At 45.3% G+C, this 121,896-nt stretch overlaps 2 protein-coding genes across 2 annotated transcripts; one reads left to right on the forward strand and one right to left on the reverse strand.

The window, feature by feature from the left end:
* Positions 1-21,863: 21,863 nt before the first annotated feature.
* CKAP2 (cytoskeleton associated protein 2) lies at positions 21,864-56,862 on the reverse strand. The gene is made up of 9 exons (XM_069759905.1): positions 56,649-56,862; positions 53,118-53,211; positions 43,809-43,881; positions 34,273-34,910; positions 31,798-32,041; positions 31,435-31,605; positions 29,244-29,304; positions 26,767-27,013; positions 21,864-22,677 (listed from the first exon to the last, which is right to left on the reverse strand). Exons 1-9 carry the CDS (start codon positions 56,860-56,862, stop codon positions 22,422-22,424), a joined length of 1,998 nt encoding a protein of 665 aa, XP_069616006.1. The 3' UTR covers positions 21,864-22,421.
* Positions 56,863-57,069: 207 nt separating this feature from the next.
* VPS36 (vacuolar protein sorting 36 homolog) lies at positions 57,070-120,665 on the forward strand. Its single transcript, XM_069758900.1, has 14 exons — positions 57,070-57,224; positions 61,765-61,833; positions 62,965-63,035; positions 67,155-67,269; positions 84,700-84,783; positions 91,727-91,813; positions 111,602-111,634; positions 111,713-111,790; positions 113,735-113,869; positions 114,318-114,383; positions 115,077-115,141; positions 115,470-115,554; positions 116,514-116,590; positions 117,792-120,665. Exons 1-14 carry the CDS (start codon positions 57,129-57,131, stop codon positions 117,883-117,885), a joined length of 1,155 nt encoding a protein of 384 aa, XP_069615001.1. The 5' UTR covers positions 57,070-57,128; the 3' UTR covers positions 117,886-120,665.
* The last annotated feature ends 1,231 nt before the right edge of the window (positions 120,666-121,896 follow it).

Below are 121,896 nucleotides of genomic sequence, written 5' to 3' on the forward strand. Positions count from 1 at the left end.
ATATATTTTTTTTGTTCCACTAAATACATTTCTTTATCTTAATAAAAACAATAAAAGTACACAAAAGTACACATTTAGTATCACCTCTTCCGTAACGACCCGACCGATAAAACTGTCCCACTAGTTAACCCCTTCAGTGATCACCGTAGAAAAAAAAAAAAAAACCGAGGCAAAAAACGCTTTATTATCATACCGCCAAACTAAAAGTGGAATAACACGCGATTAAAAAGACGGATGTAAACATGGTACCGCTGAAAACATCATCTTGTCCCGCAAAAAAACAAGCAGCCATAGAGCATCATCAGCAAAAAAATAAAAAAGTTATAGTCCTCAGAATAAAGCGATGGAAAAATAATTATTTTTTATTTAAAATAGATTTTATCGTATAAAAGCGCCAAAACATAAAAAAATGATATAAATGAGGAATCGCTGTAATAGTACTGACCCGAAGAAAAAAACTGCTTAATCAATTTTATCAAACGTGGAATGGTATAAACACCCCCCTGCAAAAGAAATTCACGAATTACTGGTTTTTGTTCATTGTGCCTCACAAAAATCTTAATAAAAAGCGATCAAAAAAGGTCACGTGCCCGAAAATGGTACCAATTAAAACGTCAACTCGTCACGCAAAAAACAAGACCTCACATGACTCTGGACCAAAATATGGAAAAATTATAGCTCTCAAAACGTGGAGATCTTGTTCGTGCCTTTCATGCGGCTCATCCTGGTCGGCCTGGGGGCTCTGGTGAGGGTTCGGTGACCCCTCCTCAAGGGGGGGGTACTGTTGTGAATTCTGTGGCTGAATTCACTCCTGTGGTCACAAGTGGTACTGCAGCTTCTGAGCTTCCTCCCTCAGGTGTTCTGGTGAGCTCTTTAACTGCTTTATTACTTAACTCCGCCTGATGCTGCTATCCTTGCTCCTTGTCAATGTTTCAGTGTTGGATCTGAGCTTCTCCTGATTGTTCCTGTGACCTGCTGCTCTGTATAGCTAAGTGCTTTTTGCTTTTTTGTTGCTTTTTTTCTGTCCAGCTTGTCTTTTGTTTTGCTGGAAGCTCTGAGACGCAAAGGGTGTACCGCCGTGCCGTTAGTTCGGCACGGTGGGTATTTTTTGCCCCCTTTGCGTGGTTTTGCTTTAGGGTTTTTTGTAGACTGCAAAGTTCGCTTTACTGTCCTCGCTCTGTCCTAGAATATCGGGCCCCACTTTGCTGAATCTATTTCATCCCTACGTTTTGTCTTTTCATCTTACTCACAGTCATTATATGTGGGGGGCTGCCTTTTCCTTTGGGGAATTTCTCTGGGGCAAGTCAGGCCTATTTTTCTATCTTCAGGCTAGCTAGTTTCTTAGGCTGTGCCGAGTTGCCTAGGTAGTTGTTAGGCGCAATCCACAGCTGCTTTTAGTTGTGTTTAGGATAGGATCAGGTGTGCAGTCTACAGAGTTTCCACGTCTCAGAGCTCGTTCTTGTATTTTTGGGTATTTGTCAGATCACTGTGTGCGCTCTGATCGCTAAGCACACTGTGTTTCTGGATTGCCTTCATAACACCTGTCATTAGCAAACATAACAATATCCGCGTACTCAGGACAAACTGCACAACAACTTTTGGGGTCCAATTTCTTCTGTTACCCTTGGGAAAATAAAAAATTGGGGGCTTAAAGATCATTTTTGTGAAAAAATATTTTTTATTTTTACAGCTCTACATTATAAACTTCTGTGAAGCACTTGTGGGTCAAAGTGCTCACCACACATCTAGATAAGTTCTTTAGGGGGTCTACTTTCCAAAATGGTGTCACTTGTGGGGGGGTTTCAATGTTTAGGCACATCAGGGGCTCTCCAAACAAGACATGTGTCCAATCTCAATTCCAGTCAATTTTGCATTGAAAAGTCAAATGGCGCTCCTTCCCTTCTGAGCTCTGCCATGCGCCCGAACAGTGCTTCACCCCCACATATGGGGTATCAGCATACTCAGAACAAATTGTACAACAACTTTTCGGGTCCAATTTCTCCTGTTACCCTTGGTAAAATAAAACAAATTGGAGCTAAAGTAAATTTTTGTGAAAAAAAGTTAAATGTTAATTTTTTTTTAAAACATTTCAAAAATTCCTCTGAAATACCTGAAGGGTTCATAAACTTCTTGAATGTGGTTTTAAACACCTTGATGGGTGCAGTTTTTAGAATGGTGTCACACTTGGGTATTTTCTATCATATATACCCCTCAAAGTGACTTCAAATGTGATGTAGTCCTTATAAAAAGTGTAAAAATGAGAAATTGCTGGTCAACTTTTAACCCTTATAACTCCCTAACAAAAAAAAATTTGGGTTTCAAAATTGAGCTGATGTAAAGTAGACATGTGGGAAATGTTACTTATTAAGTATTCTGACAGCAGACCATCCTGGCACGTCACCACGTGGTGCTGATCCGCCCCCCCACGTCAGCGATCGCTGTGATTGGCTGGTGGACTCTCACCAGCCAATCACAGCAAAGCTGACAAAGTTGCAGGAAAAAAAAAAAAGCATGTGACAGGCTGTGATTGGTGCTGTATAACGTAGCACCAATCACAGCTGTCACAGTAGGTGGGGTGATCACCACGTCACCTCATCTGATTAACCCCTATGGAGCTGATTGGCTGAACAATAGCTTCTAGCCAATCAGCGCAAAAGGGGTTAATTTAAAATGGCGATCACCGCCCTGCACGCCATCTTTACCTTAGATTTGGCGTGCTGAGCGGTGTTCTAAGCCCCTCTGTGTCACCTGAGCGAAGGATTCCATTGGTGGCCTGTTATGATCTGGTGGTTTGGACAAAATAATGGACCAGATAGTTACAGATAATAAGGACGAACTCTGGGACGTGGGAACTCTGCTGACCGCAATCCCTAAACCTATCAAAACACACTAGAAATAGCCGTGGATTGCGCCTAACGCTCCCTATGCAACTCGGCACAGCCTAAGAAACTAGCTAGCCCTGAAGATAGAAAAACAAAGCCTACCTTGCCTCAGAGAAATTCCCCAAAGGAAAAGGCAGCCCCCCACATATAATGACTGAGTAAAGATGAAAATACAAACAGAGATTAAATAGATTTAGCAAAGTGAGGCCCGACTTACTGAACAGACCGAGGATAGAAAAGGTTACTTTGCGGTCAGCACAAAAACCTACAAAAGACCACGCAGAGAGTGCAGGGAAAAATACCTTCCGCACCGACTCACGGTGCGGGAGGCGCCCCTCTGCGTCCCAGAGCTTCCAGCAAGCAAGGCAATATTGACAAAAGCAAGCTGGACAGAAAAAATAGCAAACAAGCAAAATAGCACAGAGGAACTTAGCTTCTGCTGGAGCAACAGGAACTCAGAACGATCCAGGAGCGAACTAGAGCCATAGCACAACATTGACAGCTGGCATGGGGCAAAGATCTAAGTGGAGTTAAATAGAGCAGCCCACTAACGAATTAGCCTCGTCACCTGTGGAAGGAAACTCAGAAACACCCACAGGCACCAGAGAAAGTCCATGGACAGAACCAGCCGAAGTACCATTCATGACCACAGGAGGGAGCCTGACAACAGAATTCACAACAGTGGCCAGTGCGATCATCCCTGTGATCTCCTGCCTCTTGTGCTGATCTTCTACGATCTGTGCTGTGCTGCCATCTGCCTGCTGTGAGACTCCTGTGATCACCGCAATAATAGCACCTCCCCCACCCCTTTCCCATCCCCATCCCTGTTCCAGTACCCCCCTCCCTCTAATTGATTTTTTTGCGCACTTTTTTGTGCTTTTTTTCCTGTGCGCAGCGTCCTGCGCAGAGCATTCGTGCTCTTCCTGTGTCCGCAGCGCTTTGATCAGTATCGCTGCTGATCAGGGACTGCGCCACGGGAATTTTTCTTTTTAGCTAGTGTAGCGCACTTCACAGTCTAAGCGACGTCCAAGTTTTTTTTAGAAAAAATAATAGTAGTTAGTACAGCAAAGTTTTAGCCATAGCAAGGTAGCGTAGCCAGCGTCCCATCGTTAATGACGACCGATCTTCTTTTAGAGAAAAAGAATTGTACAGCGTAGTTTTAGTGGTAGCGTGTTAGTACAGCCGGCGTCACAGCGTTAGTGATGACCGATCTTGTTTTAGAAAAAAAAGTACAGAGTAGTTTTATAGGTAGGGAGGTAGCTTTTTTTTTCTTACATGAAAAGTGCATTAGGGGAGCGTACGTCACATTGTTGGTGACGTCCGTTTTTCTTTTGTAAAAAAGAATTTGTGTTGGATAAATTTATAGGGAGAGCATTAGTGTAGTGAACGTCTGTTTTTTTTTTTATACAAACTTTTTTTTTTAATCTGATTTTTCTTTTCATTTTTTCTTCTACATTTTACCTCTCTACTTTTTTCTCTCTGTTTTGTTATAATAAAGAGTACCCTATACACAAGCCTCACACATTACACGTGTAAAAGCACCACTTACATACACATCCCCGGGGTTTGGGAAAAAAAATAAAAATGGCCCATTCGTCAACAAGGCGCTATTCACCAGAGGAGGCTTACGCCATCCTTGCGTCCGTCACGGATTCAGCCAGTGAAGAAGATCCCACATTCCTCTATTCCTCCTCCTCATCTGGTGAGGAAGGACCCCCAACAAGGTGCCCTAGGACCCAGGCAACTCCTGCAGCAATCGATCCCGTATGGATTGCACCCCCCGAAAATTTTCAGCCCGTAATTCCGGATTTCAGCAGCAGATCAGGAATCCAGTTTGACACCACTGGCCTCACTGAAATTGACTTCTTCAAATTCTTTTTCAGTGAGGAAATAATAAATCTTATGGTGGCCCAGACGAACCTGTATGCCCAGCAATTTTTCACCCAAAATCCCACGTCATCATACATCAGATGGACCCCCGTAAATGCAGCAGAGATGATGACATTTTGGTGAATTGTGCTGCATATGGGCATAATAAAAAAACAGAGATTCGTCAGTACTGGAGTACTGATATTCTCTACAGTACACCGGTATTCCGCATGGCCATGAAAAGGACACGATTTGAAGGGATCCAAAGATTTTTGCATTATAGTGATAATGCGCAGTGTCCTCCACGAGACGATCCTAACTTTGACCGTCTATATAAGATTCGGCCAGTGGTTGAACACTTCAGCAGAAAATTTGCTGAGGCGTACACACCCCAGAGGGACATCACTATTGATGAATCTCTCGTTTACTTCAAAAGGAGGCTAAAATTCCGACAATACCTGCCCAGTAAGAGGTCCAGGTACGGAATAAAGCTGTACAAACTGTGCGAGAGTACCTCAGGGTACACCCACAGATTTAGGGTCTACGAGGGGAAGGACACCAAAATTAACCCCCCTGAATTCCCCCCGTCCTGGGGGTGAGTGGGAAAATTGTGTGGGAATTGCTGCACCCACTGCTGGATAAGGCTTATCACCTCTACATTGATAACTTTTACACCAGCATCTCACTCTTCAAGGCCCTCTCTGCCAGAGGTACAGCTGCATGTGGCACCGTGCGAAAAAAATCAGCGAGGCCTCCTTAAGCTGCTAATTGGGCAAATGCTGAGAAAAGGGGAAAGCAGAGCCCAATGCAGTGACAACAACATGCTGGTGGTCAAGTATAAGGACAAAAGGGATGTCCTTATCCTGAACACCATACACCGTGACAACAGCAACCTTGTCACTGTTCGTGGGACCACAACACATGTCCCAAAGCCAGATTGTATCTTGGATTAGAATCGGTACATGAAAGGTGTGGATCTTTCAGATCAGGTCTTCCAACCATACAGTGCCATGAGAAAAGCCAAAGTATGGTACAAAAAATTTGCTGTGCACATTGTACAGTTGGCACTGTACAATGCTTTTGTGCTGTTCAGATCTGCAGGCAATACGGGGACCTTACTTCAGTTTCAGGAGGAAGTCATCAAGGCCCTAATGTTTGGCACTCAGGGAGGTGAGGGCCCCAGTACTTCTGAATCTGATAGTGCTCGTATTGTCCCAGGTCAACATTTCCCAGGACAGGTTCCCAAAGCAAAGAGGACAGGTCGATCAGAAAAACGGTGCCGAGTATGCTCCAAGAGGGGAATCCGAAAGGACACAACTTAGCATTGTGAAACCTGCCCTGAGAAACCTGGCCTTTTGCATTAAGGATTGTTTCAAAGCGTACCACACGTCCACAAATTAATAAAATTAGTTTATACCCTTTTGACACAAGACCTCTATAATCTGATGTACCGAGCACATCTTACACATACCGCCACATTATAAATTCATACACTAAAACCAAAAGCATTATAGTTATTACTATAAAACTATGCCTCTAGATCAATTGCTTCAGGGGTGTAGTTTCCAAAATGAGGTCAATTGTGGAGGATTTCCACTGTTAAGGCACATCAGGGGCTCTGCAAACGCAACATGATATCCGCAGCCCATTCCATCAAAGTCTGCAATCCAAAACGTCACTCCTTCCATTCTGAGCTCTGCCGTGCGCACAAACAGTGGTTTTCCCCCACATATGGGGTATCGGCGTACTCAGGAGAAAATGTAGAACAACTTTAGTGGTCTATTTTCTCCTGTTACCTTTGTGAAAATAAAAAAATTAGGGCTAAAAGATCATTTTTGTGGAAAAAATGTGATTTTTTTTATTTTCATGACTAAACGTTATAATTTTCTGTGAGGCACTTGGACATTTACGCTGCTCACTATATATATATATATATATATATATATATATATATATATATATAATTGTCTAAGGGTTTTTCCGTCTGTCTGTCTTTCTGTCCTGGAAACCCCGCGTCTGATTGGTCGAGGCCGCCAGGCCTCGACCAATCAGCGACGGGCACAGTATCTACGTAGAAACCCGCGTGGCGGCCTCGACCAATCAGCGACGATGATGTCATAAAGGACGTAGACATCCCGCGCCTGATTGGTCGAGGCCTGGCAGCCTCGACCAATCAGCAACGGGCACAGTATCGACGTAGATGTCATAATGGTTGCCATGGCGACGATCATGTCATAAAGGTTGCCTCGACCAATCAGCGACGGGCACAGTCTGCCGCGAATTCTGGAATCATCATTGTCCATATACTACGGGGACATGCATATTCTAGAATACCCGATGCGTTAGATTGTGGCCAGATTCTAGTAGCTAAATAAATTCCTTGAGAGGTCTAGTTTCCAAAATGGGGTCACTTTTGGGAGATTTCCACTGTTTAGGCAGATCAGGGGCTCTGCAAATGCAACATGATGCCCGCAGACCATTCCATCAAAGTCTGCAATCCAAAACGGCACTCCTTCCATTTTGAGCCCTGCGTGGGGTGGGGAGGGGTGGGATGAGGGAGGTGACCCCAAACTTTTTTTTTTTGTTAAAAATAAAACACTTGATCTTTCATCCTTCTCTCCTGTAATCGCGGCTTTCAGCCGAGCAGGACAGAAGGGATGAATGCCAGCTTCAGCACCACACGCAGGGGACAGCGCTTAACTGTAGCGGTACGTGCACACTGAGGAGAGTGCATACTGTTCTCCGTGTGCACGATGCTTTGCAGACCGTGCTGCTGGAAAAAAACGGGCATGTCTCCGTGTTTTGCACACGGACACACAGTCCGTGAAAACACGCAGGCATGTGCATAGACCCATTCATTTGAATGGGTCTACGTGTCAGTCTCCCCGGTACGCGAGAAAAAACTGTCACTACACGTACCGGAGCCACTGACGTGTGAAAATGGCCTAACACTGTATGGGTGAGAAATGTAACCCAGAAACATTAACCCCTTCACGACTTTAGGATTTTCTGTGTTTGTTTTTCGCTCCCCTCCTTCCCAGAGCCATAACTTTTATTTTTCCGTCAATATGGCCATGTGAGGGCTTATTTTTTGCGGGACGAGATGGAATTTTTTTTCCCCGTTTTCTAGTACACAACATGCTAAAACCAATGATGTCATTCAAAAGTACAAGTGCGGTTAAATTGCAAAAAAAGTGCAGTCCCACACTTGTGAACCTAGCAAAAAAGCCAAACAAAACAAAATGCTAAAACGGACCTGCCATTATGATCCTCCAGGTCATTCCGAGTTCATAGACACCAAACATGACTAGGTTCTTTTTTATCTAAGTGGTGAAAAAAAAAAATCCAAACTTTGATAAAAAAAAAAAAAAAAAAAAAAATGTCGCCATTTTCCGATACCCGTAGCGTCTCCATTTTTCATGATCTGGGGTCGGTTGAGGGCTTATTTTTTGCGTGCCGAGCCGGCGTTTTTAATGATACCATTTCGGTGCAGATAACGTACTTTTGATAGCCCGTTATTGCATTTTAATGCATTGTCGCAGTGACAAAAAAACCCCGTAATTCTGGCGTTTCGAGTTTTTTTCTTGCTACGCCGTTTAGCGATCAGGTTAATCCTTTTTTTTTTTATTGATCGGGTGATTCTGAACGCAGCGATACCAAATGTGTAGGTTTGATTTTTTTTTATTGTTTTATTTTGAATGGGGCGATTTAAACTTTTAAATATTTTTTTTCACATTTTTTTTTTTTACTTTTGTCATGCTTCAATAGCCTCCATGTGAGGCTACAAGCTGGCAGAACGCGATCGGCTCTGCTAAATAGCAGCGATCAGATCGCTGCTATGCAGCAGAAATGCAGGTGTGCTATGAGCGCCGACCACAGGGTGGCGCTCACAGCTACCGGTGATCAGTAACCATAGAGGTCTCGAGGACCTCTATGGTTACTATTCAGAAGCATCGCTGACCCCCGAACATGTGACGGGGGTCAGTGATGCGCTCATTTCCGGTAGGCCGGAAGCGCCGGTTAAATGCCGCTGTCTGCGTTTGACAGCAGCATTTAACTAGTTAATAGCGGCGGGTGAAACGCGATTTCACCTGCCGCTATTGCGGGCACATGTCAGCTGTTCAAAACAGCTGACAAGTCCCGGCTTTGATGCAGGCTCACCGCCGGAGCCCGCATCAAAGCGCGGTATCTGACCTCGGACGTACTATCCCATCCGAGGACAGAAAGGGGTTAAATGTTTTCAGTGTTCTACATCACAAAAATGTATCCCAGAACACAGAATAGTGTATTGGTAAGAAATGTAAAGAAACCAGCAACATTAAGCTTTTTTTTTTTTTTGTAATGTTATACCACCAAAATGTGATAGAAAGCACGCAATACTTTTCCCATCCCCTCCCCGATTTTCAGTAGATATCATGACAAAATGAATGAAAGGAGCCAAAAAAAAAAAATAAATAGTATGGGGCCAATTCAAGCTTTTACACTAGAAAACTGGCTCTGCTGAAATTGGAATTACACCCACCTGTCAAATTCAACAGAAGTGCCTACGTTTTACGTAAACAAAAATGGTATATTTCTGGTGAATCACACATCACTAAGAAGTGGCGTGTGCATCAATGAATTGCCCTACCCTATGGCTTTTGTAGGAAACGAAGAGAGAGAAAAAAAAAAAAACCCACAACATACATGCAACCCAAATAATAGCTGCAAACTGTAGAGAGCTCCTGTCTGAGCATTTCCAGGCAATATATAAAACGTCCTTTTCAAGGCCGCTCTGTGCTTTGCAATAGATAGGGAAGGGGGTTCCAAGTAACCGAAAGCCCCATTATCAGATCGGCTAGTGGTTCCTAGGATCTTTCCACCGGGGTTTGCTCAAATAGATGATGCCTATAAACCAGTAAAAGGCTATGTGCACACGTTGCGGAATGGGGCGCAGAATTTTCTGCACAAAATCCACATCTCCTGGCAGGTGCAGATTTTATGCGGAATTGATGCGGATTTTCTGTGGTTTTTACCACTGTGGATTTCTATAATGGAGGGGTGCAGAAACACTGCAGATCTGCACAAAAGTAGTGACATGCACTTCTTTTAAATCCGCAGCGTTTCCGCGCAGCTTTTTTTTTTTTCACACCGATTTACATTGTACTGTAAATCAGTGCGGATCTGCAGCGTTTCTGCGCGGAATAATCCGCTGCGGATCTGCACTAAATCTGCATCGTGTGCACATAGCCAAAAGGTTCAGGTCTACAATAAAAGGTCTAAACACACAATATTACACAGAACAACATTTACATAGTAACATAGTTAGTAAGGCCGAAAAAAGACATTTGTCCATCCAGTTCAGCCTATATTCCATTATAATAAATACCCAGATCTACGTCCTTCTACAGAACCTAATAATTGTATGATACAATATTGTTCTGCTCCAGGAAGACATCCAGGCCTCTCTTGAACCCCTCGACTGAGTTCGCCATCACCACCTCCTCAGGCAAGCAATTCCAGATTCTCACTGCCCTAACAGTAAAGAATCCTCTTCTATGTTGGTGGAAAAACCTTCTCTCCGCCAGACGCAAAGAATGCCCCCTTGTGCCCGTCACCTTCCTTGGTATAAACAGATCCTCAGCGAGATATTTGTATTGTCCCCTTATATACTTATACATGGTTATTAGATCGCCCCTCAGTCGTCTTTTTTCTAGACTAAATAATCCTAATTTCGCTAATCTATCTGGGTATTGTAGTTCTCCCATCCCCTTTATTAATTTTGTTGCCCTCCTTTGTACTCTCTCTAGTTCCATTATATCCTTCCTGAGCACCGGTGCCCAAAACTGGACACAGTACTCCATGTGCGGTCTAACTAGGGATTTGTACAGAGGCAGTATAATGCTCTCATCATGTGTATCCAGACCTCTTTTAATGCACCCCATGATCCTGTTTGCCTTGGCAGCTGCTGCCTGGCACTGGCTGCTCCAGGTAAGTTTATCATTAACTAGGATCCCCAAGTCCTTCTCCCTGTCAGATTTACCCAGTGGTTTCCCGTTCAGTGTGTAATGGTGATATTGATTCCCTCTTCCCATGTGTATAACCTTACATTTATCATTGTTAAACCTCATCTGCCACCTTTCAGCCCAAGTTTCCAACTTATCCAGATCCATCTGTAGCAGAATACTATCTTCTCTTGTATTAACTGCTTTACATAGTTTTGTATCATCTGCAAATATCGATATTTTACTGTGTAAACCTTCTACCAGATCATTAATGAATATGTTGAAGAGAACAGGTCCCAATACTGACCCCTGCGGTACCCCACTGGTCACAGCGACCCAGTTAGAGACTATACCATTTATAACCACCCTCTGCTTTCTATCACTAAGCCAGTTACTAACCCATTTACACACATTTTCCCCCAGACCAAGCATTCTCATTTTGTGTACCAACCTCTTGTGCGGCACGGTATCAAACGCTTTGGAAAAATCGAGATATACCACGTCCAATGACTCACCGTGGTCCAGCCTATAGCTTACCTCTTCATAAAAACTGATTAGATTGGTTTGACAGGAGCGATTTCTCATAAACCCATGCTGATATGGAGTTAAACAGTTATTCTCATTGAGATAATCCAGAATAACATCCCTCAGAAACCCTTCAAATATTTTACCAACAATAGAGGTTAGACTTACTGGCCTATAATTTCCAGGTTCACTTTTAGAGCCCTTTTTGAATATTGGCACCACATTTGCTATGCGCCAGTCCTGCGGAACAGACCCTGTCGCTATAGAGTCACTAAAAATAAGAAATAATGGTTTATCTATTACATTACTTAGTTCTCTTAGTACTCGTGGGTGTATGCCATCCGGACCCGGAGATTTATCTATTTTAATCTTATTTAGCCGGTTTCGCACCTCTTCTTGGGTTAGATTGGTGACCCTTAATATAGGGTTTTCATTGTTTCTTGGGATTTCACCTAGCATTTCATTTTCCACTGTGAATACCGTGGAGAAGAAGGTGTTTAATATGTTAGCTTTTTCCTCGTCATCTACAACCATTCTTTCCTCACTATTTTTTAAGGGGCCTACATTTTCAGTTTTTATTCTTTTACTATTGATATAGTTGAAGAACAGTTTGGGATTAGTTTTACTCTCCTTAGCAATGTGCTTCTCTGTTTCCTTTTTGGCAGCTTTAATTAGTTTTTTAGATAAAGTATTTTTCTCCCTATAGTTTTTTAGAGCTTCAATGGTGCCATCCTGCTTTAGTAGTGCAAATGCTTTCTTTTTACTGTTAATTGCCTGTCTTACTTCTTTGTTTAGCCACATTAGGTTTTTCCTATTTCTAGTCCTTTTATTCCCACAAGGTATAAACCGCTTACACTGCCTATTTAGGATGTTCTTAAACATTTCCCATTTATTATCTGTATTCTCATTTCTGAGGATATTGTCCCAGTCTACCAGATTAAGGGCATCTCTAAGCTGTTCAAACTTTGCCTTCCTAAAGTTCAATGTTTTTGTGACTCCCTGACAAGTCCCCCTAGTGAAAGACAGGTGAAACTGCACAATACTGTGGTCGCTATTTCCTAAATGCCCAACCACCTGCAGATTTGTTATTCTGTCAGGTCTATTAGATAGTATTAGGTCTAAAAGTGCTGCTCCTCTGGTTGGATTCTGCACCAATTGTGAAAGATAATTTTTCTTGGTTATTAGCAGAAACCTGTTGCCTTTATGGGTTTCACAGGTTTCTGTTTCCCAGTTAATATCCGGGTAGTTAAAGTCCCCCATAACCAGGACCTCATTATGGGTTGTAGCTTCATCTATCTGCTTTAGAAGTAGACTTTCCATGGTTTCTGTTATATTTGGGGGTTTGTAACAGACCCCAATGAGAATTTTGTTACCATTTTTCCCTCCATGAATTTCAACCCATATGGACTCGACATCCTCATTCCCTTCGCTAATATCCTCCCTTAAAGTGGACTTTAGACAAGACTTTACATAGAGACAAACCCCTCCTCCTCTCCGATTTTTACGATCCTTTCTAAACAGACTGTAACCCTGTAAGTTAACTGCCCAGTCATAGCTTTCATCTAACCATGTCTCGGTTATTCCCACTATGTCAAAGTTACCTGTAGATATTTCTGCTTCTAGTTCTTCCATCTTGTTTGTCAGGCTTCTGGCGTTTGCGAGCATGCAGTTTAGAGGATTTTGTTTTGTTCCAATCTCCTCACTGTGGATTGTTTTAGAAATGTTCTTACCTCCCTTCTGAGTATGTTTTCCTGGGTCGTCTTTGTTCGAGTCTAATGTTTTTCTTCCCGTCCCCTCTTCTTCTAGTTTAACGCCCTCCTGATGAGTGTAGCGAGTCTTCATTTATACACATTAACATTTATACACAAAAACACATGAACTGTGATACAAAAGGTAAAATAGCAGAACTTTTCACAATGTAAGGCGCAACAGGGTTAGGGTACCGTCACACAGTGCAATTTTCATCGCTACGACGGTACGATCCGTGACGCTCCAGCATCGTAACAATATCGCTCCAGCGTCGTAGACTGCTGTCACACTTTGCAATCTACGACGCTGGAGCGATAATTTCATGACGTATGTGCGATGTAGAAGCCGTTGGTTACTATGCGCACATCGTATACGATATATGTTACACCATGCGATCATACCGCCACAGCGGGACACTAGACGACGAAAGAAAGTTTCAAACGATCTGCTACGACGTACGATTCTCAGCGGGGTCCCTGATCGCAGGAGCGTGTCAGACACTGCGATCTCGTAACTATATCGCTCGAACGTCACGAATCGTGCCGTCGTAGCGATCAAAATTGCACTGTGTGACGGTACCCTTACAATAAGCAATGCAAAGTCATCTATAGTATTTCCCACCAATCTGCAAGTCGGTGCAAAAAACGGGACTGTAACAACGTGGCCTGTGATCACACCGGTAACTGGTCAGAGTTTGTCATTTTGAGCCGAGATTGGAACGAACAGTGGCTGACCAAGGGCAAGCTTCTGATGTAGTATATGTGAACAAGACCCAGAGGCGACCATGATTTTTTAGTTTGTCCCCCCTCTCCCTGTAGATAGAGTTCTGAAATCTCAAGCTTTTTCTCCCCTCCTTTTTTACTGCTTCAAATCTGCAGTGTGTCAATTATTTCAGCATTTTTCACAAATTTAGATTGAGTGGAGGAAAAAAAAATAAATTTTTTTTTTTTAACCCCTTAAGCCCCGAGGGTGGTTTGCACGTTAATGACCGGGCCAATTTTTACAATTCTGACCACTGTCCCTTTATGAGGTTATAACTCTGGAACGCTTCAACGGATCTTGGCGATTCTGACATTGTTTTCTCGTGACATATTGTACTTCATTTTAGTAGTAACATTTATTCGATATAACTTGCGTTTATTTGTGAAAAAAACGGAAATTTGGCGAAAATTTTGAAAATTTCGCAATTTTCCAACTTTAAATTTTTATGCCCTTAAATCACAGAGATATGTCACGCAAAATACTTAATAAGTAACATTTCCCACATGTCTACTTTACATCAGCACAATTTTGGAACCAAAATTTTTTTTTGTTAGGGAGTTATAAGGGTTAAAAGTTGACCAGCAATTTCTCATTTTTACAACACCATTTTTTTTTAGGGACCACATCTCATTTGATGTCATTTTGAGGGGTCTATATGATAGAAAATACCCAAGTGTGACACCATTCTAAAAACTGCACCCCTCAAGGTGCTCAAAACCACATTCAAGAAGTTTATTAACCCTTCAGGGGTTTCACAGGAATTTTTGGAATGTTTAAATAAAAATGAATATTTAACTTTTTTTCACACAAAATTTATTTCAGCTCCAATTTGTTTTATTTTACCAAGGGTAACAGGATAAAATGGATGCCAAACATTGTTGTACAATCTGTACTGAGTACGCTGATACCCCATATGTGGGGGTAAACCACTGTTTGGGCGCATGGCAGAGCTCGGAAGGGAAGGAGCGCCATTTGACTTTTAAATGCAAAATTGACAGGAATTGAGATGGGACACCATGTTGCGTTTGGAGAGCCACTGATGTGCCTAAACATTGAAACCCCCCACAAGTGACACCATTTTGGAAAGTAGACACCCTAAGGAACTTATCTAGATGTGTGGTGACCACTTTGACCCACCAATTGCTTCACAGAAGTTTATAATGCAGAGCCGTAAAAATAAAAAATCATATTTTTTCACAAAAATGATCTTTTCGCCCCCAATTTTTTATTTTCCCAAGAGTAAGAGAAGAAATTGAACCTCAAAAATTGTTGGCCAATTTGTCCTGAGTACGCTGATACCCCGTATATGGGTGTAAACCATTGTTTGGGCGTATGGCAGAGCTCGGAAGGGAAGGAGCGCCATTTGACTTTTCAATGCAAAATTGACTGGAATTGAGATGGGACGCCATGTTGCGTTTGGAGAGCCCCTGATGTGCCTAAACATTGGAACCCCTCACAAGTGACACCATTTTGAAAAGTAGACCCCTTAAGGAACTTATCTAGATGTGTGGTGAGCACTTTGACCCAACAAGTGCTTCACAGAAGTTTATAATGCAGAGCCGTAAAAATAAAAAATCTTATTTTTTCACAAAAATGATCTTTTCGCCCCCAATTTTTTATTTTCCCAAGGGTAAGAGAAGAAATTAGACCACATAAGTTGTTGTGCAATTTGTCCTGAGTGCGACGATACCCCATATGTGGGGGTAAACCACTTTTTGGGTGCATAGCAGAGCTCGGAAGGGAAGGAGCGCCATTTGACTTTTCAATGCAAAATTGACTGGAATTAAGATGGGACGCCATGTTGGTTTGGAGAGCCCCTGATGTGCCTAAACATTAAAAACCCCCACAAGTGACACCATTTTGGAAACTAGACCCTCTAAGGAACTTATCTAGATGTGTTTTGAGAGCTTTGAACCCCCAAGTGTTTCACTACAGTTTATAACGCAGAGCCGTTAAAATAAATTTATTTTTTTTTTTCGCAAAAATTTTTTAGCCCCCAGTTTTGTATTTTCACAAGGGTAACATAATAAATTGGACCCCAAAATTTGTTGTCCAATTTGTCCTGAGTACGCTGATACCCCATATGTGGGGGGGAACCACTGTTTGGGCGCATGGCAGAGCTCGGAAGGGAAGGAGCGCCATTTGGAATGCAGACTTAGATGGATTGGTCTGCAGGAGTCACGTTGCATTTGCAGAGCCCCTGATGTACCCAAACAGTACAAACCCCCCACAAGTGACCCCATATTAGAAACTAGACCTCCCATGGAACTTATCTAGATGTGTTGTGAGAACTTTGAACCCCTAAGTGTTTCACTACAGTTTATAACGCAGACCCGTGAAAATAAAAATTCTTTTTTTTTTTCACAAAAATGATTTTTTAGCCCCCAGCTTTGTATTTTTACAAGGGTAACAGAATAAATTGGACCCCAAAAGTTGTTGTTCAATTTGTCCTGAGTACGCTGATACCCCATATGTGGGGGGGAACCACTGTTTGGGCTCATGGCAGAGCTCGGAAGGGAAGGAGCGCCATTTGGAATGCAGACTTAGATGGATTGGTCTGCAGGCGTCACGTTGCATTTGCAGAGCCCCTGATGTACCCAAACAGTAGAAACCACCCACAAGTGACCCCATATTGGAAACTAGACCTCCCATGGAACTTATCTAGATGTGTTGTGAAAACTTTGAACCCCCAAGTGTTTCACTACAGTTTACAACGCAGAGCCGTGAAAATAAAAATCCTTTTTTTTCCCACAAAAATGATTTTTAGCCCCCCAAATTTTTATTTTCCCAAGGATAACAAGAGAACTTGGACCCAAAAAGTTGTTGTCCAATTTGTCTCGAGTACGCTGATACCCCATATGTTGGGGTAAACCCCTGTTTGGGCGCACGGGAGAGCTCGGAAGTGAAGGAGCACTGTTTTACTTTTTCAATGCAGAATTGGCTGGAATTGAGATCGGACGCCATGTCGCGTTTGGAGAGCCCCTGATGTGTCTAAACAGTGGAAACCCCCCAATTATAAATGAAACCCTAATCCAAACGCACCACTAACCCTAATCCCAACTGTAACCCTAACCACACACCTAACCCAGACACACCCCTAATTCTAATCCCAACCCTAATCCCAACCGTAAATGTAATCCAAACCCTAACCCTAGCCCCAACCCTAGCCCTAACCCTAACCGGAAAATGGAAATAAATACATTTTTTTTAATTTTATTATTTTTCCCTAAGGCTAGGTTCACATTGCGTTAGGGAAATCCGTTTAGCGCTAGCGGATTGCGCTAACACAATGTCTTTTTAGGTGTCGTGTTTAGTGGTCGCGTTAACGTCCCCGCTCTGGAAGATCGGGGATCGGACCTCGGGCGCGCCGCGGACGCTGCAAGCAGCGTCTGAGGCGCGCCACAAAAGAATGGCACCTTGCTAGCGCGAGCCGAAAATGGCACGCTCTAGCGATGCGCTACACCTGAAAATCACATTGCTGTCAATGGTTGTGCTAACGGACCCGTTGCACGGCGTTAATTGTGACATTTTCGCCGTGCAACGCTGTCCGTTAGCGTTAACCCATTAACGCAATGTGAACCTAGCCTAACTAAGGGGGTGATGAAGGTTGGTTTGATTTACTTTTATAGCGAGTTTTTTAGCGGATTTTTATGATTGGCAGCCGTCACACACTAAAAGACGCTTTTTATAGCAAAAAAGTTTTTGCGTCTCCACATTTTGAGACCTGTAATTTTTCCATATTTTGGTCCACAGAGTCATGTGAGGTCTTGTTTTTTGCGGGACGAGTTGACGTTTTTATCGGTTACATTTTCGGACACGTGACAGTTTTTGATCGCTTTTTATTCCGATTTTTTTTGTGAGGCAGAATGACCAAAAACCAGCTATTCATGAATTTCTTTTGGGGGAGGCGTTTATACCGTTCCGCGTTTGGTAAAATTGATGAAGCAGTTTTATTCTTCGGGTCAGTACGATTACAGCGACACCTCATTTATATCATTTTTTTTATGTTTTGGCGCTTTTATACGATAAAAGCTATTTTATAGAAAAAATAATTATTTTGGCATCGCTTTATTCAGAGGACTATAACTTTTTTATTTTTTTGGTTATGATGCTATATGGCGGCTCGTTTTTTGCGGGACAAGATGACGTTTTCAGAGGTAACATGGTTATTTATATCCGTCTTTTTGATCGCGTGTTATTCCACTCTTTGTTCAGCGTTATGATAATAAAGCGTTGTTTTTTGGCTCGTTTTTTTTTTTTTCTTACGGTGTTCACTGAAGGGGTTAACTAGTGGGCCAGTTTTATAGGTCGGGTCGTTACGGACGCGGCGATACTAAATATGTGTACTTTTATTGTTTTTTTGTTTTTTTTTTATGTAAAGAAATGTATTTATGGGAATAATATTTTTTTTTTTCTGCTTTATTTAGGAATTTTTTTTTTATTTTTTTTTTTACAAGTGTGGAAATTTTCTTTTTTACTTTTTCACTTTGTCCCAGGGGGGGACATCACAGATCACCGATCTGACAGTGTGCACAGCACTCTATCAGATCGGTGATCTTACATACAGCCGGGCAGGATTAGAGCTGCAGCTGCAGCCTGATCCTGACCCGGAAGTGCTCCCTGCAGGACCCGGATGCAGCCCGGCGGCCATTTTGGATCCGGGGACTGCAGGGAGAAGACGCTCGGTACACGGTGAGCACATCACCGTGTACCGATCGTCTCAGGGAAGCCCGCAGGGAGCCCCCTCCCTGCGCGATGCTTCCCTGCACCGCCGGCACACCGCGATCATCTTTGATCGCGGTGTGCCGGGGGTTAATGTGCCGGGAGCGGTCCGTGACCGCTCCTGGCACATAGTGCCGGATGTCAGCTGCGATAGGCAGCTGACACCCGGCCGCGATCGGCCGCGCTCCCCCCGTGAGCGCGGCCGATCGCATATGACGTACTATCCCGTCCATGGGAATTAAGTCCCAGGTCACCTGGACGGGATAGTACGTCATATGGGATTAAGGGGTTAAATTATGCAGTGTTTTTGCTGCCAACAAGTATTTTCAGCTGATTTTTCGGCATGAAAAAGCCACGCACGTGCGGTTAGTTTCCGTGATGGAAATTTATCAAAAACATGTGTAATCCACATGTCTATCAATAAAGTTGTATCACCGCTAAATACCAGGAAGTGTCAAAATCAAAAGCCGCTTTATTTAAAGAGCAGCCGTTGCTTTAGTTTTTATTTCCTAAATCAATAATACCAATAAAGAGAAGCAGCTTTGTAATATATCTAGTCAGAAAGATCGGCTTCTTTCTCGGTCAGGACTGATAGATCATTCGTTAAATTCGATTCCCGGTTAAAATGTGTATTCAGCGAAGACAGATTGTGACATTGCCGAGACAGGAGATCAGTTTTCTTGATAAGATTCTGTGTAGAGGAGGGAGCAGCTTTGCCTTTTGCTTCTCCATCATCTTCTACACAAATTCTTCTAAAGATAACTAACCTCCTGGCTCAGTAATGGCACAATCTGTCTTCACTGAATACACATTTTGCCCAGCACTCGAGAATTTAAAAAAAATGATTGATCAGTCCTGAGAGAGCGAGCGAGCCAGGCAGAATTCTTCCAGAAGATCTATTACAAAGCGGGTTTTCATTTGTACTATTGATTTAGGAAATAAAAACTAAAATGACAGCTGCTCTTTAAGACATGTGTTAGGCCATGTTCACACGTTCCTGATTTCCCTGCACTAAAAACCGCAGCTCTTGGCAGAAAACGCAGGTGCGTTTTTTGATGCGGTTTTTAGTGCAGTTTGTGTGTTTTCTAGGAAGTTTTTTTTAGTGTTAAAATGGCTGAAAATACCCTAACCCTAGTTCTAACTGTAGTGGGGGGGAAAAAAAAATAAATTGTTTTTATTTTATTATTGTTGCTACCTATGGGGGTGATAAGGGGGGGGGGGGGGGGGGGAATTTACTATTTTTTTATTTTGATCACTGAGATATAACCTCTCAGTGATCAAAATGCACTTTGGAACGGATCTGCCGGCCGGCAGATTCGGCGGGCGCACTGCGCATGCGCCCGCCATTTTGGAAGATGGCGGTGCCCAGGGAGAAGACGGCCGGACGGACACCGGGAGGCCGGGTAAGTATAAGGGGGGGGGGGGGGGGGGGGAATGAGGGCACGGGGGGGTGTTTATGGGAGCATGAGGGGGGTGGGATTGGGGCACGGGGGGGGCGGGTCAGCCACACTGCAGCGGTTCTGCACCACAAACCGCAGAAAACCCGCAGATATTTTTTTCTTCATCTGCGGGTTTTACCTCACAATGGAGGTCTATGGGGTGCAGAACCGCTGCAGTTCCGCAAAAAGAAGTGACATGGTACTTCTTTTTTACCGCAGCTATTCAGCGCGGCCTTTTTTTGGGATTTTCCGCAATGTGGGCACAGCAGTTCCTGTTTTCCATAGGGTACATTGTAATGTACCCTGCATGGAAAACCGCTGCGGACCCGCAGCGGGAAAATCGCGGCGGTTCTGCATTAAAAAAAAAAAGGATGGTGTGAACATGGCCTTAAGGCCAAGTTCACACTGGCGTGGCAGGTCTGCGTATGGCTGTGTAGTTCCTCTGCCTACTTCTGCATGTGTCCTGCGTACCCATCTTTAACATTGGGTATGCAGGGACATGCGTTGTATGCAGATGCAGTGTTTTTTTTTACGTGACTACCAACCGCACGGGAACGCAACTTTTTGCCTTCCCGTGCGGTCGGCGGGCACATCAAAACGCCGCATCCAACACATGCCCCTGTGTACCGAATGTTAAAGATAGGTACGCAGGACGCATGCAGAAGTAGGCAGAGGAACTACACAGCCATACGCAGACCTGCCACACGCAAGTGTGAACCCGGCCTAAGAAAAAAAAAAAAAAAAAAAAAAAACACAAGTAACCCAATATACATAACAGGTGCAGAGATACAGCATCGAAAACCTCACCCAGTCATGTAAAATAACACTATTGACCTGCAGATAATAATGTTCAGACACCATGCAGCACCGAGAGGTAAGAAGTTAACTTTATTCCCCCCTGCAGCCTCAGTCACCGGGGAGGTGTCAGCACTTTTTCAGTCACCGCTATGTGCATAGAGAGTGGCAGCTGCCAGTCAGTGGCAGGGACGCAGTTACTGCCACCGCTCTCTATGCACATAGCGGTGACTGAAAAAGTGCTGACACCTCCCCGGTGACTGAGGCTGCAGGGGGGAATAAAGTTAAAGCCCTGCTGCGGGGAGGAAATTAAGTGTAGGCACCGCATGGTGTCAGAACGTAATTAACCCCCATAGCTGCAGGTGAAGAGTGTTATTTACTAGGAAGGTTCCCTTTAAATCCTGTTTTGGGAATATTATGTGATATCTGAGCTCCTAATGAAGGCTATGTGAGCACTTCATTATTTATTTATTTTTTTGAGATTTCCACCTTATTAACACCCCATAAAATAAACATAATGCACAGCAATGTCAAAAGCACATTGCTGTGCACATGTTCCCTCGGCGTTTTACAGCTTTAGGGTTCGGAAACCTTGAAGTGTTAAGAAGTGGTGACATGCTCATTCTAAGTATATGCATTCTAAGCATTCAGATGTGGGATGTGCATTCTTGACAGTAGAGAGCGGTGATGCCATCTTTTTTTTTGGGCAGCGTCTTTCACTATACCAGCATTTCCAAAACTCCAGTCCTCAGGGTCCCCCCCACAGGTCACGTTTTCAGGATTTCCATGGTATTGCACAGGTGAGGGAAGCTTCATAAAGGCATCGGGAATTCTCACCTGAGCAACACTATGGAAATCCGACCTGTGGGGTTCTGTGACGATGGGAATCTGGGAAACACTGGTATAAAGTGAAAGACGCTGCCACAAAAAATACCGTATAACCGCGATGGAAGCCACTTCAGCTAGAGGAAAATATCAGCAGTTTTTCTGATCTGGTTGAGAAAACGCTGGTTGCGCTGGCGTCTCCAAGACGCAGTGTGCACACAGCCTTAGACTTCAGGATACAAATGAGCTGCTGAGTAAAAGGTTTACAGGAATTCTTGTTCAGCGAATGAGAATTTTTTTTTTTTTTTTTTAATATAAGCTTAAACCAAATCTTGGTATTTAGCATTTTCTTAAAGGAACACTGAGTATTAACACACTGTGCTTTGGCTAAATCAGTTCCTAAGGGGCAGCGGAGGACTGAGGGATTTATTACCATAACCAGCATCATGCACCAGTGTCTCAGGTCCTAGGTTCGGGGCACAGGCCAGCAGACCACAGGTGAGACAAGTTACAAGCGCTTGCTTTAGCTGTACAAGAACCAAATCCAAACTGCAAGTGATCGACAGATAAAGCGGCAATTGGTCCAAAGTGTCCCACGAGTCCAGTGTGCACAGTCCTAGGAATATAAACTTATAGGAGGAACTGTGCATTTGCGAGTGTCTGGCTAGACATGCCCTGGTCGGTGGCCCGCGGAGGGCAGCCATTAATGGGCCGATATGCAGAGAGCGTTTCCTTCACGGCCATTAGGAAATCTGAATCTCCAGTAGTACAGACATCACAGGAAACAGACAAGGATTAGTGTGTTGTGCAGATGAGAGTTCAGCCATAGAGACGGGATCAAGAAGTGCATCTCAGTCTGAGGAAGAGGTTCATTTTTTGGTTGCACTTTTGGGAATAACTTTGTTAAGAGCACTGTTTTTTCGGAAGATGTAGGCATTGGCGCAGGCTTCTGTGCCCTCTAGGTCTCCCAATTGCTCGATTCCAGATATGCAGGGGTCATGGTCCTTCAACATGTCTGGCAATCTGTGAGATTTGTGCTCCAGGCGGCTTGAGCGCCTGACAGGGGTGAGAAATTTGTAATTCTTGTAGCCAGAATCTCCTTCATTCATCCGTAGTTTCTTCATTCTGGACAAAACAAGATAAGCGGTCAGGCATTAGAAGCGAGATAGAATATATAACCAAAATCTGTTGTGTGAATGGTGGTAATAATGAATGAGCGCCGCAGCTTTCAGTGAGGCTGCCGTACTTCAGACTATACAGTCATTTTAACATGGATTTTCAAAGCAAGTACACCAGCCTCATCAGGTCTTCGATATCCATATACTAATGTATGCAGTTGTACAGTCAAATTAACTTACAATACAGCATTTTCCCCATACACTGTAATTAACAGGCCATGTAGAACAAAGTCTGCACAGTGAATACATACAGGGACCAGAATCTGTCACACAAATTAATCTCCACGTTGTTAATTGCTCACAACTCATCAGGGGTGGACAAAAGTTACACACACACCAGATGCCCTTCGTTATGAGTTTTATGCAACTTTTACCATAAAAAAAAAAAAAAAAAAAAAAAAAAAAAATCTGAATAAATGAAGGGCTTCGTGCCATCTCGTCTGCAATCATTCCTAAATTTTAGTAAGACCTCCTTCTAAGTGTGGGAACACATGACTGATACCTGTGGATAGTAGCTAATGGATGTAAAAAAAGAAGATATGGCCAACTTTTTACAAGACAGAACATGGAGCCTTGGGATGACTGCCATCTTGCTTGCTGTGACAAGGACTCGTTTTAATGGTGCCAGTTCTAGCAGTAAATGCATGTTATACTATAAAATTAGAGATCTTTAACTAGTAACGTTATAGAAACACTTATTTTCATTAAAGTGGTTGTATCCTCATTGTCTGGCGCAGATTGCCAGGAGCCAGGCTCTAGACTAGAGAAGTGAATTTGTTCAGGTCCCTCCTTATCCGGCAAGCAATAGTGCTTGGCAAATAAGCTGCAGAGGGAACCCGGATTCCTGGATTACTCCGGCTGATCAGCTGCATGTGTCGCGGCTGTGTGACAGGCACAGCATGCATGGAACCCGAGTAAATTCGCTCATCTCTATTTGAGATGCCAGGAAGCAGAAGGCTTTGTTGGGAGCAGCGGTGGGCAGCTAAACCTTTCCCCAGCAGGCGGTGAAATGCATTGCTACAAGGTTGGCATTCCGCTGTAACACATGGACATTTAGAGAGAGGGTGGACATTTATTAGAGGCTCATTGCTTATACACTGCTCAAAAAAAATAAAGGGAACACTAAAATCACACATCCTAGATATCACCGAATGAAATATTCCAGTTGTAAATCTTTATTCATTACATAGTGGAGTGTGTCGAGAACAATAAAACAAAAATGATCAACCTAAATCACAACTAATATCCCACGGAGGTCTGAAGTTGGAATGATGCTCAAAATCAAATGAAGTTACAGGCTGATCCAACTTCAGTGGAAATTCCTCAAAACAAGGAAATAATGCTCAGTAGTGTGTGTGGCCTCCACGTGCCTGTATGACATCCCTACAACGCCTGGGCATGCTCCTGAGGTGGCGGATGGTCTCCTGAGGGATCTCCTCCCAGACCTGGACTAAAGCATCCACCAACTCCTGGACAGTCTGTAGTGCAACGCGATGTTGGTGGATGGTGCAAGACATGTCCCAGATGTGGTCAATCGGATTCAGGTCTGGGGAACGGGCGGGTGTTGTGAATTCTGTGGCTGAATTCACTCCTGTGGTCACAAGTGGTACTGCAGCTTCTGAGCTTCCTCCCTCAGGTGTTCTGGTGAGCTCGTTGGCTGCTTTGTTATTTAACTCCACCTGATTCTGTCTTCCTTGCTCCTTGTCAATGTTCCAGTGTTGGACCTGAGCTTCTGGATCTTTCCTGTGGCCTGCTGCTCTGCTTAGATAAGTGCTTCTTTGCTTTTGTTGCTACTTTTTCTGTCCAGCTTTTCTATTCGTTTTTGCTGGAAGCTCTGAGACGCAAAGGGTGCACCGCCGTGCCGTTAGTTCGGCACGGTGGGTCTTTTTGCCCCCTTTGCGTGGTTTTTTGCTTTAGGGTTTTTTGTAGACTGCAAAGTTCTCTTTGCTATCCTCGCTCTATCTAGAATATCGGGCCTCACTTTGCTGAATCTATTTCATCCCTACGTTTTGTCTTTTCATCTTGCTAACAGTCATTATATGTGGGGGGCTGCCTTTTCCTTTGGGGTATTTCTCTGAGGCAAGTCAGGCTTGTTTTTCTATCTTCAGGCTAGTCAGCTCCTCAGGCTGTGCCGAGTTGCATAGGTATTGACAGGCGCAATCCACAGCTGCCTTTAGTTGTGTTTAGGATAGGTTCAGGTATTGCGGTCTACAGAGATTCCACGTCTCAGAGCTCGTTCTATTGTTTTTGGGTTATTGTCAGATCACTGTATGTGCTCTGATTGCTGGCACACTGTCACTGGATTGCCTACATAACAGTACAAGGAGCCCCCCACATAATGACTGTTAGCAAGATGAAAAGACAAACGTAGGGATGAAATAGATTCAGCAAAGTGAGGCCCGATATTCTAGATAGAGCGAGGATAGCAAAGAGAACTTTGCAGTCTACAAAAAACCCTAAAGCAAAAAACCACGCAAAGGGGGCAAAAAGACCCACCGTGCCGAACTAACGGCACGGCGGTGCAGCCTTTGCGTCTCCGAGCTTCCAGCAAAAACGAATAGACAAGCTGGACAGAAAAAGTAGCAACAAAAGCAAAGAAGCACTTATCTAAGCAGAGCAGCAGGCCACAGGAAAGATCCAGAAGCTCAGGTCCAACACTGGAACATTGACAAGGAGCAAGGAAGACAGAATCAGGTGGAGTTAAATAAAGCAGCCAACGAGCTCACCAGAACACCTGAGGGAGGAAGCTCAGAAGCTGCAGTACCACTTGTGACCACAGGAGTGAATTCAGCCACAGAATTCACAACAGGCGGGCCAGTCCATAGCTTCAATGTCTTCATCTTGCAGGAACTGCTGACACACTCCAGCCACATGAGGTCTGGCATTGTCCTGTATTAGGAGGAACCCAGGGCCAACTGCACCAGCATATGGTCTCACAAGGGGTTTGAGGATCTCATCTCGGTACCCAATGGCAGTCAGTCTACCTCTGGCGAGCACATGGAGGGCTGTGCGGCCCTCCAAAGAAATGCCACCCCACACCATTACTGACCCACTGCCAAACCGGTCATGCTGAGGGATGTTGCAGGCAGCAGATCACTCTCCACATCATCTCCAGACTGTCACATGAGCTCAGTGTGAACCGGCTTGGATCTGTGAAAAGCACAGGGCGCCAGTGGCGAGTTTGCCAATCCTGGTGTTCTGTGGCAAATGCCAAGCGTCCTGCACAATGTTGGGCTGTGAGAACAACCCACATCTGTGGATGTCGGGCACTCAGACCATCCTCATGGAGTCAGTTTCTAGCCGTTTGTGCAGACACATGCACATTTGTGGCCTGCTGGAGATCATTTTGCAGGGCTCTGGCAGTGCTCCTCCTTGCACAAAGGCTGAGGTAGCGGTCCTGCTGCTGGGTTGTTGCCCTCCTACAGCCCCCCCTCCATGTCTCCTGATGTACTGGCCTGTCTCCTGGTAGCGCCTCCAGCCTCTACGCTGACAGACATAGCAAACCTTCTTGCCACAGCTCGCATTGATGTGCCATCCTGGATGAGCTGCACTACCTGAGCCACTTTTGTGGGTTGTAGAGTCCGTCTCATGCTACCACAAGTGTGAAAGCACAACCAACATTCTAAAGTGACCAAAACATCAGCCAGAAAGCATTGGTACTGAGATGTGGTCTGTGGTCCCCACCTGCAGAACCACTACTTTATTGAGTGTGTCTTGATAATTGCCAATAATTTCCATCTGTTGTCTATTCCATTTGCACAACAGCATGTGAAACTGAATGTCAATCAGTGTTGCTTCCTAAGTGGACAGTTTGATTTCACAGAAATTTGATTTACTTGGAGTTATATTCTGTTTAAGTGTTCCCTTTATTTTTTTGAGCAGTGTATATAAGATTGAGTCCCAAGTTGTAGGACCCCCACTCTATTGGCTATATACCCCCCCAGGGGGCACAAAGATGGGGCTGTCCCGATGGATAAATATTTTGCAGTTTAACACATACTGTATATAAATATTCTAGAAAACATGCAGCCCTTACTTTTCCAAGTGTGGCGTTGTACAGACATTGTATCTGATGACTGATGATGCAGCAGCTCCATTCTCCGATGTAGCCTCTGAAACAGGCGGCCTGTCGGGGGTGCACAGGCTTTGTGGCTCATTTTTTAAGGCTCTGGCTTTACCTCTCCTCTTCCCCTTTATGGCCGTTTCTACAGTCTCATCCTTCACTTCAGTCTTTAACTCCTCAGTTTTCAGATCTTCCTCATTTTCTTTTTTCACACTTTCCTCTATAACCAGTAGAAGATTTTCACGTGTTTAATTGTACAGCAGACATCTTCATTTTTCTTAATTAAAGCAGTAGTACAAGCAGATAATGGGTGAGACTAAATTACGTATACACTAAGTGTTAGTAGTAAAGCAATGAGTAATCGGGGACCATAGACATACATACATACATACATACATACATACATACATACATACATACATACATACATACATACATACATACATACATACATACATACATACATACATACATACATACATACATACATACATACATACATACATACATACATACATACATACATACATACATACATACATACATACACTGAAGGCTGGATGCCTAGAATTCATTGACTCCATTATATCAGGATTGAGTGTGTAAATATACACAACCTTAATCTAATCATAGCTTGAAATGTCAGATAATAAACCTGAAGCCTATATTATAACCTGCTCAAAGACAACATGCGAACAAGCCCTTAAAGGGATAGTCCAAAAAAAACAAAGCAGATTTGAATCCTAAAATGTCCAGTTAATCTAGTCTTATTACCTTTCTAATATGCTTTAATTAAACATTCCTTACATTTCCCTCTACTCCAACACTACACACATTTCAGCAGAGCAGGGACTAGCCCAGCCCCTGAAATTGACGTCACTGAATAAATAAAAGGGTGGGGAAAAGCAGCCCTGGCCCCCGATTACATCTCGATGATTTCAGCATGCACTGGGGATTCTCAAACGGGAAGTCTCGAGGGGGCACCGTGAAATGAAGGGTCATCAGCGCCGTACACACAGTCTAGATCGCGTGAAGTCATTATTGCCCTCTACTCCTCTTTGGTCAGACCTCATCTGGAATACTGTGCTTAGTTTTGGGCACCACATTTAAAAAAAAAAAAAAAAAAAAAAAAAAACCCACATCAACAAACTGGAGCAAGTTCAGAGAAGAGCGACCAAAATGGTGACCGGTCTGCAAACCATGTACTATGAGGAACGGTTACAGGATTTGGGAATGTTAAGCTTGAAAAAAAAAAAGAAGACTGAGGAGACTTAATAGCGGTCTACAAATATCTCAAGGGCTGTCACACTGTAGAAGGATCATCTTTATTCTCATTTGCACAAGTAAATACTAGAAGCAATGGGATGAAACTGAATGGGAGAAGATACAGATTAGATATTACAAAAAAAAAAAAAAAAAAAAAAAAACTTTCTGACAGTGAGGGTGATCAATGAGTGAAACAGGCTGCCATGAGAGGTGGTGAGTTCTCCTTCAATGGAAGTCTTCAAACAGAGGCTGGACAGACATCTATCTGGGATGATTTAGTGAATCCTGCTTTGAGCAGAGGGGTTGGACAATGACCCAGGAGGTCCCTTCCAACTCTACCATTCTATGATTTCTGCCATACACAGACAGCAGATAGCCTAACAAAGACAAGGAATCCCCCTAAGTTCACATTAGCGTTCAGGGGCTTTTCGGAGGGCAGCGTACATCCTCTGCCAAGCCCCGCCTACTTCTGCATGCGTCTTGCATACCTATCTTTAACACTGGGTATGCAGGACATGCGGATGCGTTGTTTTGACGTGCCTGCCGACTGCACTGGAACACAATAAGTTGCATTTTGTGCGGACAGCAGGCGCGTCATAACGCATCCTCATGTCCTGCGTACCCAATGTTAAAGATAGGTATGAAAGATGCATGCAGAAGTATGTGGAAGTAGGCAGGGCTTAGAGGTCGTACGCAGCCCCCACAAAGTCCCTGAACGCCCATGTGAACCCAGCCTTCCTTAGTGGTCAGAAACAGCAGCCACATGGAGGACATTATAGTATTATCCTGTGCAAATGTAAATCCAGCTCTGGGGCGTGCTAAAAAGACTTGTTAGAAAGGTCAGCAAGATATGCCGATGCCTCCCTTCACTAGTTATGTTCCCCCTTATCCACAAAGTATAGTAGGAGGTGTAACCTGACAAATTGCCTTGAGCTACCCCACAGACTGGATGAATTGTTCTGGATGCGGGAGGGGAAATTGTGAACCACTAAGTAAGTGGAGAGAAGGAATATAAATATACACATATACAGATCTCTCTGATAAGATCTACTGCAACAGAATTAAATAGCAAAAGGCAAATATCACAAAAAAGTTTGTCGAAGATACAATTGCCATTCACAGAAAGTGTGCACCCCTTATTGTTACCGTTACGGTTCTCTTGAAACAAGGCAGAAATTACATACCCGGGTCAGGCTTCAGCTGCTCCAAGGCGTTAGCAAGGATGGCTCTAAGTTCTTCAAGGGGCTAAAGATGGAAACATTTTATATATTATGCAACGAAGATAAGATCACAGATCATTGCACAAAATCATAGTGTGCTCAATAAAACAAGACGGGAGACCCGCAGCTGAAAATGGCTTCTTGACACGATAGTCCTTAAATGCACCACAAATTTAACTGAATATTTACTGAACCAAGTGTAAAACAAAACACAATGTATTTTTGGATCATAACAGTGGTGGGGGGTCCAACACCCCACTGATCAGCTGTTAACTGCTTCAGGCAGATGTATACACTGAATGGAGAAGAACAGCTTAGCTTCATTCACGGCTGTGGACCAACTCCTAAAATATAGAATACATTGGGTACAGTAGTACAATGCAGGATGTGCTGTAAATGTTTTCATAGGAATTTGGGAAAGTTATGAAATGTCCTATAAGTGTCTGTTCTGTTCCTGATCTTGGCTGTTAGTGGAGGTGAATCTGTGCTGCACTTTATGCACATGCTCAGTAGAGCTGTGGAGTCGGCGTCAGGGAAACACACAGCCCTGGCTCCCTTCGCTATGAGGCAGCCGCTGCTGTGTACTGCAGATCAGCTATTCTTTAAAGAAGCACTTCCCAAAGGTTTGTATGTAAAGCAATACAAGTACATGAATCCAGTCACTGATCGCAGTCTTTCCCAGTATCCAGCTCCGCTCTGGTCATCTCACGTGACTGCAATTCCAGCTCACACTGCGCTCTGAGACTCTTACAGTGGAAGCCTATGGAGCCTTATTCTGACACTCCTGCAGCTTGCTCTGTAAGGCCGGGATCACATGCGAGAAACCCGTCCATGTCTCGCATGTGAAATCCAAGCTCTGGCACTGTGGAGCGGAGCGTGCGGCCGCATAGCAACACATGGAGCCGCACGCTCCGCTTTCAAGTGCCGGCGCCAGAGCTTGGATTTCACATGCGAGACACGGACGTTTATCTCGCATGTGTGATCCCGGCCTAAAAGCGGCGTCCGGCACACAGCGCAGTGTGATCTGGCAAATCAGACATTGCAGTCACATGATTGTAAAGAGAACTGGAGCGGTGCCGGAAACTGGCTACGTTCCCACGATGAGCATTTGATGTAGCAGAATTTCGGCCCCGTTATTTATTTAAATTAGGTTACTTCTGTTTCTTCCATTGTGATTCTGTGAATTTTTATTAACATGCGCTTTGATCACATATTTGATGCTGCATTTTTTTCTTCTGTCATGCTTTAAAACAAAGCCGCTTTGTTTTTCCATACGTCCTAGTTTTCTGCTTTGACAATTTTATTGCTATACTTCAGTGTGGATTACATGGTGTCGCGCGGGAGGGTTTGGCTGCGGATTTTCTACAGCTACTAGAAGTCTACTGGGGAAAATGAATATTAAAAATTTTATATATATCTCCTGTGGATTTGAAACACTGCAGGGCAGTTTACACAGCGTTAAAAAAGCACAGTGGGCAGGAGATTTCTACAAGTCCTATTCACTTTGCTGGAACTAAGACGCTGCGCTTTGCTGCAGGAAAAAAAACAAACAAAAAAAAAAAAAAAACACACCAAAAGCTCATTGTGGGAACGTAGCCCATTACCGCACTGAAGTACATCAGTGGTTGCGGACTGGCTGCAATTTTAAAGTCAATTAATTGGGCAGATTTACTAGAGCAATCAGACTTCGAATAGACAGTCTGAAGACGCATCAGAGGCCAACTAGTTAATATACTGTAAGTTTATAACCGTTGCTAGTTTGCTTGCTTTGGTGCAAAAAGTTAGTGACAGCCCCTTTGGCCACACTATCAGTAAACTTTTCCATCATCTACACAGGGGAGATTGGCTATGTTAGTGGCAACCGCTGCATCTAGTTATATCCAGCAGTATTCTCCTACAAATGGCATCCAAACAGCGACATAGTTAGTAGGACAAAAAGAACTCAGAAAGTTGACTTAGACCTTTGCATGGCATGGGGCATGTTCAAGGAACATAATAATGAATGGTTACTTGATGTTCACACCAGATCTTCCAGGAAAAGAGAGGTTGAAACTTGGCCTCCATTATTACCCGATTGTTTACTAACACTGAGGGCTTCAGACTTCATTAAAAACTACAATGCAAATGTGAACAGAGCCCCGAGTGCGTCACTTACCTGAGCACCAGCAGACACAGCCTCCTCACACACCGCAATCACTTTATAGAGCGCACCATCCCGTTTCTCAAGACGTGCAAGACATTCCCAATATCCGGAAAGCTGCTTGGCTTCTGGAAGATTTTGGACTTGTTTCTCAAGTATCGAGAGAACTTCTTCCCTTGGATAACCCTATTTTTATGAACACACAATGAACATTTAGAAATATATGTTGTATGAAGGCCAGTCGGCCTGTGGTTGCACTATAGTTTTCCTATTGGCGCCATTTATTTCAATAGTATTTTTGTGAAAAAGCTGGTTACATAATAGTAAGATATGTTCAACTCACTCATGAAAATATGAAACACGCAGGACATCAGTTACCTCATCTATCAGCTTCTGGCAGCCTTCAAAAATCTTGTGAAGCTTCAGAGTGAATAGCTCCTGCTCATCCTCTTCTGCCATGGTGGCCCAGTACAGCTGGCGAGTTTCTTCTTTTGGCTCCTCCGCCTCAGTTTTTATCTCTGGCTTTTCTTTATGCACACTGTACGTGGAAGGTAGGACTACAGCCATTGTGGGCCTTTTTACCACTTTTCCTTTAGACTGTCTCCATTCTGCCAGACGTTCCCTATGCAAAACACAACAATAAGAAAAACATGGACTAACATGTACAGCAAATCCTTACGGAAGCTCTGATGAATAACATAAAACTGCATCAGCCATGCCACTGAGGCAACAGTAAAGGCTGGTGGTCATGTGACAATGCCACGTAACCACAACAGTACCGCCCTACGAAGAAAGTATAGGATTTTCTTAATGGACCTTGGGACTATTAAGGAGTGTCCAGTAGTGGACAATCTGTGTAACCCTTCACGCAAGTTCACATACAAATATGTGATTATGGGGTTTTATGTGGGCTCAAAAGCAGAGCTCCCTCCACATGCAGGTGATGTTGGCTTTGTCCCCCGTGTGTTGGTGCCTGATTATGATTGGTCCACCTCATTCTGGGGAAGAAGTACACGCCCCCAGTAACAAGTTGTGATAATGCCCACACAATGCAAACTGTAATCTAAATTCTCTACCACAGACAGAAAATGTATAAAATATATATATATGTGGCCTTTGGCACTAGTTTAATCTGAAAATTTGGTCCAGAGACAAAAAAACAAAACCACCCGTTTTTTGTGAAGTGCGTACAGCTAATACAGGTCCTTCTCAAAAAATTAGCATATAGTGTTAAATTTCATTATTTACCATAATGTAATGATTACAATTAAACTTTCATATATTATAGATTCATTATCCACCAACTGAAATTTGTCAGGTCTTTTATTGTTTTAATACTGATGATTTTGGCATACAACTCCTGATAACCCAAAAAACCTGTCTCAATAAATTAGCATATTTCACCCATCCAATCAAATAAAAGTGTTTTTTAATAACAAACAAAAAAACCATCAAATAATAATGTTCAGTTATGCACTCAATACTTGGTCGGGAATCCTTTGGCAGAAATGACTGCTTCAATGCGGCGTGGCATGGAGGCAATCAGCCTGTGACACTGCTGAGATGTTATGGAGGCCCAGGATGCTTCAATAGCGGCCTTAAGCTCATCCAGAGTGTTGGGTCTTGCGTCTCTCAACTTTCTCTTCACAATATCCCACAGATTCTCTATGGGGTTCAGGTCAGGAGAGTTGGCAGGCCAATTGAGCACAGTAATACCATGGTCAGTAAACCATTTACCAGTGGTTTTGGCACTGTGAGCAGGTGCCAGGTCGTGCTGAAAAATGAAATCTTCATCTCCATAAAGCATTTCAGCCGATGGAAGCATGAAGTGCTCCAAAATCTCCTGATAGCTAGCTGCATTGACCCTGCCCTTGATGAAACACAGTGGACCAACACCAGCAGCTGACATGGCACCCCACACCATCACTGACTGTGGGTACTTGACACTGGACTTCAGGCATTTTGGCATTTCCTTCTCCCCAGTCTTCTTCCAGACTCTGGCACCTTGATTTCCGAATGACATGCAAAATTTGCTTCCATCAGAAAAAAGTACTTGGGACCACTTAGCAACAGTCCAGTGCTGCTTCTCTGTAGCCCAGGTCAGGCGCCTCTGCCGCTGTTTATGGTTCAAAAGTGGCTTTACCTGGGGAATGCGGCACCTGTAGCCCATTTCCTGCACACGCCTGTGCACGGTGGCTCTGGATGTTTCCACACCAGACTCAGTCCACTGCTTCCTCAGGTTCCCCAAGGTCTGGAATCGGTCCTTCTCCACAATCTTCCTCAGGGTCCGGTCTCCTCTTCTCGTTGTACAGCGTTTTCTGCCACATTGTTTCCTTCCAACAGACTTACCATTGAGGTGCCTTGATACAGCACTCTGGGAACAGCCTATTTGTTGAGAAATTTCTTTCTGGGTCTTACCCTCTTGCTTGAGGGTGTCAATGATGGCCTTCTTGACATCTGTCAGGTCGCTAGTCTTACCCATGATGGGGGTTTTGAGTAATGAACCAGGCAGGGAGTTTATAAAAGCCTCAGGTATCTTTTGCATGTGTTTAGAGTTAATTAGTTGATTCAGAAGATTAGGGTAATAGGTCGTTTAGAGAACCTTTTCTTGATATGCTAATTTATTGAGACAGGTTTTTTGGGTTATCAGGAGTTGTATGCCAAAATCATCAGTATTAAAACAATAAAAGACCTGACAAATTTCAGTTGGTGGATAATGAATCTATAATATATTAAAGTTTAATTGTAATCATTACATTATGGTAAATAATGAAATTTAACACTATATGCTAATTTTTTGAGAAGGACCTGTATATGATGTGATCATAAGGAGCACACCCATTTGTCACTTACTTCCGTTCTGCAGCCGACTCTCTGGGTTTTGGAAATTTGCTAGCTGTGCGCAGAGGAGGATCGGGCTTGTTCTTCTGAGGCTCTGGTAGGGTTTCCACAGGAGCAGAAGATGGTTTATTCTGCATCACTGGGTTACTTTTCAACAGAGGTTTTAGTGGTTGCACCTTCTGCTGTATTGGCCTCTGTTGGGTCAGAACTTGTGTGGTTCTCCGCACACTCAATGGTTCAGACTTGATCTTGGTCACAGTAGTGGATGGTCTTATCTGTGATGAGGTTGGTGGGATCGCAGGCCGCTTTGGTTTCACGTCATTGACAGCAGGTCTTACCAAGGTCTTAGCAGGCACAGATGCAGAAGATTGTGGCCTGTTTCCGTGACTCTTGGGCATAGGTTTATTTGGCTCAGTCAGATTTTTGTTTTCAGAGTTTTTCCGAAAGGAATTAATTTTAGACTGCACAATTTTCCCCTTATAGGTGCCAAGGACAGGCTTAACCGCTGGTTTTGGTTCATCTTTTGTAGGTACCAGTTTTGCCCGCTCATCTTTTATTTGCTTGGTTTTCAGGTAGGACTGAGTTAGGGTCACAGATTTACCACTCTTATTAACAGCCGGTTGAATATTTTCTTTATTTACTGGTTCAGCCTTAAAAAGAAAGAATACTTTAATGAATATTCTTCAATATGTCTGCATCAATGCATCTAACAAAAGCTGCAGGTTTATTATATCACAAAACATCTGATTAATGCAGGTTCATCTGCTGGGATCATTCATGGAACCAGTGGCTACCCATGCCGAGGGTATTGGCCAAAGGTGCATTCTTGGAGTACATGCTGACATTTTCAGTGGTGCAAAGTATATTTCTACTGATACCCATCGGGATTTTGGGAGCGCACACATGGTGGAGGGGACATGTTAGGTCCTAGTTCTGGCCACATCTCCGCAGTCTGCTCCTGGGCTTGCGCCGTAGGCCAGGAGCCATTCAGTACTGTTCACCTCCCCCTGCCAATGTGGATTTATGTAGAAGTATTGTCACCTCACTGGCCTAAATTAGATTATTTTCTGTACCAATTCTTGGACGCTTGTGATTTAAGAAGGGTTTTGTTAAACATCTGATCCCACAGCTAAAGGTTGTTTTTAAAAAAAAAGAACACACAAAACTGTTTTATTTAATCATTCAGAGTCCTGCAGATTCTCTGCTGCCGCCCCTGATGTCTGCAGTGCTCACAGCGTTTGAGCCAAATTAGCCAGCACTAAACTCTGGCCAAGTGGGTGGAACACGCCGATCAGCCCCCGGATGGCAGCAATGCTGAGGATGTGACATCAAACCTTATGAGCAGTGGTGGAAACTCAGCGCTCCACCCAGAGAGGGAGGGTCCTGGACTGATATTTAGCCACATACAGCAGAGATTGAGAATCTTTATGTACAAAGTATAACGCTATGCAAACAATGAAAAATGACCGAGTATAAACTGGTATGCATGCAGTGTGTAGGAGCACGTTCACACCGGCCATTAAAACACACAACCCAATATAGAAACATTTTTTGTAAAACACACACAGTGTTTATCATCTTAGCTTTTGTCTGTTTAATGGCCAGTGTGAACACACTCCTATACGTTGCTTGCTTACCAACTTAAGCTTTGTTTTTTTTCTAGGGTCTTAAGGTACCTTCACACTAAACGGCGCTGCAGCGATCCAGACAACGATGCGGATCGCTGCAGCGTTGCTGTTTGGTCGCTGGAGAGCTGTCACACAGACAGTTCTCCAGCGACCAACGATGCCGGAAACCAGGGTAAACATCGGGTTACTAAGCGCAGGGCTGCACTTAGTAACCCGATGTTTACCCTTGTTACCATCCTAAAAGTAAAAAAACAAACGCTTCATACTTACACCTTCATCTGTCTGTCCCCGGCGCTCTGCTTCTCTGTACTGGCTGTGAGCACAGTGGCCGGAAAGCAGAGCGGTGACGTCACAGCTCTGCTTTCCGGCCGCTGTGCTCACAGTGAGTACAGAGAAGCAGAGTGCCGGGGACAGACATGGAAGGTAAGTATGAAGCGTTTGTTTTTTTTTACTTTTAGGATGGTAACCAGGGTAAACATCGGGTTACTAAGCGCGGCCCTGCACTTAGTAACCCGATGTTTACCCTGGTTACCAGAGAAGACATAGCTGAATCGGTGTCACACACGCCGATTCAGCGATGTCAGCGGGAGAGCCAGCGACCAAATAAAGTTCTGGCCTTCTAGCCCCAACCAGCGACATCACAGCAGGATCCTGATCGCTGCTGTGTGTCAAACTGAACGATATCGCTAGCCAGGACGCTGCAACGTCACGGATCGCTAGCGATATCGTTTAGTGTGAAGGTACCTTAACATTCAGGACAAACATGGGCATGGCCTCCCTTTCTTTGAACTGCTAGTATAGAAAGGTAGGAGACAAAAAAAGCGCAAATAGGGTCTTATCCCCAGGATTGTTTCCAATCAATTATGAGAGAACCGCTCACCTGGTGGTACTCCGTAAAAGCGTGTAGTTGTCAGCTGCTGCAGATCCACAGGTCGGCACTGCGACCTCTCAGAACCGTTATAATAGATGAATGTGGATAAAATCCGCGCTGCTGCGACAGATGATGGATCCAGATCTACTATATAATTATCTAAGGGTGACTTCTGTCTGTCACGGATATTCATTGGTCGCGGCCTCTGTGTCATGGAATCCAAGTCGCTGATTGGTCGTGGCAAAATGCCCACGACCAATCAGCAACAGGCACAGTCCGGCGGCAAAATAGCCGCTTATTCCTCCTCGCACTCAGCCCTCACACCGGGTTAATGCCAGTGTTACTGAACCGCGGTGTAACGCACTCTGGTTACGCAGCTATTAACCCTGTGTGACCAAATTTTTACTATTGATGCTGTGTATGCAGCATCAATAGTAAAAAGATCTAATGTTACAAATAAGAATAAAAAAGGGTTATTCTCACCCTCCGTCGCGGCTATCCTCAGCAGTGCAAGCGGCAGGTTCCGGTGACAAACATGAAATGCGAGAAGGACCTTCCATGATGTCATGGTCATGTGACCGCGACATCACCACAGGTCCTGTACTCATACCAACCCCGGGGCCGGAAGCTGCCATGTGCATCGCACACAGGGCCAGGACTTCAAGGGGCCTTCGGAAGGTGAGTATGTTTATTTTTTATGTTAATTCTTTAACCACGCATAGAGTGCCCACATTGCTATATACTACGTGGGCTGTGTTACATAGCGTGGGCTGCGTTATATACTACATCTCTGTGCTATATACCAACGTGGCTATGTTATATACTGCGTGGCTGCTATATACTGGGTGGGCTGTGTTATAGATTACGTGGCCAATGTTATATACTGCGTGGGCTGTGCTATATATTACGTGGCCAGTGTGATATACTGTGGGGGCTGTTATATACTGCGCTATATATTACTTGGGCTATGTTATATACTGCAGCGGATGTATGCATGCATGCATGCATGCATGCATGCATGTAGAAGCCACATAGTATATAGCACAGGCCACATAGTATTTGTCTGCTATATACTACATGGCTCCTATATACTACGTGGCCTATGCTATGTACATGTGGCTGCTATATACATATTCTAGAATACCCGATGCGTTAGAATCAGGCCACCATCTAGTATAGTTATAAGATCTTCCACAGAAAGATATATCTTTCTGTGGAAACTTCCTGAAGAAGCCATGAACTTCGAAACGCGTTGAATAAACCACCCAAACATCTTATAACTATATCTGGATCCATCATTTGTCGCAGCAGCGCGGAATTTATCCACGTTCATCTATTTTAACGTTTCTTTGAACTGGGCATGGCACTTCTATAGCTTCCCATCGCTGGGTGTCCACAGTCAGGCTTTGGTCCTGCTCTGCCCATACTCGCATTGAGTTATTGACACATGGTAAGACTAATATTAGCATAGGACCGTCCCGATAAGTGTACACCTTGTCGTGGTGGGATGGCTTTCATGCTTTTTTTTTTTTTTTTTAATTTAAATTTTATTTTAACCCTTTAGTGACCGGGCCTTGTTTTTTTAAATCTGGCCAGTGATACTGTAGTAATAGCTCTGGAACGCTTTAACATATCCCAGTGATTAAGACTTTTTTTGTGACAAATTATACTTAACTAGATGGCAGCCCGATTCTAAAGAATCGGGAGTCTAGAATCCATATATACTTTATTTATTCAAATGTAAGAATAATACAATTAATAAATAATAGTAAGAAAGAACAAAAAATGGCTGCACTCACCAGCTCTTGACAATTCTTGTTATTTAAGTAAAAATTCAAAAATCACACCAAAATGGCGGGCGGAGTGTGTCACAGTACGGCATGTTTCTGATTGGTTGCCGCCTGCTGCGAGCGACTAATCAGATACTGGACACTGTTGACGTCACTTAGCTCCGGACATTAGCTCCGGACAAAGCCACGGAAGTTGGCACAAATTGCAGGAAGTAGTATTCTAGGCAATTATATATTAGATGATAATAGCAAATTTAGGTTGATATGTTTTTTGCATTTATTTATACTAATTGCGTCTTCAGAGAGGAAGAGGACTAAAACTCTAGTGCCACCTATAGGAAGTAGCCATTTTAACAGTCAATGTCGACCCTTTAACGAGCCTTGTCACATGACTTGAGATTCTGGTTTGGCTATTATCCCAAGTCATGTGACAAGGCTCGTTAAAGGGTTGACATTGACTGTTAGGATGGCTACTTCCTATAGGTGACACTAGAGTTCTAGTCCTCTCTCTCTGAAGACACAATTTGCATATTTCCCCAGAGGAGCATTGCGGCTTTAAGGCTGCCGTCACACACTCAGTATTTTACATCAGTTTTTGTAAGCCAAAACCAGGAGGAGTGGAACAAGTAGAGGAAAAGTATAATAGAAACATATGCACCACTTCAGTATTTGTAAGCCAAAACCAGCAGTGGGTGATAAATGCAGAAGTGGTGCATATGTTTCTATTATACTTTTCCTCTACTTGTTCCACTCCTGGTTTTGGCTACAAATACTGATGTCAAATACTGACCAAATACTGATAGTGTGACGGCAGCCTAAGTCTCCTCACCTCGTCATGCTTATGTCACTTTCCGCAAGGAGAAACGATACTTCTTGGATCCCGCATTTATAAAAATGTCAGAAATTTGATAAAAATGTATATAAAAAAAAAAAAAAAAAAAAAAAAGTGCAATTTTAGAACTTTGAATGATTATCCCTTTAATCCAGATAGTCATATCGCACAAACACATTAAAGGGAACCAGTCACCCCGAAAAATCGACAATGAGCTAAGCCCACCAGCATCAGGGGCTTATCTACAGCATTCAATCCCCCGATGTATCCTGAAAGATGAGAAAAAGAGGTTAGATTATACTCACCCAGGGTCGGCTTATACTCGAAACAAAAAAGAAAAAAAAAAATTTGATAGATATCCCCTATAAGTGATGCCATTTTAAAATCCACACCCCTCGACATATTCAAAATTGTTTCAGGTACTTCACTAACCCTTCAGGTGCTTTTCAGAAATTGATGCAAAGTGAAATGACAGGGATGAAAAAGTGTTTTTTTTTTTTTTTTTTTTAAACCACCTAAATGATAATTTCTGAAGACGCCGCTATAGCTGGAAGACTGAGGCTGTTTCTTGGCCGTGGCAATCTTCAGGACCACACAATAAATATCTCAGGGTGCCAATGGGGTTAAAGAGAGAGCCCCTCACACTAACATTAACCATCTAGATGTCGTAGCCATTGACAGCAGCATTTAAGGGGTTAAACGGCCATAATTGCTGTCACCACTGATCATGGCAGATACAGAAAATTGTCAGCTATAGTGTACAGCCGACAGCTGCTGGATTGTCACCTGTATGGGGAGGCTCATATCTCCGGTCAGTAAAAATATGGGGACGGTGTGGGTGTGTGTGGGTGTGGATGGCGCCACAGAGTATATACCGTACAGTTGCTAAGGTGTGGCCCCGACATGGGATACTCAACACACACGGGGATATGAACACACAAAATGCGCCACACTACCACGTGCTTGAACACATACCACCCATAGCACACATTTCACCAACCTCGCCACATAAAAGTCGAAACACAAAAGTCGCAGCGCAAAACTCGCCACATGCAAAACTAGGCCCACGCAAAACTCGCCACACGTGGAAAAATTGCCACATGCACAAAAGTTGCCTCACACAAAACTTGCACACTCAAAACGCACCACACATAAAACTCGCCATGCGCAAAACTTGCTGCACACAACTTGCTACACTAACCTTTCACATGCAACGTGACACAAAAAGTTGCTACATGCATGTCGCCACACGCAACTTGACACACGAAACTCGCCCTAAAACACACACAAGTCTGGTATTATCCTTCAAAAATAAAAATCAGATTAATAAGCAGACAAACTACAAGAGCAACAACTGTACCATATAGGAAATACGTCAGCTGTCAGTCACATGACCTGTGTTATGTGTATGTGTGAGCTAATATATCCGGCCAGGGGGGAGGGCTTCCTGTTGGCTGGGAATTTATCAGGCTGCCAATTTAGCTTACAAATACTGAGGTAAAAATACTGACCAAATAACGTGTGAACGCGGTCCAATACAGGAGGAGGACACACAGATATATACAGGAGGAGATGACAGGTATATACTATATACAGGAGGAGATGACATAGCAGGTATATACTATATACAGCAGATGACACAGGTGTATACTACAGTCATGGCCAAAAGTATTGACACCCCTGCAATTCTGTCAGATAATACTCAGTTTCTTCCTGCAAATGATTGCAAACACAAATTATTTGGTATTATCTTCATTTAATTTGCCTTAAAGGAAACCTGTCACCCCGTATTTTAAAGAGGAGATAAAAATGGCATTAACTAGGGCCAGAGCTGTGCTTTACATTACTGTCTTCTTTGTGCTTTTATTCCGCACCTATCCTGCCGAAATACCTTTTGAAAGTCGCCGTTTGGTGCTGTCACTCAGTCAGGTCTGGTCAGATGGGCGTTGAGAAGTTGCGGTTCCTCCCCCACCTCTTGCGTTTCCCTGCGAATTTTATTCCCGCCGTCAGCGTTGTGCTTAGCGCCTGCGCAGTAACGTTACCGGCATCCAGCTATACAGTAAATGCGCATATGACCACTTCCGGGGCACACAGGTAAAAGTGCCGACCAGCGCCTGCGCAGTGATGTAACGTATGCTATGCCCACAGTTGGGCACAGCATAATGAGCAGGCGCAAGAGGCTAATTTACTGCGCAACTGCGAAGAAAGTGCGCGATCTGTGCGATTCACAGAGCGCATTTAAGTCATACACGCCGAGGAGCAGGGGGGAGGAACCGCAACTTCTCAACGCCCATCTGACCAGACCTGACTGAGTGACAGCACCAAACGGCGACTTTCAAAAGGTATTTCGGCAGGATAGGTGCAGAATAAAAGCACAAAGAAGACAGTAATGAAAAGCACAGCTCTGGCCCTAGTTAATGCCATTTTTATCTCATCTTTAAAATACGGTGTGACAGGTTCCCTTTAAATGAAAAAACACAAAAGAGAATGAAGCAAAAAATAGATCATTTCACACAAAACTCTAAAAATGGGCCAGACAAAAGTATTGGCACCCTCAGCCCAATAATTGGTTGCACAACCTTTAGCCAAAATAACTGCGACCAACCGCTTCCGGTAACCATCAATGCGTTTCTTACAATGCTCTGCTGGAATTTTAGACCATTCTTCTTTGGCAAACTGCTCCAGGTCCCTGATATTTGAAGGGTGCCTTCTCCAAACTTCCATTTTTAGATCTCTCCACAGGTGTTCTATGGGATTCAGGTCTGGACTCATTGCTGGCCACCTTAGAAGTCTCCAGTGCTTTCTCTCAAACCATTTTCTAGTGCTTTTTGAAGTGTGTTTTGGGTCATTGTCCTGCTGGAAGACCCATGACCTCTGAGGGAGACCCAGCTTTCTCACACTGGGCCCTACATTATGCTGCAAAATTTGTTGGTAGTCTTCAGACTTCATAATGCCATGCACATGGTCAAGCAGTCCAGTGCCAGAGGCAGCAAAGCAACCCCAAAACATCAGGGAACCTCCGCCATGTTTGACTGTAGGGACAGTGTTCTTTTCTTTGAATGCCTCTTTTTTTCTCCTGTAAACTAGGTTGATGTCTTTGCTCAAAAAGCTGTACTTTTGTCTCATCTGACCAGAGAACATTCTTCCAAAACATTTTAGGCTTTTTCAGGTAAGTTTTGGCAAACTCCAGCCTGGCTTTTTTATGTCTCGGGGTAAGAAGTGGGGTCTTCCTGGGTCTCCTACCATACAGTCCCTTTTCATTCAGACGCTGATGGATAGTACGGGTTGACACTGTTGTACCCTCGGACTGCAGGGCAGCTTGAACTTATTTGGATGTTAGTCGAGGTTCTTTATCCAACATCCGCACAATCTTGCGTTGAATTCTCTTGTCAATTTTTCTTTTCCGTCCACATCTAGGGAGGTTAGCCACAGTGCCATGGGCTTTAAACTTCTTGATGACACTGCGCACGGTAGACACAGGAACATTCAGGTCTTTGGAGATGGACTTGTAGCCTTGAGATTGCTCATGCTTCCTCACAATTTGGTTCCCCAAGTCCTCAGACAGTTCTTTGGTCTTCTTTCTTTTCTCCATGCTCAATGTGGTACACACAAGGACACAGGACAGAGGTTGAGTCAACTGCAATCCATGTCAACTGGCTGCAAGTGTGATTTAGTTATTGCCAACACCTGTTAGGTGCCACAGGTAAGTTACAGGTGTGGTTAATTACACAAATTAGTGAAGCATCACATGATTTTTCGAACAGTGCCAATACTTTTGTCCACCCCCTTTTTTTGTGTTTTGTGTGGAATTATATCCAATTTGGCTCTAGGACAATTCTTTGTGTTTTTTCACTTAAGACAAATTAAATGAAGATAATACCAAATAATTTGTGTTTGCAATCATTTTCAGGAAGAAACTGAGTATTATCTGACAGAATTGCAGGGGTGTCAATACTTTTGGCCATGACTGTATATATAAGGGAGATGACAAACATGTATATACTGAGGGGAAAATGAGGGGTGTGAGGTCAAAAATGACAAGTGTTGGGGGGGAATGAGAGGTGTAAGGGAGAAAATGAGAGGCGTGATGGGAAAATAAGGGAAGTGAGGTGCTATAACTAACCACAGATATTTACTATGCCCAGGCAACGCCGCGCTCTTCAGCTAGTATGTACTATTACTGAACTTACAGTGGGGGGGTTTTGTTCCCATCTTAGATTTGGAAAGGATAATGGCTAAAAAGTAATAATCCTGTAACAATTCTTGACACTGCACTGTATCCTACCACCAGACATGGCACCTCTTCCCAGAGGCTGTGCTACGACTATTAGTACCGGCTGCCGTCCGCTTTGTGCACGAGACATACATCAGGGGGACCTTTTAATGCAGACCTGACCATGAACCTACACAAGAGAGGACATCCTTACCATTTTCTTCCAGGGCCTCAATTGCTCCGATTTCTTCTGTAGATGCCTGTTGGACCTTTCCATTAATGGGGACCTTTGAGTTAAAAAAAAAAATCAGACGATTGTAGAAAAACACTTTAACGTAACTTGTATTTATCACCTGCGCAAACCAGGAGAGGACAGGGTGGGGAGGCGCCTAGCAGTCACTTATCAAACTGTTCATCAATGGCAACATCTGAATACACCCCAATGGGCTCAGACCTAATCTTGAAAAGGGACGTGGTCACCACATTTTTGCCACCGAATCTGGAAGCAGCAAAATGCAGAGATCGAGCCCTTGATTCCAGTCATGTGTCACTTAGTCAATTTTATCCACAGGAGATTACAAATACAAAGCGCCATGGAATAAATGGCGCTATAATAAATAATAATAATAATAATAATAATAAATAATAGAGGACTAGTAATCCTGTTGCCATGTAGTTCTCAATATTCGTGACCTCTGTATAACCTCTCCCACTGAAAGAAAATCGGTTAGTGGTGTGGGTGTTATTATACAGAGCTCAGCATTGAGGCTATGTGCATATGTCAGGATTTCTTACAGAAATTTTCCTGACAAAAAAACACAAAAAAAAAAAAAACACTGACATTTCTGCCAGAAATCCGCATGCTTTTTTTCGCATTTTTTTCTCATGCGTTTGTGCGTTTTTTTTTTCCAAATGCATAGAATTGCGGGAAAAACGCAGAAAATCTGCAAAATTAATGAACATGCTGCTTTTTTTTTTTTTACCGCGACGCGTTTTTTTCGCGGAAAAAACGCACCATGTGCACAAAACATGCAGAATGCATTCTAAATGATAGGATGCATAATGTATGCGTTTAATGAGTTCTTATAGCGTTTTTATCACGAAAAAACCTGATCGTGTGCACATACCCTCAGAGAACAGCTCTGCAACAGAGAAAACAATGATTTTAACAAAACTGCAGAGAGCAGCCTGGCGAGAGGCACATTGCTGGAATCAGGGTCTCAAACACACTTAGGACACCAACTCCTTAAAGGGAATCTACCAGCAGGTAGTTTGTTATGTAATCTGAAGACAGCATGACGTAGGGGTTAAAAATACAGATTTCAGCGATGCCTCTTATCAAGCTGAGGCTGTGTTTGCCTACAGTGATTGTTTTAGCACCAGTAGCTCATCATTGCTGTGACTAGATGGTCACCTGCCCGTGGTATGACACGGCCCCTCCTGTGACAGGCAGCTCACTGTCTACAGACTACTTACATACAGAGCCTCCTGTGGGCGTGGTGAGCTTTTCAGCTCTGCTTCATTACTACAGCTAAAAACTGCTAGATTACTGGGTGCAACAATTCTATGTGAAATCATTGGGTTCAGCTTCTCTTTGTCTACACTAGGCTGCTCTCAGATAAGGTAGCAAAAACCTGCTGACAGATTCCCTTTAAGTGCTGCCACACCAAGAGCACTTCATTTAAAGGGACACTGTCACCTGAATTTGGAGGGAACAATCTTCAGCCATCGAGGCGGGGTTTTTGGGTGTTTGATTCACCCTTTCCTTACCCGCTGGCTGCAATATTGGATTGAAGTTCATTCTCTGTCCTCCATAGTACATGCCTGCACAAGGCAATCTTGCCTTGCGCAGGCGTGTACTGTGGAGGACAGAGAATGAACTTCAATCCAATATTGCAGCCAGCGGGTAAGGAAAGGGTGAATCAAACACCCAAAAACCCCGCCTCGATGGCTGAAGATTGTTCCCTCCAAATTCAGGTGACAGTGTCCCTTTAAGAGACAATCTAAAAAAAAAATAAAAATGAAAAAACACAGAAAATCACGTTATAGGATTTTACATATTTCATGCAATAAAATGCAAATTAACCATTTGACAAATAGAAACACAGAACTTAATATTTGGTACAGAAATATTAATTTGAAGTTACAGAGAATAGATGTTTTCTGATGCTCTTGACCAAGTTTGCACACACTGCAGCAGGGATTTTGGCACACTCCTGCATACAGATCTTCTCCAGATCTTTCAGGGTTCGGGGCTGTTGCAGGGTAACAGTTTGCGCTTCCTCCAAAGATTTTCTTTTAGGTTCATGTCTGGACACTGACTAGGCCACTCCAGGACCTGGAATGCTTCTTATAGAGCCACTCCTTAGTTGGTGTGTGTGTGTGTGTGTGTGTGTGTGTGTGTGTGTGTGTGTGTGTGTGTGTGTGTGTGTGTGTGTGTGTGTGTGTGTGTGTGTGTGTGTGTGTGTGTGTGTGTGTGTGTGTGTTTCAGGTCATTATCATGCTGGAAGACCCAGCCGATACCCATCTTCAGTGCTCTTACTGAGGGAAGGAGGTTGTTTGCCAAGATCTCTTGATACATGACTCCATCCATCCTCCCTTCGATACGGTGCAGTCGTCCTGTTCCCTTTGCAGAAAAGCATCCCTAAAGTATGAGGTTTCCCCCACTATGCTTCACAGTTGGGACAGTATTCTTGGAGTTGTACTCCTCCTTGCTTCAAATATGGCGAGTGGCGCCGATATAAAAAAAAAAAATAAATAAATAAAAAAAAAAGCGCCAGAACAGAAAAATGAAATAAAGTAACATTCGAATTCGAGCTTGTTTTTTGTGGGACGGGTTGTACTTTTGAATGACACCACTGATATTACCATACTGGAAAATGAGGGGGGGAAAAAAAAAAAAAAAAAACACATTAGCAATTTATTTTATTTATTCTGTTTTCCGAGACCGATAGTATCTCCATTTTTCTTGATGTGGGGGGGCTGGGTGAGGGTTTATTTTTTGCGTCCCGGGCAGATGTTTTAATTGATACCATTTTGGTGTAGATAAAAGGCTCTGATCACCTGTTATTGCAATGTTGTGGCTGCCAAAAAAAAAAAAACAAACAAATAAATCACGCAATTCTTGAGTTTCAATTTAAATTTTTCAAGGTGCTGTTTACCGAATGGCTTCATTTACTTTATATTTTAATAAATTGGACATTTCTGAACACAGTGATACCAAATGTGTGTTTTTTTTTTATTGTTTTGTTTTCAATAGGGCAAAAAAAGGAGCGATTTGAACTTGTGTTTTTTTTGTCTGACTTCAATGGTCCCCTTTAGGCTACTTACACATTTGTCGGTACGGGGCCGACGCAAACTGCTAAATTTAGCACAACGTGGGCAGCGGATGCAGTTTTACAACGCATCCGCTGCCCATTGTGATGAGCGGGGAGGAGGGGGCGGAGTTACAGCCACGCATGCGCGGTCGGAAATGGCGGACACGTCGCACAAAAAACAAAACAAAAAAAAAAACGATACATTGAACTTTTTTTGTGTGTCGTGTCCGCCAAAACACGACGCTTCCGTCGCATGCGACGTGTGCCCATCCGTCGCTAATACATCTCTATGGGCAAAAAACACATCCTGCAAGCACATTCGCAGGATCTGTTTTTTGCCCATAACGACGGAGAACTAAAGACGGAAGTGTGAAAGTACCCTAAGTGACTTGAAGCTGCAATTGTCTGATCGCCTGTGCTATACATAGCAGCTCTGCTACTGCGATGTGTAGCAAAAATCATGATCTTCTGTGCATGCCGGTCTTAATAGGAGATTTACAATAACAGCCACAGTGGGTATTCTGCGGAACCCCAACTGTAATGACAAACCCCTCTGGTCCAAGGTTCGGGACTTGTGTGATACACTTCCACCCTGCACTGTCAGTGATTGACAGCAGCGGTTGTTAGATAGGCTGTCACATGCGGGGAGAGATGTGAGCTCAATGTTGCAGCCCACATCAAAAGCAGGGACATGACCCGTGACGCACCTATACATTCTAGGTTGTGAAGAGGTTAAGAGTTAACTCCTTTCCTGGAATATAACTAATGAGCACTCTCAGCAAGAGGTGTGCTATTTACTTTGGTCTTGAGGAGGGAACACGCTGGAGACAGATGCTCAGGATTGACGAAGAGGCAAAAGCCTGTTCATGAATCGGGAGCATTCTACATCTAAGGAGACAGACAGACGGCCTTATTTCTCATGCAACAATCGCATTGCACTGCACTGGCCGTCTGCTCTCCTGACCTGAGCGTGACAGCGGGATGTATTTCTATGTAGCCGTCACACTGAGGTCAGGAGTAGTGATGAGCGATCTTGTGCTAACCGAGTGTCTTCAGCGTGCACGAAAACTATTCGAGTCACCGCGGCTGCTAGACAGATGCAACACATGCAGGGATCGTCTGTTAGGCAATCCCTGCATGTATTTTGGCAGCCTGAGCCATGAAACATGCAGTCGTGGGAACGCTAACATTTTTCGAACACGTCAAAGGTACTCTATTAACACACGAGCATGTTCGGTAACACCTTATCTGAGCACATTGGCTCATCACTAGTCAGGAGAGCTGACGGTCAGTCCAAGGATTGCGATGTGAGCCTCGCATGAGACATACAGCCATCTGTCTGCGCCTCGCCACAAAGCCTACTCCAGTCTCTGCTTAGTGAACACCTCCGCTCATGGATGTGATGAGCAGCGGTCGCCAAGCTCCTTCATCCATTCTGTCAGAGCTGGAGGGGTGAGAGAAACTGGCGTAAGAATGCCAAAAGCCTTAATTCTGTCACAATGTCAAGTTGCGCCCAAATTAATTTTGTGCATTTTCAAAGCTTTTATGCCAGAATTCTGGTGTATACGTTTTGTTGCACCAGGGAAAAAACACAAAAACACACAACAACACACCCCAAACAAAAAAACAAAAACTCATTGCAATAAATTGACAGCAAATACAAGAAGCAAGTCTACTGCAAAAACTTGCTTATTTTCATGCTGTCTAACGCAATTCAAAAGGGAGTCTACCAACAGGTTTTTTTGCTATGTAGTCTGAAGTCAGCAGGAGATAGAGACTGAACCATAGTTCAGAGATGTGTCACTTGTCTAAAGGTACCTTCACACTAAACGACGCTGCAGCGATCCAGACAATGATACGGATCGCTGCAGCGTCGCTGTTTGGTCGCTGGAGAGCTGTCACACAGACAGCTCTCCAGCAACCAACGATGCCGGTAACCAGGGTAAACATCGGGTTACTAAGCGCAGGAAGGAAGGAAGGGGTCCTTGACCCTGTGGTCAGCGCTCATACGGTAGCAAGCCTGCAATTCAGCTACATAGGAGCGATCTGAGCATCGCTCCTATGTAGCAGAGCCGATCAGGCAAAAAATGAAAAAAATAAAAACAAAAGTTTAAATCACCCCCCTTTCGCCCCATTCAAAATAAAAAAAAATAAAAAGTAAAACCTACACATACTTGGTATCGCCGCGTTCAGAATTGCCCGATCAATAAGGAAAAAAAAAAAAAAGTGTAACCTGATCGCTAACATAGTAACATAGTAACATAGTTAGTAAGGCCGAAAAAAGACATTTGTCCATCCAGTTCAGCCTATATTCCATCATAATAAATACCCAGATCTACGTCCTTCTACAGAACCTAATAATTGTATGATACAATATTGTTCTGCTCCAGGAAGACATCCAGGCCTCTCTTGAACCCCTCGACTGAGTTCGCCATCACCACCTCCTCAGGCAAGCAAGACGGCATAGCAAGAAATAAAATTTGAAACGCCAGAATTACGTTTTTTTGGTCACCGCGACATTGCATTAACATGTAATAACAAGCGATCAAAAGCTCGGCCTGCAAAAAAAAAAAAAGCCCTCACCCAACCCGAGATCACGAAAAATGGAGACACTACAGGTATTGGAAAATTGCGCAGTTTTTTGTTTTTTTTTCAGCAAAGTTTGGAATCTTTTTTTCACCACTTAGATAAAAAATAACCTAGTCATGTTAGGCGTCTATGAACTTGTACTGACCTGGCATAATAATAATGGCAGGTCAGTTTTAGCATTTAGTGAACCTAGCAAAAAAGCCAAACAAAAAACAAGTGTGGGATTGCACTTTTTTTGCAATTTCACCGCACTTGGAATTTTTTCTCCGTTTTCTAGTACACAACATGCTAAAACCAATGATGTCGTTCAAAAGTACAACTCGTCCCGCAAAAAATAAGCCCTCACATGGCCAAATTGCCGGGAAAAAAAAAAAAAGTTATGGCTCTGGGAAGGAGGGGAGTGAAAAACGAACACGGAAAAACGAAAAATCCCAAGGTCATGAAGGGGTTAAAAGGGTCTTGGAAAAGGGGGCGTGGTTTGCCAAGGGACAGGAGCAGACGTGCTTGTCTGAAGCTCCTGCTATTCCCTTGTTTGCTACAATTTAATCATACTTATACGTGGACTATCTTACTCCCCAACCAACAAGAACATGTCAGGACCAGGGGGAACGAAGAAAAATGCCGGCACTCCAACGAAATCTCCCTTATTTGGGCTCAGAAGTACCCGGGAGAATCTCAGTAATGGCGGCCGCAAGCTCCCTTCTGGAGAGAGAGGAAGTAGTTCCGAGACTCAGAGCAGCGGAGCGGCCGACCGGAATACAACAAACCTGCAGCCCCAAAGACTACTGAAGACCACCCAGGTGACTGTGCGGAGGTCCCCTGTCCCTGCCTCTACCCCGGCACAGACTGCGGATAAGCCGGTAAGAGGCAAAGACACCTCCGGGTTCCACTATGCAGCGCCGCGGCGGAGGAATCCGACAGACTGCGGGTGAGCCGGCAAGAGGCAGAGAACCTGCGAGGAATCACTGGGGAGCGTCGCGGCGGAGGGATACCCTAAACAACGCAGCGGCGCTGCCGACGAGAATCCCTGCGCCCGGCAAGACATGGAAGCCGTGCGGGGGAGAGTGGAAGCAGCGCCGAGGGACCACCCAGGCACCGCAAGACACGGCACTTCAGAAGGAGCTTACGGAGGACACAAGGACAGCACAACAGCCCAGCAGTGGAACGGCTCCCCCGGCGCGCTGCAGCTTATTAAGGTACGACGCTATGGAGTTCGTACCTGGAGGTGAGAGGGGCAGGCAGCGCCAGACACCGGGAGAGACGGCGGAGGCTGGGGAAGGCAGTGGACTGCGGCAAGGATCGCCAGCTGCATCTCACTCAGTTGAAAAGCCCCCTAGATGCTACACACCTCCCCAGAGCAGAGGGGGGAAACTGTCAGCAGACCAAAAAAGCGGCATTAAACATATTCCATCGGAATGGGACTACCTCTCTGAGGATGGGGCAGAATCATATCCAGAACAGGGATACAGCCACAACCCCCTCCCACCTTCAATGCTGAGTCATAATGAAGAAGAGGAAGAGGTACTATCACTGGAGCTGGGGATCCAGCTCAATACCACCAATGATTGTTTATCCTTAAATAATAAACCTTGTCTGCCTAGAAATAAATCCCCCACACTTAGAGAAATCATTGATTCGTTTAAAACCCTTACTGGAGAGATATCCAAAGATCAGCGCTACACTGCCAATTTTTACTCAACTCCTGATCCTCCTATGTCACCATCGGAGGAGAAATGTGCACACTTAGACTACTACATAGACTCTTCAGTCTCCTCTGTCCATGACTACAACAGCTCCTCGGACGACTCGGACAATGAGGATCTATCAGACCCAGACGGGTACTCAGAGGGGTCTAGTATCATTATGGACTTGAACGAATCAGATAACATGTCAAATTCCTCAGATATTAGCGACATGGTGCAGGATCAGTCTTTTTACGAGGTCCCCAATCACTCCTTGATAGACAAAATCTCAGCCTCTGACAGCTACCCCTCAGTGAAATTCATGGTCAATTTATGTAAGGCTCTCCTAACATCTATGGACATAACGAGAACCAGAACATCTGAGAAAATCTTCAAAAAATTATTTAAAGACTTTTTCTCTCAAATTAATGCTGTTCCAACCTCTAACTTTAAAGTGTCCCCTGTCAAACCTCCCGACACCCTGAAAAAGTCCGACGCCTCTAGGGAACATCACAAATCTAAGTCTTCCCATAATACAGGGGGTGAACCTATACAACCAGATCCTATGACCAATATAAAAAAGGAAATAGTCACATTTAAGAACAATTTATCAGACTTTGAAAACTTTAAAAGAAAGAACAACCTGAAAATCCGAGGAATCCCAGAATCAGTGGGAAAATCTCAACTGGGAGACTATGTCTCATCTATGATATCTTACCTGCTCCGTGATACGAAAGGGAAAAACTTAGTTGCGAAAACATTCAGGATACCCAGACCACCGTCTCGCTCGTCAAATCTAACTGTAGACGTAATTGTCTCATTCTATCCCAACTGGTTAAGAGACTCATTGCTTGATGCCGCAAGGGAATCAAAATTTCTCTCTTCCCCATACAGACATTTGTCCTTCTACAGGGATCTGTGTAAGGAGACTCTTCAAAAACGAAAATCATTCCAACACGTCACCTATAGATTGCAGCAGGCTGGAATGCAGTATATTTGGCATCAGTTCTCCAGCCTAAGATTCTATTTTGCGGCAAAGTGGCGCACCTTCACTTCCCCAGACAGGGCGGCGGACTTCCTAGATTGTGCGGGAATTGGTCCTCCTAGATCTCCTCCTGGTCCTGCGTCCATTCCCAAACCAAATTGAGAACTTTGAGGGACATCTCACTTCTTTACGTTTAGTCCACATTACAGCCTGTATTGGAACCGAACATTTTGCCCACAAGGTCCTAAGGTCATCTGATGATGTCCGGGAGCCGACAGGCCTTCACATAATCTTTATTTCTACTGGTCAGCTTTTGAGCCATCTATATTTACGTGTATAATATGCCATCATTGAATAGCTTCAGAGCTAATGCATTACTTATGTCTATGCTTTTCTTAACTAACCTTTTTGTTTTTAGGTTGTATTTTTGGAGCTGCAACACATCGTCAGAGCTATCTAGTCAAGCCTAGGTGTGGCCTTCATATATTTGTTTTTTATATGTAAAAAATTGGCCACTATATTATTCTACAAACCTACTATGATGCTTTATTTCAATGCCACTGTAACTTTGTATATTCTTACTGTATTGTGTGACGGTCCGTCTCCCCTATTTTTATAGGGGTACTTTCCCTACACTCATATCCCTCCCTTCCCCATCCTTGATTTATCCTCCCCAGTTAAAAAGTTTGGAAAACCCAATAAATCCTTTTGGAACAAAAGGGTCTTGGAAAATGCTGACAAGCCAAATCATAAGCTTCTGAATTATTTTTAACAAGAGAAAAAAAAAAACCATTGGAATACTCAGGAGCAGCAGGAGTAAAATAAGAGCAAAAAGACACTTGACCAAATCTCAGGTACGCCTTTGATAAAGTTATTTGCAGATGATGGATTATGTAATGGACAAATAAGAAGCAACAGATGAATTGTTTTCCATCAATTGAATGACTAACCTGATTTCTGGTCGCTTGGCTGGCACACTTTGCTTCTGAGAAGTTAATTTTCTGGCTACAGACACCTCAGGCAATTTCCTTCTTTCCACTATATCTAATTAAAAAAAAAAAAATAATTATATTTTATTTACCGTATATTAAATGTAACGAATATACATATTTTTATTAATAATAAATAGAATTGTTACATTTATAAGGTACAAACCAGTGAGATTGTTCTCCCACTTAAGACAATTACAGCGTGTCCAAGACTACATAAGGCCGCTTTCATACTAGCGTCGGTACGGACTCGTCGCAGTTAGTCGTGCCAACGTACCGACGCATGCTGTGAAAGAAATTCCCGACGTGGGCAGCGGAAGCAGTTTTACGACGCTTCCGCTGCCCCATTCTGACAACTTTGCAAGATGTGTTTCTCCTGAACGACGCATTGCAAACAACGCTAGTGTGAAAGTAGCCTAATGTGAAAAAAAAAAAAAAAAAAAAAAAAACACACACATGTACAGTCATGGCCAAAAGTTTTGAGAATGAGACAAATATTAATTTTTCCAAAGTCTACTGCTTCATTTTTTCTAATGGCAATTTGCATATACTCCTGAATGTCAGAGTGATTAGCTTAACAGCAATTACTGTACTTGCAAAGTCAATATTTGCCAAGAAAATGAACTTTAACCCCCAAAACACATTTCAACATCATTGCAGTCCTGCCTTAAAAGGAGCAGCTAACATCGTTTTAGTGATTGATCCATTAACACAGGTGTGGGTGTTGATGAGGACAGGGCTGGCGATCAATCAGTCATGATTAAGTAAGAATGACATCACTGGGCACTTTAAAAGGAGGCTGGTGCTTGGTATCATTGTTTCTCTTCAGTTTCAGTTAACCATGGTTATCTCTAAAGAAACACGTGCAGCCATCATTGCACTGCACAAAAATGGCCTAACAGGGAAGAGTATCGCAGCTACAAAGATTGCACCTCAGTCAACAATCTATCGCATCATCAAGAACTTCAAGGAGAGAGCTTCCATTGTTTTCAAAAAGGCTCCAGGGTGCCCAAGAAAGACCAGCAAGCACCAGGACCGTATCTTAAAACTGTTTCAGCTGTGGGATCGGACTACCAGCAGTGCTGAGCTTGCTCAGGAATGGCTGCAGGCTGGTGTGAATGCTTCTGCACGCACTGTGAGGCGGAGACTCTTTGAGCAAGGCCTGGTTTCAAGGAGGGCAGCAAAGAAGCCACTTCTCTCCAGAAAAAACATCAGGGACCGACTGATATTCTGCAAAAGGTACAGGGAGTGGACTGCTGAGGACTGGGGCAAAGTCATTTTCTCTGATGAATCCCCTTTTCGATTGTTTGGGACATCTGGAAAACAGCTTATTCGGAGAAGAAGAGGTGAGCGCTACCACCAGTCTTGTCTCATGCCAACTGTAAAGCATCCTGAAACCATTCATGTGTGGGGTTGCTTCTCAGCCAAGGGAATCGGCTCACTCACAGTCTTGACTAAAAACAGCCATGAATAAAGAATGGTACCAGAATGTCCTCCAAGAGCAACTTCTCCCAACCGTCCAAGAGCAGTTTGGCGCCCAACAATGCCTTTTCCAGCATGATGGAGCACCTTGCCATAAAGCAAAGGTGATAACTAAATGGCTCATGGAACAAAACAGAGATTTGGGGTCCATGGCCTGGAAACTCCCCAGATCTTAATCCCATTGAGAACTTGTGGTCAATCATCAAGAGACGGGTGGACAAACAAAAACCAACTAATTCTGGCAAAATGCAAGCATTGATTATGCAAGAATGGACTGCTATCAGTCAGGATTTGGTCCAGAAGTTGATTGAGAGCATGCCAGGGAGAATTGCAGAGGTCTTGAAGAAGAAGGGTCAACACTGCAAATATTGACCTGCTGCATTAACCATTCTGTCAATATAACCTATTGGTACTCATAATATGATTGCAATTATATTTCTGTATGTGATATAAACATCAGACAAACACTAATAAAAGCCAGAGGGCAGCAGATCATGTGAAAATATGATTTTGGTGTCATTCTCAAAACTTTTGGCCATGACTGTAAACAGGGCAGAACAGCAACTCAAACACTCAGTCGATATTTACAGAGAATATAATGTACACACAGGATTATCGCCATAGCCGGTCCCGGTCACAGCGAGGCAAGCTTCCAGTCACCAGCAGCTCCCCCTGCCTGCTGAGAGATCCTGTATACTCGCCCTGTTCATTGTCCTCATCCGATGATGGGCTTAAAGCACCACTCCAGCAGTTTTCTTTCAGCATTTGAATGGCACCACTAGTCTACATTCCCTGCCTCTAGTTTGATACCACCTGCCCTCTTCTGCTCTTCCTGGCAGCGCTCCGGTCCCACTTCACCATCCTGTGACCACAACTTCTAACTGGAAATCAGAGCTAAGGGACACCAGCCCCCCAGTGTAAGGGACACCAGCCCCCCCCAGTGTAAGGGACACCAGCCCCCCAGTGTAAGGCTACAATGACTTCACACCTACATGGAGTAGTGACCTCTGGCACACACAGGAGCCGTCTGGCAGGCAACAACCTGAAGATGACGAGCAGAGCGGGTAACAGATGAAGATGGCGACTGGCGAGTACAATATTGGGGTTTCACAAAAAAAAAAAAAGTACCTTAAAACCTAAGGCTGGTTTCACATTTGCGGTTGTGTCCGCAGCGTTTTGGACACATACATCCACATGCGTCTTCATTTCCTATCTTTAACATTGTAGACGCAGGTGCATGCGTTCGCCCGCGTTTGCTTACACATGCGTATTTTTATGGTGTGCGACTGACGCACCATGTTAGAATTTTTATGGCGGCAAATTTCTGGCACCATACGCATGCGGAAGCTTGCAGGAGTGCATCAGAACAACGCATTACAGTCTATGGGAACGCATGTGCACGCACAAGGGTCTATATACAGAGATCCCATGAGACGCCCAGTTGGCGTGTGTCAAGGAAATTCTCCTGAAAGTTTTTTTTTCCTATCAAACGTATGTGCGCATAACCAACGTGAACGCATGCACACGTGGCATTATTTTATCCGTCACGCGTAAGTCGATGCAGATAAACAGCGTTAGTGGACGAGACGCTGCGGACTCAACCGCAAATGTGAACCTAGCCTTAACCCTTTATTTAAAAAAAACACACACTGCACACGTGAAATCCTAGCACACAATTACAAGGATATCGCCTATAAGGCACACTTAACCCCAGGTGCGACCACCAGGGAACCAATGGCGGCCTGCGCCGGACACGGGTGAGGGCCTGAGAACACAAATACGGGGCCTCCCCGGGGACCACGGCCCAGCATCAGGCTGCAGCCCCGTCATTCACCTCCAGGCGGCGCCATAACGTACCGCTGACATCCCCCAGACAATGGGGGTTATTTTTTTTTTTTTTTTTTGGGGGGGGGATATACATCAGGAAGCACGGAGCTCGTGTCCTAAGACGAGGAATCACACTATTAACCCCAACAATGCCGCGCTCTAGCCAGCGCAGCCTCCCCTCACCTCGGTAGCCGCCGGGCTGTTGCCGCTGAGGCCTCCTGCTCGCTCGGAGCGGCTGCACCGTAGCCGCGCTCGTATCCGCCTTGAAGCCTTCCCTGAATCCCTTTTGAATTGAATATCGCACCAGACACAGCTGCCGGCCCCTCAGCGACCGCCTACACGGTATTGACCAATCACAGCACACCCCCGAGAATGCCTGAGACCGTGATTGGGTCATAATTTCTCATACTGAGATGTTGTTATTGTTAGACGAATCAGTTTAAAGTTGGCATCACGTGACAGACATAACGCATGGGTTTCGCGCACGCGCTAGTGGGCGTGGTTTATTGAAGCCTTGGCCCAAACAGTGGAGCGAAGGGTGGGCACCCAGTCCGCATGCGCACTTGAACCTAGGCCGCTTCCTCACAGGTGACTGATCACGTGATCGTGACGTCATCATCTAAGGTCCTTCACCACTGCTGTAGTTCCTGGTTGTGTGTAGACATGGACCGCTTCTCCTGGTGCTCCGGACTGCTGGAGATAGATGAGACCCTGGTGATCCAGCAGCGTGGAGTGCGCATGTCAGATGGAGAGGACAAGGTGGGGAGACGTCACTGCTGCAGTTATCACACGTGTGTGACCAGGGCTGTGCCCCCTGTGCACTGTGTGTGTAGCCTGGACCAGTGCTGTGCCCCCTGTGCACTGTGTGTGTAGCCTGGACCAGTGCTGTGCCCCCTGTGCACTGTGTCTGTAGCCTGGACCAGTGCTGTGCCCCCTGTACACTGTGTCTGTACCCTGGACCAGTGCTGTGCCCCCTGTGCACTGTGTCTGTAGCCTGGACCAGTGCTGTGCCCCCTGTACACTGTGTCTGTAGCCTGGACCAGTGCTGTGCCCCCCGTACACTGTGTCTGTAGCCTGGACCAGTGCTGTGCCCCCTGTACACTGTGTCTGTAGCCTGGACCAGTGCTGTGCCCCCTGTGCACTGTGTGTGTAGCCTGGACCAGTGCTGTGCCCCCTGTGCACTGTGTCTGTAGCCTGGACCAGTGCTGTGCCCCCTGTACACTGTGTCTGTAGCCTGGACCAGTGCTGTGCCCCCTGTGCACTGTGTCTGTAGCCTGGACCAGTGCTGTGCCCCCTGTACACTGTGTCTGTAGCCTGGACCAGTGCTGTGCCCCCTGTGCACTGTGTCTGTAGCCTGGACCAGTGCTGTGCCCCCTGTACACTGTGTCTGTAGCCTGGACCAGTGCTGTGCCCCCTGTGCACTGTGTGTGTAGCCTGGACCAGTGCTGTGCCCCCTATACACTGTGTCTGTAGCCTGGACCAGTGCTCTGCCCCCTGTACACTGTGTCTGTAGCCTGGACCAGTGCTGTGCCCCCCGTACACTGTGTCTGTAGCCTGGACCAGTGCTGTGCCCCCCGTACACTGTGTCTGTACCCTGGACCAGTGCTGTGCCCCCCGTACACTGTGTCTGTAGCCTGGACCAGTGCTGTGCCCCCTGTACACTGTGCCTGTACCCTTGCCCAGTGCTGTGCCCCCCGTACACTGTGTCTGTAGCCTGGACCAGTGCTGTGCCCCCCGTACACTGTGTCTGTAGCCTGGACCAGTGCTGTGCCCCCCGTACACTCTGTCTGTACCCTGGACCAGTGCTGTTCCCCCCGTACACTGTGTAGCCTGGACCAGTGCTGTGCCCCCCGTACACTTTGTCTGTAGCCTGGACCAGTGCTGTGCCCCCTGTACACTGTGTATGTAGCCTGGACCAGTGCTGTGCCCCCCGTACACTGTGTCTGTAGCCTGGACCAGTGCTGTGCCCCCCGTACACTCTGTCTGTACCCTGGACCAGTGCTGTTCCCCCCGTACACTGTGTAGCCTGGACCAGTGCTGTGCCCCCCGTACACTTTGTCTGTAGCCTGGACCAGTGCTGTGCCCCCTGTACACTGTGTCTGTACCCTGGCCCAGTGCTGTGACCCCCGTACACTGTGTCCGTAGCCTGGACCAGTGCTGTGCCCCCTGTACACTGTGTCTGTAGCCTGGACCAGTGCTGTGCCCCCCGTACACTGTGTCCGTAGCCTGGACCAGTGCTGTGCCCCCTGTACACTGTGTCTGTAACCTGGACCAGTGCTGTGCCCCCTGTACACTGTGTCTGTAACCTGGACCAGTGCTGTGCCCCCTGTACACTGTGTCTGTAGCCTGGACCAGTGCTGTGCCCCCCGTACACTGTGTCTGTAGCCTGGACCAGTGCTGTGCCCCCTGAGCACTGTGTCTGTAGCCTGGACCAGTGCTGTGCCCCCCGTACACTGTGTCCGTAGCCTGGACCAGTGCTGTGCCCCCTGTACACTGTGTCTGTAGCCTGCACCAGTGCTGTGCCCCCTGTACACTGTGTCTGTAGCCTGGACTAGTGCTGTGCCCCCTGTACACTGTGTCTGTAGCCTGGACCAGTGCTGTGCCCCCTGTACACTGTGTCTGTAGCCTGGACCAGTGCTGTGCCCCCTGTACACTGTGTCTGTAGCCTGGACCAGTGCTGTGCCCCCTGTACTATGTGCTGTAGTAGTGGAGGCGGGAGATGATGAGGGCATGCACTAACGTTTTAGTAGATTCAGTGTTGAGAAAATAATGGATTCTGGAAATAATTCAAATAGATGAGTGAGGCAAATAAAAGCATAACTACTTACACATGAATGAACGCTGCACATAGACTCGCCAAATGCTTATCCTCTATGTACAACAATGACTGATCAGCATAGTAGATAAAATTATACATGTGAAACAAAAAACAATCTTCCACCCCTGTAGAGCCTATCCTCGTGTCCTGTAGAGCCTATCCTCGTGTCCTGTAGAGCCTATCCTCGTGTCCTGTAGAGCCTATCCTCGTGTCCTGTAGAGCCTGTCCTCGTGTCCTGTAGAGCCTGTCCTCGTGTCCTGTAGAGCCTGTCCTCGTGTCCTGTAGAGCCTGTCCTCGTGTCCTGTAGAGCCTGTCCTGTAGAGCCTATCCTCGTGTCCTGTAGAGCCTATCCTCGTGTCCTGTAGAGCCTGTCCTCGTGTCCTGTAGAGCCTGTCCTCGTGTCCTGTAGAGCCTGTCCTCGTGTCCTGTAGAGCCTGTCCTCGTGTCCTGTAGAGCCTGTCCTCGTGTCCTGTAGAGCCTGTCCTGTAGAGCCTATCCTCGTGTCCTGTAGAGCCTGTCCTCGTGTCCTGTAGAGCCTGTCCTCGTGTCCTGTAGAGCCTGTCCTCGTGTCCTGTAGAGCCTGTCCCCGTGTCCTGAGCATGTTTTCTTTAAAAACCAAACATTCCCTTGTACCTGTTAAGGGACCTTCACACATAACGATATTGTTAACGATATCGTTGCTTTTTGTGACGTAGCAACGATATCGTTAATGAAATCGTTCTGTGTGACAGCGACCAACGATCAGGCCCCTGCTGGGAGATCGTTGGTCGCTGAACAAAGTCCAGAACTTTATTTCGTCGCTGGACTCCCTGGAGACATCGCTGGATCGGCGTGTGTGACACCGATCCAGCGATGTCTTCACTGGTAACCAGGGTAAACATCGGGTAACTAAGCGCAGGGCCGCGCTTAGTAACCCGATGTTTACCCTGGTTACCATGCTAAAAGTAAAAAAAACAAACACTAGATACTTACCTACCGCTGTCTGTCCTCCAGCGCTGTGCTCTGCACTCCTCCTGTACTGTCTGTGAGCCGGAAAGCAGAGCGGTGACGTCACCGCTCTGCTTTCCGGCTCACAGACAGTACAGGAGGAGAGCAGAGAAGCAGAGCGCAGCGCTGGAGGACAGACAGCGGTAGGTAAGTATCTAGTGTTTGTTTTTTTTACTTTTAGCATGGTATCCAGGGTAAACATCGGGTTACTAAGCGCGGCCCTGCGCTTAGTTACCCGATGTTTACCCTGGTTACCGGCATCGTTGGTCGCTGGAGAGCTGTCTGTGTGACAGCTCTCCAGCGACCAAACAGCGACGCTGCAGCGATCCGGATCGTTGTCGGTATCGCTGCAGCGTCGCTTAATGTGAAGGGGCCTTTAGGGTAGGTGCCCGGGTCGAGAACTGCTGCGGGTTTGACGCTGCGCATTTATGCACTGTCAAACCGTAACGGCTAAATGTTAAGGCCCCTTCACATTTAGCGACGCTGCAGCGATACCGACAACGATCCGAATCGCTGCAGCGTCGCTGTTTGGTCGCTGGAGAGCTGTCACACAGACAGCTCTCCAGCGATCAACGATGCCGGTAACCAGGGTAAACATCGGGTAACTAAGCGCAGGACCGCGCTTAGTAACCCGATGTTTACCCTGGTTACCATGCTAAAAGTAAAAAAAAAAAAAACAGTACATACTTACCTACAGCCGTCTGTCCTCCAGCGCTGCGCTCTGCTTCTCTACTCTCCTCCTGTACTGTCTGGGAGCCGGAAAGCAGAGCGGTGACGTCACCGCTCTGCTTTCCGGCTCACAGCCAGTACAGGAGGAGTGCAGAGCGCAGCGCTGGAGGACAGACAGCTGTAGGTAAGTATGTACTGTTTGTTTTTTTTTACTTTTAGGATGGTAACCAGGGTAAACATCGGGTTACTAAGCGCGGCCCTGCGCTTAGTTACCCGATGTTTACCCTGGTTACCAGTGAAGACATCGCTGGATCGGTGTCACACACGCCGATCCAGCGATGTCTCCAGGGAGTCCAGCGACGAAATAAAGTTCTGGACTTTATTCAGCGACCAACGATCTCCCAGCAGGGGCCTGATCATTGGTCGCTGTCACACATAACGATTTCATTAACGATATCGTTGCTACGTCACAAATAGCAACGATATCGTTAACAATATCGTTATGTGTGAAGGTACCTTTACAGCTTAGTGGCTGGGATTTCTAGAAATACAATGCCCACTATCTGTCCACGGATACTGACAAGTGGCGCATCTTTCAAGATCGCAACAGAAATTGCATAAATAGAAATATATAATAGAAATATATTAAATGGGGTAAATCCGCACTGTTCAGTGATCACATGCGGATTTTCCTGCATTCAATAGACGCCAGCGCTTTGGACGCTGCGAGCTCTGGGTTGTGGGCACCCGGCCTTAGCTGTCATCTGTGTTATGCCTCTTGCTTATCAATCAATCTCCTTTGTTTAATTTTGTTTTGTTCACCAGAGTAAATTTGACAATGGCACGCTTCTCCTGACAACCCACAGACTTATTTGGAGAGACCAGAAGAATCATGTGAGTGCCACCATTTACCACCATTTTTGGTACATTCTTGTGTAGCAGCCTTACATTTCACAACATCTAAGGGCTTAAAGGGAACCTGTCATCTCATACAATTCTCTCAGTGTTGGGCTACGGTCCCTCAATCAGCTTTTCTTGCGCTTTTGATGGAGCATGTTGTTGTTTATTTATTTATTTTATTATTTTTTTTTTTTTGCATCAAAAATGCGCGTCTTAGAGATTTAGCAAAGTGGATGGGATATATAGAAATCTCCTGCCACCGAGCTTCTTTTTAACACTGTAAACTGCCCTGTCATGCTATGAGCTGTGTCTAATGGCTCCATGTATGCAGTTCATGACTGAAAGCCGGAGGGGAGAGAAGTCCATTTTCTCCGTATTGCTGCAGGTTCAGTAAGAAGGCTGGGAGTAACTGGAACACTATTTATTGTAGATTTACCCTATATAGGCAGGTAAATGGTGCTCTCCAATGTCACAGTTTCCCTTTATAGGGATCTTCTCAAGTTTGAAAGCTGTCTCCTATCTATGGGATAAGGGATGACTTTCTGATCGCTGGGGGTCCAACCGCAGGTGTCTCCAGAGTCACGGCTTTACAGACCTCTGAAGTGCCCCCTGTGATTGGAGCGATGGTGGATCATGCGCACTGCTTCACTGGTAATTGAAGTATCTGAGATTGCCAAGTGCTGCACTCCCATTAGAGTGAACGGAGATGAGGTACGCATGATCGACCTCTGCCCCGTTCACACAGGGCTGCTCAGGTTCCCGATGCTCAGGATTACTGGGCTCCTTGAAAGTGGTTGTGCAGCTTCGGTCACTTCTGTATCAAGCAGATGACGTGGAGGTTGCACATACCTGCAGGAAGGTTTGCGTGTTTGGCAAGTATCGTGCATCTGTCTGATTCTCATGGATATGAAAGGGAAGGTTGCTGATGTTTGGCCGCACCAGTACGGGAGATGAGTATTGGGTTATTTCTATTTTGTACGGCATCTTGGACCAATTAAGTTAAACTTTTATAGTTGAGGACAACTCCCTTTAATCAATATATTTGTCTTCATATAAGACTCTTTACCTGGTCACTAACAAAACGTTTCCATTACACTTGTTTTCTTTTTTTTTTCCTTTATGCAGGAATTCTGCATTGCTGTCCCACTTTCCCAGATTGTGTTCTCAGAAGAACAAGCAGGGGGCATTGGAAAAAGGTGAGTATTGTACAGTAATGCAGAGATGCTTAACACTTTTTCAGTACAGAAATTAAAATGTAAATGTTCAGTTTTTTTGTTGAGATGAAGGTTTATCACTCTCCTGTTATCTTTTTAGCTCCACTATATCCCATGGTGCTGTACATAGATTGCAGTCAGGCACGTCATCCCCAGTGAGGCTTACCATCTAATGTCTCCATCTCACACACAATAGGTTCAGTTTCATAGGAAGCTAATTATAATGACAGTATGATTTAGAATATAGTAAGAATTGAGGAAACGCATTCGGCCTCTGCCCCTCATTACATTTATACCCTGGACCTGCAAAACCTTACTATTCTTATCGCAAGTCTTTTCCTGTCTGTATGATCCAAATATCTAATAACGCTGGGAGTGTCACTCTGTCTGAAGCCTTTATAGACTGCGCAGGCGCGACGCTCCTAGCGTTACATTATAGAGTGTCAGGGAAAAAAAAAATGGCGCCGGAAGGCGCGGACTGCCGGGAGCAGGGGGACACCGTGCACATATTTGCGCCCTAATTATGCTGTGGCACTTCATGCCACAGCAATTTGTTACTTACGCCATTCCTTCGTCCTCCTGCTGCCGGAATCGGCGCCTGCGCAGTCCGTGCTTTCCGGCGCCATTTTCTTGAAGACACACTGCAGGTGTGGCACCGGCACAGGCGCCAATTCCGGCAGCAGGAGGACGAAGAAAATGGGCGGAAAGGAATGGCGTAAGTAACAAATTGCTGTGGCATGAAGCTGTGGCACTTCATGCCACAGCTATTTGTTACTTACGCCACCTGATTCCTTTGTCCTGCTGCCGGAATCGGCACCTGCGCACTGCAGTGTGTCTTCAAGAAAATGGCGCCGGAAAGCGCGGACTGCGCAGGCGCCGATTCCGGCAGCAGGAGGACAAAGAAAATGGGCGGAAAGGAATGGCGTAAGTAACAAATTGCTGTGGCATGAAGCTGTGGCACTTCATGCCACAGCAATTTGTTACTTACACCACCTGATTCCTTTCTGCCGCCATTTTCTTGGTCCTGCTGCCAGAATCGGTGCCTGCGTAGTCCGCGCTTTCCGGCGCCATTCTCTTGAAGACTGCAGTGTGTCTTCAAGAAAATGGCTCCGGAAAGCGCGGACTGCGCTGGCGCCGATTCCGGCAGCAGGAGGACGAAGAAAATGGCGGCGGAAAGGAATCAGGTAGCGCAAGTAACAAATTGCTGTGGCATGAGGCTGTGGCACTTCATGCCACAGCTATTTGTTACTTATGCCACCTGATACGGGGCATATACTATGGAGCATCTTATGGAGCAGCGTATGGGGCATATGGATGGGAGCAGCAAATTAAAGAACGGTGGCGCAGGATGGGAGCAGCACATGACAGAACGGGGGCGCAGGATGGGAGCAGCACATGACAGAACGGGGGCGCAGGATGGGAGCAGTACATGACAGAACAGGGGTGCAGGATGGCAGCAGGACATGACAGAACGGGGGTGCAGGATGGAAGCAGCACATGACAGAATGGGGGAGCAGGATGGGAGCAGCACATGACAGAACGGGGGCGCAGGATGGGAGCAGCACATGACAGGATGGGAGCAGCAAATGACAGAATGGAGGCGCAGGATGGGAGCAGCACATGACAGAATGGGGGCGCAGGATGGAGCAGCAGATGTCAGAATGGGGGCACAGGATCGGTGCAGCACATGACAGGATGGGGGCGCAGGATGGAGCAGCACATGACAGGATGGGGACGCAGGATGGAGCAGCACATACCAGGATGGAGACCATATACCAATATAAATGCTCACCACCCGGGCGTAGAACGGGTTCAATAGCTAGTGACAATATAAGGAAGTACTTCTCAGAAAATGTATAATTTGTTCCATTGGTAATATATACGTGGCACATAATTGTGCTGGTAATTTTCTTAATGAATGCTGTATCCTTGCTGTGACACTTAGTCATTTCTCGCGAGAGAGTCAGGGTAGTCAAGTAGTCTGCAGTCAAAAGCCAGGAGGGTACGTTATAAACAGACAGGTGATGGTGTCTCCGTGGTGTAGGATGTTTTGATCTCCCCGAGGTCATTCATCCTTATGTTTATAGTCCTTTTACTAGGCATTGCTCCTAATAGCCAGTTTCCTACTCCACACTGATGAGGGACAAATACCCCAAAACAGCTGCCTGTGGATGGATACCATGTTTTGGCATAGGTGGTTTTCCTTTATGGATGCTGCCCTTCCCGTGGTTGTTCCTTCCCGGTGAAAGACCTGGATGTTTATTGCTTGCATTGAGAAACACTTGATGGTGTCTCCGCGGCTTTTGTACATGCATAAACAGACAGGTAATGGTCCGAGGTCAGAAAACCAGGAGGAAAGGGTGTCAGAGCAAAGGGAGCAGTTAGAACGAGGTCCAAGGTCAGGCAGCAAAAAGATCTACAAGCAGCGCAGATAGACAAACCAGACAGAGCTGAATGTACATCTGGTAGAGTTCTGGGACTGACAGCCCAGCTAAGGAGCTCCGCAATCACTCAGGACAGGGAACACCTGAAGGCAGCCCGGTCTCAGATTGGACAGCTGAGCTGTCTGTAACTGCATCCCATACACATTAAGGGATGGAATCGTGATACCTGCATTTTCATCTTCGTTCCTTTATTTGCACAAGGGTACTTGTTTTCATTTACACAAGGGGACCTGCATTCGAACACTCTGAATTATGCCGCCTCTTCGCCTCTTACAGGCTATTGTGTGTGTGGCCTGGAGGTTGTAGTACAGCCACAATGTTAATTTCCTAGGGATGCGCAGAACAGCAGAGGGCTAGTCTCAAGATACAAACTGAAGGACGGCAAGAAGTGGATCATTCTGTGCCGATAGGTTTGATGGCCTAGGTTAGGGGAAGGCACCTTACGTTATTTAGTTGTATGGTAGACATTGGTTAGTTAGTAGGGGTCAGACCACCTTAACCCCCACTTGTCAGTACCTCAAATTGTCTGATCCTGCCCTTTCTTCCTACTTCTTAATGACCTTCATTTGATGGTGTACATAGCTTTTGTAATCTCTGAACATAGATGCAATGGTAAGTCTATGGCCGTCGTACTGAGAAATCCTGATTTCGGTTTGTGTACTCACCACACAAAGCTTACATTGATCCAAGTCACCGTCTATATCAATGGTCATTTCCTACCTGACTTTAAGGGTATGTGCACACGCTGCAGATTTTGCCGCGGATTTTGCTGCGGATCCGCAGAGTCTCCGCAGCTGCGGATCCGCAGCAGTTTCCCATGAGTTTACAGTACAATGTAAACCTATGGGAAACCAAATTCGCAGTGCACATGCTGCGGAAAAAAACGCGCAGAAACGCTGCGGTTTATTTTCCGCAGCATGTCAATTCTTTGTGTGGATTCCACTGCGGATTTCAACCTGCTCCAATAGAAATCTGCAGGTTCAAATCCGCAGAGAAAACCGCAAAAGAAACCGCGATAAATCCGCAGTAAAATCCGCAGCGGTTTTTCACTGCGGATTTTGCAAAACCTCTGCGGAAAATTCCGCAATGGAATCCTCGGCGTGTGCACTTAGCTTTATATTGGCAGATATTTTAGCATTGGAGCATGTTTGTTGATATGGAAAATAACTGTACCAGCAAAGAGATCCGGTCTTCAGAGGTGATTTGAATAAAAAGGAAATTTATTTAGAATAAAAGTTCCAATAAAATGGATAAATAATAATAGATAAACAAAAGACATATACTGTGTATAGGAAAGAGAGGTTTGATTAAAAAGATTAAACACTTCTTCATAAGCAAAGCACACACCATTATTCGTTTTCAAGGCTAATTCTTAGGCAAATGACTTGGGTTTGCCTGGTGTCTGTGAGAACATCTCATCTATGGACCATCATCTTACAGAATGTTCTAACAATATCTGCAGGCTCGGCATTGGTTTTCTATAGCTGGCATATAACAAGTAATATAGCATATTGCCGAATTCTGGAGTGTAATAATTATATTGATGATTTTCCTTGTCATTATAAATTGTGCACATAGATAAACTAGAAGTGCATATAACTGTAAGTCCTATGTACTTCCCTCAATATTAACCTTATATTAATAAATGATTTTATAGTGCTAAAATCGTGGTACATCTCCACCCTCCATCTCCGAATAAAGAGCCTGGACCTTACCAAACCAGCCGCTACTCACATGTCAAGATGTCCTTCAGAGAACATGGGCAGATTGAGGTAAGTGCCCGGCAGGCTTGTAATGGAGCCTTTATTCATCGTATGGCATGGGTGCTTTGCATCCAGTTTGATGTATTTGGTAGAGTGCACCTATGTCATATGTACAGTATGACTAAAGGGTTTGTCCGGTCGTAAGACACCTACGTGACTGCAGATTTGTGAACCTGCACATCAGGCGTTGTTAGCATTCCCGGTGGGGAAGGGGGGGGTCGCGTGATCGCAAGTATGAGATGTGCATACATGTAGTCCCATGCCGACTAGTTGGGCGCAGCCTCAATGCACTTGCGTTGAGCAAGGCTGGATACAGTCTAGTAGCAATGTGGCCAGAAGTATGCAAATCGCATTCTTGCGGTCACATAGTCGCCGCTTCCTGTGCCGACACCAAAGAATCCCCGCAGTGTGCAGTGTACACAATGTCAGGAGTCACAAGCCTGCAGTCACATGATGGGGACTATTTTAGGAGTGATTACCAGTACAGAATCCATGTTACTGGGTGATCTGTGAGCTGCTATTTCTTAACCGAATGTACAGAATTAAAATATAAGGGCAGCCAAGTATACACTTCAGTTTATTTTTAATGTATCATTAACCTCTGGGGGGATTTGCCAAGCCTGTTAACCTTTTCCTGACACGGCATATACTGATTTGGGTGTATGGTGCAGGTTCACACTGTGGTTGCTGGCTATGTTATATACCTGGCTCCTGCCTCTGAACTATGTACAAGGGATGAAACAATGGCTAGGTGAAGTCTTCTTGGGGAAGTTAAAAAAATCCCATTTCAAACCTGTATCTTTTATTTTATTATTAGCTTTCATTATTTTATTTTTTTTATTTTTCATTTTCACGGCTCTACGTTATAAACTTCTGTGATGCACCTGGGGGTTGAAGGTGCTCCACCACACATCTAGAAACATTTGTCAAGGAGTCTAGTTTCCAAAATGGTGTCACTTGTTGGGGACTACAGATGCTCTCCAATGGGACATGGCGTCCGCTTATAATTCCAGTCAATTTTGTGTTCAAACAGTCCAATGGTGTTGCTTCCCTTCTGAGCCCTGCTGTGCGCCCAAACAGTAGTTTCCCTCCACATATGGGGCATCTGCGTACTCGGGAGACGTCGCGCAACATATTTTTGGGTCCATTTTCTTTTGTTACCCTTGTGAAAATAGAAAAAATTGGAGCTAAATAACCTTTTTTTGTGTTCATTTTTTTCTTCCATATTCCAGTAATTCCTGTAAAGCACCTGAAGGGTTAATAAACTTCTTGAATGTGGTGTTAATGCCGTTTTTAAAATGGTGTCACTTTGGGGGTATTTTCTGTGATATAGGCCCCTCAAAGTCACTTAAAATGTGAGGTGGTCCCTAAAAAAAATGGTTTTACAATTTTTTTGGGGAAAAATGAGAAATCGCTGATAATCTTTTAACCCTTATAACTTCCTAACAAAAAAAAATATGTTTCAAAAATTGTGTAAGGTAAACATGTGGGAAATGTTACTAAGTATTTTGTGTGACATGACTCTCTGGTTTAAGGGCAAAAAAAATGAAAATTTTGATAATTGCAAAATATTCTAAATTTTCTACAAATTTCCTTTTTTATCACAAATGAACGCAAAACTAGTCCCATATATAGTATGTCCATATGTGACAAAGAAGAGATCCCACAAATCACTTGAAATTAAAAACAAGAATTTTATTAACAATAATTAAAACAGTTTAAAATAAGCAAGAATAGCCATAATAGAGGACGCCATATACAATATAGAGGGCAAAGCACAGCAACATGAGAAAAACACCAAAATGCATGGCTTAAAATAGCTTGGACAAAAGTGTCTCTTCATAGATAGTGCTGTATAGAAAGTTGACAAACTGCCCTATGAAAATAACCAAAGGAGCCTTAAAACAGGATAACTAGCACATACTGGGCAGTACCATATATTGTAAACTCAATGTCCAGACATAGGCTTATATAGAATACCCTAGGTTATGATAAGCCTAAGGAAAGTGGTACTTGCTGACCAAACTAGCCCAGATTCAAGAAGGGACATGGTAGACTCCCTAACCAGAGTACAAGTATACAATAGCATATGGTTATATACCTGTTAGCAGAAATACTCTTGGCGTCCCCTCACCCCTATGACGTAGGTCATATTGAGCAAATTTTACCACATCATATGAAGTACAATATACAGCTCTGGCAAAAATTAATAGACCACCACATCAAAACCCTGCCATGGGCAGCCCAATCTCCAGACCTGAACCCCATTGAAAACCTCTGGAATGTAATTAAGAGGATGATGGATGGTCACAAGCCATCAAACAAAGAAGAACTGGTTAAATGTTTGTGCCAGGAGCAGTGTGAGAGACTGGTGGAAAACATGCCAAGACGCATGAAAGCTGTGATTATGGTTATTCTACAAAATATTGATTTCTGAACTCTACTTGAGTTAAAACATTAGTATTGTTCTTTCTAAATTATTAACTTGTTTTCTTTGCATTATTTGAGGTCTGAAAGTGCTGGGTTTGTTTTTTTTTTTTTGTTTTGTTTTTTATTTTGACCATTTCTTTATCGCTTCATTGGGGGACACAGGACAACCATGGTTGTATTCTGCCGCTGCTAGGAGGCTGACACTATGCAAAAAAAGGAAAAGGCGTAGCTCCTCCCTGGCAGTATATACCCACCGACAGGCACTAAGCACCTCAGTTTGTGCTTAGTGTCTGTAGGAGGCGGACCTGGATCTTCAGATCCGCTGCTAACCTTGATTCCCTTAGGCTATGTGCACACGTTCAGGATTTCTTGCAGAAAATTCCTGAGAATTCCGGACATTTTCTGCAAGAAAACTGCATGCGTTTTTGCCGTGGTTTTGACGCGTTTTTGCCGCGGTTTTCTATAGACACTTCCCAATGCATTTTGGAGTGGGAAATCCGCAAAAAAACCGGAAAATTAATGAACATGCTGCGGTTTTTACCGCGATGCATTTTTTTCGCGGAAAAAACCACATCATATGCAGAATTCATTCTAAATGATGGGATGCTTATTGCATGCGTTTTTTTTGCGGTTTTATAGCGTTTTTATCGGGAAAAACCGCGAAAAAACCGCAACATGTGCACACAGCCTTACAGGTTTTGTTGTTTTTATTAACATTTTGGCTTTCTTTTTCAGATCACCGCATTCAGGGATTCAGGGTGCAATCTTCCACCCTGCCTCCCCAGGAGGGCGGCTGAGCGAGCAGTGTGGTGTCGTCCGCATCGCAGCTCTCAGACCGCCGGCAGGACAGTATCCCCCTGTCACCCTCCCAGGTGCTCCAGGGTCTTTATGGTGGCGGTCCTAGCCAAACGGTCCCCCTCACCCCTCTCCTCGGAGAGGGTTGAGAGGAAGATGGTGGTCACCAGCGGTGACCCTCCCCCGTGTCTTTGGGGTCGAGGCCGTCTTCTGGACGAAGGATTCCGTTTCCAGCGACCCCTCTCTCTTTGAGCCCCTGGACGATCCTCTCTCCCCACTCTAACGTGGAACCGGACATGCAGGTACCAGCGCTTCAGCAGCCGCTCCACCGCAGCAGTATCTCCCCCTGACTAGATGTACAATGCTCTCACACAAAGTCCCGGCCGTTTTTACTTTCACTCTCACACAGAGTCCCGACCGTTTTACTTTCACAGCTGCAGCTGACCACGCCCCCTCCGATAGGCCACACCTCCTTTTTCGGGCATGCTTTTTTTTTTTTTTTTGGGCGCTCTTTTCCTTCTCCACTCAGGGTGGCTCTTACATCTGGGGCACGCCCTTCCCTTTTGGTGTGGCCCTTTCAGGAGCCTTGACTTATTCCTCACAGCACAGCACTGCCGCTGGCACTTCCTGCCTCAGCAGCTCCATGCACAGAAGACATCGTGCGTTGGGGGACACAGACAACTCTGCTCTGTGGTGCGGTAGGATTGTGACGCTATATTGGCCCCTCCCTCGGTATTATCCATACCACTGTAGGCCCCTTAGTCTTTTCTGTAGTATAGTACTGCAGAATATCCTTATGTTCAACTCTTCTGGAGCCTTCCCTACCATAACTCACTACGCCTGTGCTCGTTGTAAGATAAAGTGGTCAGTAGGCCAATCGCCGCCTCTCTGCCAGTCCTGCAGTCCTCCTGCCATGTCTGCCCCGCTGGAAGCTTCTGACTCTCGGGATGGGGGCGCTCCCCCTCACCCTGAATGGGCCGTTGCTATCTCGCAGTCGGTCTCTGATTTGACTAAGGTATCTCAGTCCCTGATCCAGGCGCTTGAACGTCTTCCACAGCTTCCTTCAGCCACCAGTGCTCCGACAGTCTCCCATGGCGAGTCGGCCGCACCTGACCCTGAACCACAGGGAGATAAATCAGCCAGCCGCTCTAGAAAGAGGACTCTGTCTGGCTCTTTGTCTGGTTCTCCGTGTCCCTCCGCAGCGCTCAAACTTCTCTCCTCCTCCCAATTCCCCTCTTCCCCAGTCCGGTTCTGACTCCGATTCAGACCAGGCTTCTAGCATGCAGGCTGTCGTACATAGTCTTATTTCGGCTATCTCGCAAACCCTCAAACTAAAACAAGACGAGGTTTCCCCCCAGGATTCCTCTGTCTCTTTTAAGCGGGTGAAGCGTCCCTCTCGCTCCTTTCCTACCCATGATGAGTTTGATTCTACCCTGTCTAAACACTGGGAACATCCTGAAAAACGTTTTTTTTTTTTCGGGTAGAAAACATCTGGACGTGCTCTATCCCTTTAACGCTGATCTTCTCTCCAAGTGGGCTGAGTCCCCCAAGGTCGATCCGCCGATTTCCCGTCTTTCTTCCAAGACTGTTCTCTCCTTACCGGACGGTGCATCGCTTAAGGACGCATCGGACAGACAAATTGAGGCACTGGCTAAGTCAGTTTTCGAGGCAAAGCTTTGCTTCCACCTGGGTGGCTAAGGCCATCTCTGCCTGGGCCAAGATCCTCCGTCAGGGCATTTTAGCTTCGGCCTCCCCTACCGAGCTTAAATATATCTAATTTGGCCTGCACTCTAAATTTAGATCGGGGTGCTGGTGAGACAGACCGTAAGGTCTAATAACAATATTTTCTCCTTCGCCACATTGGGGGACACAGGACCATGGGTTATGCTGCTGTCACTAGGAGGCTGACACTAAGCTGAGACAAAAAAAAGGTTAGCTCCTCCCCTGCAGTATGCACCCTCATACTGGCTTCCAGAGACCCAGTTCAAGCTTAGTGTCCGTAGGAGGCACACTGTTTTTTTTTTTTTTTTTTTTTAATTCTACCCGGACGAAGGGGGCGACGGATTCTTTCATGGTCCGATCTCCCCCGAACCAACAACAGGCAAGAACGGGAGTTTCACCTCACCGTACCCTCTCCTGCGACGTGGGAGCAACTGCCTGAGCTGACCTTTTTTGGGCGACGGTCCCTTTCCCGGGCGCCGATCTCCCCACATTGTACAGACGAGCACTGGTGTTGTTTACCTCCAGTATCCTCTTCTGCAGCCAGGCCTTTTTATTGCCGGACATCTGCCCTGTCCACCAGGTTCTCCCTTGGCTGTACAGAGGCACTATTCCCGTGGCGTCCGTGCAGACCACACTGCATCACCACTGTCTATGCGTGATTCAGGTGGTGGACGGTTCCTCTCCACCCCCCTATCCGGGGCTGGTGGATGGAGGCTTCCCAACCCCTGCACCGTCCCTGCCATTTCATCCTAGGCACTCCTCACCTCATCGGGGTAAGTGGCTCGGGAGGATGGGGGGGGGTCGCCGGTTTCTGCGGTCCGGAGGGCTCCTCCTAAGTAGCGGCACATCGTTTGCTCTGGGCCCCTTATTTTGGGCACTTTGCGGCCGCGCGCCGGGCCGAAGCCGCAAATTTAGTCCACGGCTTCGGCCTAGCCGCAGGACGCTGCCGATAGGCTCCGCCCACTCTTTTGCGTCATTCTGTGGCGCCGCCCCCCGGTCCTGGCGCTTCTCGCCGCCTCCGAGATCTCTCTCCTGATCTCGGCGGCCATCTTGGTTTCCCTTACTGCACGCCGCAGCTCAGCCCTGCCGCAGCTTCTAGGCGACACAGCGCCCACGTGCAGCGATTTTATCCGGCTTTTCTTCGCCTTCTCAGGCAACACAGCGGGACACAGGACCTGGGTAAGGAGACTTCGTCAGCCTCTCCTCTGCAGTGTCGCCCTCTGCTTCCCTAGCTTATAGACCCTGTGGTCTATTTTTTGCATTAGGTACATCATGTCCCAGTCAAGGTCTAAAAAATCCTCTAAGGTGCATACGACCTTTTTTTCTGCGTGTACCACCTGCCAGGCCCCACTTCCTCGGCCTCAAATTTCCCCCCTCTGCTCTGCCTGCGATGCTCCATGTGCCCAGGAGCCCTCCACCGCCTCCGACTCCGGCGTACCTAGTCCCCCCCCGTGGGTCACTTCACTTTCGCAGTCCGTGGATTTTTTTAGCCAACGCCATCAAATCCATTCAAAACCCTCCTGGGGAACGAGGCAATCCGTTACAGGTCCTAAGAGATCCCTCCGTAACAGGGGAATCGTCGGCCAGCAGGGGCCGCTCTCCATAAAGAGGCACGGTCATCCAGAAAACGGATCCGCATTACCTCTCCTGAGCGCTCACCTCGCCACTCAGATTCTGGCAGCTCCACCTCTCGCACACCCTCTTTGGGGGCTCGCAGCGTGCACGACTCTGAACATGAGTCTGAAGTATCATTAGACCCGGAGGCTCCGGAGTTTAGAGCTACGGTTGACTCCCTCATTGTAGCAGTCAATCACGCACTTAAGGTGGACGATGACTCTAATTCCGCTCCGGAACACGCAGTCTCCTTTACCAGAACCAAGCGTTCTCATAAGACTTTTGCCTCTCACCCAGATTTTCTGGATATAGTCAGGCGACACAGGGAGCGTCCGGATAAGCGTTTCACGGGAAAAAAGGACCTGGTATCGAAGTATCCCTTTTCAGCAGATCTCGTGAAAGACTGGACGGATCCCCCTATAGTAGATCCTCCGGTCTCGCGCCTTGCTTCTAAAACGCTTCTTTCCGTTCCGGATGGCGCTTCAATTAAGAGTCCCACTGAACGCCAGCTAGACTCTCTAGCTCGCTCAGTGTACGAAGCCTCAGGTTCTTCCCTATCCCCCTCCTTCGCCGCGGCTTGGGTGGCCAAGGCAATGGTTTCCTGGGCGGATGCTCTAGCGAAATCCATTCATGAACAGGATCTCCCGGCTGAGATGGCGGACCTGGCTAAACGCCATCACTATCAGAAGGGCTATTTGGCTCAGAGAGTGGCGCGCAGATTCCTCCTCTAAAAAATCTCTGGTCTCTCTCCCTTTTCAGAGCGGGCGCCTTTTCGGTGAAAAGCTTGACCAGCTTATTTCCGACGCCACGGTGGGAAAGAGCAAGTTCCTTCCCCAACAGAGGCCCAAGGCGGCCTTCCAGCGCCAGCCTTACTTTCGCTTTCGGCCCTTTCGTACCAGCCCAGCCTGGTCCAATCCTACCGGTTTTTCCAGATCGGACCGATCCGCTCGCGCAGACAGAGACGCTCGTCCCTCCTTCAGGCCGAATCCGTCCTGGCGAGGAAAGCCGAGGCAGTCCAGAACCAGAGGTTCTAGACCCCCCAGATTCCCGTCTCAATAACTCGGGAATGGAGCCAGTCAATACCACCAGAGTAGGCGGACGCCTACTCCTTTTTCAGCAAGCCTGGCTCTCTGTCGTTCACGACGAATGGGTCAGGGATCTGGTATCGTCTGGCTACAAAATAGAGTTCTCCGCTCCTCCTCCAACTCGGTTTTTTCCCTCTCGTCTCCCCAGTTTGGGAGCTCAGTCTCGCGCCCTCCTTTGCGCCATTCACTCCCTCCGCCAGAGCGGGGTCATTGTTCCGGTTCCGGAACACGAGAGGTTCAAAGGTTTCTACTCAAACCTCTTCGTCGTGCCAAAAAAGGACGGAAAAGTGCGCCCCATTTTCGATCTGAAGCTCCTGAACAAGTGCGTAAAAGTACGGCAATTCAGGATGGAATCGCTCAGGTCGGTCATCTCTTCGATGGAAAGAGGGGAATTCTTGGCATCGATAGGCATCCTTGATGTCTATCGATCTTCACATTCCGATATTCCCGCCACATCAGAGGTTCCTCCGCTTTGCCATTCTAGAGGACCATTTCCAGTTCACGGCCTTACCCTTCGGTCTTGCCACGGCGCCCAGGGTATTCACGAAGGTCATGGCCATTCTTCATTCTCGAGGAGTCGTTGTGTTACCTTACTTAGACGATCTCCTCATAAAGGGTCCGTCTTTTCAGGCCTGCGAGGCAAGCGTCCACATTACCCTGGATTCTCTTTCGCGCCTGGGCTGGTTGATCAACTTGGACAAGTCCTCTCCCATTCCTGCCCGTCGGATCTCCTTTCTGGGAATGATCCTGGACACTTCAAGGGGTCTGGTCTTGCTTCCTCGGTCCAAGGCCCAAGCGCTTCAGCAAGGAGCCCGAACGCTCTGCCATCCTCGCCCGCGAACCATTCGGTTCGCCATGAAGATTCTGGGAAAGATGGTTGCAGCAATCGAAGCGGTTCCTTTCGCTCAACTCCATCTCCGCCCCTTGCAACAGGCCCTGCTGGACAACTGGGACAGGAGTCTCCCATCTCTCGACCGTCCTTGCCCGCTGTCTCCGTGGGTCAGACAATCACTCGTATGGTGGACCCTGGGTCCATCTCTTCTTCAGGGGAGGTCCTTTCTCCCGATCCGCTGGTTAGTGGTAACTACCGACGCCAGTCTCGTCGGCTGGGGGGCGGTGTTTCTTCACCACTCTGCCCAGGGCCGTTGGACAGTTCAGGAATCGAGACTTCCCATCAACATCCTGGAGATTCGTGCGATCAGACTTGCCCTGAGTCGCCCTGCTCGCGGGTCACCCAATACGAGTCCAATCGGACAACGTCACGGCGGTGGCTTACATCAACCACCAGGGGGGTACCCGCAGCAGGGCGGCGATGCAGGAAGTCTCTCACATCCTTCGTTGGGCCGAAACCAACCATTCCACCATTTCCGCGGTGCACATTCCGGGAGTCGAGAACTGGGCGGCGGACTTTCTGAGCCGCCAGGGCCTTGCCTCGGGGAAGTGGGAACTCCACCCAGAGGTCTTTCCACAGACCTGTCTTCGCTGGGGGACCCCGGACGTGGATCTGATGGCGTCCAGATTGAACGCCAAGGTCCACAACTTCATTGCGCATTCTCGGGATCCCCAGGCCATAGGAGTGGACGCGCTGATTTCACCGTGGCATCAGTTTCAACTCCCATACGTGTTTCCTCCCCTTCCTTACTGCCGAAGGTGATCCGAAAGATCAAGACGGAGGGAGTTCCGGTCATTTGTCGCAGCTTAGTGTCAGCCTCCTAGTGACAGCAGCATAACCCATGGTCCTGTGTCCCCCAATGAGTGGCTCGGAGAAAAGGATTTTACGGTGAGTACACACAAAAATCCCTATATTGAAATCCACCGCACTCCCTGTGTGGAATATCTTAGAAACAAAAGGATTTTTTGAAACTTGCAAATTTATTCAAGTGAAAAACAGAAATCAATCAAATGTGACAGATCAAATAGTAGGCACTTATTGAACAATTGTACAAGCGACTCAATGTGATTGACGTTTCAACCCTCCCGGGTCTTACTCTAAAGTCGCACTGTGAATACAAAACAGTATATACAAAATCTTTAGATACAAATAATATACAAAAATTACAAGACAACACATATACAAAACAATATATACAGTACTAGCTGAAGAGCCCGGCGTTGCCTGGGCATAGTAAATATCTGTGGTTAGTTATAGCACGTCACTTCTCTTATTTTCCCATCACGCCTCTCATTTTCCCAATCACATCTTTAATTTTCCCCCTCACATCTCTCATTTTCTCCCTCACTCCTCTCATTCCCGCCTAACACTTGTCATTTCGCCCTCACATCTGTCATTTTCCGATCACTACACTATTTTCCCTCACTCCTCTCATTTTGTACTCACACCTTTTCATTTTCAACTCACACCTCTCATTTTCACCTCAGTATATACATGTTTGTCATCTCCCTTATATATAGTATACACCTGTATGTCATCTCCTGTATATAGTATATACCTGTATGTCATCTCCCCTGTATATAGTATATACCTGCTGTGTGTCATCTCCCCTGTATATAGTATATACCTGTATGTCATCTCCTTCTGTATATAGTATATACCTGTAGGTAATCTGCTCCTGTATATAGTATATATCTGTGAGTCATCTCCTCCTGTATATAGTATATACCTGTATGTCATCTCCTTCTGTATATAGTATATACCTGTATGTCATCTCCTCCTGTATATAGTATATACCTGTATGTCATCTCCTTCTGTATATAGTATGTACCTGTATGTCATCTCCTCCTTTATATAGTATATACCTGTGTGTCATCTCTCCTGTATATACTATATATCTGTGTGTCATCTCCCCTGTATATAGTATATACCTGTGTGATCTCCTGTATTAGACCTCGTTAACACGTTATTTGCTCAGTATTTTTACCTCAGTATTTGTAAGATAAATTGGCAGCCTGATAAATCCCCAGCCAACAGGAAGCCCTCCCCCTGGCAGTATATATTAGCTCACACATACACATAATAGACAGGTCATGTGACTGACAGCTGCCGTATTTCCTATATGGTACATTTGTTGCTCTTGTAGTTTGTCTGCTTATTAATTAGATATTTATTTTTGAAGGCTAATACCAGACTTGTGTGTGTTTTAGGGCGAGTTTCGTTTGTCAAGTTGTGTGTGTTGAGTTGTGTGTGGCGACATGCATGTAGTGACTTTTGTGAGATGAGTTTTGTGTGGCAACATGCGTGTAGCAACTTTTTGTGTGTCGAGTTGCATGTGACAGGTTAGTGTAGCAAGTTGTGTGCAGCAAGTTTTGCGCATGGCGAGTTTTGCGCGTGGTGAGTTTTATGTCTGGTGCCTTTTGAGTATGTGCAAGTTTTGTGTGAGGCAACTTTTGCATGTGTTGCAAATTTTGTGCATGTGGCAATTTTTCCGCATGTGCAAGTTTTGCGTGTGGCGAGTTTTCCATGAGGTGAGTTTTGCACTTGTGGCGAGTTTTGCGTGAGCCTATTTTTTGCACGTGGCGAGTTTTGCGCGTGGTGAGTTTTGAGCGGCGACTTTTGTGTTTCGACTTTTATGTGGCGAGGTTGGTGTATGTGTGGTGAAATGTGTGCTGAGGGTGGTATATGTGTTCAAGCACGTGGTAGTGTGTGGTGCATTTTGTGTGTGTGTTCATATCCCCATGTGTGGTGAGTATCTCATGTCGGGGCCCCACCTTAGCAACTGTACGGTATATACTCTTTTGCGCCATCGCTCTCATTCTTTAAGTCCCCCTTGTTCACATCTGGCAGCTGTCAATTTGCCTCCAACACTTTTCCTTTCACTTTTCCCCATTATGTAGATAGGGGAAAAATAGTTTGGTGAATTGGAAAGTGCGGGGTTAAAATTTCACCTCACAACGTAGCCTATGACGCTCTCAGGGTCCAGACATGTGACTGTGCAAAATTTTGTTTCTGTAGCTGGGATGCCTCCAACACTTTTCCTTTCACTTTTTTCCCCATTATGTAGATAGGGGCAAAATTGTTTGGTGAATTGGAACGCGCGGGGTTAATATAGTAGATAAAGGGTATGCTTAGACTTATAATATTATACCCCAACAAGCAGCACCGCTGCTATTCCTCAACAAGGTGATTATTCATTCTAGATACACCAGGGTACTACTATTAACTACCTTTCACTGACACTTATGTATATGGTATTACAGGTCACACTCAGAGAAAAATCAACTATTAGGCCATACTTGGTATCAAAGAGACTGCACCTGGTAAATCACTATTACTTTTGGACGTATGTTGGGCCTCTATGTAACTGCCTATCCATCACAGGCTGCTAACGTCACTATCATTCTCCCCAGCCCCTTGACACTACAGGGACAACATCCTCTTTCCCATAAGAGCCACTCATAAATCCTGCATTAAGGTAACAACTATACTTTTTACTACAGAAGCACTCGTAGACACATTGTCACATGACTGACTCCCGTTTGACAGACCTCATGCTACAACTTAGCCTCACAACGTAGTCTATTGGGGTATAATATTATAAGTCTAAACATACCCTTTATACTGTATATATTGTTTTGTATATGTGTTGTCTTGTAATTTTTGTATATTATGTATCTAAAGATTTTGTATATACTGTTTTGTATTCACAGTGCGACTTTAGAGTAAGACCCGGGAGGGTCGAAACGTCAATCACATTGAGTCGCTTGTACAATTGTTCAATAAGTGCCTACTATTTGATCTGTCACATTTGATTGATTTCTGTTTTTCACTTGAATAAATTAGCAAGTTTCAAAAAATCCTTTTGTTTCTAAGATATTCCACACAGGGAGTGAGGTGGATTCCCCTACCGAGCTGGCTGACCTCGCAGACCAGATTAACCATGCAGGGAAATACCTTCTCACTGCCTCCCTAGATGCAGCAGCCTGTTCGACCAGGGCAAGCAGCAACATTGTCGCTATTCGCCGCATTCTTTGGCTCAAAGCATGGAATGCAGATGCTACTTCGAAAAAGTCTCTCACCAACTTGGCGTTTCAGGGTTCCAGGCTTTTTGGTGCTCGTCTGGATCAAATTATCTCAGACGCGACTGGGGGCAAGAGTACCTCTCTCCACCAGTCCCAGCAAAAACGCTTCTTTAACTCAAAGGGTCCTCGAACATTTCACCCCTTTCGCCCGTTTGCAGCCTCAGATTCCTCATCGCAACAAGAGCGACCCACTACCACGGGTGAACGTAGAAAACCCTCTTACAAGCCAGCTCCCATGTGGAGATCCAGGGTTCCACCTCCCAGGTCTTCTGGACCTCGTTCCAACAGATACCGTTCCAAGTGACGGGTCGCCCCCACCTGGGAGTCTTCCCAGGGTGGGAGGCAGGCTTCTTCTCTTCAAAGACACCTGGCTGTCAGTGATCAGCGTCGCCTGGGTCAGAGAGATTATTACCTCCGGGTACAAGATCGAATTTTCTACCCTCCCGGAAAATCGCTTTTTTTTTTCTCTCTCATCCCCTAATGCAACCGTCCCAATTACCCGGCTTGCTTCAAGCCGTAACGTCTCTGGTCGCCGCCGGAGTCGTAGTTCCCGTTCCTTCCGAAGAACATTTTTCCGGGTTCTACTCGAACCTTTTTGTAGTCCCAAAAAAAGGACGGGTCTCTTTGCCCTATCCTGGATTTGAAGCTTCTGAACCGCCACGTCCGACCTCGCCACTTCAGAATGGAATCCCTGCGGTCAGTGATCGCCGCCATGGAACCCGGGGAGTTCCTCTGCTCGGTCGACATTCAAGATGCGTACCTTCATGTTCCCATCTGTGTACGGCATCAGAGATTCCTTTGGTTTGCAATCAGATAGTCACTAGCTATTCACGGCTCTCCCTTTCGGGTTAGCATCTGCCCCCAGGGTCTTCACCAAAATCATGGCATCGGTCATGGTTCTCCTCCGTTCCAGGGGGATCCTCGTTATCCCCTACCTGGACGATCTGTTGATCAAGGGGTCCTCTCGTCTAGACTGTGCTCACAGTCTCCAGGTCTCTCTGTACACTCTGACCCGTCTCGGCTGGATTATCAACCGGACCAAGTCCTTCCTGATCCCGTCCCAACGACAGTCCTTCCTGGGCATGGTGTTTGACACGAACTTAGCTCGGGTCTTCCTCCCAGAGGACAAGTTCTCAGTGCTCCTCAAGGCGGTCCGCCTTCTCAAACGCCCAGCTCCCCAGTCGCTTCGGTTCTGCATGGGAGTCCTGGGAAAGATGGTGGCCTCCATGGAGGCTGTTCCTTACGCCCAGTTCCACACCCGCCCCTCCAGCTATTCCTCCTATCGACCTGGAACAGGTCTTTGGACTCCCTGGACCATCCCGTCCACCTTCCTCTCCAGGTCCGTCAGTCCCTAACCTGGTGGACGCTGTCCTCCTCTCTCCTGAGAGGAAGATCATTTCTTCCCCTTCAGTGGCAGGTCATCACCACCGATGCCAGCCTTCTCGGGTGGGGAGCAGTCTTCCGACCGCACACGGCTCAGGGCCGTTGGACCACCCAGGAAGCTCTCCTTCCCATCAATCTTCTGGAGATCAGGGCAAACTTCCTTGCGCTAATCCACTGGCAGTCTCTTCTGACGAATCTTCCCGTCAGCATACAGTCGGACAACGCCACGGCCGTGGCGTACTTAAAACACCAGGGCGGGACTCGCAGCGACCAAGTAATGGCAGAAGCGGCAAAGATTCTTCGGTGGGCGGAACGCCACGTTCCGGCCATATCAGCCGTTCATATCCCCGGGGTTGAAAACTGGGCAGCTGACTTTCTCAGTCGCCAGGGCCTAGCCGCGGGCGAGTGGTCTCTCCACCCCGCAGTCTTCGATCAAATCTGCCTCCGCTGGGGCACGCCAGACGTCGACCTTATGGCGTCCCGGATGAGCCACAAGGTCCCTTAGTTTGTCGCCAGATCCCGGGACCCTCTTGCCGTCGGCCACGACGCTTTGGTAATTCCGTGGTCCCAGTTTCGGTTTCCCTACCTGTTCCCACCCCTCCCCTTGATTCCAAGGGTGATAAAGAAGATCAAGTTGGAAGGGATTCCAGTCATACTGATAATGCCGGACTGGCCAAGGCAGCCGTGGTACGCCGAGCTCGTAAACATGCTCGCGGACACTCCTTGGAGAATCCCGGATCGCCCAGACCTCCTCTCGCGGGGACCTCTCTACCACCAGAGTTCTCAGTCGCTGAGTTTAATGGCATGGCTGTTGAGGCCGCAGTCTTGGAGAACTCTGGTCTCTGTCCTCAGGTCATACAGACCATGATCAGAGCCAGAAAACCGGCGTCTTCCCGTATCTACCATAGGTACTGGAAAGCATTCTTCCGGTGGTGTGAAACTAATGAAGTTTTTCCAATGTCCTTTTCTCTCCCGGAGCTTCTCGGTTTCCTCCAGTCTGGTCTCAATTCGGGCTTATCCCTCAGCACACTCAAGGGACAAGTGTCCGCTCTGTCGATCCTCTTCCAGAGTGACCTTTCCTCCATTTACCAAGTTCGGACTTTTCTACAGGGAGTTGCGCATATCGCCCCTCCTTTCCATCCTCCCTTGGGACCTTAACCTGGTCCTTGGTGCTCTTCAGGCTGCTCCCTTTGAGCCTCTTCATGACGTGTCCTTTTCACTTATTTCTTGGAAGGTCGCCTTCCTCATTGCCATTACATCTATCAGGGTCTCCAAGTTGGCAGCCCTGTCATGCCGTTCCCCCTTCCTGATTCTTCATCAGGATAAGGTCGTTCTTGGACCGCTTCCCGAATTCCTTCCCAAGGTGGTCTCGGCTTTCCACATCAACGAGGACATTGTCCTTCCATCATTTTGCCCTTCTCCGGCTCATCCCTTGGAGAAGTCCCTTCACAAGCTTGACGTGGTCTGGGCCATTTGGGTCTATCTTTCTAGAACCGCTCCTTTCCGTCAATCCGATTCTCTCCTTGTCGTTTCTGAAGGTCGTCGGAAGGGCCTTCAAGCGTCTAAATCCACTATCTCGTGCTGGATTCGCTCGGCAATTTCAGAATCGTACCGTGTTCATGAGGCACGTCCTCCTCCGGGGGTGCGAGCTCACTCCACCAGAGCTGTCGGAGCTTCTTGGGCTGTTCGCCACCAGGCCTCCGCCTTGCAAGTTTGCAAGGCCGCAACCTGGTCGTCTTTGCACACGTTTACGAGGTTCTATCGGGTTCATACCCAAGCCTCGTCTGATGCAGGTCTTGGTAGGAAGGTACTGCAGGCGGCAGTCGCACACCGGCCGACCTGAGACCTTTTCTCATTTCCTTTCTATCCACCCTTTTCCGGGACTGCTTTTGGATGTCCCATGGTTGTCCTGTGTCCCCCAATGAAGCGATAAAGAAAGAGGGATTTTTGGTACTTACCGTAAAATCTCTTTCTTGGAGCCTTCATTGGGGGACACAGCACCCTCCCTACTTGTTTGTTCTGGTACCGTGTTTGGGGCCTGGAGGCCCTAGTTGAGTTGGTACTTTTACTATTATGAGTTCTGTCTTTTCTCCTACTGCTTTTTGCACTAACTGAGGTGCTTGGTGCCTGTGGGTGGATGTATACTGCCAGGGAGGAGCTACGCCTTTTCCTTTTTTTGCATAGTGTCAGCCTCCTAGCAGCAGCATACACCCATGGTTGTCCTGTGTCCCCCAATGAAGGCTCCAAGAAAGAGATTTCATGGTAAGTACCAAAAATCCCTCTTTTTCTTTGTCAGAAAGAAAAAAAAATATTGCTTGGATATTCGCAGACATGTTGTCAGAAGTTTATAGAATAAATGAACAATTTACATTTTACTCAAAAATATACCTATAAAGAGAAAAATCAGACAAACTGAACATTTTGCAGGGGTCTCTTAATTTTTGCCAGAGCTGTATCTCTAAAAATACATTCTCCGAATCAGTGGGATATTTCCAGAGTTATCACCACATAAAGTGACAGTGCTCAGAATTGTAAAATTAGGTGAGGAAGGGGAAAACAGGCTTTGGGGTGATGGGAGTAATTAAACCTGACAGCCTACACTTCACTTGCTTCATTTTAAATCCAAAATACAGGCATGCAGAGCCCAAATCGTGGCGGTTCAGACACCGTCCAAATATTTCTGTACCTAACTGTATGTAGGTCGAAAAAAAGACATGGATCCATCAAGTTCAACCAATAAAATTACAAAATAGATTAAGCTATAACTTATACTGTAAACACTGTAAAGAAAGAAGGTCGCCTGAATTGACACCTCGCCCCCAAAAAATTGAATAAAAACTTTGTACGTTCCCCAAAAGGCTCCATCGACAGAAAGGAAAAAAAAAAGTTACGAATTTCAGATAATAGTAGAACAAACCGTTTCATTCCACTTGGATTTCTTTCCTGGTTTCAGTACATTATGTGGTAAATGAATGGTATCCTTCAAAACTACATCTGATCTCACAGTAAACAGACTTTTCTCCGACTATGGTAAAAATCGAAAATTGGCCGTTGCTGGGAGGGATTAATTTCTGGTGTGAAATGTAGTAAGACCCGACTGCTCCAACTAAATCTCACCCAAAAGCATTGGGAAAGCATAAAGTCACATCACCCTACTGCACGGACTGGCTGCGGCTCTCCCGTGACCACTTCATATATAGCTACGAGGCTGTGCCGCTCGGGTCGGGCCGCGGCCTCTGTGCACAGACAGATCTGCGCTGGGTATGAGCCCTTACTTCTGCACTGCCTGTGGTTCATTCAGTATGAACCCCACCCAATCCATGGCGGTTGATCACACTTTTTTACCTCTCAGTGATTGCTCCTATTTAGATTGATTACATGAGATTACTGGATGTTTGCCGATCTCTAATGTGTCCTATTTGCTTGGGTGCAGTTCAATCGACGACTGGCAGAAGAGTTGACGCAGAAGAGGTGGCAGAGGGCATCGCCTGCCATTCAGATGAACAAAGGTCCCCAGGTAAAGAATGATCCCACCATGTAGCCGATGATGCCTGGGTTGTCTGCCTTTTGAATTACCATTTCTTTTTATCATAAGTCCTTAAGTTGTCTACTTCTTTTAAGGTAATAAAACATTATACATTATAACCAGTCCTCTCTTACCCATGTTTGTAAACTAACTAGCTAAATGGGTTGTCCTAACTCCAGAAGAGACCTCTGACCTACAGGTTGGAGCGGTGCTGCGCTGTCCTCCGCTATCTCCGTCAGTCTAACAATGGGGTATTTCCGAGCCCTGTTCTCAGGGTGGGCTCCGCAGTGCTCCGGCCCCCAACTGTCAGCATTACATTGGTTTTGTGGATAGGTGATAACCTGCTGAGATGGGGCGACCCCCTTTAGTGATACTTCTAGTGTTCATGTATCACTGGTCCGTTTGCTGCTCACATACTAAATACCCAATTTTCTGTCACTTCATCTCCTTCGCAGATGATCATTTTGTTTGAACCTGCACGTAGATGGTTCATTGTATCTGTCTTCATCATTAGACCCAAGGAATTAAGGAAATCATTTTTTCACCACCATTGCTCTGTCTGCCCAAATTGCCATCCTATGCAAAAAGTAACACGAATGTATAGATTAGAGTTGAACAAAACTGATTTTCGCTGCCCTATTCTGGCACCCAGGCCGGTCCTCCCTTGCAGCCGGACGTCACTTCTGCACCCAGAATCCTCAGCAATAAAAAGTTGGGGGCAATAATCTATACCGGAGTTAAAGGGCACCTGTCACCATGAGCATACAGTGCAATCTGCAGGCAGGGGGAACCTAGGAGACCGAGGTTTAGTTTTTGTTGGAACACGTTCACTATATCTTTTGTTTTCTTCATTTGAATAGACGATTGTCAGCACGATTTTGTGACATGAAATAAAGAAATGCCTGTAATGGGCTGTAATACTGATCACAGTGACACCTTCTTTGTTCCACTTTGTTGTTCTTCTTTATTCACCATTTTACGTTTTCTGCTAATTAGATTTGGGGGAACAGGGGCCGGACTGTACAGGGGTCTTCTCCTCTGTCTGTGATTCCCCGGCCCCTCTGCTGCCTTCTATCAGGATTACAGCGCTAGTACAGCCATGTCTTTACTTTACATTAGAAAATCGTGCTGACGGTTTCTTTATAAATTTCTGGACCAATGGGTGGTCTTATCAGTGGTTGAGTCCTCTATAACATGGTGCCCGCAGGTTAGTCTGCATATTCATGGTGACGGATTCCCTTTAAAAATAGATGTGCACTGGCGTCCATACTGGTCCTCAGTCCCTTCAGCTGACGGCATTTTAGGTGCCTCTTGTGCACTTAATAAACCCCATGACAGTGCGATGCCCATCACGATATCGCAGGGCTCCGTAAGTCCTAGAGGTGCCCAGAATGCCAACCACATAGGATATGTGAAGACTGCTTGTCCGGCTGCTGTGGACCTGGCCTGTTCTTATTTTTGGGGAGTCGGGAGTCCTCTGGAAACCCACAAAGCCCCAAAGAAGAATGCAACCTACATTTTGGCATCATAATCTTCAAACGTGATAAACATGCAAACCGTGACATATGGTGATGTTTTGCAGTTGATTATTTGTGATGTGTATGTAAATTAACTGTTTGTTTTGCATAATTGTAAGAACATTGATGAGAACCTGATACCAATGGCAGACCTCTCGGATTTTCAGAGGTCAAATTGTTGGAGCTCCTATGGCAGGTGCTAGTGTAACAAAGTGCCCGAATGCTTGGCGTGTCAAGAGGTACTGTCTCCAAAGCAATGACTGCGTTTGAAAAAGAAGGAAAAACATCCGCAGCAAAGCACAGGTCCGGCCGAAAGTCAAAGTTGACTGAGAAAGACCGTCTGACTCTAAAGCAAATTGTGAGAGAGGATCGCAAGACCACGGCTCCGAAAATCACTGCTGAGCTCAATGAACACTGGTCAAAAGCAGATGAGTGGAAGCATGTGACCAAAAGAAGCAAGAAGACCATGGAGAAATCACCAACCACACAACTGAAGAACCGATATCAAATCTTTGTAGAGGATGAAGATGGCACACCTAAGGATGAAACAATACCAGCAAGCAAAAAAGAAAAGGGCACACAGCAACAAGTGACAGCAAAAAGTACAGCCAAGAAGCAACGAAGAGTGGTGGTGGTGGGAGACTCACTACTGAGAGGCACAGAAGCAGCCATCTGCAGACCGGACATAACCGCAAGAGAAGTATGCTGCCTTCCAGGTGCGATGATCAAGGATGTGACCGATAGGATACCAAAGCTCTTCAACTCCAAGGACGTCCACCCATTTCTTCTGATACATGTTGTCACCAATGACACGGCAAGGAAGGACCTACCGACAATCTGCAAAGACTTTGAAGAGTTGGGGAAGAAAGTAAAGGAACTGGATGCACAGGTAGTTTTTTCTTCTATCCTTCCAGTAGACGGGCATGGCACCAGGAGATGGAACAGGATCCTTGATGCAAACAACTGGCTAAGACGATGGTGCAGACAACAAGGATTCGGATTCCTGGACCACGGTGTGAATTACTTGTACGATGGACTCCTCGCCAGAGACGGACTACACCTCAACAAACCTGGGAAACACACATTTGCCAGAAGACTCGCTACACTCATCAGGAGGGCGTTAAACTAGAAGAAGAGGGGACGGGAAGAAAAACATTAGACTTGAACAAAGAAGATCCAGGAAAACATACTCAGAAGGGAGGTAAGAACATTTCTAAAACAATCCACAGCGAGGAGATTGGAACAAAACAAAATCCTCTAAATTGCATGCTCGCAAACGCCAGAAGCCTGACAAACAAGATGGAAGAACTAGAAGCAGAAATATCTACAGGTAACTTTGACATAGTGGGAATAACCGAGACATGGTTAGATGAAAGCTATGACTGGGCAGTTAACTTACAGGGTTACAGTCTGTTTAGAAAGGATCGTAAAAATCGGAGAGGAGGAGGGGTTTGTCTCTATGTAAAGTCTTGTCTAAAGTCCACTTTAAGGGAGGATATTAGCGAAGGAAATGAGGATGTCGAGTCCATATGGGTCGAAATTCATGGAGGGAAAAATGGTAACAAAATTCTCATTGGGGTCTGTTACAAACCCCCAAATATAACAGAAACCATGGAAAGTCTACTTCTAGAGCAGATAGATGAAGCTGCAACCCATAATGAGGTCCTGGTTATGGGGGACTTTAACTACCCGGATATTAACTGGGAAACAGAAACCTGTGAAACCCATAAAGGCAACAGGTTTCTGCTAATAACCAAGAAAAATTATCTTTCACAATTGGTGCAGAATCCAACCAGAGGAGCAGCACTTTTAGACCTAATACTATCTAATAGACCTGACAGAATAACAAATCTGCAGGTGGTCGGGCATCTAGGAAATAGCGACCACAATATTGTACAGTTTCACCTGTCTTTCACTAGGGGGACTTGTCAGGGAGTCACAAAAACACTGAACTTTTAGGAAGGCAAAGTTTGACCAGCTTAGAGATGCCCTTAATCTGGTAGACTGGGACAATATCCTCAGAAATAAGAATACAGAATAAATGGGAAATGTTTAAAAACATCCTAAATAGGCAGTGTAAGCGGTTTATACCTTGTGGGAATAAAAGGACTAGAAATAGGAAAAACCCAATGTGGCTAAACAAAGAAGTAAGACAGGCAATTAACAGTAAAAAGAAAGCATTTGCACTACTAAAGCAGGATGGCACCATTGAAGCTCTAAAAAACTATAGGGAGAAAAATACTTTATCTAAAAAACTAATTAAAGCTGCCAAAAAGGAAACAGAGAAGCACATTGCTAAGGAGAGTAAAACTAATCCCAAACTGTTCTTCAACTATATCAATAGTAAAAGAATAAAAACTGAAAATGTAGGCCCCTTAAAAAATAGTGAGGAAAGAATGGTTGTAGATGACGAGGAAAAAGCTAACATATTAAACACCTTCTTCTCCACGGTATTCACGGTGGAAAATGAAATGCTAGGTGAAATCCCAAGAAACAATGAAAACCCTATATTAAGGGTCACCAATCTAACCCAAGAAGAGGTGCGAAACCGGCTAAATAAGATTAAAATAGATAAATCTCCGGGTCCGGATGGCATACACCCACGAGTACTAAGGGAACTAAGTAATGTAATAGATAAACCATTATTTCTTATTTTTAGGGACTCTATAGCGACAGGGTCTGTTCCGCAGGATTGGCGCATAGCAAATGTGGTGCCAATATTCAAAAAGGGCTCTAAAAGTGAACCTGGAAATTATAGGCCAGTAAGTCTAACCTCTATTGTTGGTAAAATATTTGAAGGGTTTCTGAGGGATGTTATTCTGGATTATCTCAATGAGAATAACTGTTTAACTCCATATCAGCATGGGTTTATGAGAAATCGCTCCTGTCAAACCAATCTAATCAGTTTTTATGAAGAGGTAAGCTATAGGTTGGACCACGGTGAGTCATTGGACGTGGTATATCTCGATTTTTCCAAAGCGTTTGATACCGTGCCGCACAAGAGGTTGGTACACAAAATGAGAATGCTTGGTCTGGGGGAAAATGTGTGTAAATGGGTTAGTAACTGGCTTAGTGATAGAAAGCAGAGGGTGGTTATAAATGGTATAGTCTCTAACTGGGTCGCTGTGACCAGTGGGGTACCGCAGGGGTCAGTATTGGGACCTGTTCTCTTCAACATATTCATTAATGATCTGGTAGAAGGTTTACACAGTAAAATATCGATATTTGCAGATGATACCAAACTATGTAAAGCAGTTAATACAAGAGAAGATAGTATTCTGCTACAGATGGATCTGGATAAGGTGGCAGATGAGGTTTAACAATGATAAATGTAAGGTTATACACATGGGAAGAAGGAATCAATGTCACCATTACACACTGAACGGGAAACCACTGGGTAAATCTGACAGGGAGAAGGACTTGGGGATCCTAGTTAATGATAAACTTACCTGGAGCAGCCAGTGCCAGGCAGCAGCTGCTAAGGCAAACAGGATCATGGGGTGCATTAAAAGAGGTCTGGATACACATGATGAGAGCATTATACTGGCTCTGTACAAATCCCTAGTTAGACCGCACATGGAGTACTGTGTCCAGTTTTGGGCACCGGTGCTCAGGAAGGATATAATGGAACTAGAGAGAGTACAAAGGAGGGCAACAAAATTAATAAAGGGGATGGGAGAACTACAATACCCAGATAGATTAGCGAAATTAGGATTATTTAGTCTAGAAAAAAGACGACTGAGGGGCGATCTAATAACCATGTATAAGTATATAAGGGGACAATACAAATATCTCGCTGAGGATCTGTTTATACCAAGGAAGGTGACGGGCACAAGGGGGCATTCTTTGCGTCTGGAGGAGAGAAGGTTTTTCCACCAACATAGAAGAGGATTCTTTACTGTTAGGGCAGTGAGAATCTGGAATTGCTTGCCTGAGGAGGTGGTGATGGCGAACTCAGTCGAGGGGTTCAAGAGAGGCCTGGATGTCTTCCTGGAGCAGAACAATATTGTATCATACAATTAGGTTCTGTAGAAGGACGTAGATCTGGGGATTTATTATGATGGAATATAGGCTGAACTGGATGGACAAATGTCTTTTTTCGGCCTTACTTACTAACTAACACCTACAGAACCCAGATGAATCATCTTTTACCCTATTTCCGACCTCCGGCCGAGTGTACGTTTGGAGACAGCCGAAAGAAGCATTCCATCCAGACTGCCTTCTCCCAACCGTAAAATATGGTGGAGGTTCTGTGATGATCTGCGGTGCTATTTCGTGGAGATCCGCCGGCCAATGATATCCCTTCATGGAAGAATTAACAGCTGAGATTATTTAGGCATTTTGGGCCATCAAGTGCATCCAATGGTTCAAGCACTGTTCCCGGAGGGGAACGCCATCTTTCAGGATAATGCACCAATTCATACAGCTAGAATCGTTAAAGCATGGCACGAGGAACATTCTAATGATGTTGAGCATCTCATCTGGCCCCGGGAATCCCCAGACCTCAACATTATTGAGCATTTAGGCTATGTGCACACGTTCAGGATTTCTTGCAGAAATTTCCTGAGAAAATCCTGAGATTTTCTGCAAGAAATCTGCATGTGTTTTTTGCATGTTTTTAGTGCTTTTTTTATGCTGAGTTTTACGGACATTTCCCAATGCATGATATAGTGGGAAATCCGCAAAAAATCTGCAAAATTAATGAACATGCTGCGTTTTTTACCGCGATGCGTTTTTTTTTTGCGGAAAAAACCGCATCATGTGCACAAAAATTGCGGAATTCATTAAAAATGATGGGATGCATAATGTATGCTTTTTTTTTTTGCGGTTTTATGGCGTTTTTATCGGGAAAAAACGTGAAAAATCAACAACGTGTGCACACAGCCTTATGGTCGATTTTAGAGATTCTAGTTAGACGTTGATTTCCGCCGCCTTCGTCGCTCAATATATGTATGTGTGTGTGCCATTGTGTTTAGGTCCGAATCCCCTGCCCTTAATGCATACGAATATTGTAAAAACGGCATACCTCACTGCCACTAGAGGGCGCTATCTGCAATGATGTTCTCATCCTGGATACTTATGGCTTATCCTCAGGATATACAAAAAATATCTCCAAGGTGCCGTCCGAGTGCTCGTTCCTGGATCTATTTAGACATTGGGCCACTGCTGGAAATCTGGAGGTGGGCACACGTGTGGTTCACTCTCTGTCTCTGATGGGCATACATAGGTGGTGTGTTTGGTGGCCAGGGGCAAATATTACATGTGTCAGTCTTTATACTCAGCTTCTGATTAATAGACCTTTACACTTTGCATCCTGCTGGCTATAAAGATTTCTTTCATAAAAGTTATGTTCTTTGTGAGAACTTTTTTTTAAAAATATTCTTCCTTCCTTCCTTCTTTTTTTTTTTTTTTCAAAGGCCGGGAGAATAAAAGCTGTCGGGATAGTGGGCATTGAGCGGAAGCTGGAGGAGAAAAGAAAAGAGACCGACAAGAACATTTCCGAGGTTAGTGTACATTTTCTTGTGTTTGTGTCACGTTCACTGGCCATTATTGGCTACCAGCACGCAGTCCGCACACTTATCCGTTCATTTTTTTTTTTATATATATTTAAAGGGATCAGTTGTCGTCAAACCATGCTTTATATATGTCGTATGCATCTTATCTTATACCAATTTTATTTTATTTATTTTTTTAATTTAACCCCTTAGTGACAGAGCCAATTTTGACCTTAATGACCGGGCCAATTTTTATAATTCTGACCACTGTCACTTTATGAGGTTATAACTCTAGAACGCTTCAACGGATCCCATTGATTCTGAGAATCTTTTTTCGTGACCTACTGTTCTTCATGTCAGTGGTAACATTTCTTCGATATAACTTGCATTTATTTAAAAAAAAAAAAAACAGAAATTTGGCAAAAATGTAGAAAAATTTGCAATGTTCAAACTGAATTTTTGTGCCATTAAATCAGGGTCCTATCGCACAAAATAGTTAATAAATAACATTTCCCACACGTCTACTTTACATCAGCACAATTTTGGAAACATAATTTTTTTTGTTAGGGAGTTATAAGGGTTAAAAGTTGACCAGCGATTCCTCATTTTTCCAACAAAATTTACAAAACCATTTTTTTTAGGGATTACCTCACATTTGAAGTGACTTTGGGGGGGTCAATTTAACAGAAAATACCCCAAAGTGACACCATTCTGAAAAACTGCACCCCTCAAGGTGCATTTTTACTGGTTGTAAAATATTTTTATCATATTTCCCATTAATAGACACAGCATTTGCTGTAAATGTTGTACGATCAGCGTCTAATAACTCCCAATACCCACAATGACTATGCACCCACGTCTGCGCTAAGATGGCTTATGTGACCAGTAATTCATCTCTGTAGGTTTTACACCCAAATAGACTGTTTTTACAAAAGTCTTATTAAAGTAATATTTAAAGGGGTTGTCCACTATTGGAAAATACATTATAAATGGGTTCAGGGAGATGTGAAAAAAGGTAAAATGACACTCTCCCCCTGCATCAGCACTACCCCTCTGTGCTGTGTGCCAGGGTGATCCCCTCTAGGTCACTGATTGGCCACAGTGCTCATGTGACGCTCCTGCCAGATGCTGTGCCTCATGTCATGTGGGGGATGCATTGCTGAGGTCGGAGTAGTGGAGCCAATCCAGGAGATGAGTATGGTTTGGGATTTTTTTTTTTTCTTCACCTTCTTCAGCACATTGAAAGGGTAATATCTATACAAAGCACTCATAGTATAATGTACATCAACTGGCAAAACTCAACTAATCAATGTTAAAGTGAAAAGGTAAGAAAAACCCAAAGAGTACGGTATATAAGCCTATAAAGCGATATTTTATTAGAACAATTTAAAACAAAAAATTAAAGAAAAATGTATTGGCACGCCTCCTAAAGAAGTACTAACCAAACGTGCGTTGGGGTCAGCATTGCTATCATCACAAACATTGCTACATACATGTAAGTTTATTCTATTTCTAGTGTGCACGTTTCTAGCTTCTACTTAGGAAAGTTTCCCTATATGTAATTGCATTGTATAAGGGGTTTAATAATTCTCACACATGTGGTTACATTTATGTATTTCCACCGGAGTCCCTGCATTAGTGCCTAGCAGCCTCTGGTGCCAATAAATTATTTTTTTTGTTTTTAAATTGTTCTAATAAAATATTGTTTTCTAGGCTTATATATTCTTAGAGTATCTCTTACCCTTCGCTTTAACATTAAAAGGGGTAGTATAATCTCCAATCTTCAGGGGCGTACCACTCCCTTGCCTTCTGGCTTCCTGCTTACTGAAGGTGGTGATTGACTGACAGACTGGACTAGCGACATGGCTGCACTGCGAGCCTAAGGCTTCTTTCACACTTGCGTCGGTACGGGTCCGTCGCAATGCGTCGGCCCGACGTACTGACGCACGTTGTGAAAATTGTGCACAACGTGGGCAGCGGATGCAGTTTTTCAACGCATCCACTGCCCAGTCTTTGTCCTGGGGAGGAGGGGGCGGAGTTCCGGCCGCGCTTGCGCGGTCGGAAATGGCGGACGCGACGTACAAACAAAAGTTACATTGAACGTTTTTTCGTGCCAACGGATCCAGTGCACGACGGACGCGACGTGTGGCCATCCGTCACGATCCGTCAGCAATACAAGTCTATGGGCAAAATGTACGAAGAAAATTCCCAGTCACCCCTTCCTTAGTCACATTTACTCCTCAGCTCCTATTTCATCTCATCACATAGGAGATATATAAAGACATTTTCTCTTGTGTCCTAGGAGATGAGCGGTTTCTCCCTGGCTGTAAGACAACCAGCTGCAGCAGGAGCCTCCCCCCTGTGCCATGTCTAAGACTTAATGATCACGGAGCCTTGTAGCCTGGAAACCTTTATATGGTGTCTTCCTTTCATAAGCGTACCCCTCTCTGAAATATACATCAGACTGATATAGATCTATTAGACCAAGGGTCTTCATTGTCAGGTGGTCACTTGGCTCGGGACTTTGTTTCCTGTATCGGCAGGTGACCAGAGCGGTGTGCGCCTATTCAGGACCTACACTAGCCCACTGTTTGTGTGGGTGATGGCTTAGCAGTAGGGTAGAGCCAGTCAGCCAGCCTCCTTCATACATTGTTTTGCCGTCAATGAAGAACAGAAGCAAATTTGCTTGGACCCTGGATGGAGCGGCTGCCGATGGGGGCACCTGACTTATATATAACTTACACACACACCCACAATCTTTGTATAGTATTTTTTTTTTTTCCTTTAATCCCGCGTATTCGTATCCATGGGGAGGAGAGCCGGCCTGTTTGCGTTACATTTTTGTTTTGCTCTCCAGCTAAGCTTGGGGATGACTTCATGTTCCCGGTGTCTCCTCCACCTGTGATTTCTGTCATTCTGGGGATTTTCTCATTCATGATGTATTATTCATTTGTTATTTTTATGAAACCCAGAGCAGACAATAGGCCGCTCATAAAAGAGGCACAATACCCAGATTACCCACGGCCGGAGCCTGACATAACTTGCTTTTTCCGATTCTCTTTGTTTTTGTGAACGTGTGGAATTTTGTTAATTAGTTTATTGGTGTCTTGGTTACTTGTAAGACGCCTATAGGGGCATCTACACATCATAGAGGGACTTTTTCCACTAAGACCCCCTCTTAGAGCTAGAGCACAAAGCCGCTAGCGATCCATGCCGCCATGTAATACTGCATTTATCTTGCAATGGGAAAACGTTCTGCTGATAACAATGTCACCTGTCAAGTCCAGCACTTCATATTCTCAGAATGTATTAGAGCGCCACTCCAGCTCTTTGTTTCTTTTTCAGCGCTGTAGTGGTCCTTTTAATGTAAGCCTCCTTCCTCGGTCACATACTCATCCTCCGGCGTCTTGAGAATAACTGTTTATCTCCATATCAGCATGGGTTTATGAGAAATCGCTCCTGTCAAACCAATCTAATCAGTTTTTATGAAGAGGTAAGCTATAGGCTGGACCACGGTGAGTCATTGGACGTGGTATATCTCGATTTTTCCAAAGCGTTTGATACCGTGCCGCACAAGAGGTTGGTACACAAAATGAGAATGCTTGGTCTGGGGGAAAATGTGTGTAAATGGGTTAGTAACTGGCTTAGTGATAGAAAGCAGAGGGTGGTTATAAATGGTATAGTCTCTAACTGGGTCGCTGTGACCAGTGGGGTACCGCAGGGGTCAGTATTGGGACCTGTTCTCTTCAACATATTCATTAATGATCTGGTAGAAGGTTTACACAGTAAAATATCAATATTTGCAGATGATACAAAACTATGTAAAGCAGTTAATACAAGAGAAGATAGTATTCTGCTACAGATGGATCTGGATAAGTTGGAAACTTGGGCTGAAAGGTGGCAGATGAGGTTTAACAATGATAAATGTAAGGTTATACACATGGGAAGAGGGAATCAATATCACCATTACACACTGAATGGGAAACCACTGGGTAAATCTGACAGGGAGAAGGACTTGGGGATCCTAGTTAATGATAAACTTACCTGGAGCAGCCAGTGCCAGGCAGCAGCTGCCAAGGCAAACAGGATCATGGGGTGCATTAAAAGAGGTCTGGATACACATGATGAGAGCATTATACTGCCTCTGTACAAATCCCTAGTTAGACCGCACATGGAGTACTGTGTCCAGTTTTGGGCACCGGTGCTCAGGAAGGATATAATGGAACTAGAGAGAGTACAAAGGAGGGCAACAAAATTAATAAAGGGGATGGGAGAACTACAATACCCAGATAGATTAGCGAAATTAGGATTATTTAGTCTAGAAAAAAGACGACTGAGGGGCGATCTAATAACCATGTATAAGTATATAAGGGGACAATACAAATATCTCGCTGAGGATCTGTTTATACCAAGGAAGGTGACGGGCACAAGGGGGCATTCTTTGCGTCTGGAGGAGAGAAGGTTTTTCCACCAACATAGAAGAGGATTCTTTACTGTTAGGGCAGTGAGAATCTGGAATTGCTTGCCTGAGGAGGTGGTGATGGCGAACACAGTCGAGGGGTTCAAGAGAGGCCTGGATGTCTTCCTGGAGCAGAACAATATTGTATCATACAATTAGGTTCTGTAGAAGGACGTAGATCTGGGGATTTATTATGATGGAATATAGGCTGAACTGGATGGACAAATGTCTTTTTTCGGCCTTACTAACTATGTTACTATGTCTTCACCGTTTTTTGGCACCTCTCCGATCCCACTGGCCGGAAGTCAGAAGCTACATCCCAAGCTCTCACTGCAAGCGTATGGGAGCCAGAACCGGGCCTTCATAGACTTACATTGATTAGTGACCTCCGCAGCTCCAGGAAACACTGGCACAGCTGACGCGTCACTTTCTGGCGGAGACCGATGGGAGTGACGACAAAAACATCAGACAAGGGCATGAGCTCCACTCCCTCTGTGAAATAAAAAAAAACAAACAAAACACTGGAGTGGATGCAATACCGGACCCAAACGCCGTGTGTCCCGATCTGGGCATATATGGGGTAGCTGGCAGGAGACGTGGCGTTTGGGTCAGGTATTGCATCCTGGGCATGGTCCATGGACGTATGACACCGGCCTTTGGGTCCCATCATTAGGGCCGAGCATCCTGATACCTGCAATGGTTCCATGTCACCATGTTGCTCAAAAAACATCTTTGTTTTCTCCCCACTGAGTTTAACAGCTGTATAAAAGGGGATGTGACGCCATCATCTCTCCTGCCCACTGTGTGCTTTAAAGATGCCGTGGAACTCACATTTTTTTTTTTGGGGGGGGGGGGGGAGCGGTTGGTGTGTTTTTTTATGTTTTTTCCCTATGTTTCTAAGAGGATCCTGGAAGAGCAAAAAGTAAAAAAAAAACAAAAAACCTAATTGAGTTTATAAGTGCAGAATACCAGTAATTATGACCCAAAATGCTGAGTTCATTCCACATCGGAGTTTGCAGACATACCGTATGTTTGATGTCATTGAATAGTAATAATACTGTTAAAATTTACAATCATAAATGTCATTTTATATAGCGCCAGCACATTCCGCGGACTCTCCAATTCATCAGGGACACGTACAGACAATATCGGCGCTGTCCAGTAATCGCTAATTCTACAGTTTAATAAGAGGAGTGCGCGCCCTGCTCCCCAGAGCTTACAATCTATGGGGACGGGAGGTAAAGGTGCTCGGATCGGGTAGTGCCGCCATTAAAGAGGTTCCATTCTCAAAATGATCCAGTAATTTGGGACTCAAAGGAAAAAAAATGGTAATGGCGCCTTTTGTTGTAACAGTATGAAGATTGCAGATTCGTCTGTCCCGTGCTCCCATTGCGTCCTTGTGTGACTAATGGACGCCGGATTGTTAAAGGCCGCTATGGCCGGCACAAAGGTCTGATCTGCACAAACTGTAGATATTTTTTTTTCTCTTTTTCCTGTCTGGAATCTCTCGGGACTGAGATCAGAGGCTTTTGCTCTTGACATTGTTTTCAGATCCGCAGATGTCTGTTAACTCTTCACTACCAGGTTTCTGCTGCTGCCAGGAAGTGTATTACAAAATAAGGTAGAGGGGATGTTCCTTTTCACTTACCTTTCTCACCTGCCTACAGTTTGTTATTAAAATTTTTTTTTTTAGAAAGCCATGGTTTACTCACCTTCCCCAGGTCCACCAGTGACATCACCTCAACAGCACTGCAGCCAATCAGTGAGCTTAGCGTCTCTGAAAGGGAGGTGCCACCTACGCTGGCTTAACCTCTGAGCTCATTGATTGGCCGCCATGCTGTTGAGGTGACGTCGGCCCCAATGCCAGACTCCGGGAGCAGTGGTGGACACTCGCCAGTAGACCTGGGGAAGGGGAGTATAGCGCAAATTGTTGTTTTATAATAAGTTTCTACCCTGGCTATAGTTTAATTGAAAGGGAACAACCCCTTTAATCTAGGCCAATTTCTAATGCTGTAAAACTGTATGCAGATACATATATTAAATTATATTTCAACTATTTGATTTTCCCATAAATGAGAAATTGATCGCATGAGAGCCACCCGGATCTCCTTTAAAGGGATCCTGTCTTGATGATAACGCTGTCTCTTGTGCCAGTATCATTTTATAAAGCAGGAGGAGCTGATCAAATTGAATTGTAGTTTTGTGTAAAAATGCTTCTCTGCTCCGTTAAGAGTCCAGTGGGCGGTCCTAATCTTTGACTGCTCAGTAGCTGAAAATAAAATCTCGTAATGCATGTGCCCATATGTTTGTTGAGAGCAGTGACACTGTGGGTATAAAATACAGCCTGTGACTCTACATACAGTCTTTCCCCTGTATGCAGGAGACCACTAATACAGTTATTTAGAGGCCGCAGACCTCATTCCTGCAAATTTTAAACATATAAAAAGTAATTGGGCATTCAAAGGAGTCTTTGTAATCATTTAGTAGGAAAGCCCCTTTAATATTGCTGGTCATACCCACATTAAAAGCATATGAGAGCTTTGCTCATTAAAATGAATCTGTCAGCAGGATTTGCTATGTAATCTGAGGACAGCATCAGGTAGCTGCTGAGACACTGATTTCAGGGATGTGTCACTTATTAGTCCGTGTGCTTTCTATACAATGAATGTGCAGCCTCGGCACACTACTATTGGGTACACCGATACAGAAATGGAGCCAGGGGCAGCAGGGAGGTTTCCTGAGCACACGGAGGGTCAGCAGCCTCTGCGCTCTACTATTGGGTACACAGATACAGAAATGGAGCCTGGGGCAGCAGGGAGGTCTCCTGAGCACACGGAGGGTCAGTAGCATCTGTGCTCTATTAGGTACACAGGTGCAGGAATGGATCCGGGGGCAGCAACGAGGTCTCCTGAGCACACGGAGGGTCAGCAGCCTCTGTGCTCTACTATTGGGTACACAGATACAGAAATGGAGCCGGGGCAGCAGGGAGGTCTCCTGAGCACACGGAGGGTCAGCAGCATATGTGCTCTACTATTGGGTACACAGATACAGAAATGGAGCCGGGGGCAGCAGGGAGGTCTCCTGGGGGTACGGAGAGTCGGCAGCATTTGTGCTCTACTATTGGGTACACAGGTGCAGGAATGGAGCCGGGGCAGCAGGGAGGTCTCCTGAGCACACGGAGGGTCAGCAGCATATGTGCTCTACTATTGGGTACACAGATACAGAAATGGAGCCGGGGGCAGCAGGGAGCTCTCCTGGGGGTACGGAGAGTCGGCAGCATTTGTGCTCTACTATTGGGTACACAGATACAGGAATGGAGCCGGGGCAGCAGGGAGCTCTCCTGGGGGTACGGAGAGTCGGCAGCATTTGTGCTCTACTATTGGGTACACAGGTGCAGGAATGGAGCCGGGGCAGCAGGGAGGTCTCCTGAGCACACGGAGGGTCAGCAGCATATGTGCTCTACTATTGGGTACACAGATACAGAAATGGAGCCGGGGGCAGCAGGGAGCTCTCCTGGGGGTACGGAGAGTCGGCAGCATTTGTGCTCTACTATTGGGTACACAGATACAGGAATGGAGCTGGGGGCAGCAGGGAGCTCTCCTGGGGGTACGGAGAGTCGGCAGCATTTGTGCTCTACTATTGGGTACACAGATACAGGAATGGAGCCGGGGGCAGCAGGGAGCTCTCCTGGGGGTACGGAGAGTCGGCAGCATTTGTGCTCTACTATTGGGTACACAGGTGCAGGAATGGAGCCGGGGCAGCAGGGAGGTCTCCTGAGCACACGGAGGGTCAGCAGCATATGTGCTCTACTATTGGGTACACAGGTGCAGGAATGGAGCCGGGGCAGCAGGGAGGTCTCCTGGGGGTACGGAGAGTCGGCAGCATTTGTGCTCTACTATTGGGTACACAGGTGCAGGAATGGAGCCGGGGCAGCAGGGAGGTCTCCTGAGCACACGGAGGGTCAGCAGCATATGTGCTCTACTATTGGGTACACAGATACAGGAATGGAGCTGGGGGCAGCAGGGAGCTCTCCTGGGGGTACGGAGAGTCGGCAGCATTTGTGCTCTACTATTGGGTACACAGATACAGGAATGGAGCCGGGGCAGCAGGGAGGTCTCCTGAGCACACGGAGGGTCAGCAGCATATGTGCTCTACTATTGGGTACACAGGTGCAGGAATGGAGCTGGGGGCAGCAGGGAGGTCTCCTGGGGGTACGGAGAGTCGGCAGCATTTGTGCTCTACTATTGGGTACACAGATACAGGAATGGAGCTGGGGGCAGCAGGGAGCTCTCCTGGGGGTACGGAGAGTCGGCAGCATTTGTGCTCTACTATTGGGTACACAGATACAGGAATGGAGCCGGGGGCAGCAGGGAGCTCTCCTGGGGGTACGGAGAGTCGGCAGCATTTGTGCTCTACTATTGGGTACACAGGTGCAGGAATGGAGCTGGGGCAGCAGGGAGGTCTCCTGAGCACACGGAGGGTCAGCAGCATCTGTGCTCTACTATTGGGTACACAGGTGCAGGAATGGAGCCGGGGTAGCAGGGAGGTCTCCTGAGGGCACAGATGGTCAGCAGAGCTTGGTTATTGTAGGATATAATTGTATAGGCTGAGTAAAATGGCATCTTTTTTTTTCTTCCAGTGGATGAACTGGTCATAGTGGCTCATCTTAAGTCTGAATGGGAGATTTGTAGCTAGGGGTGCGCAATACTTTCATGCGTTATTTTTTTTTTTTTCTTCGGGTCGTCTCGTTATAGTTAAAGGACAATTTCATGTAAAAATCACAGAGGAGTATTTGTGCAGTAGATAAATAGCGGGACGTCCGGCTGCAGCGTTGTATCTTCTCCGGCTGTAGTGTAATTAATGAGAGAATGTACAGCGCTCGGGGGGCTTCCTGCGTCTGCTGCTGCCCGCTGATAAGGCTGCAGCGATGTTGTATTGTGTTTAAAGGAGGAAGTTCCTGTTAGGTGTGTGCCTGGTCCCCTTTGTCCTCACTTCTCTCCCTTTTTAGGGCGATGAGTTGTAGTGTGTTATTAATTAGGGTTAAGAAGACTTTGACCCATTGACAAGTCCACGTTACGGAGCATAAAGGCGAAACTGAAGCACACTGTCCAAGTGGCAGACCTGCAGTCTCTCAGAGGCTAAACATAAAAATTAAACTGAATTCGGCCTAAAAAAATTGCAAGTGTCAGCAATGAAATTCGTATGTGTTAAGTGTGGATTTTGTTCCTGCTTAGATGTTAGGTATTGTAATGATTTAAATCCATTCTTAAAATTTGCTTCAGTTCTTAAAATTTGGCTCCAGTTTTGAGAATCTACAGTGAATTTTTCTTTTGTTGTTACACTTTCGTTAACTAACATCGTAAATTCTAATTTTGCTGTGGAATTTTGGTGCGGATTCTGTGAAAAATGTGCTAATTCAGCCTTGGAAGCCAATTTTTTTCCTATGGCATGGTCATATATCTATGGACCATATATCTATGACTATCATCTGCATTTTTTACCAGTTTTCTCCTTTGCAGACTCTGTTTCTAATTTTCAGTCCACTCTTAGCTATTGGGTGGAGACTGTCTGCTACGAGGTCTCCCATACAGTAAACGCACAGTGACATTAATGATTCCTATTTCTTTTCCTTTTGGTAACAGACAGAATCAGCAACAGTATGGAGGGGATTATACAGCAGTACTGACCAGTGTAGCTGTGAATCCCCCTCTGCATACAGTTGCATGTGAAAGTTTGAGAACCCCTGTTCAAAATTACTGTTATTGTGAAGTTGAAGATGAAATGATCTCTAGTAGTCTAAAAATAAAGATGACATGTTTCCTATGTCTTTTAGGCAAAAAAATATAAACCGGTAGGAATTTTTGCATATTAAAAATTACGAAACGTAAAATATGCCTATGCAAAAGTTTGAGCATCTTGGAAATTTGTCTGCTCAGATAACTTGACCATGGTTTCAGACCTTAATTAGCCTGTTAGGCTTGTTCACTATCATCGTTGGGAAAGGCCAGGTAATGCAAATTTCTCAGCTTTATAAAAACCCAACCTCCTCTAACCTTGTGCCAAGAAATGCAGCCATGGATTTGTGACGCCCAAGAGACCGGGATACCCAGCACCGGACCAATGGGGTCTGTCTCTTGAGGGGGATGTCACGGGTGGCTTGACCCGGTGCTGTGGCCTCAGGCAATGCACAGTGTAAGGGGTATCGTGAGGGAACAGGCACTTACTTGATCAGCAGCAGGTTCTCCCAGCGGTGACGATCCCGATCCTGGATAGATGGCTATTGTCCAAATGAAAGACTGAGGCACTGAAACGTTTAACCAGTTTACTTTAACATAAAAGGATTTACAACCAGTCCTGTCACCGGAGTCTGTATGGGAACTCTGAGTTACTTTGACCCTGCCGGGGTCTTCGCCTCCTATTGTGCGCAATTTCTGTGTGGCCCTGCTGCTGTATGTGAACTGGCTGCCGGCCCAATCTGTCCCCTCCGGGTCCTGGTTCGACGGGCAACCCGAGTCCTTTTATCGGCTTACCCCCTCCGGGAGTACCGCTGAACCCTGTGTCTGTTGCTGCGTCCGGCCCTAGTGAAGCTGATATCACCTCACGTTTTTCCGGTTGCTGTATTATATATAATGAATACAGCCACGGATCCGGTATCCGTCTTTGCGCCTGTTCTGGCTAGTCAGTAATGCTACCCGGTTCTCACAATGTCCCTTTTCTCTGTCCCTCTTCTCCTCAGGCCGGTGATTTAGGCCTGGAAACCGTCATAGGGCTGTTAGAAATTCAGCTGTATGACCTCTCACTTTCAGCTCCTTAGCCCAACTGCCCAACTGCCATTTCTTCTCTCAGACCAGAATGGATCAAGGGGAGTCTCTGGAGCTCCCCCTTCTGGCCGGAGGAGGTAGTGCAGTCTTGCTATTTTAGTATTTGTATTCAGTGTCAGTAACTATATTTGTGGCAAATACCTCTAGGGGTGCCACATTCCCCCTTAGTTAAGAACAGTACTCCGGGACTGTGGGACGATAACATTTGGAAATAACAATTAATATGTACAGAGTCTTAAAAATGAAAAGTTACAAAAACCACTCAAGGAAACAAAAATAGAGTTCTGTAAAAAGTCACTTCAAATAGCGTCCATTAATACAGTTCTACCCTTGAAGGTACTCAATATAAAGTCTAAAGAAAGTTCAAAAAGAGCAAAAAGCAAAGTTCAAAAAGCAGTCTTTACGGAGCTTTGATTTAGTGCCTCCGGGCTGATAACAAGTTCAAGAATATGCAAGAAGTTCATACAGACAAGTCTCTGTAGGCACTGGGCTTAAACAATGCAGACTGATAACAATGACTATACTACATTTTCTGTTTAACTATATACGGCATAACATATATACAATTCACATTATGAGCTTTATAGTTGGTAATCTGCATACCTGGCCGGTAATTGACCCTGGGTACTACGCTGTGATCTACGTAATAGCGGTATCTCTTCATGTGGAGTACTACGGTCTACTGCGGATGTAGTATCTGCCCGCTCTGCTAAAGATAATTCCATAACTATGGAGTTGGCAAGTCCACCGTGAATGGGATTACTCTTTTCAGGAATCTGTTCTTCCTGGCCTGGAACCTCCTGTAGTACGGGGTCAGCCTCTTCCTGTCTTGGGACTTCTGGTATTGGGTTCGGTGTTGGGTAAAAGGCCACCATGGGAACCATTACTGCACCATGGTATGTTAGTAGGGTTTTGGGAAAGTCTCCTATACAGGTGTGATACACTTCCTCTTCTTTTTCCTTTACTGGTTGAACCTGTATGGGTTGAATAACTTCTGGTTCTGGCTGGACAACGTCTGGCTCTTTCAATGCTTCCGGACATAATTTAAGATTGTCTCTTGACACTAGTACAGATGTTAAGCCTCCGTTTTTGCTAATGAGACACATTTTAGGATTATCCACTCTTGTTGGTAAAACTGTGTAGGGTACGGCTTCCCACTGATTGTCCAGTTTATTGGTTCGACGATTTCTCTTGAGCACTTGGTCACCCGGTCTTAATGGGGTCGCTAGAGCATTCTGGTTGAAAGTTCGCTCTTGTCTTTCTCTAGTTTGCTGAAGGCTTCTTCTCTTCACACTCTCTTGCACTTGGCGATACTGCTTTTGCCGTATGATATCCCAATTGGAGTCTTGAACTTCTGCGTCTGGTTTCAGAATTTCCATTTCTAGATCGATTGGTAATTGGCCGGGTCTTGCACGCATAAGATAAGCTGGGGTGCAGTTGGTGGAGCTCACCGGGACATGATTATACAGATCCACCAAGTCAGGCAATTTCTCTGGCCATTGATTCCTTTCTGTCTCAGGTAAAGTCTTTAGTAGGTCTATTACAATATGGTTCATCTTCTCGCATAAGCCGTTTGTTTGTGGATGATAGGCCGTCGTCCTGATCTTTTTGCAACCATACATATTACAGAATTCTCTGAAGATCTCTGATTCAAAGGCTGTACCTTGGTCGGTGAGAACCTGTTCCGGATATCCATGGGGTCTACAAAAGTACGTTTGGAACGCTTTGGCTGCTGTTTTTGCTGTCAGATCTTTTACGGGTACTACTACCAAGAAGCGTGAATAATGGTCCACGATGGTCAAGGCATAGACATAGCCGGACCGGCTTGGTATTAACTTCACGTGGTCTATGGCTACAAGTTCAAGTGGTTGTTTGGTGATTATGGGCTGCAGTGGTGCTCTTTGGTTCTTTTGATCGTTTCTTCTGAGGTTGCACGGGCCACAATTTCTGCACCACTGTTCGATTGATTTTCTCATCCTGACCCAATAAAATCTTTCTCTTAGAAGTACTTCTAACTTTTTCCAACCAAAGTGACCAGCACCATTATGGTAAGCTTCGAGGACCATCTTGACATCTTGTTTAGGCACGATAATCTGCCAAACCAATTCATATGTTTTCGGATTGGTGTACCTTCTACAGAGCTTCCCTTGATACAGGAACATTTTGCCTCTCTCTTTCCAGAGTTGATGCGTCTCTTCTGGGGCATCCTCATCGGGATATGCACTTTGCTCAGTTAACAGTTCCTTCACCAACTTCACAGCCGGATTGCTGTCTTGGGTGTCAGCCCATCTATGGTGTGCTAACGGATTAAAATTCACCTCTTGTTGTTTCTGATAGGTACTTGACTGATGATGTTTTGCCTTGGGATGATGGAAGGCTGGTAGTTCAATTTCTTCAAGCTCCCCCGTTTCTTCTTCTACATCTCTCAAGTGTGGCATCCGGGATAGGGCATCGGCATTTCCATTCTTGCGACCTGCTCGATACTTGATCTTGAAGTTGTAATTAGATAACCGGGCTATCCATCGCTGTTCTAACGCACCTAATTTGGCTGTGTCCAGGTGGGTCAACGGATTGTTGTCAGTATAGACAATAAATTCTGCAGCGGCCAGATAGTGTTTGAAACGTTCCGTCACAGCCCAAACTACTGCCAGTAGTTCCAATTTGAAGGAGCTATAATTTTCTGGATTTCTTTCAGTAGGCCGGAGCTTTCTACTTGCAAAGGCGATGACTTTCTCCCGACCTTCTTGCTTTTGTGACAGCACCGCTCCTAGTCCCACATTACTGGCATCGGTGTAGAGGATGAAAGGTTGATGGTAATCTGGGTATGCCAGAACCTCTTCTCCGGTTAGTGCCTTCTTTAGTTGTTCAAAGGAGTCTTCCCTTTCGTCGTTCCACTGGAAAGGAGGGTTTCGGTTTGAAGGTTTCTTCGTCTGCCCTACCAAGGCGTCTTGCAAGGGTGCTGCCAACTTGGTAAATCCTTTTATAAATCTGCGATAGTAACCCACCAATCCCAGGAATTGCCTCACTTCTTTTGCGCTGGTAGGTCTCGGCCAATCCCTTATGGCGGTTATTTTCTCGGGATCCGGTGCTACTCCCTCCGAACTCACGATGTGTCCCAGGTACTGTACCTTTGGCTTGAGAAGGTGACATTTGGATGGCTTGATTTTCATGCCATACCTGGATAAGGCTTCGAACACTTCTGCCAAGTCTTTTAAGTGTTGTTCGTAAGTCTTTGAGTAGACGATCACATCATCTAGGTACAGGAGGACGGTCTCGAAGTTCTTGTGTCCGAGGCAGCATTCCATCAGCCGCTGGAAGGTACCGGATGCATTGCAGAGTCCGAACGGCATGCGATTAAATTCACTTAGACCCATTGGTGTGGTGAATGCCGTCTTTTCCTTATCTCTCTCAGCCACAGGGACTTGCCAATACCCGCTTGTTAAGTCTAAGGTGGAAAAATAATTAGCAGATTTCAAAGCAGTCAAGGACTCTTCTATCCTAGGCAAGGGGTAGGCATCTTTATGGGTGATGTTATTAATCTTCCGGTAGTCTACGCACATTCTCATGGTTCCGTCCTTTTTTTTGACAATCACTAGAGGGGCCGCCCAGGGGCTACAGCTGTCTCTTATTACCCCGGCCTGTTTCATTTCCCTCAGCATATCTTTTGCACATTGATAGTGAGCGGGCGGTATGGGTCTATATCTTTCTTTTATTGGGGGATGGTCACCTGTGGGGATTGTGTGTTCTACCCCTTCTATCCGTCCGAAGTCCAATGGGTGTTTACTGAAGACTTGTTCATATTCCGTCACTAGCCTATACACCCCTTGTTTTTGATGGGTAGGTGTTGAATTTATGCCCACGTGTAGCTGTTGGCACCAATCCTCCATTTCTCCATCTGAGCCATTGCCTTCCACCTGACAGGTTGGTTCTAAGGGCTCAATGGTTGTGATGGCATTGTTGTCAACAGTATATAGCTTTGCCATTGTAGCATACCTTGGCAAAGTGACCTCTTCCTCTCCACAGTTCAAAAGTCGTACCGGCACTCGTCCCCGGTGTACCTCGACTATCCCTCGTGCTGTGAGTATAGTGGGCCTGCTGTCGGTGTACACTGGTTCTATTAAGGCTTGATAATCTCGTCCCTTAGTACCAATGGCTGCTCTACACCATACCAGCATTTCTGTTTTTGGTGGGATTACAATAGACGTTGGATCACTTACCCTCACACTGCCGATTTCTCCACCTGCAACTTCTACCTGTTGCCTTAACATCAATACTTTTATTTCCCTCCGGAGAACTCTCTGCTGGCAGGATTGGGCAGTTTCAGCAATTTGCTGTAAGACAGAAATGACTTCGGAAAAGCAGTTCTCTAACACATTCATTCCTATCAATACAGTTGGTTCACAGTTCCGCCGGTCAACATCAACAACAATTATACCCTGTTTCTTCAATTCTACTTTACCAATCTTTATGGTCATCTCCCTGAATCCTAGTTTCGGTACCAACTTACCATTACTGGCCCATATATCTAGTTCAACATCAGAGGGCCCTTTATCAATATCTGCATCAGCCCAGTACCTCTTATAAAGGATATACGGTATAGATGAAATCTGGGAACCTGTGTCCAGCAAAGCGTTGAGGGGCATTCCGTCCAGCACGATAGGGATAATGGGTCGTCCTCCGATGTACCTGTCGTGCCAGGGTGTTGGGCCTTGAAAGTTCATTCCTGCGAAGCGGCCCGCATTCCCAGGGGATTCCCGTTTAAATCACAATCTCGTGCAAAGTGGCCTGGCTGCTGGCAACGGCGGCAAATGGGCTGTCCATCCGGTTGGTAGCGGTCGCGGGGTCGTCCTCTCCATGTCGGGTATCTCCGGGGTCTCATCCATGGAACACCTTCTCTACGGTTTGACAACTCCATCTTGGGTCCTCTCATCTCCTGCATGGTTTTAGCCATTGAAGCAACAACATCAGTTAAAGAGTCAAGCTTTTGTTGAAGAGCCTCATTAGTACTGGGCCCCAGGGGCTTAGCAATGGCCCCGGACATAGCTGATGTCACTGGTACTCCATGTTGTTGAGGAGCCTCTGCCATGAGTTGCGCAGGCTCCTGATCCCGAGGTGCCTCTGCCAGCTGGAGACGTATAACGCTCTCCTTTAATTGGGCAAATGTCAATTCAGGGTTCTTAAAAACAAGCATGCTCACATGCCCCCGGTGAGAAGGGGTGTAGAGTCCCTCCATAAATTGATCTCTTAGCAGTTTATCCGCTCCGGTGTTAAAAATGGGTTCAGCCAGTGTAAGTGATTTAAGGGCTTCCTGCAGGTTTAAGGCAAAGTCTCTCACGCCCTCATTAACTTTTTGTTTGCAATTAAAGAATCGTACTTTAGCTTTGCTGCTGGCAGTGGTTTCAAATGTAGCTTTTAATCCAGCAAATATGCGCTCAACAGTGCCTTTTAGATCAGCTGCCCATGCTGTGACTTCTCGCTTAGCATGGCCACTTAACTGCATCATCAGGAGACTAACACGCTGAACTTCACCCACCGGGAACATGTTAAAATGGGCCAGCATCTTTTCTCTGAAATCGTCAAGGGTATTAGGCTCACCTTCATACATTGGAAGCCACGGGCCACCCGGGGTATATGGCATCAGCACCGGCATGATGGGCGCCACTCCTTGCACCGCTGCGCTACCGGACTCTCTATCGACACTCTGTCTTTCAGCTGCATTAGCGTCGCCGGGTGCTGCGGCGTCTCCGTGCTGCGACATACTGTGCCCCCTTAGTTAATCCGGACCCTTCCGGTCCTCCGCTTCCGTCGGGATAGTGTAGATTTGTTCCGCTGTGCAGCAGGATCGGTTTTCCCCTTGCTCTGATGTCAGAGCGCTCAGCTTGGTGCCGCCCACAATGACACGCCCCCTGCTGCTCCCGCCCGCCGCGCTCTGTAATGGCGGATTCTGAAGTTTTTCAGTTAGACTGGGGCTCAGGTGAAGTTTTTCAGTTAGACTGGGGCTCAGGTGATGGCGTAGCTCAATTAACAGTCTCGCGCCTAACGGTTATGAGGTGATTACCTCAGGGGATGGCGGCCATCTTTACTCCATTATAACCAATGGGGAATAGTCAATTTCAATAGTTTTCAATGGGGAATGGATTTTTCTTTAATAAAGTCAATTTTCAAGATTTTTCATCCAAGTTTTCACAGGTTTGGGCTCCAATCACGGCACACAATACCCGGTATACGGGCTGGCTAGATCCTGTTCGTGACGCCAATTGTGACGCCCAAGAGACCGGGATACCCAGCACCGGACCAATGGAGTCTGTCTCTTGAGGGGGATGTCACGGGTGGCTTGACCCGGTGCTGTGGCCTCAGGCAATGCACAGTATAAGGGGTATCGTGAGGGGACAGGCACTTACTTGATCAGCAGCAGGTTCTCCCAGCGGCGATGATCCCGATCCTGGATAGATGGCTATTGTCCAAATGAAAGACTGAGGCACTGAAACGTTTAACCAGTTTACTTTAACATAAAAGGATTTACAACCAGTCCTGTCACCGGAGTCTGTATGGGAACTCTGAGTTACTTTGACCCTGCCGGGGTCTTCGCCTCCTATTGTGCGCAATTTCTGTGTGGCCCTGCTGCTGTATGTGAACTGGCTGCCGGCCCAATCTGTCCCCTCCGGGTCCTGGTTCGACGGGCAACCCGAGTCCTTTTATCGGCTTACCCCCTCCGGGAGTACCGCTGAACCCTGTGTCTGTTGCTGCGTCCGGCCCTAGTGAAGCTGATATCACCTCACGTTTTTCCGGTTGCTGTATTATATATAATGAATACAGCCACGGATCCGGTATCCGTCTTTGCGCCTGTTCTGGGTAGTCATTAATGCTACCCGGTTCTCACAATGTCCCTTTTCTCTGTCCCTCTTCTCCTCAGGCTGGTGATTTGGGCCTGGAAACCGTCATAGGGCTGTTAGAAATTCAGCTGTATGACCTCTCACTATCAGCTCCTTGGCCCAACTGCCATTTCTTCTCTCAGACCAGAATGGATCAAGGGGAGTCTCTGGAGCTCCCCCTTCTGGCCGGAGGAGGTAGTGCAGTCTTGCTATTTTAGTATTTGTATTCAGTGTCAGTAACTATATTTGTGGCAAATACCTCTAGGGGTGCCACAGATTTGTCTAAGCAGCTGCCTAGAACTCTGAAAATTGTGGAAGCCCACAAAGCAAGAGAAGACTATAAGAAGATAGCAAAGCGTTTTCAAGTTGCCCTTTGATGAGTTCGATATGTAATTAAGAAATGGCACTTAACAAGAACAGTGGAGGTGAAGATGAGGTCTTGAAGACCAAACAAAATTTCAGTGAGAGCTGCTTGTAGAATTGCTAGTGAGGCAAATCAGAACCCCTGCTTGCAAAAGACGTTCAGAAAGATTTAGCAGACTCTGGAGTTGAGGTACATCATTCTACTGTTCAGACACACCTGCACAAATATGCCCTTCATGGAAGAGTCATCAAAAGAAAACCTCTCCTGTGTCCTCACCATAAAATTCAGCATCAGAAGTATGCAAAACAACATATAAACAAGTCTGATGCATTTTGGAAACAAGTCCTGTGGCCACTTCATAATCCACATTAGACTACCATAAAAGGCACAAGCTGAAGGTTTTATAATGGCCCTCACAGGTTTCAAAATAGCAGTGCATACAAGACGACACAGGAATCTCACAGAACTGGAAGAAATTTTCAAGGAGGAATGGATGAAAATCCATCAAACAAGAATTGAGACTCCTGGCTGGCTACAAAAAGCTTTTACTAAAGGAGAGTGCTACTTGGTACCAACCATACAGGGTGCCCAAACTTTTGCATCAGCCCATTTTCTTTTTTGTAATTTTTAAAATGTAAAAGATTTTCCCTCTTCCCTTCTCCTTCTTCCCTTCTCCTTCTTCCCTTCTCCTTCTTCCCTTCTCCTTCTTCCCTTCTCCTTCTTCCCTTCTCCTTCTTCCCTTCTCCTTCTTCCCTTCTCCTTCTTCCCTTCTCCTTCTCCCCTTCTCCTTCTCCCCTTCTCCTTCTCCTTCTCCCCTTCTCCTTCTCCCCTTCTCCCTCTCCCCTTCTCCCTCTCCCCTCTCCCCTGTGGTCCACATGTGGTGGACTTTCTGTGAAGTCACCCTATTGAGAAAGTATTATTTTAAATAGATTTTTGGGAAACACTGTTGCTCTTTCTAGAGATCTACCTTTCTGATGGACAATCTTGAGGTCTAACTAAGTTTTTGATCGTTTCTGCTCAATTTATGTAGCCCAGAATTCTATAGTATTTGTTAACGGCAGTAAAAAGCTGCATGAATAAGATTCCCATATGGGAGAAAATTGTTGCCTTACAAGGGAATATTTCCTCATGAGCCCAAAAAATGTGGCCTTTTTGATTAATCAATTAAAGGGTTATTTCAATTTTAGCAAATTTTCACAACAGGAAAGGTGATGGCTGGCTGGGGGGTTCATTTCTGAGCCTCACTGTGACGACATATTGCTCTCCTCTTCTGTTTCCCAGGCCTTTGAAGATCTCAGCAAGCTTATGGACAAGGTATGGTGAGATATTAATATGAGCCTAGGTTTCCGCCAGCGCAGCAATGACAGACGGCTGCCTCCATTATTTTTACAGGCCAAGGAAATGGTGGAACTGTCCAAATCGATAGCGAACAAAATCAAAGACAAACAGGGGGACATCACAGAAGACGAGGTATGAAAACACGTCTGTTACCAGGGTACAATCGCACCACAATATTTTTTTAAGAAGTCTTTTGCTCCAGGAATAACATGTTGAAAAATTGTGTCTGGGATGGAGACCTCTGCTCCTGACCTGTCCATTGTAAATATCTGCCGTCACGTACATTTTATCAAATGTTCCTGGAATTCACCATCATAAATAAATATGGAAAATATTAATATGGAAAGTTCTGGAACTATAGAAAACCCTGCAATTATTTGTGACGGTTCACTATACTGAAGTATTGCAGTAATACAATCAAGTTCCCTATAAAGACTGAACTTTTTTTTCATAATTTTTTATAATAAAAAATATCATCTCCTGATTGAATCCTTTCCCAACATAGCCAGTTTTTTTTATTTTTTTCCCTCCCCTTCTTCGAAGAGCCATCATTTGTTTTTTATTTTACTGTTCACATTGAGGGCATGACCCCATTCATTTACCACATAGTGTACTGGAGCATCATGAAATTATGAAAAAACAATCAAACTCCACAATTGTTTTTTTGGGAATTGTTTTTACATTGTGTGGTAAAAATGACCTGACAATTTGATTCTCCTCATCATTGTGATTACAGCGCTACCAGTCCTGTCCAGTTGTTTTGTTTATTACTTTTTGGTGGTGAAAAACAAATCTAAAAATTTGAAGAAAAAAAAAAAAATTGTTTGATTGTGTCACCATTTTCCGAGAACCATAATGTTTTAATTTTTTCGGTCGATAGAGCAGTGTGAGGGCTTTTTTTTTTCAGGGTGAGACAATTTTTTTTTTTTTATAGCATTCTAAGATAGATATGATATTTTGATCGCTTCTTACAGTTTTTTTTAAGGTATTGTGGCAACCCTCCCCCCCCCCCCTTCCCCTCCCAAAAAAAATGCAATTTTTTTTTCTGTTTATGGTGTTTACTAGTGATGAGTGAGTAGCATTGTTGCTCAGGTTTCCCTGAGCATGCTCAGGTGGTCTCCAAGTATTTTGGCGTGCTCGGAGATTTAGTTTTCGTGGTCTCGGCTGCATGATTTGCTGCTGCTGGACAGCCCGAATACATGTGGCAATTCCCTAACAAAGAGGCAAACCCCACATGTATTCAGGCTGTCTAGCAGTCGCAAATCACGCAGCTGAGGCAATGAAAACTAAATCCCCGAGCACGCCAAAATACTCGGAGACCACCCGAGCATGCTCGGGAAATCCCGAGCAACGAGTATACTCGCTCATCACTGGTGATTACCAATCGGCTTAATAATTCTTATATGTTGATCTGAGTTTTATAAATACGATACCAAGTGTATTTTTTCAAATTTTACGACCTTTATTTTTAGGGTAGGGAGGGGGAAGGGTAATTTACATTTTTTTTTGTTTGTTTTTTTAATATTTATTGCATGTATTATTCCTCTTGCTGGACTTGAACCTGCAATAATCTGATCTCTTGTACTATGTAACAAAAATCGCAGTCTCTTTTGGATTCCAAAGGAACTCCTTAATGACGGGCATAGAGGTCTCCCAACAGATCTCCGACTCTCATAGCGACCCACCGGCGCGCCGCGATCTTAATACTGTTGTCAAAGTTTGACAAGGGCATCCTGTGAGCGCGCTCCATACAACCACCACTGACTTGCAACGTACATGGAATAAGATAAAAAGAAAGACATTTTAAATAAACCTATTTGGTATTGTCGCATCTATCTCAATACAAATTTTTTAACCCATGAATATCTTAAAGAAGAAAAGGATCAAAATGGCCAATTTTATTTTTTTTTTCCCTTCGACAAGCACTCTTCTATCGATGTGGATGGAAAAATTAAAAAATGCTGATTCCAGGAAGAAAGGGAGGAAAAAACAAATGTATAAAATGAAAATTGGCTGTGGTGGGAAGGGGTTAATTTGGAGATTAATGAAACTCAATATCTATCCATCTATCTATAGACTATAAAGTTTAAGTCCTACCTGCTGAGTATGGGAATCGCCAATCCAGTGACGCGGGAAACCCACGGATCTGGCACACACTACCACATGCAGCTGGCAAAGCAGCTCGCCACCATGTTACAGGCTCCGCTGGAGGTGAGTGGGGTCTCATTTCTGCTTTTGGATCCTTCTAATTTGCTAAGCTCATTATGGGGGGCTCTGTTATCGGGGCATCCACTGGCCCTTACCCTATTAGGCCATATGAATGTCGTAGGTGGGTTTCCCAGTCCAAGCCCCTACTATTTTTCAGAGCTGTGAATTGAAATAGTTTTCAACTCTTCTACAAATGCTACCGGGTGATATTCGGACATTGACCGATTGCCCTGAAGGTAACAGCCCCTCACCGGGGGTTCCAACATCCAGGCCCCCATCTCGGCACAGCACCACACCGAGCTTTACCCTGCAATGTTGACTTCACTAAATCTGCTGCAGTTCTTCAAACATATGTTTGACATTTTCCTTTTGACATCACCGTTAACCCCTTCATATATGATCTTATGATTATTTGACCAGATATATGACTTCTTGGCATCTTCTTTTTCAGGAGCGAGGGGGCATAATGTCACTTACAGAAGTATACTGCTTAGTAAATCGAGCCAGGGGCATGGAGGTAGGTAGAAATTAGCAACTTGATCAATTTCTCACTGTATCGTCAACCTGACCCCCCCCCCCCCCCCCACCCAAAAAAAGCAGTGTGTCACCTGTCCAAAAATAAAGGACATTTTATATTTTTCTCATTATATAGCTTTTAGAAAGGTTTATATTTGGTCTTCTTTTACCTTTTATGAGGTTTCTCAATTGCTGATAAGTCATCTTTAAGGAGGTTGTTCCCTATCGGTTAATCTTCAAGCGCTCTGTTCACCGCCCCAAGGTCCAACCGGCAATACGCCACCGCTGCTCCCGCTGTCTGGCTCTGCTCGCTTGACTGACCTCACGTCCGCAGCCAATCAATGAGCCCAGCATCTTGGAGCAGGGTGTTCCATCTACACTGGCAGGGCTGCAAGCTCACTGATTGGTTAGTAAGATGTTACACCGGCAGCCCACGCCAGACACCGGCAGCCCACGCCAGACACCGGCAGTGACGTCGCAGGCTCTCTGGGCCTGGGGATAGTAATTATGGCGTATTTTTTAATACTAAACTGTGCCCAGGGAGGAAGATTAACTGAATGGAGACTACCCCTTTACGTTCCATGTTATGGCATTAGTAAACTAGAAGGCTAAACAAAGTACAGAGATAATCTCCAGTACGTAAATCTGTGAGGGAGTCGATTTTTCTTTTCTGATGGGATTTTTCGTTTCACAGTTGCTTTCTCCAGAAGATCTGGTTAACGCCTGCAAAATGTTTGAATCCCTGAAACTTCCACTGCGGTAAGACGTTACTGCCCTACAGGCCATTAGTTTCTCGCAGCATGTTCCTTTGAATGAAACGTTGACCGATGGCCCCAGGATAAACTTCCTGTCTTTTTTCCCATTCAATACTTTTGACCTACACCAAACAATGAGACAAAGGTGGAGAGCTATGGAGTAAATGGGACAATGCTTTCTGCTTTCCAGGATATGAAACAATACAGTTTATTGCCACAGGCTTCCTAAATGTAGGGGCTAATGGGCATTTTGGTACCCCCCTACTATGGCTCAGCTGAGGCTGATTATGGCTGCAGGACCCATTGCATGCTCTCATCTCTCCTTTCTGCAGGCTTCGTATTTTCGATAGTGGCGTCATGGTAATTGAGCATCAGTCGCACAATGAAGAGGAGATGGTGGCCTCCGCCCTAGAAACGGTACATTCAGCTCAAGTTCGTCATGTGCTGCATACCTTCATTGTGAATCTACATCTCCTAAAATGACTTTTGTAATTACCAATAATATACTGTATACAAGGCAAAAACAAAAGGACCCCTGTAGTTCCCCAGAAGAGGGCACTTACTTTTCTATCTCTGGCATCTTGGTACTCCTGTGTAGCCTCATAGCGGAGGTCGCTGTTTACACTCTATACTAAAATACTCTGATGTTGCAGTATATAGTAGAAGCAGGTTCAAATCCCCTGAGGGGACTAATAAAAAAAAAATAAAATAAACCAAAAATATAAAAAATGTAATCTCTTGGGTTTTACCAAAAATGAAAAGACATTTAAAAAACATTAATTTTATTTGGATTTGCCGCATCAATAAAAATAATATAATAAACCCATACGGTAAACCCCATAAAGACAAAAAAAATCACAGCACTAGAATTATGTTTTTTCGGTTACCACACCTTCTTATAAAAAGTAATAGAAACGGCATGTGTAAACCAAATTGGTATCAATTAAAATTGTTAGCTCGCCATGCAAAGATCAAGCCCAATCCCAGGTCTACTGATGAATAGCATTACGACTCTCGGAACATGGCAACTAGATCTGTGCACTTTTGGTTTCCCGGTAATTGTACTCACCCTGAGAACCGTGTTTACAGGTAATTTTTACCATATAATGAATACCGCACAGATTGCATTTTTTTTTTTTTACCATTTCATCGTACTTAAAATTTTTCACCCATTTTTCAGTTCATTGTCTAGTAAAATGTATAGTGCCCACCAGAATGAAAGCTTGTTCTCAAAAAGCCAGCCAGCTTATGGCCACGTCGACAGGAAAATAAAGTTAGGTCAGACCTCAATGTCTTTTTGACTAAATAAAAAACTTTGCAATGTTAAAATATACATAAAAATCTGGAATAGCAATTTTGCTCTTTTTTTTTAACAGGTATCTGAGAGGGGTTCACTGACTTCAGAAGAGTTTGCCAAGATTGTCGGCATGTCCGTGTTGCTAGCCAAAGAAAGGTATTTCCATTTGGTTTACTGCTTATTCCTCTGGTTATGCTGGCGCAGAGTACTGTTGGTTTCTTGCTCGTTCCCCTGTTCCTGCTGGGGCAAAGTAATATTGGTTTCTTGCTCGCACCCCTGTTTTTCATGGGGCAGAGTACTTTTGGTTTCTTTATCACTCCCCTGTTTTTCCTGGGGCAGAGTACTGTTCGTTTCTTTTTCACTCCCTTGTTTTTCCTGGGGCAGAGGACTGTTGGTTTCTTTATCACTCCCCTGTTTTTCCTGGGGCAGAGTACTGTTCGTTTCTTTTTCACTCCCTTGTTTTTCCTGGGGCAGAGGACTGTTGGTTTCTTTCTCACTCCCCTGTTTTTCCTGGGGCAGAGTACTGTTCGTTTCTTTTTCACTCCCTTGTTTTTCCTGGGGCAGAGGACTGTTGGTTTCTTTCTCACTCCCCTGTTTTTCCTTGGGCAGAGTGCTGTTGGTTACTTGCTCGTTACCCTGGTTATGCTGGGGCAGAGTACTGTTGGTTTCTTGCTCACTCCCCTGTTTTTCCTGGGGCAGAGTACTGCTGGTTTCTTGCTCACTCCCCTGTTATTCCTGGGGCAGAGTACTGTTGGTTTTTTGCTCACTCCTCTGGTTATGCTGGGGCAGAGTACTGTTGGTTTTTTGCTCACTCCTCTGGTTATGCTGGGGCAGAGTACTGTTGGTTTCTTGTTCACTCCTCTGGTTATGCTGGGGCAGAGTACTGTTGGTTTCTTGCTCACTCCTCTGGTTATGCTGGGGCAGAGTACTGTTGGTTTCTTGTTCACTCCTCTGGTTATCCTGGGGCAGAGTACTGTTGGTTTCTTGCTCACTCCTCTGGTTATGCTGGGGCAGAGTACTGTTGATTTATTGCTCACTCCCCTGTTTTTCCTGGGGCAAAGGACTGTTGGTTTTTTGCTCACTCCTCTGGTTATGCTGGGGCAGAGTACTGTTGGTTTCTTGCTCACTCCTCTGGTTATGCTGGGGCAGAGTACTGTTGGTTTCTTGCTCACTCCTCTGGTTATGCTGGGGCAGAGGACTGTTGTGTTTTTGCTTGCTCCACTTATGATTTTATTCCCTGGATACCGCTCACTCCTCTGACCTGCTAGTGCCAAGTACTTTATAATTCCTTGCTTTCTTGCTCGCTGCCATGTTCCTGCTGGGGTAGAGTAATCTAACAATATTTTTCCCTTGACAGATTGCTTCTTGCTGAAAACATGGGGCATCTCTGCAGGGACGATTCAGTTGAAGGTTTACGCTTCTATCCAAACCTGTTCTTGACGCAGAGTTAGGCTTTTGCTGGAGATTCATGTCCAAAGGTGCTGAAGATCAGAATACGTCCTGGAGAACACTGAGCAGGAGGGAGATCTTGTAGGACGATTGCAGAATAATGATTGATACCAGACGGACACATTCAAAGCCCGGACTTGGCCATGCAATATACACATTACAACTCTTTACAATGACTAAAGGTTATTTGGAGAGACTCCTCGAGTGATCAATGTCCCACATGATGATGCTTTATCAAAATCGGTGCTCGCAAGGTGTGGATGATGTCCCTTTTGCTTCCTGCCATCTTTTCCAAAGGATTTCTTGAATCTAAGTGCTGAATTTGGATTAGTTCATAAGCACAACTTCTTTACCTGTCCCCTTCATTAGTGCTGATAAATTTGCCATTAACCTAACTCCCTGACATTATGCGCTGTATATCTACTAATATAATCAAACTCCCAGAAACGACATGGGTCCCATATAACCAAAATTTGAATCCTAGTGAATATATATTTTTACCCATGTAAATTACAGGACAATAAGTGTATACTCCCAATACAATTAGAAACAAACAAAAATTGGAGTTCTATACACAATAATAAAATCAGATAAGAAATACTTTATTACACAAAATGAAAAAATATGAAAAATTTACGAATTGAAGTACAAACAAGGAAAAAGACCCTAGTAAAAAACACATGGGTCCAAGGCATAAGAGAGAATATTAATAATAAACATCATTGTGATATTAATACAAGGCACTGAAAATTTATGCAATTATATATAACTAGATGGTGGCCCGATTCTAACGCATCGGGTATTCTAGAATATGCATGTCCTCGTAGTATATTGCCCAGCCATGTAGTATATTGCCCAGTCACGTAGTATATTGCCCAGCCACGTAGTATATTGCCAAGCCACGTAGTATATTGCCAAGCCACGTAGTATATTGCCCAGCCACGTAGTATATTGCCCAGACACGTAGTATATTGCCCAGCAACGTAGTATATTGCCCAGCCATGTAGTATACAGCACAGAGCCACGTAGTATACTGCCCAGTCACGTAGTATATTGCCCAGCCACGTAGTATATTGCCCAGCCACGTAGTATATTGCCCAGCCACGTAGTATATTGCCCAGCCACGTAGTATACAGCACAGAGCCAACGTTGTATATTGCCCAGCTATGTAGTATACAGCACAGAGCCACGTAGTATATTGCCCAGCCACGTAGTATATTGCCCAGCCAAGTAGTATATTGCCCAGTCACGTAGTATATTGCCCAGCGACGTAGATACAGCACAGAGCCACATAGTATATTGCCCAGTCACGTAGAATATTGTAGCAGTGTGGGCACCATATCCCTGTTTCAAAAATAATTAAAATAAAAAATAGTTACATACTCACCCGCCGGCGGGATCCACCGAAGCTCCGGCGATGGGCTCGCGGCTGCCGCCATCTTCCGTTCCCAGGATGCATTGCAAAATTACCCAGATGACTTAGCGGTCTCGCGAGACCACTAAGTCTTCTTGGTAATTTCGCAATGCATCTTTGGGAATAGAAGATGGCGGCAGGCGCGAGTGGCTCGGCGGACTACGGAGGGTGACAATAGCAGGTTTTTTATTTTTAACATTACATTTTATTTACTATTGATGCCGCATAGGCAGCATCAATCGTAAAAAGTTGGGGACACACAGGGTTAATAGCGGCGCTAACGGAGTGCGTTACCCGTGGCATAACGCGGTCCGTTACCGCCGGCATTAACCCTGTGTGAGCGGTGACCGGAGGGGAGTATGGAGCGGGCGCTGACTGCAGGGGAGTAAGGAGTGGCCATTTTCTTCCAGACTGTGCCCGTCGCTGATTGGTCGTGGCTGTTTTTCCGCGACCAATCAGCGACTTGGATTTCCATGACAGACAGAGTCCGCGACCAATGAATATCCGTGACAGACAGACAGAAGGACAGAAAGACGGAAGTGACCCTTAGACAATTATATAGTAGACTAGATGGTGGCCCGATTCTAATGCATCGGGTATTCTAGAATATGCATGTCCCCGTAGTATATGGACAATGATGATTCCAGAATTCGCGGCAGACTGTGCCCGTCGCTGATTGGTCGACGCAAACTTTGACATCATCGTCGCCATGGCAACCATTATGACATCTACATCGATACTGTGCCCGTCGCTGATTGGTCGAGGCCTGGCGGCCTCGACCAATCAGAGACGCGGGATGTCTACGTCCTTTATGACATCATCGTCGCTGTGCCCGTCGCTGATTGGTCGAGGCCTGGCGGCCTCGACCAATCAGAGACGCGGGATTTCTACGTCGATGCTGTGCCGGTCTCTGATTGGTCGATCAATCAGAGAGGCGGGATTTCCAGGACAGACAGACAGACGGAAAAACCCTTAGGCAATTATATATATAGATGTCAGCCACATATATTAATAACAGGTTTAAATTTCATATAGTCCTGTAATGCTGACCACCGTATAATAGAACTACACAGTTCATAATAAATTTCCTGAGGCTGCCACAGTGACAGCACACCACCCACAAAAAGAGAAAAAAAAATTCCCAAAATAGCAAAGTGACTTGATGCGTAGGAACCTAGTCCACCCCCTGACGCGCGTTTCGCGTAGGCTTTATCCCTTTTTGATAAAGCCTACGCGAAATGCGCGTCGGGATGGACTGGGTTCCTAGGCATGTGCTTTTTACTAGGGTCTTTTTCCTTGTTTGTACTTCAATTCATACATTTTTTTTTATATTTTTTCATTTTGTGTAATAAAGTATTTCTTACCTGATTTTATTATTGTGTATAGAACTCTAATTTTTGTTTGTTTCTAATTGTATTGGGAGTATACGCTTATTGTCCTGTAATTTACATGGGTAAAAATATATATTCACTAGAATTCAAATTTTTGTTTGTTTCTAGCTGTATATTTACAGCCTGCACCATCCACAGGAGATGTAAAGTGTCTGATACAGCTAACGCTCTGTAGCAGAAGCTACAATTAATAGCGATGATGGTACCTAAGTGGCTGGAAAAAAAGGAAGGAAGTCCCTCTGTGACCCCATCAACACGACATGTTTGCCCGTGGGCTATTGAGGTAACCAGGGGCCAGCATCACTGACTGGCATAATGCCACTGTAGTACAAGAGTATTGTTAAAGTGAGTAAATAAGCTTAGTGTTCGGTCCCATAGAAGAACTAAAAAAAAAAAAAGTGCAAAAATATTATTTCAGTAAAATATTTGTAATCCAAAGGAAAAAAATGTTTTATGTTTTATTTTGGAAAAAAGTGTCCAGTAAAGAGTACCTGTCCGCAGAATTTATCACTGTAAAGCAGTGTTTCCCAAACTCCAGTTCTCATGGACCCCACGGGTCGTGTTTTCAGGATTTCCATAGTGTTGCACAGGTGAGAGAATTCCTGAGGGCTTGATCAAACTTCCACCTGTGCAATACTAAGGAAATCCTGAGAACATGACCTGTGGGGTCCGTGAGGACTGGAGTTTGGGAAACACTGCTGTAAAGTAAAGGCACAGCCATAATGGCGCAATTGCGCTGATTAAATTGATACCTTTGTCGAAGGAATCTGATAAGCGGTTTTTTGTTTTTTTTTAATCATGGTTTTAAGTTTTCTTCTGTTGACGTCATCCGTTTTCCTCCTGTGTTTCTACATTTGATTATTCAGTGACATGCCTTTACTTAGAGATTTGTTGTCGCCGCCATCTATGGGTGGGCTGCATGTGTGCAGTGTGAGATTCCACGTCTGGTCTTTGGGTCTTCAATAAAATGGCTCCGGAATCGGCACCTGCGCAAATGGAAATCTGAGCTCAGATTTCGATTTGCGCATGCGCCGACATGGCACCATTTTATTGAAGACCAGATGTGGGATCTCACAATGCGCACACACCCAATGATGGCGGCGGTGCAAATTTTCAAAACCGAGGCAGGTCGATGAATAATCAAGGACCAGTAGGAACTTAGGAGGCACACTGAGGGGCCCGAGCAAAAGATGATCAACCCCCCCCCC

This window comes from Ranitomeya imitator, chromosome 3 (assembly GCF_032444005.1).
Source record: "Ranitomeya imitator isolate aRanImi1 chromosome 3, aRanImi1.pri, whole genome shotgun sequence".
NCBI lineage: Eukaryota > Metazoa > Chordata > Amphibia > Anura > Dendrobatidae > Ranitomeya > Ranitomeya imitator.

Excerpts from the sequence above, each read along its gene's own strand:
- VPS36 (XM_069758900.1), top strand. The coding sequence starts at position 57,129 with ATGGACCGCTTCTCCTGGTGCTCCGGACTGCTGGAGATAGATGAGACC. Across the intron at positions 67,270-84,699 it reads GAGAACATGGGCAGATTGAG|TTCAATCGACGACTGGCAGA; the intron begins GTAAGTGCCCGG and ends GCTTGGGTGCAG. Across the intron at positions 116,591-117,791 it reads GTGTTGCTAGCCAAAGAAAG|ATTGCTTCTTGCTGAAAACA; the intron begins GTATTTCCATTT and ends TTCCCTTGACAG.
- CKAP2 (XM_069759905.1), bottom strand. The coding sequence starts at position 56,862 with ATGACCCAATCACGGTCTCAGGCATTCTCGGGGGTGTGCTGTGATTGG. Across the intron at positions 31,606-31,797 it reads GCCAGAAGCTGATAGATGAG|GGTTATCCAAGGGAAGAAGT; the intron begins GTAACTGATGTC and ends TCATAAAAATAG. Across the intron at positions 27,014-29,243 it reads GCAGCTGAAGCCTGACCCGG|AGGAAAGTGTGAAAAAAGAA; the intron begins GTATGTAATTTC and ends TACTGGTTATAG.